Source organism: Pelophylax lessonae (genome assembly GCF_965119305.1).
Source record: "Pelophylax lessonae genome assembly, chromosome: 2".
Taxonomy (NCBI): Eukaryota; Metazoa; Chordata; class Amphibia; order Anura; family Ranidae; genus Pelophylax; species Pelophylax lessonae.
In genome coordinates, this window is record NC_138769.1 from 110,827,135 (window position 1) to 110,961,336 (window position 134,202).

General features: G+C 43.8%; 2 protein-coding genes across 4 annotated transcripts; both read right to left on the bottom strand.

Annotated features, from left to right (window-relative positions):
- Positions 1–21,831: 21,831 nt before the first annotated feature.
- ASB11 (ankyrin repeat and SOCS box containing 11) lies at positions 21,832–67,537 on the bottom strand (the record flags this gene model as incomplete). Of its 3 annotated transcripts, none has more annotated exons than XM_082247834.1 (7): positions 21,832–22,345; positions 24,160–24,351; positions 25,756–25,890; positions 32,566–32,716; positions 44,995–45,102; positions 58,369–58,448; positions 67,306–67,537. In XM_082247834.1, 7 exons carry the CDS (start codon positions 67,535–67,537, stop codon positions 22,221–22,223), a joined length of 1,023 nt encoding a protein of 340 aa, XP_082103960.1. In that variant the 3' UTR covers positions 21,832–22,220. The 3 variants fall into 3 exon arrangements, with proteins under 3 accessions (XP_082103960.1, XP_082103961.1, XP_082103962.1); XM_082247835.1 differs by lacking the exon at positions 67,306–67,537 and adding an exon at positions 63,959–64,110; XM_082247836.1 differs by lacking the exon at positions 44,995–45,102.
- Positions 67,538–96,051: 28,514 nt separating this feature from the next.
- PIGA (phosphatidylinositol glycan anchor biosynthesis class A) lies at positions 96,052–125,982 on the bottom strand. The gene is given in 6 exon segments (XM_082246836.1): positions 96,052–96,377; positions 96,379–96,612; positions 102,111–102,317; positions 104,876–105,008; positions 113,013–113,145; positions 125,232–125,982. Coding segments are annotated over 6 exon segments (1,464 nt in total). The 5' UTR covers positions 125,947–125,982; the 3' UTR covers positions 96,052–96,335.
- Positions 125,983–134,202: the final 8,220 nt, after the last annotated feature.

The following is a 134,202-nucleotide window of genomic DNA, read 5'->3' on the forward strand; positions in this document are numbered from 1 at the left end:
GTCGGTTTGCAGCAAATTTTGTTTGTTCGCTACCCGCCAAATTTGCGAACACATGGCGTCGTTCGCGGCGGCCATATTAGTTTACATTGGGGAGAACTTTGACCCATGACACAGCCGTCAGGTGGAACGGGACAGCCAATTGAAACATTCCAGCACATGGACAGTCCCCCTACCCTATAAAAAGACCTGACCTGGCGGCCATTTTACATTCCGCTTTTTGCCAGTGTAGGGAGAGGTCTGCTGTGCTCATCAGGGAGAGTTTGCTAGACACATATAGCACTGTGAAGATCCACAAAAGTTCTTTTCAGGGCTTGTATTTCGGTATAGGCCTTCTACAGTCTCTTTTCAGGTCAGGCTGCAGTCACACAAATCGCTATGTTAATGTCCACAAAAGTCCTTTTCAGGGCTGGTATATCGGTATAGTTCCAGTCTCTCTTCAGTATAGGGACAGGTTATTCAGTCTGTGCTGTAGGGGCAGTTAGAGATCGTCATCTGCAGTGACACAAATCGCTATGTTAATGTCCACAAAAGTCATTTAAAGTGCTCCAATGTCGTTATAGGGTCTATTACAGTCTCTTTAGTATAGGGAGAGGTATCCAGTGGTTGCTGTAGGGGCAGTTAGAGATCGTCAGCAGTGACACAAATCGCTCTGTTAATGTCCACAAAAGTCATTTAAAGGGCTGCAAATGTTTTGGTATTGCTGTGCAGTGCACTAAAAAGGGGGGGGGGGGTAATCCACGGTATAATATACTTTGTAGAAAGCATATTATAGTGGATTAGTAGTATTATTGTGCACTGTGCAGCATTGTGACAGGTGTGGTGGTGAGACTGAGCGTTTCTGCAGCAACACTACACACAGTGACAAAAGCACCTATAATGTATTATAACTGGTGTGATAGACCAATTCCACCCCCCCCCCCAATACCACATATTGAAGTGGGGTGTTATCTGAGTATACTTTTACATGTTTATTTGTGTCATGCAACAATATTGCCTCATTTTCTGAGTGAAGTCTGGTACACAAAGCGCCAAACTCACTGGCCAATTTTTTGAACTGGTGTGATACACCAATGCCCCCCCCCCCAATACCACATATTGAAGTGGGGTGTTATTTAACAGTATATTTTTCTAAGAGTGTATTTTAGTCCTGGAAAAATGTGGCCTCTTGCTGTGTAAACAGTGCTACACACAGTGACAACAGTTACTGGCTAAGTATTTGTAGAACTGGTGTAATAAGCCTGTGGCCCCCCAATACCACATATTGAAGTGGGGTGTTATGTAACAGTATAAATTTCTAAGAGTGTATTTTAGTCCTGCAAAAATTTGGCCTCTTGCTGTGTAAACAGTGCTACACACAGTGACAACAATTACTGGCCAATTATTTGTAGAACTGGTGTAATAAACCTGTGGCCCCCCAATACCACATATTGAAGTGGGGTGTTATCTGAGTAAACTTTTACAAGTGTATTTGTGTCATGCAACAATATCGCCTCGTTTGCTGAGTGAAGTCTGGTACACACAGCGCCAAACTCACTGGCCAATTTTTTGAACTGGTGTGATACACCAATGGCCCCCCAATACCACATATTGAAGTGGGGTGTTAGCTGAGTAAACTTTTACAAGTGTATTTGTGTCATGCAACAATATTGCCTCGTTTGCTGAGTGAAGTCTGGTACACACACAGTGCCAAACTCACTGGCCAATTTTTTTAACTGGTGTGATACACCAATAGCCCCCAATGTCACATATTGAAGTGGGGTGTTATCTGAGTAAACTTTTAAAAGTGTATTTGTGTCATGCAACAATATTGCCTCGTTTGCTGAGTGAAGTCTGGTACACACAGCGCCAAACTCACTGGCCAATTTTTTGAACTGGTGTGATACACCAATGCCCCCCCCCCCAATACCACATATTGAAGTGGGGTGTTATTTAACAGTATATTTTTCTAAGAGTGTATTTTAGTCCTGCAAAAATTTGGCCTCTTGCTGTGTAAACAGTGCTACACACAGTGACAACAGTTACTGGCCAATTATTTGTAGAACTGGTGTAATAAACCTGTGGCCCCCCAATACCACATATTGAAGTGAGGTGTTATTTAACAGTATACTTTTCTAAGATTGTATTTTAGTCCTGCAAAAATTTGGCCTCTTTTGCTGTGTAAACAGTGCTACACACAGTGACAACAGTTACTGGCCAATTATTTGTAGAACTGGGAGGAGAGGCAGGCAGAACTTGCATTGCACAAGAGGTACAAAGCAGACTGCAAATGTATCAGGAGTGAGCCATCAACCATATACAGTCACATCTGGCACTCCCAGGACGCCGGCACATGGCTCCGCAGTGTGGGCTTTTCTTAATGTGTCCGTTGCTGACACCAGTGTTGCCATCTGCGGCCTTTGCAGTCAACGCATAAGTCACGGTAAGCCCAACACTCACCTAGGGACAACTGCCTTAAGAAGGCACCTGAAATCCCATCACCAAGCCCAGTGGGAGCAACACCGTCAGAACCCACAAAGCCACACTCCATGCTCTCATTGTCCAGCCTCTTCTCCTTCTACTGTCTCCTCACAGTTGTCCAACACTCTACCTTCCATGATGCCGTCGTCACGTTTTTCTGGAAAAAGGCAGGCTTCTGTGGCTCAAATGTTGGAGCTTAAAAAAAGGTGTCCGACTACATTGGGTTAACGACCGATGTGGACGCTCTGAGGAGTGATGAACCCCTGGACTACTGGGTGGGCAGGCTTGACCTCTGGCCAGAGCTTGCACAATTTGCAATGGAACTGTTGGCTTGCCCCCGGTCCAGTGTCCTGTCCGAAAGGACGTTCAGCGCAGCAGGGGGAATGTGACCGATAAGCGCACTCGCCTAGCTCATGACAGTGTAGACTACCTCACATTTATAAAAATGAATGAGGCATGGATCTCTGAGGAACTCAACACATGTGACCACCAGTAGACCATGTTTCATTCAATACCTCATCACAGGCCACAAATATCTGCCAGACCGCCATCAACCCACAACAATTCCTGGTCCTTGTCTTCGCTAAATACAGCGGCATAAAAGGCATTTCATGTCCATTGAATGGCTAATTTTTGGGGCCTATACAGGCCGACACTTACTGTTCTGTGTACTGTGAATGCCTACTGTACCTCTAGCCATCATATACTACGTTCTTTGCTGTCGGTTCAACCCATGTGAGCTAATTTTTGCCGCCGATACAGGCCCCCACTTACTTCTGTATACTGTGAACGCCTAATGTACCTCTAGCCATCAAAAACTAAGTTCTTTGCTGTCAGTTCAACCCATGTGAGCTAATTTTTGGAGCCTATGCATGTCGCCACTTACTTGTGTATACTAGGAACCCCTACTGTACCTCTAGCCATCATATACTACGTTCTTTGCTGTCAGTTCAACCCATGTGAGCTAATTTTTGCAGCCTATACAGGCTGACACTTACTTCTGTAAAGTGTGTGAACGCCTACTGTACCTCTAGCCATCATATACTACGTTCTTTGCTGTCAGTTCAACCCATGTGAGCTAATTTTTGCAGCCTATACAGGCCACCACTTACTTCTGTATACTGTGAATGCCTACTGTACCTCTAGCCATCAAAAACAAAGTTCTTTGCTGTCAGTTCAAACTATGTGAGCTAATTTTTGCAGCCTATACAGGCCGACACTTACTGTTCTGTGTACTGTAAATGTCTACTGTACCTCTAGCCATCATATACTATGTTCTTTGCTGTCAGTTCAACCCATGTGAGCTAATTTTTGCCGCCTATACAGGCCGCCTCTTACTTCTGTATACTGTGAACGCCTACTGTACCTCTAGCCATCAAAAACGAAGTTCTCTGCTGTCAGTTCAACCCATGTGAGCTAATTTTGCAGCCAATACAGGTCGCCACTTACTTCTGTATACTGTGAATGCCTACTGTACCTCTAGCCATCAAAAACAAAGTTCTTTGCTGTCAGTTCAAACCATGTGAGCTAATTTTTGCAGCCTATACAGGCCAAAACTTACTGTTCTGTGTACTGTGAATGCCTACTGTACCTCTAGCCATCATATACTACGTTCTTTGCTGTCAGTTCAACCCATGTGAGCTAATTTTTGCCGCCTATACAGGCTGCCACTTACTTCTGTATACTGTGAACACCTACTGTACCTGTAGCCATCAAAAACGAAGTTCTTTGCTGTCAGTTCAACCCATGTGAGCTAATTTTTGGAGCCTATACAGGTCGCCATTTACTTGTGTATACTGTGAACGCCTACTGTACCTCTAGCCATCATATACTACGTTCTTTGCTGTCAGTTCAACCCATGTGAGCTAATTATTGCAGCCTATACAGGCCGCCACTTACTTCTGTATACTGTGAACGCCTAATGTACCTCTAGCCATCAAAAACGAAGTTCTTTGCTGTCAGTTCTACCCATGTGAGCTAATTTTTGCAGCCTATACAGGCCGACACTTACTTCTGTATACTGTGAACGCCTACTGTACCTCTAGCCATCAAAAACAAAGCTCTTTGCTGTCAGTTAAACCCATGTGAGCTAATTTTTGGAGCCTGTACAGGCAGACACTTACTTCTGTATCCTGTGACTGCCTACTTTACCTCTAGCCATCAAAAACGAAGTTCTTTGCTGTCATTTAAACCCATGTGGGCTAATTTTTGGGGCCTTTTATGCCCGACACTTACTTCTGGATCATGTGAATGCCTAATGTACCTTCAGCCACAGAATACTACGTTCTTAGCTGTCAGGTAAATGCATGTGGGCTAATTTTTGGGGCCTAGAATGGCCGACACTTACTTCTTTTGCCTGTGAATGCCTAATTTTTCAGACTGGAAATGAAAAACAATGGGTCTGTAAAGGTTCCGCCAAATTGTGGATGGATGCGGACCCATTTTACAGATGTGTGAATGGACCCTATATGTATTAGACAATGTATTTACCTGCTGCTGTCAGTTCTGGCTGATTTATGAAAAAAATATATGTTTTTTTTGCTGTAAAAAAAAAAATAATAATTTAGGGCAACCTTTTCAATTGCAATACCATGTGCTGGGACTATTTGTGCACAGCTAGTACGTCTTTTGTGGCTGCAAATATGACCTAAAGGTTTTTAACGTTCGCCTCCTATTAAAGTCGATGGGGCCCGCCGCGAACTCGCGGTTCGCGGCCTTTTGAGAAAATTTGCCCTGGCATTCGCGAACCGCCCCTGGCGATATTCGTCCATTCCTAGTCTTCAACATGCAACTTTTTTTTTTAGTCTATCTGGCTATGAAATCTAACCACTGAATGGGGAGAGGACAGCAGGAAGATCTTTGGAATTAATACAAGCTGTGTTTGCCTTATCTTGTGGTGAGATTTGTTTCGGTATTTGTGTTTTCCTGTATTAGTGTTGGGGATCACTTTGGATCAAAGCTTTTTCTACACCTGGAAAAAAATCATATTGGTAATGGAAACTTTTTAGTCATTACACCATTGGATTGTTTTATTTGAACTTATTTAATTGGAAATTAGTTTTGGTTAAAAATATTTTTATGTATTATTTGATGGACTTTATTTGATCACAAATTTAATTGAATGATTTATTGGGCATGAATTTTCACAAAGAAGAATTTATATAATTGAATTAGCGCTGTAATTATTGTTTTTGTTAAATCATTTATCGGGAATGCCATTCCATCAGGGAGGTGTGTAATTGGCCCCAAATTTATTCTGCAATAGGACAACGACCCCAGACATACAGCCAATGTCATTAGGAAATATCTTCAGCGCAAAGAAGAACAAGGAATCCTGGAAATGATGACATGGCCCCCACAGAGCCCTGATCTCAACATCATCATCTGTCTGGGATTACATGAAGAGATAGAAGGATTTGAGGCAGCCTACATCCGCAGAAGATCTCTGATTAGTCGATGCTGTTTTGAAGGCAAAGAGTGGTTACACCAAATATTGATTTGATTTAGATTTCTCGGTTTTCTGTTCATTGACTTTTCATTTAATTAATTGATAATAATAATAAACTATTAACACTTCTATTTCTAAAAGCATTCTTAATTTACAGCATTTTTTTCACACCTGCCTAAAACTTTTGCATAGTAGTGTATGTACAGCTGCATTGCCCTGACAAGGCACATCCAAAATGTAAGCCCTAAAACGAATCTAGAAGTTGCCTTAAAGTTCTTAGTAACACCAACTGGTACCGCCCTCTAGAACCTAAAGAGATAGGGAATTTCGAGCAGGAGTTCCATATTCTTGTGGTTGAAGCGTATACGCAGGGATTAATAGACAAAGACAGACTAGACTTCCTAAATACAAAACATCCTCGTATGCCAACATTCTATACTATTCCCAAAATACACAAAAGCCAAGTAGATCCTCCGGGCCGCCCTATAATATCTAACTAACCTTAATAATCACTAACTGAAAAAGCAAGCCGATACATCGATTCAGCACTTATGCCACACGTCTTGAGACTTCCGTCCTATATTCGTGACACCACGATCTCCTTAAACACCTAGAGGGGATTCAGATCCCTCCAGATGCCCTGCTCGTGGCTGTGGATATTGAGGCCTTGTACTCGAGCATCCCGCATGATCGGGGCATCCGGATGGCTGAATCCTTTCTGTGTGAACTCGGACACACTGAATGGCCACGTATAAAATTCATCATACGTCTCCTTCGTTTTGTATTAACTAGAAATAACTTCACTTACGGGGATCAATACTACCTACAAACCCAGGGGTTGGCTATGGGCACTTGCTGCGCACCCTCTTATGCGAATCTCTATTTAGGATGCTGAGAAAGATACATCTTTTCAAATGACTTGATGGAGCAATGGATGCCACATATTTTATGTTGGCACAGATTCATAGACGACCTGTTCATTGTTTGGTCAGGTCCTCAAGATGAACTTACTATGTTTCTTAATGCATTAAATACAAATGACTTTAATCTAAGTTTACCCATACCATCAGTCGCCAAAGTGTATCTTTCCTTGACCCTAATATAAGTATCCTCCCTAGTGGGGAACTAGAAACCGATTTATACAGAAAACCTAGTGCAGGCAACACTATACTTTGCGCAGCAAGTGCCCATCCCACTCCCTGGGTTAGGAGTATCCCCTATGCTCAGTATTTGCAATTAAGAATAAATTGTTCTTCAGAAATTAACTTTCAAAAACAGGCTGATGGCCTTCGGGCCTGCCTACTTGAACGGGGCTACTCCAGTTCGATCCTTAGGAAAGCCTATAACAGGGCAAAAGCATGTCCAAGATCTGAATTGATCTATGGTACTACCCCAAAAAGGGAAAGTGATACTGTCCAGTTCATTACCAAATATTCAGTACATGAAAGTAAATTACGCAACATCATCTCTAAACATTGGCATATTGACTGACTAATGATTATACACTGGGCAAATATTTAAAAACATATCCTGAACTTGTATTCAGACGGGCTCCCCCTTTAAGGGATAGCCTAACCACCAGTCATTATACCATTAACAGGGAAACCAACACGCATCAAAAAGGAATGTTTAGGTGTGGTTGCTGTACGCGCTGTGCTTGGGTAACAGAGGGTAGAGGGATCCGTTTACCTAACGGGAGTTGGCACCAGTTCAGACATTATGCGGACTGTACGACCAAGGAGTAGTTTATTTAATGACATGCAAATGTCAAGTATTTTATGTAGGAAAAACTATTCGGCAACTTAACCAGAGAATTGGGAACCACCTCTATCACTCTGAGGGAGGAAAAATCCTAACAACTGTCACCCGACATATAGGCCTACATCACAAATACGATAACTCAGCAGTTTCCTTTTTCGTGCTAGAGGTGGTAGCCCCGGATACCTGAGGAGGGGATTGGGATAAGAGGATCATGCAGAGGGAGGTGTATTGGTTTGAATACCTAGAGGCGACCCTCCCCCCTGGTATCAATGAAGTCCTCACCTACAAACCATTTTTGTAGGTGGGACTCCAATGCACACTCCCTCTGCAGTGTACACCATCCTTTGACCCCACCTCCCGTGCTCTGTTTAGTGCAGCACTTTATAGAAATGTGTAAAATATGAAATTACCTGCGCTGCTCCACAAAACAAATAAATATATATATATATAATATATAAAGTGCTCGTGCTTAACTTAGTGTGCACAATAAAAATTGCCAATCAATATACATAAATAATGAACGTGAATAAATAAAATAAATCAATAAATATAAAACTGTTGTCTTAATCTTTCAATTAATCATGTGCTCAAAAAACATTGTGCCGTAACAGTCTTTGTGCAAAAATATAAGTTCAAAGTGCTGCGTGCTCATACAAAAATGCTGGTGCTCTTTGTACACGAGTAGGTGCTCCCCTCTTGGTCCCCTACTCACCAGAAACCAAATAATACAGCGCTTTCAGAATCTCCTTTGAAGATAAATGCCTTGTTGGGCCAACATTTCAACAGCTTTATAGGTGTACTGTAGATCACAACATCCAGGTGATGCTCAAAAAAGAAAGAGATGCTGGCATCGTGAAGTATGTAAACACTTTATTCGATGCACACAATACAGGTTACACTTACAATTTAGCAGAGGTTCAAACGCCTGAAAATCATCCCACGGGTCGCCACTTCAAATGGCTATACTCACTCCCCGTGTCCCCGTTACCGGAAGTAGGATGCAGTCGGGCGTAGTATATATTCGGACGAACAGCTTGACGCGTTTCGCTCCTCACACAGAGCGTTATCAAAAAATATGTTATGGCCACTTATGTTAATTATTTATTTACCCTATTCCATGTTTGTTTTTGTAGGTTTGTTGTTTCTTGTCCGTGTTTAATGTGTGTTGTCCACCACATCAGTGGTATCTGATGGTGGTGGTCTACTGCACATAGTCTGTGTCCTTGTTTGTGTGTTGTGTATTGTTCCATAACATCCTGGACATCACACCTACCGGTGGATAGCCTAGTGACGTTATATACTAGGGAAATATAAATCCGGAATGTACCATACCAGACCCTTTAGTCATGACTGTGAATGTTCACGTAATGATTTCTAATGGTGCATATATTCAAATTGTATGGTATGCAGACATGGGTAAATTGTTGTACACATTCTTAAACATATGTTTATTAATAATAATGTATTCTGGCTTTCTAAAAAAGCAAAGTGATGTTTTTGTAATTCCGAAACTTCCACCGAATCAGTGACCCATTCCCCTGCCATCTGTTGTTCCACGCATCTTTCCTCCCTTGACAGCCAGGTTCGTGTGCCCCGAGAGTCTTTTTGTGCGGGACCAGTGTGCGATCTCTTGATAAGGTAAGATAAGATAAGAGACTGTTCATGGTTTCCCGGCCCCTTTTGGCTTTTTGGACCCTTGCTCACACCGCCGGTCCTGCTTATGCTGGTGGAAAAAGTATGTGAACCCTTGTATTTAATAACTGGTTGAACCTTTGGCAGCAATAACTTCAACCAAACGTTTCCTGTAGTTGCAGATCAGACGTGCACAACGGTCAGGAGTAATTCTTGACTATTTCTCTTTACAGAACTGTTTTAGTTCAGTAATATTCTTATGATGTCTGGTGTGAATCGCTTTCTTGAGGTCATGCCACAGCATCTCAATCGGGTTGAGGTCAGGACTCTGACTGGGCCACTTCAGAAGACGTATTTTCTTCTGTTTAAGCCATTCTGTTGTTGATTTACTTCTATGCTTTTGGTCATTGTCCTGTTGCAATACCCATCTTTTGTTGAGCTTCAGCTGGTAGACAGATGGCCTTAAGTTCTCCTACAAAATGTCTTAATAAACTTGGGAATTCATTTTTCCTTTGATGATAGCAATCCGTCCAGGCCCTGACGCAGCAAAGCAGCCCCAAACCATGATGCCCCCACCACCATAGTTCACAGTTGGGATGATGTTTTGATGTTGGTGTGCTGTGCCTCTTTTTCACCACACATAGTGTTGTGTGTGTCTTCCAAACAACTTAAACATTGGTTTCATTTGTCCACAGAATATTTTGCCAGTACTGCTGTGGAACATCCAGGTGCTCTTGTGCAAACTGTAAACCAACAGGCCAGGTTTGCAAGATAACTAAATTACATCACAGGTGATCTCATTTGCTTCTCAGTGATTGCAGTATTCTAGTCTGCATCCCCCAAGATAATACTTAAAATCTGGCCTGTTAGTGGGTCCCGAGGACCGGATTTGAGAACCACTGGTCTAGGGGTTCACATACTTTTTCCACCTGCACTGTGAATGTTTACATGGTGTGTTCAACAAAAACATGGCAATATTTCATTCTTTGTGTGTTATTAGTTTAAGCAGACTGTGATTGTCTATTGTTGTGACTTAGATGATGATCAGATCACATTTTATGACCAATTCGTGCAAAAATCCATATCATTCCAAAGGGTTCACATATTTTTCTTGCAGCTGTAGAACGTTCATTGTATGATGTCAAAAACCTATCCCATACTGGTAAATAGGCCCTTAAAGCAGAGGTGATCTGGACAAGTTGATTGGGAGATTTACAACCAACACAATGCAAACATGTAGAAAACACCCTACTGATGGGTATGATTTGGTCGCAAAAGCCAGCAAACACAACAAGACAAGTGACGTTTGGTTTAGAAAGGATAAAGGAGACCAGGAAAAGTATGCGCTGTACTTTTGCTGAAACTAAATTCCATGGGACCAAAGGCAGCAGGTTAATCTAACAAATATGCCAAAAATAAAAAACACAACCAACTAGAGCCCTGGGCGGGACTGTTTTATTAAACCCGCACCTGCTGAATGTATGACCAGGACCGGCCGCACCCGCAATGTTTGTGTTCCACTCCCGCCCGCACCCGCAATGTTTATGTCCACTCCTGCGGTTTTGCCCTATACTCGGCATATAAGACTACCCCCTCTTCTGAGGCAACACCATTTCATAACATCAGTAGAGCCATCACGTCCTTATTAAATATTTTAGCCTGCTGGATGTGCCCTAATATGTACTGTACCTTCTGCTACATACAGAACTTCTCTATTATTAATAGTTTAGCCCGCTGGATGTGTATACAGTAAGCTTTGGCTACTTACAGAACGTCCCTGTGCTGTAATACTCTATGTACCACGCTGAGCCAATCACGGCAAGCTGTGTATTCTATTATTGCATACAAAGCCTGCTCGGATTGGCAAAGGTTGTATAAGCCCGCCTCTCTGACTCAGCCAATCCGAGCAGGCTTTGTATGCATTAATAGAATAGAATACTTGCCGTGATTGGCTCAGCTAGGTACATAGAGTATTACAGCACAGGGACGTTCTGTAAGTTGCCAAAGGTACTGTATACACATCCAGCAGGCTAACATTTTTAATAGGGATGTTCTGTAACTAGCTGAAGCTACAGTACCTGGCGTATAAGACGACCCCCAAGTTTTTGGGGTATCTTTTTTATTATAAAAAAAGTTGTCTTATACGCCAGAAAATACGTTACACCAAATTGCACCGTTCCCCGCGGGTACCCGCAAAAATTTTTAACCGCCCACTCCCGCCCGCAGCAGAGTAAAACCGCCTGGTCCCACAAGATTTGCATTGGGTCCCGCGGGAGCCCAAACCCAATGCAGCCCTCTACAACCAACTCACCGAATATATTAACATTAGGCCACGGCCTGGTTTATTGGTTTAAATCATTTTAACAATATAAAACATTATTCACACCATAACTTTATTAACCAAAATACTCATTCATTAAAGTGGTTGTAAACCCACTTTGATGACTTGTACCTATAGGTAAGCCTTAATATATGCGCTTTAAATATCTCCTAAACGGCAGCAGAGGGTTTTTTTTTTCTTTGCATTCTCACTGACAACTCTGAAGAGGGCATTTAGGTGGTTTCCTTCCTGCTTGATAACTTTGAAGAGATATATATATAAAAAGTTATTGTGGGATTATTTCCTTGTGAGTAATACTTTGAACGCTAATGAATCTTACCTGTTGTTAGAGTTAAATCTTGAGAGCTCCGGTGTTGGTGTAATGAAAATACCGGGCTTTTGTAGTCTTCTGAAAGCGAAGTATAGCTGGAATGTATACTTTTATGCTCATGGTTTTTGCAACCTGCTGATTTGTCTTAGGTTTTTTCTCTATAGGAACACCTTTTTGCCAGTTAATCCTGTTTTATTTAGCAAAATGTATTGTAATTAAACATACACAGGTTAAAGATTTTTCAGTCTGTGTGTTGACATATTTTGAGGTCATTTTTGGCCTGATTGAGTCCTAATTCTTTGACTATGAAACTGGTTTGTGAATGTCACATTACCACCATCAAATGGAACATTAGTTGGGCTGGTCCCCAAGACGGTGTTCCTAGTGGGATAAGGGGAACCGACAGTGGTGCCTGTGTGGTCAGATCAGCATTGTATGTCCAACAATCCACAAATATGGATTTAGCCCAACCCTAGCTGCTGGCCCAATGCAATGTCATTTAGGGGTATTTTAACAGGAAAATATGAGCACTTCCACTACTGGAAGTGCCTTTGTTATCTCTTAGCACTGGCATTTGTTCTGACATCAGTTTAAGATGTTTCAGTGATCATTCAGAATTCATTGACAGGTGCACATGGCCTCCTTCTGACCTACACTTTTGCATTCCAGTAGTACTCTGATATATTATTGCATGCACTAATTGCACACAATGGTCAGATCTGCCATATGTGTAAGTAAAAGTAACGTTGGCAGGCTGGAAAATGTGTTCATTCCTTTACAAGGCTCAGAAATAAGATCTTCCTGATAATCAGTGCTCTGATTACATGTCCTAGTCTCCCCTTTGAGGAGGAGCTGCTGATCACCTCTCCTCACCACACACTCTGACAGTGTGAGGTGAGGAGAGCCGATAAACAGTACTTCCTCATTTACATGTGACCGGCTGATCACATGTTTAAAGAGCCAAGTCATTGGCTCTTTACCAAGATCAGGGTCGCGCCGTGTCCTAGCAACACAGTGCGGCCATGATCACCGCAATGCGTGCCCCCGCGGGCGCACGAGAGAGGCCGTTCTGGGGCGCTGTCATGGGACGTCGTTCCAGAACGAGAGCCGCACCGCTCCGCTGTCATTTGACGGTGGGCGGGCGGTAAGTAGTTAAACATTTTCATTTACAGATGATTTGCAGAAAACAAATATGCATTCACAAGATTTAGTTCAAAGATGATTTTGTGCTTAGGATGTGTGCTTATTATTATTATTATTATTAGTGCGTTTGATTTTTTCAATGAAAACACATTTTTTTAAGGGAATGGGAACTTTTCTATCCCTGCCATTGTACCAACCATATTGTTCTTACTCCATACCTCATGTTTACCAGAGTACCTTATATTCTACTGATTTTGGGAGTGATACACTACTTACTTGATTCTTTGCCTTAAGCCTTTGGTTGTATTGTCTTTATATTTTTCCTTAATACAAATTAAAAAAAAAAATTAAAAAAAGATTTTAAAGCGAAAAATACTCACAAACAATATATACTGCTCAAAAAAATTAAAGGAACACTTTTTTAACAGAGTATAGCATCAAGTCAATTACACTCCTGGGATATTGATCTGGTCAGTTAAGTAGCAAAAGGGGTTGGTAATTAGTGTCAGCTGCTTTGGTGTTAATGAAATTAACAACAGGTAACAATGAGATGACCTCCAAAACAGGAATAGTTTTACAGGTGAAGGCTACTGACATTTGTTTCCCTACTCATCTTTTCTGACTTTTTTTTACTAGTTTAGCATTTGGCTAGGGTCAGTGTCAGTACTGGTAGCATGAGGCGATACCTGGACCCTATAGAAGTTGCACAGGCAGTCCAATTCCTCCAGTATGGCACATCAATACGTGCCATTGCCAGAAGATTTGCTGTGTCTCCCAGCAGAGTCTCAAGAGCATGGAGGAGATTGCAGGAGACAGGCAGTTACTTTTGGAGAGCTGGACAGGGCCTTGGAAGGTCCTTAACCCATCAGCAGGACCGGTATCTGCTCCTTTGTGCAAGGAGGTACAGGATGAGCACTGCCAGAGCCAGGGCCGCTGATAGGGCAGTACAACCAGCCCTGTTGTACCGGGCCCGGGCTCCATCAGCTCTACAAGGGGCCCGGGCAGCATCACAGTAAATTTCTGCATGTTCAAAAAAAATAGTTTTTTCTAAACCTTTTCCTAATTTGTAATTTCTTGGGGGTGTAATTACATTTTCTTGGGCCCTATAATGACAGCAGAAGGGCCCAGGAAGTGAGTGCAGTGGCGGGACTTTTTTTCCATTTTCGGGTCGCATGTATACATAGGATTTAGTTCCATGGTGATTTGCTGCAATATAGTCCTGGCTGCTGCTGTCCACTGCCTTGCCTGGCGGAGGGATACAATAATTCTCTGCTCAGCCCCGCCTCCCCTTACTCAAGTGCAGAGTGTGATCATGTACGGAGGCAGATTGCTCAGCAGCTGACAGGGAACAGCAGGAGGACAGCGTGGCTGGATTGGACACAGTGAGTGAAGAACAGAGGACAGAGACCTCACTGTGTCCTATGATCTCAGCATGAAAATCACACAGGCTACAGGTGCCCTGTCACAGTGTCACATGAATGCTGGGGATGCTGACTTTAAGCTATGGCTGTAGTGAGTGTTACTGCATAACAAAGTCAGCATCCCCAGCATCCATATGACACTGTGACAGGGCACCTGCAGCCTGTGTGATTTTCATGCTGCTGATTATAGGACACAGTGAGATGGTACTTTAAACTTGTGTTTGGGGGACAGTAAACATGCACAGTCAAACCACTCCCCTTTAACCTCTTCCCGCCCATTGATGTATCAGTGTTCTGTCAGAATAGCGCTACCTATCAGATTCTGCTAGCAGAAGTGGCATTCGGAAAGAACAACTTACTGCGCATGCACCATGTGTTCCAACATGGCGACTATGCGTTCCAATAGGTTTCCTAATGTGACAGAACACCAAGCAGCAGCGGACATCTTCTTACACCCACGCAAGTCTGGAGTTTTACATTTATTTTAGCAGTAAACTCACCTTATATACTGAAATAGACTATTTCACCGCAGCCGAGTGGAACAGTCTATTACACTATAGAATCAGTTTGTCGCTGAGCAGTGCGGGGTGTACCAAGGTGGCCGTCACCACATTGGCCGCAGGTTTCTCGCTATATTTACTAGAATACAATAATAATACAAATGTAATACTGTGATTTATTCTATAAGGTCAGTTTACTGATAAAATAAATGTAAAATTGAAGACTTGCGTGGGTGTAAGAAGATGTCCGCCGCTGCTTCGTGTCATTAGGAAAGCTATTGGTATGCATAGCGGCCATGTTGGAATGCATGCCACATGCGCAGTAAGTTGTTCTCGTCTGTATATTACTTCCGGTAGCAGAATCTGATAGGTAGCGCTATTCTGACAGAACACTGGCACGTCCCTGCATTGGAAGGGTGATATCTTGGTCATCCCTGCATCATAATAGCCCCAGCAACTTTGCACAAAGTAACATAAATAAAATAAAATGTAAAACCTTTTTAAAGCCCCCATTCCCCCTTGTTCATGAGTAATTGCAAACATGCATGTTGGTCCCGCACATATATACGTAAACGGTGACAAACCTGCATTTTGTTTTGAGGCGGGGCCAGGGATGGGGTTGAAGGGGGCCCCATCAGGTAGGCTGTACGGGGCCCCATCATTCCTAACAGCAGCCCTGGCCAGAGCCCTACAAAGTCACCTCCATCAGGTCATTTTTGTGAATGTTCTGACCAAACAATCAGAAACAGGCTTCATGAGGGTGGCCTAAGGGTCCGACATCCACTAGGGGGCCCTGTGCTCACTGCTCGGCACCGTGGAGCTAGATTGGCATTTGCCATTAAACACCAGAATTGGCAGGTCCACCACTGGTGCCCTGTGCTTTTCATAGATGGGAGCATGTTCATCCTGAGCACATTGTGACAGACAGGAAAGGATCTGAAGAAGCCATGTAGAACATTATACTGCCTCCAATACATTCATCATAACCAGTTTGGTGATGGGTCAGTGATGGTCTGGGAAGGCAAATCCATGGAGGCACACACAGACCTCTACAGGTTAGACAATGGCACCCTGACTAACATTAGGTCTCGGCATGAAATCCTTGGACATATTGTCATACCCTACGCTGGTGCTGTGGGTCCTGGATTCCTCCTGGTGCACGCCAATGCTGGGTCTCATGTGGCGAGAGTATGCAGCCAGTTCCTGAAGGATGAAGGAATTGATACCATTGAATGGCTCCCCCGCTCGCCTGACCTAAATGGAACACCTCTGGGATATTATGTTTCTGTCCATCTGACACCACCAGGTTGCACCTCAGTCTGCTCAGGAATGCCCTGGTGCAGATCTGGGAGGAAATACCCCGGGACACCATCCGTCGTCTCATTAGGAGCATGCCCCGACGTTGTCAGGCATGCATACAAACATGTGGGGGGCCATACAAAGTACCATTTTGAGCTGCCGCAATGAACTTTCAAAAAAAAGGACTAGTCTGCTGCATCATTTTTTTCCTTAGATTTTTGGGGTGTCTTTGAATTCAGCCCTCCGTAGGTTGATCATTTTCATTTCCATCAAACGATGTGGTAACCTTTCGTTCCGAACAGATTACTCAGTCCATATCAGTATAGATATCCAGCACAATATTTTCCTCATCCAGAACTAGTCTTTTTAAAGTGTTCCTTTAATTTTTTTAAGCAGTGTATTCAAATTCTAAAGGTGTTTATAATTGTACAATAAAACATTCTCAGAATAGTACTAAAAGCGATTCAATGACATTACAAAAACAAACCGGTTTGCATTTTTCAACATGATCTGTGAACAGGTTTGCCTCTAACTTTTAAAGACCTATGGTTTGGCTTGTTTGGATCTACTCACTATAATTTCCTACATATTGTTTCTCTGCCTCTAGAGGGTGATACATTCTTAGCAGCCTGCCAACAATGGATTTCAGACTATCCCAAAATGGCCACCACAATTCACCTCTAAGGCAAAGCTATAGAAAAGGAAAAATAGAAAAATATATATATATAATATATATATATATATATTTATATAATATAATATAATAATAAAATAATATATATAGAAAAATAGAAAAGGAAGACATGTGACATCAGAGAAAGGAATGTTCTACAGTACAATCTGGGAAGAAGATCAGTCAGAGAACTTTCTGGAAGTACTACATAAAGACATCCTGAAAAAAGTTTCTAGTTATTGGATATCAGTGTGTATGCTGAAAGGGGTACTGTGCTGTCAGCAATAAAGAGAAGAAAGAAGGGGAGGAGAAGAAAGAAATGGAAATATTTATTCCCTTTCCCCCATATAGCATCAATAAATAGGCCTTTAAATGGTAACTCCCAAATGGTATATAAAACCAATACAAATATATTGATTAAAAAGTACAAAGATATATTTTTAATGAACATACAAAGACATATACATGATTTAATCCAAAGCAGGGTCACAAAGGTAAGAGGATCCCTCTAGCATTAATACATATGACATCAAAATGAAATAGTTCAGCCGATAAAAAGTAAGCCAACATGTTTCGTTGTAGGGATATTCTGCTTCTTCAGGGCTTTATTGCCACATATGTTTCACCGATGTCTGAATGTATACATATAAAGAAAAAGAGAAATATAAACGATACACAAAGAAAATACACCTATATATGAACAAACATGGAGAAAATACAATGTGCCTATGAATCCAAAGAAAAAATAAATAAAAAATAGGCAGGTACCTACCATAAACATGGGGGAAAGAAGAACAAACATTGTTGGATGTGTCCCAGCTAAGGGGAGACCATAAAAATGTGCATCCGGTGCCTTAGATTTCCAAAAGGTGCTGCCTTACCAGGAGAATATAAAACAAACTCCCGGCTATAAGGCAGATGGTCTGCTAACTCAAGCTGTTGGTATACAAGAAATAGGTGAAAAATAGAGAATAGGAAGGAAAGGGGAGAAGAACAGGGGGGGAGAGAAAGTTAGAGCACAGACATAAAAAAAATGGAAAAAAAGGACAGGGGAAAGAACAATGCCATGTTAAAACACAATTTTCAAAACTATTAATAAAGCCAGTCCACCTAGCAAGGGTATATAGCAGACAAAACCTTACCAACACCAGGAATAAGATATCATATCCGCCTTAGCATGAGTGAATGGACAGCCAGGTCCGAGCATAAGGAAAACCGAATAGCATGATGCCTGGGTCTCCCAAGACCCCACCAAGAACACCACACATCAAGCAGTTGCCCACAAGGGGGACCCCCTATATATACAACCATAGAGGGAGAAGAACAGGGGGTGGGCCCTAGGTGGGATTGGTGGGGACTCTCTCAATTGGTCTTAAATTAGTAACACCTGATCTTGCCTACAATATTCAATCACCAGGAGATACACTGCTGCAGCACATCCAAACCCACACCTGGCTGCATAGAGGAGCGATGGCCACCTCCACATAAGTGGCGCCACACGGCCGAAGCACACCAGCATCCTGAAGCGACGTCAGCCTCTGAGGCCCGGGCGGAAGCAACGCAAACTCGCCTCCCATACCCCGGGCGGAAATTACATCTACCATGGGCGGAATAGGGACATCCATCACTCTTCAATGAAAGCATCTGGGCTAGCATCCTGGCCCCGTTCCAGTGTCATGAACAGCAAACAGACCAGTCCAAACAGTATGCCCAACAAGATGCCCAGACCAACAACATCCAGCCGAGGGCCACAAACGCAAGTACAGCACCCTGCACCAGGACAGGGCCACAGCACCAAAAGCACAAACATGCACTGCACCAAAAAAAAAAAAAAATGTAATAAATAGCCAACAAAATTAACAAAAAACTCTAAACAAAAATAGGCAAACAGACAGAACCAGGTCACAAGCAGCCCACTGCCACCACACGACGGGCCCTATTAACCACAATTAATAATTAGGAATAGAATAGTCAACCCTGCCAGACCAAACAGGGGAAGACAGATTTGCCACCCTATTAAATGACAAAAAAAAAAAAAATAAGGGTATATCAAATACTGAAAAAGTCCATATATTCGCTAAATAGGGAGACCAAAAGAGACCTAGCTGTGGCACATCCAAAGATGCTTGGAACAGGACTGTGCTGTCTCCCCCCACGAAGAGGGGGCATATTTTTTTATGGCACTTCTAAAGCCTGTCACTTTACTGTTGAAAAATAGTGAGCCCAGTTACTAGGTCATATGTATAAATTGTATCATTCATTTTACAAGCACTGGCTAGGTAAGGTACCACAGAGAATCCTTTCAGATCTACGAACTGAAAAACACTAGAAATAACAAGTAGGATCTCAATAGGGCCTATACACAATGATATGATATAAAATTATGTCTGATGTCTTTGAGAGCGATCATCTTCAAAAGTGGCAATAAATGAAAAATGATGACATTCATACCGGCTACCCAACTCTTTTCATGGGCTTTTTAAAGACAATAGCAAAGGGGTTCTTGCATCCAATTAAAACTTTTTGAAATTGTACCTGTTGAATGGTTGACAGAGCAAGGTGATCATTCCCTTTTCATACCACTTTTCATTTCGCTAACCAACAGTGAATAATGAAACACAGAAACCATTGATAACTTTGATGCTGCAACTCTCTCTCTGCTGTTAAAACCTCTCTCCATCCAAAACTTTTTTCCTTGTTTTGAAAAACAGCTGAGACATCATTGGGTTATTGCAGTCTTTGACATGGTTGCAGAGGTTTCGTCTCACTTTCGGTTAGAGGCACTTTGACACATGCTGTGGCTGATACAGGAGGTAAGTAGGAATTTCTCCATTGATGATACAGATGGCAGTATGGGTCCGATAAGGGTCTTGGTCTTCATCACGCTAAACTGTGGATGAAGGGGGGAAAAAAAATATCGTAGGAGGACTGTATGCCTCCTTTATCTTGGGAGTGGAGATGGTGCAGCACTCCTTTTGGGAGATACACGAAAATATAATAATTGGATTGTTACATGCACACAATTCTACCCATGGTCACTAGTACATTTTTAATAAACAACAATCTACTTTGGAAATCCATCAATTTGCTATAAATAATTTATAGTGGAAATCTACTGATATTTTTTTTAATTCTGGGTTATAAATATTGGCCCTTGGAGTATTACATATTAGACAGGGTTGTATTAGGTACTCGAGTGGCCGAGTGCATAAACAGAATTATTTACTACCCACTATTTTCCTCCTGAGGAAGCAGATTTAAAATCTAGGAAACTTGTTGAGAGGTGGTCTCATTCATATGCATATTTCAGCTTGAAAACATGAAGACAATTGAATCCTGAAATCAATAAGGAGATCAAATGTCAAACTGAGCAATAGATCTTGAGATGGTGAGAAGATAATGTGTTTATTAATAATTTTGAATAAGCCAAAGAGGATATTTTTTCAATGGCACTGAATTGCATACAGTACTACTGTAATAGCTTGCTTACACACACTTCACCCTCTGAAGAGCTATCTTTAGCAGATCGATTTTCTGGGGGTGTTTATTAAGCAGTGAGGAGGCCATGCAGCTATGCAAAGCCTCATGGTCATGGCCTGTGTACACCCCAGCTTACTGCCTTTGCAACTTAAGGGGTAACTCCACTTTGTGAGGGGAAAAAAAAAAAAAATAAAAAAATAATAATAATATAGCGTATACAATTGTGACACAAGTCATATTGTAATTGAATGATATTAAAAATGACCTTTCCTTTTCAATCTGCAGCTCTGTACATTTCTGTAAACTGCAATGCAATATGGCTACCTGGAGGCATTCTGTGCACCCAGAAATGTAATTTCCTGCTTGTATGATTGTCTCACTGATTTTCCTGGAAGTCTGCACATCAGATTTTGGGCCTCCCCCTACTCCCAAAAAGAAAACATGTCAAATGGGATGCAAACCCTGACACTTTCCCCATTAGAGCCCTGCAGGTATAGCAGCTGATTGATAATTATGAAATCAGTCCCATACAAATGCATTTAGTACATGGACAAACAAACAGCTATGTCTTCAGAATAACAAAAGGTAGGAATCCGCAACATTTGTTAAAATGCTTGCAATATACATAGATCACCCAAAGGGGAATGTTTTTTATGTTTTCAGCAAAAGTGAAGTTACTTCTTCTTTTCCCTTTAATATCTTCATGTTACTCCGCGGCCATGGTGTCCCTGGATTTGTTTCTTTAGATGGCGATGGAGAGGGCAGTTGGCGTTATCCCCCCCCCCCCTTCTTTTGTTTTCTCTACTCCTCCACCTTTTCTGTTCTCTAGAACCCCCTTCCTAAATCTACCTTTTCTTTCTATAACTCAGTAGGATTTTGATTACGGGCTTCAAACCTTCAAACCTATAGGTCTGCTTTAGTACTGGATACTTAAAGTGTCTGTAACCTAAAAAAAAAAAAAAAAAAAAAAAAGGATCCTGTTCCCTTAAATCATGTTATACAGCACAGTGCTTGTGTAATTTGGCTTCCTGTATCATCCCTGAAATACCTGGCTGATCCTGCCTGGTTCTGCCCCCCCCCCCCTATAAACTGACCACGGTCTATCACGGCTGCTGAGCCCTGACACCGTGGTCAGTTTACGTGCCTCCGTCATCCACAGTTCTGCTCTGTCCTCCACTGCAACCCCCCTCCCGCTCCCTGCCTGTCACCTCCGACTGCTGCTATTATTTAATTTCTAAAATCCCCTAAATTACATTAACTGATGTGCTCAGTGTATGTGGTTTTGTAAAAACAAGCCGTTCTATACTGTATTTCTGAGCGCCGCTCGGGCCTTTGCATAACCAAAAATACCTATTTAAATGGGGTCCATTTAAATAGGTATTTTTCATGTACAATAGCCTGCCGCCTCCCAGGGCTTTGTTTAGAATATTGTGCTTTGTTTTGAATAATGTTTCTGCACACCACTAGAGGGCACTGTGGACAGACACAGATTTGAATGAGTAGCCTGGAATTGAATGAAACACAGCTCTAGCAGGCTGCGGGCCATGCTGTTAGAAACAGTATATGAAATATAATGTGCAGTTATGCTTTTAGGTAAAATGGAATATCATTTACAATAGTGTTTTACTTGATGTGATCATAATATTAAGTCGGCTCTAAATTAGTGAACTCATTTTCAAAATTAATAAAATCATTATCAGCTGTGGCTCCTGAAATCATGGTATTAGAAAAATGGGGTAATGCCAGTTTGAAGTTCTATCGATATAGTAGAAATTGTATTAGTCTGTTAGGTAACTGAAGTCTGGGCACCACTTGTAGACAGGAAGAACCCAACAATTTTCGAATGCTGAGCCGACACAGCTGAGCCAAGGAAGCTGGACCTGGAAATGAACATCAACAATAATATTATTTTAGAAGGTAGCAAATAGTTTTCCTTATCATGATTCCTACTTTATGCTACAAAAAAGGTGTCTTTATTGATTTCTGCTTTAATGTTGCCCCCCCCCCCCCCTTCCTATTTCATGGACAACGTCACACTCCAAAACATGGTGTGACACTAAAACAAGAAATGAGCTGAAATCTCCCCAGCAACAATTTCTATTGCTGGGTTCCCATTGGAAATATTGGGCTCCATTTACAAAAGAAGATGCCGTGTCTAGGTGTTTTCCCTAATACAGCATTCGATTCTGAAAATGTCCATTCACTATTGCTTTATGCGGTATTCACCGCATATAGCGAAAATGCTCAGTAAATACCACATAAAAAAGTTAAAGTCAATTCACAAAAGGAAATAAAAAAATAAATGTTTGCAGTAAATAAGTAGTGGACCCGGCATGAGATACTTAAAGCGGAGTTCCGGGCACAAAAACAATATTTTTTTTTTGTGCCCGTCCGCTAGTTCAGCCTAACCTGAAAAGGAATTGGATAGTTAGATTTTTTTTTTTTTAAAACTCACCTTGTAATTGACGATCGTAAATACTCACCTATGACAGCTTCCTCCTCCAGCGCCGAGGCTCTCCCCGTCACTTCCTGCCTCGCAATGATTCCTGGGAGCTAAACGTCATAGCTCCCAGGAATCAATGCGCCGCACCGGCCCCGCTTGTCATTTCCGGGCGACGCCGCATTCCCCTGCTAAACAGCTTCTGGGCATGCCCAGAAGCTGTTTAGGAATGCGGCGCCGCACCGGAAGTGACGAGAGGGGCCGGTGCGGCGCATTCTGGGACACGAAGACGCGGAAGAAGACAGAGAAGAGGACCGCGCCGGCTTCAGCTGCCCACAACCGAGATGGAAACGCTGTGGAAGAAAACTTCTAAGTAAGTATTTCTTCTAAAAGGTAAGTGCGAACCGGGACAGATCAGAGGCTAGCCATTGTGGAATGTGCTAGCCCTGACTGTCCCGGGGGTATGTTCATCCAAAAAACGTTTCTCTGCCCGGAACTCCGCTTTAAGGAACCAGCAGCCGCCGGCATCGTTAACAATCAGTAAACACCATGGTTTTCAAGGTGCGGGTGGCCACCGCGTCTTTAACAACTGATGAATTATCAGCTGTTAGCTGCCGACAGATCAACGTAAAGAAAACAATTGCAGGAATTAAAAAACCAAGGGAAAAACTTTATGCCCCCCCCCCCCCATCCATACCAGGCCCTTCAGGTCTGGTATAGATTTTAAGTGAATCCCCACGGCAAAATGTAAAAAATATATATATATATATATATATATATATATATCTGAGTATGCAGCCTGGCTGGCCAGGAAAGGAGGGGGTGGGAGGGCCTCTTCCCTACAATCCTGCTTGGTGGTTGTGGGGGTCTGCGGGTGGGGGGGGGGGTTATCGAAATCTGGAGGCCCCATTTAACAAGGTGGCCCCCAGATCCCAGTCCACCCATGTGAATAAGTATGGGGTACATTTTACCCCTACTCATTCACCAAAAAAAATGGTAAAAGTATATAAAAAATTGGGGCAGCGGCGGAGCTGTAATCGTGATTTTGGTTCTACACCAGGGGAAATTTTATTTTTTTTAATAAAGGACTTGTCAAAAACCCTTTTTGTGCTTTTATTCACTTTCACCGCTTTTTTGCTGAATGAGTAGGGGTTCTGTGTGTCCCATACTCATTCACATGGGGGACTAGGATCTGGGTGGCCCTTCTGCACTTAATCCAAATCTTAAAGTTTGGTACCATTTTATTATGAATACCTTCTGCGATGAGCAATGTTCTTTCTACTGGACTCCTGGGTGCTGCCAGTTCTATGGGGTATTTTCCTTCCATGTTTTTACTCTTCACATTGGCCCCATAGTCAATAAGCAACTTGACAATCTCTTCACTTGATTTGCGAGCAGCAGCATGAAGAGGTGTATCTAAGAGTTTCCCGCGGCTAACGTCTGCACCTAGACAGGGAATCAAACAGGTTTCATGAATACAACTGTGTTTGCCTAGATATACCCTTTGATAATGGGGCTACCAGGCCAACATCTAGTGTAGGAGTAAGCTGCCCATATGGTCAAATCTTACCAATAATGACATTCAGTATCTTTATCAAATAGGGTTGATTTACTAAGGAAATTGAGACCATTCACTTATATGTGTATGATAACTTTGCAAAGTGAATGTTCAATTAGATAAGTAAATAAGGTTAAACTACATTTGCTTCAATTACCCGATCACGTGCAAGCAAAAATGTGCATATATATATATATATATACACTACTGTTCAAAAGTTTTAGGCAGGCGTAAAAAAATTTAAAATAAGAATGCTTTCAAAAATAGAAGTGTTAATAGTTCATATTTATCAATTAAAAACATTGAAAGTAAAGTAAGAAAGTACTTTTGAAAGTAAGGCCTCATGCACACAGGGCGTTTGAAAAAAACGAGCTGCAAAGCCAGTTCTGACGCCAGGAAAAAGCAGCTGTAAAAATGTGCTTTTAGAAGCGTTTTGCACTGGCGTTTAGCCACGTTTAGCAGCATTAGTGTTTAGCAGCCTTTCTCTGCCCTCTTCTATTTTCCACTCTCAAATCAACTACTACAGCTTAAAAATGCTTGACGTGGCTTAACGCTGTATACAGCATTTAGGTCTCCATGGATTGGACTTATTTTTCCAGCACACCCCACAGATGCTTGATTGGAATGGGATCTGGAGAATTTGGAGGCCGAGTTAATACCTCAATCTCGTTGTGTTCCTCAAATCATTCTTGAACTATTTTTGCAGTGTGGCAGGGTACATTATCCTGCTGAAAGAGGCTACGGCTATCAGAGTACACCGTTTCCATGAAGGGGTATACTTGGTCAGCAAGAATGTTTAGATAGATGATTTGTGTCAAGTAACATCCATATGAATGACAGGACAAAGGTATCCCAGCAGAACATTGCCCAAAGCATCACACTGCCTCTGCCAGCTAGTTTCTTCCCATAGTGCATCCTGGTGCCATCTCTTCCTCAGGTAAGTGATGCACAAGCACTTGGCCATCCACCTGATATGAAGAAAATGATATTTTTTATTGCTCTGTGGTCCAGTTCTAATGCTCATGTATCCATTGTAGGTTCTTTTGACTGTGGACACGGGTCGGGTCAGCAACAAACTGCCATGGCCATTTTTCTGCTTTCAACACATAATTTCAGGGACTAACACCCTTCCCATTGTGTGCACACACATATATATATTAACATGTGACACTGCACTATCAGCATGCAATGATCATCACTGTGACTTCTGCACAACTGTACAGACATCATATAAATATAGGGCAGTGATTGCACTTGCTCACAACTATCCTCATAAATAATCATAGCATTACCCAATTCAAGAAGCTTTCTAGCACAGTCAGCTTTCTGGTGTGCACAGGCTAAATATAGAGGAGTACCGCTGTTCTGTAGTTCTTTATCAATGTCTGCTCCATATGAGATTAACATTTCTGCACATTCACGGTGACCTGGGGACAGAAAAACATAGTAAGCAGAAAATATGAAATATATTGCCTAACAAAATAACATTTATACCCAAAATAAAGCTACTAACATTAACCAACACGTCATGAACAAGAATTTATCGACCAAGATCATCTCCTTCCACAAGCACCTACCAATTACTAAATGTATCTAGAGTAGACATTCCTGTATACTGTACTGTACAAGACATTTCAGTCTGTTCCTAACTTCTTTTAGAGTCCACCATCCTCTAACATTATCTCCAGTAGGATAAAGAGTAATCTTGGCCATACATTATACAATTTTCTTGTACAGTTATCCTTTAGATTTACCAAAATCATATAATTTGAGGTGAAACCCAAACACTGAGTTTGTGTGCAATCGGATAGGCCCTTGAACTACAGGCCCTTGAAGATAAATCTAAAGGAAATTCAATTCGAAAATTGTACAATGTATGGCCAGCTTAGGGTAGCCATAGGCAGACATTCTATTATATGCAGTAGTTCTAATTTGAGCATCACTTGTGATAATTAGGACACCTGTGATCTCTCTCCCCTCGGGCTTAGTGGCTCCAGCCTATCACAGGTTCTCATTATCACACAGATTGTCCGACATACTAATCTAAAAGGCAAAATGGGGCTCACTCCAACCTCTTCTAAATGTGTAAGACCCACCATGGACAGAGTAAATTTCTTTCATACAACAACGGGTTGCAGGAGAGACATTCACTCGGTTTCCCCATCAACACAGACATGGAATCCCTTCGCCAACCCATTGTGTGCTCCTGGCAGGGGTTGCAATAATTACATGTAAAATCCATCAGGCTGGTTGTAGCGATCAACTTAGGTACACTCAGCCTACCCATACATGGTTTGAATCTTGGCCAGTTCCTGCTGAACTGGCCGAGAATCAAACAGTCTATAGCCAGCTTAAGAGTCCAAATACCACCTTGCTTGATCCAAAGCAATGCTATTCTCATCAATCTTTAAAAAAAGTCTGTCCATACTGTCTAAAGTCAGCTCATTCACTTAATTAGTGGTGACAATCTACCCATCTTTTTTAGATCCACTGTATTTTTCTCCCAGTTAGCTAAATAACAGATGCAGTAAAATGGTTATAGCATAATAAAAGTCAAAAATCTCTACATGTAATGCTAGCATTTAGAACACACAGAATTATTCATAATTGATCCCTTAACCTTCACAAGTTGCTTATCTGAAGAATTCAAATTTTTTGTACTGCTTGTATTTATTAGGTCATGTATAGTTTTACACTAATATAGGTCTATTTGGGTCACTAGCCCCTACAACATAGGGATATTGTTTTGTCGTAGCCTGCAACTCTGAAGCCTCTCTAATCCTTTTTAACATGGAGGAACCCTTGAAATAACTTTTAGTTATTAGGACACCCTGAAAACAATTACTTAATCTGCAGATCCTGGTATGGTATATTATTGTAAACAGTAAGATGAAATGCAAAAATACATAAAAGAATAAGGAATTTTGTGTGCTTAGTATACTTGACACCCAGGGCTGCGCTATGCAACTAAATAATTTTCAGCATTTATAATGTAATTAAATAAATACAAATTATAACTAAAAAAGAAATACTGGTAACAGAACTGTTTTTGTTTTTTACCTGTTTTTTGTTTTTTATTGGTTGAGCCAGATGCACTTGTGTCTTTTTTCAACCTGACTAACTATGTAACTATGAAAACAGTAGACTTACTGTTTATGTTACTTTACTGTCATCTACAAATATACTAATGAGCAGGGGTTCCCAAAGATCTAAAAGTTATTTTAAGGGTTTCTTCATGTTAAAAATGTTGAGAAAGGCTGCTCTGTAGGAACCCTTGAGTTCCATGGAATCCAGGTCTACAGTGGCACCATGGACCTGAAAGCAAGGAATATACTAGGCAATACTGCTATTGTACCTGCTTTACTGAGGGTTGTAAGCGTAAGATTTTTCATCATTATTGTAAAAAATTGGATTTTTGACTTACCGTAAAATCCATTTCTCCGATGTTCATTGATGGCTCCTGATATTCTTAACCATTGGGTTACACTGCCCCCTACAGGAGTAGGACACAAGGCAGAAAAAAAGTCTGGCAACTCCTATGGGCTGTCCCAGGGGGTATACTCCCTCTCTTACACAGTTTTGTTACAAGCAATCAGAAGAATTACAGAGGGGTGGGTGCTGTGTCCGTCAATGACCTTCAGAGAAATGGATTTTATGGCAAGTCAAAAATCCCATTTTCTCTTTCGTTCATTGACAGACACAGCTCCCGATCTTCTTAAAAATTGTGACGTCCTAAAGCAGTGTTAAACATGAGGGGTGGGAACGACAAAAAATAAACTCCCAAGGCTTACTATCACCAACCAGGTAAACAGGAGATGAACCAAAACAACTGGAGCTCACCTGAAAAAAAACAATTCAACCTTAAGGAGGAGCAGGTCCTCTAAACAGCAGCCTGCAAAAACCTTGCAGCCAAAGGAAGCATCCGCAAATGCCAACACATCCACTTTATAGAACTTTGTGAAAGTGTGCACAGACGACCAGGTGGCCACCTTGCAAACCTGCGTCACTGACGCCTGATGATGGAAGGCCCAGGAGGCACTGAGCGCCCGAGTAGAATGTGCCTTGACAGGGAAAGGAGGAACCTGATCCTTGATGGAATAGACATGAAACCACCATCGGTTTGATCCATCTGGAAAGGGTCTCAGGGTAGGAAGCAGACAACTCTTTCCAAGGCCCATCCATGACTACAAATGTTGAGTCTGACTTCCTAAAAGACTCTGTAGCTGCCAGGTACACCCTAAGTGCCCGGACTACATCCAAGGCATGCAAAGCAATTTCGTTTGGATGTTTTGGTCTGGAACACAGGGAAGGCAACAGAATTTCTTCATTCAAATGAAAATCAGAGACAACCTGATGAAGTAACAATTGACATAGGCGAAGAACCACCTCATCTCTGGTAACCACCAAGTAAGGTGAACGACAGGATAACGCCGCTAATTCTGACACCCTGCGCACAAAGGTAAAAGCCACCAAAAAAGCCACCTTCTGGGACAGCGTAAGCAGGAGAATCTCCCAAAGATTCTCAAAAGGAGGCTCCTGGAAGACTGAGAGCACCAAATTGAGGTCCAAGGCAGCAACAGAGACCGCACTGGAGGGCTCAAGAGCCTAACTCCCTGAAGAAAAGTATGCACCAGGGAGTATGTGGCCAGGGGCCATTGAAAGAACACCGCTAAGGCCGACACCTGACCCTTGATAGTACTCTAGGCCAGTTTATGCTCAAGGAAGGGCAAGATCCGAGCCACCGAAAAAGAGAGAGTATGAACTCCAAGAGACTCACAGCACGCAATGTACGTCTTCCACATACTATGGTAGATCTTCCTAGAAGTAGATTTCCTAGATTTTAACAGTCTTGGAATCGCTGACTCAGATAAAACCTCTATTCATCAGCGCCTGGAGTTCAACAGCCAAGCCATCAAAGCCAGCGACTGTAAAGAGGATGGAAGATTGGTCCCTAGGACAGTAGATCCTCCCTAAGAGGAAGCTTCCAATGAACGTCAGCGACCAGCCGCACCAGATCGGTGTACCAAGTCCAGCGAGGCTAGTCTGGGGCCACTAAGATGACCGGAATCTCTTCTGTCTCGATCCTGCTTAGAAGTCTTGGCAGAAACTTGAGGAGGGAAGGCGTAAATAAGACGATACTGACCCCACGGGGCCACCAGCGCATCTGTGGCATCCGCCAGAAGACCCCGTGATTGAGCCACAAACCTCTGCACCTTTCTGTTGAGCTGAGACACCAACAGATCCACCTCGGGGATGCCCCACCGGAGACACAACTGATGAAACACCCCTGGATGAAGGGACCACTCCCCTTGGTCCAACACCTGACAACTGAGATAATCCACCTACCAGTTTTCCACCCCGGGAATGTGTACGGCGGAGAGGGCTGGAACTAACCATTCTGCCCACCTTATAATGTCGGCTACCAACAGAGCCGCCAGGTCACTTCTTGTGCCCCCTTGGTGATTGTCATAAGCTACGGCCATAGCATTGTCCAATTGAAGGATTTGCCCAGCTGAATCGCCGAAGAACAAAGCCACCATATCAGGGACTCTTTCGATCCCTGGCTCAGCGGGATCTGATTGTCCAGAGACTGCGGAGTCTTATCCCATTTTGTCGGAATCTCCCTTTGCAGGGACCTCGTATGGAACTGTGCAAATAGAACCGCCTCGAAGGTAGACACCATCAGGCCCAGCACCCGCAGGTGAGTCCGGAGGAATGACCATCTGCTGGACAGCATGAGGTGAATTGCAGCCTGCAATTTCTGTAGCTTGTCCAGAGGAAGGAGCACTCTGGCTAAAGCCAAGTCCAAAGTCAGACCCGGACAGTCCAGCTTTGTGGATGGAACCAGAGCAGACTTCTGAAAATTCAGAATCCAGCCGAACTCCCTCAGAGTTCATATGGTGATTTCCAGGATTTCCACCAGAGCAGTAGGAGACTCTGCTCACAGAAGGAGGTCGTCTAAGTAGCCCAGTACAGTGATCCCCCGTTGGCGTAACAACGCTCGCATCGGGGCTAACACTTTTGTGAAGACACGAGGAGTGGAGGCGAGACCAAAGGGTAACACCACAAACTGATAATGTTCCTCTCCCATGGCAAATTGGGGGAAGCGCTGGTGACCGGCACATATTGGAATGTGAAGGTAAGTATCCTTGATGTCAATAGAGGCAAGAAAATCCCCTTGTTGCAGGGATGCCACCACCATGCGAATGGACTCCATCCTGAACTTCTGCACCCGCACAAGGCAATTTAGCGCCTTGAGGTCCAGGATTGGGCGCACCTTGCCTTCCTTCCTGGGAAATGTAAACATGTTTGAGTAAAAGATTACACTAGCAGCGCTGATAAATCGTATGTAGATACACAAATCACATACGTAAAGTTAAGATACATTAAATCATGTGAACAAAAAAAGAGAAAGGAAGAATGCAGTCCTTGGTGCAGATACTGATAGAAAAGTGATGACACCAAATACCGAATCTTCATGCAAACACTCCGAACAGGAAATTCTGATATTCCAATGGTCTTCCACCACAGTCAAACATGTGACATATAGGTTGCCTCCACCTCACCGCTGTGCACACCCCATGGCAGTAAACACTTCCCAGAGGCAGCCTGAATATACAGCTGTAGAGGTAACAGCTTCCTCAAAGCATCAGAATTCCCCAGAGTGGCAAAACTCCTCTCATCAATGAAATGAAGGATCCAAGAGACTCAAACTCAGCATTCAGTATATATCCCTTGAGATCCCATAAACTGTCCCCGGGCAGTTTTTAGACAATCCAAAGTAGGCAGCTAAAGGTTTTGGCTTTTTTTCCTTTTGTTTTCGACAGCGTTCCACTGCATCCGCTGCAACCCCTGAGAGTCCAGCTGCCACTGTCCAGTTTAAAGGATATGTTTAGTGGTTTTGTATATATTCTTTCCTTTCCTAATATTGTCAGAACTTTTGTTATTCTGAGGAAATCATGAAGTCCTCAGCAGAGAGGGAGAAGACCCCACCAAACTCACCACCCAGCAGAAACTGGCACCTCCAGCCACCAGGATAGCCTACACTCCACGTGCGATCAGGAAGTGAAAGGATCCAGGAGTCAGCACCAGGGGATGGGGAGGGGTTCCCACCGCCAAAATCGCCACCCACAGGGCTCCACATCATGGCCATCCTATTTTCAATGGCAAACCACCGCAAAATGGCCACCAGACTACACAAGCATGGCTGCCGTGCATTGAGCACACAGGCAACAACAAAATGGCGGCAGCACGAGGCCCCCCCCCCCACAAAACCGATCATCCTGTAGCCGCCAACGCAACCCCCGGCCACCATCGCCAGCATAGCGCCCTGCCCCCACTCCAGGAGGTGGACGAGAACACCCACACAGCCCCAGCATAAGTGGAGGGGGTAGGATGGGGGGAACAGATTGAAGGGGGGTGTTTGACAGGAAGGAGCAGAATCCGGGGGTCTGACCGTCCCAAGGACTTCCACCCCAAAACCCTCCAGGGGAAGAGGGGGGAAAGCTACTCACTATACCAGGAACCAAATGGACACCGTTTTAGACAGAGCCCCTTGCCATCAAAATGGGGGGCTGTCAGCCAGCAGAACGCTGAGACCCAGTCGTATGTGACCTCGCGAGGCATTTAATTCGCAGGCCAGCCCCTGTCTAGGGGGGCTATGTCGTGGCCAACCTAGCGCAGAGCTGAGGTCTGCGCACTTGCTGGCCAAACTGGGGTGACCAGTGGATCTAGATTATCCAGTCCATTGCCCAGTCCGGCAGTTGATTTTAGATCTCACCGGAGCTGTGTCTGTCAATGAATGAAAGAGAAATTACTTTTTTGGGACCGGGTTACTAATACAACAATGGTAAAAAAGGGTGAAGTACTGTGCGTAGCAGGATTTGTATGAATGCTTTTACTTTGCCTTGGTAACCCTATAATACTAACATTAGGCTAATGTGGACCACAACTGTTGATCTTTAGAATACAACTGGAGACTTAACACTTATAGGTCAACCTTATTTGAAATTTTATTTTAAATATCAGTTCATAATTTTCTATTTGTGAAGGAAATGGACATTGCCTTGCACTTTAATATATGTGACAGTTAAACATGTTACCTCTTATGACTGCTTCATGAAGAGGAGAAGCCAGCTGAGTTTCTAGCTCTGGGTTAGCACCATAATCCAATAGCATACTGACACAAGCAACGCTCCCACTCCTACATGCATTATATAGAGGAGTAATTCCATCCACTGTCACCACATTGACCTAGGCAGAAGATTATAAATAGTCAGGGTCATATATAATTCTATGGGAGGAAATTACAAAGAAGTGACGCAGGCACCATGTTTTCATCACACTTCTACAAATAAAAATGGAGTGGACATTCCTCCAAATTAATAAAAAGGATGCAAGCCCCTTTGTTCATTAGGAGCAATCAGTTCTCTGGTCTGCCATGTTTGTGACAGACAGCACAAAGAACATGAGTGCACAAGATGCTTACTCTGATTTCTCTGCCATGCTACCTCCCTGCTCAGAATAGAGCAGGAGGCAGGAGGAGGGTTATTAACCCTGCAGGCTTTGCTTGTGTAGTGTAATCACTGCACGAGCAGAGAGAGGGATGTCAGTTGTATGCTCACATTCCTATTGGCAGGGTGCCTGGCTTGAATCTGTGGTAGTTTATTATATTGAAAACTGCCGCATTCCCTCTATTAATAAGGGGTAGGACTAGCGTCTATCTCACTCTGAAATAAAAACGTGCACAGGTGGCTCTAATAGGCCTGAAACAGATCTATCCGCTTAGTTAATGTGGCACACATCACTTCTGATCATTATAATGGTGCAGAAAGCTTAGTTAATTCCAATTCATGTCTGTCTTTTATCAACTTCTAAGGTGGGACATGACAATGATAGTACAAACCATAAGCAACTGTGATAGATATTAAATACACACTTTTGCCCTTACGCCTTTAGCAGCTAATTAGCTACTCCTTTTCATTTAATATTATACCCCTCCGTTTCAAGGGCATACGGTGTTACTATGGACAAACCAGACAATTCTAATTTCTGAGAATTTCATGCATCAGACACATAATCATGGTGCAAGCATGTTTTTTCTTTTTTTTTTTTTTTTTTTGTGGCGTTGGCATATATCTCTGCTGACAAGGGGAAAACAGACTATGAAATGAGCGATTCGAACCGGACTGATATGCCTTCTTCCGCAATGTGAGTCCCCAGAGGACACTTTAAAGCCTGTACATGTCCCATAGGTAGAATTAGAGGTGTAACAAAGGGCTTTTCCTCAAAACTGTATATATTAAGTTCCTGAAGTCGCTCTCGATATGTTTTATTCTCCAGACTATCACTATTTTTGTTACCCATCTCTGGACTCGTTCTATATTATTATCTTTTTGTAAGTGAGGTCTCCAGAACTGGACACAGTATTCTAAATGAGGTCTAACTAAAGATTTACATAGGGAAATCAGGACCTCATTCCTCCTGCTGGTGACCCCTCTAGTGATGCATCCTAGAATTCTTTTCACTTTTCCCACTGACTGGCCACACGGTATGATTACTTTGCAATCATCTGAAATAAGTACTTACAAATCTTTTTCCTCTGTAGTGCTGACCAACACTGTATTGCCAATATTGTTCTCTCAAGGTATTCTTTTTCCCTAGGTGCATTATTTTACATTTAGAAACATTAAACTGCTTTGACCAATCTTCCAGCAATGCAAAAGCATGTTCCATGTTACAGACACCTCAAGCATCAGCAAAAAGACATACCTTGCCCAACAAACCTTTAGTTATAGAACTGACATATAGATTAAATAGAACTGGACCCAGTACAGAGCCTTGTGGTACACCACTAATGACTGGTCTCTGTTCTGAGTGAAATCCATTTACAATCAAATCTAAATTCTTTTAGACAACTGCATATCCATTGAACCACCCTAGCTTGAACAACTTTTGTATTAGATCATTATGTGGAACTGTATCAAATGCCTTGCTGAAATCAAGATAAGTTATGTCCACAGTACAACGTGGCCTGGTCCAAAACATTGGTAATAAAGTAAAAAATCTGGTTAGTCTGACATGATCTGCCTTTAGTAAAGCCATGCTGCTTTGGGTCCAGCAAGTTTTTTTTTTTTTTTTTTTTTTTTTTTATCAAAAGGAGGTTTATTGAAAAAAAAAAAAAAAACCACAGTACTGCACAAAGAAACAACGCAAATAAAATATTGCCAAGACAGTTCCACAGAGATAATAGGCAGTCACAGAAATTTCTGTATATATCCATGAATAAACAAAGGGCTGAGAAGAGTGGACTACCATGTCTGCATATATATGGGTCCAGCAAATTGTGTATTTTTAAGTAAACCATGATCCTCCTTTTCAGGAGTGATTCCGTTAACTTAAATACAACTGATGTTAAAGTGGTTGTAAAGGCAGAAGTTTTTTTTTATCTTAATGCATACTATGCATTAAGATAAAAAGCCTTCTGTGTGCAGCAGCCCTCCTCAGCCCCTCTTATACCTACCTGAGGTCCATCTAGATCCAGAGATGTTGCACGAGAGACTCGGCTGAAAGGGAGCAGGCTGCGACTCTGTGTCTGAATGGACACAGGGAGCTGCGGCGCGGTTTGGATGCCCCCATAGCAAGCTGCTTGCTGTGGAGGCACTCAACAGGAGGGAGGGGCCAGGAGCACAGAAGAGAGACCCGAGAAGAGGAGGATCTGGGCAAAACCACTGCACAGAGCAGGTAAGTATGACATGTTTGTTATTTTTAATGAAAAAAAAAAAAAAAAAGAGAGACTTTAGTATTACTTTAAACTCACTGGCCTGTATTTGCCAGCTTCTACCTTGATGCACTACTTGTGGATAGGTACAATATTAACTGTCCACCAATCTTGGTGAACTTCTGTTAGAAGAGATTGATTAAAAAGATCCTTTAATGGTCCAACAACTATACCTCAGCGTTCTCTTAGAACTCTGGGATGAATACCATCAGGGCCTTTGCTTTATTAAGCTTTAACTGAGCCAGTTCCTCTGTCTCCAGAAATCCCAAAAATGAACCATCATTACTAGAGCCAATACACATGCCCAACTTTTTATTGTTAGTATCATTTATTTCTGAGAAGAATTTCTATCACTAATGTACTTAAAAAGGTTTTATCTCCTTTCTTAATAGATTTAGCATTTTTCTCCCCTTTCTGTGCTTTGGCAGTACTGATAATGTGTTTGGCCTCTTTTTGTCTATTTTTATACTTTTCTCTGTCAGCTAAAACTTCTCTTTCTTTGAATCTTCTATATGCCGATTTCTTTCTTCAGTATTATCCTACTTACCTCTTTAGTGAACCATATTGTTTTTTTTTTTCCTGACAGAACTCCATGGCAGCACACGTATGGGTAGGCTCCGCCTCCTCTCCTACCCTATAGGACCCCACTCCCATAAATTTTTGCTCCAAGCCAGGAGCCGTGTTCCTTTTTTGTCCTCCTTCCGCAAGAGAAGTCTTACCTTATAGGATGCGTTTTCTTACATACCTGGTGGCGTGTGGCTTTCCTGGATGATGCCTTTTCTACCTTAGTCCAGCAATCTCAGTACTACTGGGTGGACCCGGGCAATTTGAAATGATGCCGGAAGATGCCATAAATCCTGAATGAGAGGTGGGCTGCATCGCTTGGCCAAACGTCCTTGCTACTAGCGGGAGGCCCTTATGCCCTGACGCACACGCTAGTCTCCGGTTGAGGAGCGTTCCAGGTCCTTCTGTCGGTATTGGTGGTAATGTATTGCTTACTTTATATTTTTTATCGTTTTGCTTCCTGGTTAGTATGGCGGCTGGAGCGCTCCTGCGTTCCAGGCCGTCGCTCTCGGCTCCTCCCCCCGCCTCCTGATTCCCAGTTGGGTGTTCATTGTGAGGCTTGGTTCCTAAGTGGTCTGCGCATGAGCGCACGCTACTTCCAGTCCTCCATGACGCGGTGGCGTCGGGGGGGGCGTGGCTTTACGGCTCCCGGGTAATTTAAACAGCTGATGGAGCTGTCATTCTTGGGATGTCTGTGGGCTTTTGCGGCGGCCTCCCCACGCTGTGTCTCTGCCTGTGTTTGGTAAGTCCTGTGCTGGGTCAGTCCTGCTTGAATGGGGGAGGGGAAAGGCGGCTATGGGAAGGTGAGATTGAGTTCTTACATCCTTCCTATTGCAGGTTATCTCGCTGTGATTTGCAATGGATGCCTCACCGCCCCCCGGTGGCCAGTCCCTGCGCAACAGGTGAGCTTTAGCTTTTAACTCTCGCTTGTCTGCCAGCTGGCTTACTGTAGCCTGAGCTTTTCTTTCCTTGTTTTCAGCCCTTTTAGGTCTGACCAACGTCCTGCATCGGGATCAAAGGACAGATCACCTTCAGGCCATCACCATGCATCATCCAAATCCAGGCACCATAGATCCAGGTCTAGGTCTAGACGCCATGATGATTGTCCAAGCCGGTCTTCCCGCCATGCTGACCGCCCCGCACACAAATCTTGCTGGGGTTGTAGGGCTGTAGTCCCTGAGGATAGATCCTTGTGTGATGCCTGCTATTCTCGGGCAATCAAGGAAAAACAAGTCCCAGATCCACCAGTGGAAACCCTGGTCAGGCGGATCGTGCAAGAATCCTTAAGGGATTGGGATCCCAACCGGCTGTCTGGTCATACAACTGATACTCCAGTTCTCCCTCAGAGGGAAGACGTAGAGCCAGGCACTTCCCAGCCGAGTCGCTTCTCGGATTCCTCTGAAAGTGAGGATGACCTAAGTTCAGGCTTTGATTTTGCCATGATTTCTCCGCTAGTGAGAGCGGTAAAAGAGGCGTTAAAATGGGAAGAGCCAGCAGATTCCCCAGCAAAACAGAAAAAATACTTTAAACACCTCAAGAAAGAACGGGATCATTTCCCTTTTCTGAGTGAGCTGGGGGAAATCATTACAGACGAATGGCATGGAGTTGAAAGGAAGAATTCCTTATCGTCCAAATTTTCCAGGTTATATCCTTTTAAGACCGACAAAGTGAAGCATCTTGATTCTGCACCTACAATAGACGCAGCCTTGATGAGGCTAGTCAAACACGTTACCCTACCTTTGGAAGATTCCGTCTCATTTAAAGATGGTCTGGATAGACGAATTGATACGGATCTCAAAAAGATCTATCTGTTAGCTGGTATGACCTGCAAACCAGCCCTAGCCCTAGCAGCCACATCCAAAGCTATGGAGGCTTGGGTAGATAACGTGGAGACCACACTGCAAGGTGTCTCAGAGGAAGCAGCCAGAAGCTCGGCTGTGTATGAACTAAGGTTGGCAACGGCCTTTTTGGGAGAGGCTTCCATTGATATCATTCGCCTGGTGGCGCGGGTCATGCTCTCTTCTGTCACGGCCAAACGTGCTTTATGGTTACGTCCCTGGCTGGCCGATCCTGCTTCCAAACAGGCCTGGTGCAGGATTCCGTTTGAGGGTGCGTCCCTTTTTGGCAACAAACTGGACAGTGCCATTACCCGTGCCACTGGTGGTAAATCAGGTTTCCTCCCTCAGGATCGCCGTTTGCTTGACCGCAGAAGATTCCAGCACAAACCAAGTTCGGATCGATCCAGAGAAGCTCGCTCTTACAGGCCTGGACGTGAGAATTGGAAAAGATCTCAACCTACAGGTCAGAAGTTCAACAAGGGAACACCTTCTAGTGGTCGGGAGACCACAAAGTCTTTTTGATATCAGGCCTGCTCAAGCGTTGCGAGTAGGCGCTCGTCTACGTCAGTTTGCGCACGTTTGGGCAGCCTCGATTACGGACCAGTGGACCGTCAAGACTGTGTCTCATGGTCACGTTTGGTCTTTCGAAGAAACTCCAATTCTGCGGTTCATCCCTACGTCTCTACCTCGCGTGGAAGAAAAGAAGTCAATTCTTCTGTCATACGTAGATTCCCTGATCTCTCAAGGTGCTGTCATCCCAGTTCCGGCCGAAGAAAGGTTTCAAGGCCTTTATTCACCTCTATTCATGGTGCTAAAGAAAAACGGTTCTTGGAGACCGGTCATAGACCTGACTCATCTGAACTCTTTCATAAAGAAAGAGAGGTTCAGGATGGAGACACTCTTCACTATCCACCAAGTGGTGCAACCAGAAGATTGGATGATCTCCATAGATCTAAAAGATGCCTATTTCCATGTCCCAGTGGCAGCAGAACTACAAAAGTTTCTTCGCTTTGCCGTGGGTCAAGTGCATCTCCAGTTTACCTGTCTCCCTTTCGGGCTTACCACCTCACCTCGAGTCTTTTCAAAGATCTTACTGGCTATTGTAGCTCTGATCAGATCGAAAGGGATCCGACTGTTTCACTACTTAGACTATCTGCTTCTTCTTTCTCAAGACCAAGCACAGATTCTGCAACACAGATCTCAGGTAATCTCCACCCTTCAAGAATTCGGGTGGCTCTTGAATCTGGAGAAAAGCCATCTGGATCCGACAAAATCCTTGATCTTCCTGGGGGCACTCTTCAACACCTCCAGAGGCACCATCTCTCTTCCAGTGGAGAAGATTCCGGTGATCCGCAGCAGAATACAACCGGCAATGTCAACCCCTTATCTTCGGGCATCACAGTGTCTGAAAATAATAGGGACCATGGTCTCCACGGCCCCCATGGTCAAGTGGGCACAGTGGAGGATGAGGCCCTTCCAAATCGGTTTCCTCCGCCAATGGAGCTCCGGGAATCCAGACACTCCTGTACGGATAACATCCTCTATGAGGGCGAGTCTGTCTTGGTGGCTACAACGGGAAAATCTCCTGAATTGTCATTCGATCGTTCCCGTTCCTTGGATCGTTGTGACATCGGATGCCAGCCAGACGGGCTGGGGTGCACACTGCCTGTCAGAGGTGGCCCAGGGCAGGTGGGACTTTCCCACCCTCGGGTTGGTCTCAAATGTCCTGGAGCTTCGGGCAGCTTTTCGTGCCATCATGGTTTTCCGTCACTTGGTGAAAGGGTCCTCAGTCCTCCTACGGCTAGACAATACGACGGCGGTCGCATATATATCAAGAGGCAAGGGGGCACCCGCAGTTCCTCCCTTCTGGAAGAAGTGAAACCGATTATGGCATGGGCCCAACGGAATCTTTCCAATCTATCAGCTGCTTATCTTCCAGGAGTCCAGAACGTTCAGGCAGATTTTCTGTCAAGAACCAATCTAGACAACAACGAATGGTCTCTTCATCCAGAAACCTTCAAGTGGGTCATCTCTCTGGGGATTCTTCCGGAGGTAGACCTGTTTGCCTCTCCAAACAATGCCAAACTGACGAAATTCTACTCGAGATGGCGTTACCCCCAAGCCTACGGGGTAGATGCTCTGACGGACCACTGGAAGTTCCACAAAGCATATGCTTTTCCCCCGGTCCCAGTGATATTCAAGTTCCTGCAGAGACTCAGGAGAGAGAGGGTAGAAGTCATAGCAATTCTTCCGTTTTGGCCAAGGAGGCCCTGGTTTCCTCTGCTGCTCCAACTGAGCTTTCGGGATCCTGTTCCCCTGCCATTCAGGCCGGACCTTCTATCTCAGGGTCCAGTGCTGCATCCATGTCCAGCGCAGTTACATCTCATGGCATGGTCCTTGAGAGGGAAAGACTAAAAGCTCTTGGCTGTCCAAGTGCGGCAATGTCCACAATGATGAGTGCCAGGAGACCGGGCACCAACAAAGTCTACGAGAGGATCTGGTCTAAGTTTGAGGATTACATGTCTAATGAGTCCGATTCCATCACTAATCCTAAGATCCATCACATTCTGGGGTTCCTCCAGACAGGCTTAGACCTATCTCTGGCTGTTGGCTCTCTCAGAGTACAGATCTCAGCAATCTCTGCCTTCACGGGGACCTCATGGGCAAAACATCCTCTGGTCCGGCAGTTTTTCAGAGGTGCGTCAAGAATGAGACCTCCCAGGAAACCCAGGTTCCCCAAATGGGACCTTCCACTAGTCCTTGAGTTTCTCTCAGCAACAGTTTTGGAACATGGAGATTCCTTCTTCCTTAAGAATCTGTCTATGAAGACGGCCTTTTTAGTAGCCATCACATCGGCTAAACGTGTCTCTGAAATTAGTGACCTGGGTTGCAAAGAACCTTTTCTGACATTTTTTCCTGATCGGGTCGTCCTGGTCCCTATGCTAGGGTCCAATCCGAAGGTAAATTCAGTTTTTCATGTCAACCAAGAGATTGTTTTACCTACATTCAAGTCTCAAGATGACCAGAATACCCATCCGTTGGATGTGGGCGAAGTCCTTCAAACATACTTGAAGTTCACAGCTTCCTTTCGCAAGTCAGACTATCTATTTGTTCTCTTTTATGGAAAGAACAGAGGCAAGAGGGCTTCTTCCAGAACAATTTCTAGCTGGATAGTTCAGACCATCCAGTGGGCATATAGAGCCAAGGGACTGGCTCCTCCGGAAGTGGTGACGGCTCATTCCACCAGAGGGATTTCTACGTCTTGGGCGGCTTCCCTTCATGTTGCACCAGATGTCATTTGCAGAGCGGCCTCATGGTCCTCAATTAACACTTTCATGTCACATTATTGTGTTGAACCTGCTTCTTTATCCTCAGTTGATTTTGGTTTAAAAATGTTGTCTGTTGACGGTGCAAATTAAACCTATTTCTGTTTGACCAGCAGTTGCCCACCCGGGTGTGTATGGCTAGTTATTTCCCATACGTGTGCTGCCATGGAGTCTGTCAGGAAAATGGAAAATTTATATCAATACTTACCGTAATTTTCCTTTCCTGATAGAACTCCATGGCAGCAGGAGTTCCCTCCCATCTGCTGGAGTAGTCTATATATGGAACACGGCTCCTGGCTTGGAGCAAAAATTTATGGGAGTGGGGTCCTATAGGGTAGGAGAGGAGGCGGAGCCTACCCATACGTGTGCTGCCATGGAGTTCTATCAGGAAAGGAAAATTACGGTAAGTATTGATATAAATTTTCCATTTTTCTTCAGTTTTTTTTCTCACTATCTTGCCTGGCATATAATCTAGTTGCCTCTGAGATGGTAGACTTTACCAGTGCCCACTGATTACTTACTCCTGTTTTTTTACTCCAACCTTTAATTCACCTTTTAGAAATTTGTCCATGTTAGCAAAATGTGTCTTTTTGAAATCTAAAGCTTTTGTTTTGTATATGATTTTCAGTTCTTGTTTTAATATCATACCAAAGACATTAGTGATCACCAGAACCCAATTTTTCCCACCTCAACATCAGACCACTGATTCTCATTTGTCAGTACTAGGTCTAGAATATGACCACCTTGGGTTGGGCTTTTTACTAACTGTTTTAGAGAAACCTCATTCACTGCTTCCATTAAATCCTTGCTCCTGCTTGTAATAGCAGTTTGAGAATTTCAGTTAATGTCAGGCATGTTGAAGTCACCCATAATCAAAGAGATATCTGATCAATCGACAAGTTATCATAATCTTCAGTCTGTCCTGGGGTTCTTTATACTACACCAGTTCTAAGGGGAGACCCCTCTCTGGTTGGAAGGCAGACCCAGAGGGTTTCAAATATTTCATTCATTTTTTTTAAAATTAATGTTAGCGTTATGCTATTTTTGACATACATGGCAACTCCACCTCCCCTCCTCCCTACTCTGTCATTCCTGTATACCCTGGTATAGTTATTTCCCAGTCATTTGAATCCTTGAACCACGTCACTGTAATTGCATCAAGGTTCAAGTTGTCCCTAGACATAAGAGCTGTCGGCTCATAAAGCTTGTTGCCTAAACTACCAGCATTAGTGTACATGACATGACAAGCACTGCCATCAGCCCAGTCATTACCAACACAAACCCTCACATGTCTTTCAAACAGCTGGGGATACAAATGCTCCTCATCAATTACATCTCTGCCCCCATTTCTCAGTTTAAATGCGTGTAAAAACAAAACTCCTAAATTCAATACTAAGAAGCTAAGTGCCCCTGTGTAAGGAATGCAGACCATCTCTTTTGTACAGCTCAATGTCAGACCACCTGATAGCATCAGGACTAACATAATCAAAACCTTTAGCTTTGCATCAATCCTTTAACCAAACACTGAACTCTGCTATACAAAGTACTTTCTCTCATTGTCCATTATGCACAGGTAACATAACTGTACACCCTAACTGTTGAAGGTCCTGGCCCAAATTCTTTATAAAAAACAAAACACAGAGCGCTACGAAGACCTCCAGCATATGAAGGGTGGATGAACAGAACTAATAAGCAGCTGAATCCAGGGAGGGGGGGGGGAGGGGAGGGAAGGAAAAAAGAGAAAAGGAAAAAATAAACACAGGCAATAAAAAGGGTTGTAGCTGCAAATGGACATAGGCATTAAATGGTACCATACAATAGGGGACAATGGGATATCATAAATAGGTTGATGATCCTAAAAGGGATAAAGTCCGTGGGCACTGAGCTGCTCTTCCACAGATGAGGAGGAAGAATCTGTATAGACAAAAAGAAGAGGGGAGAAGCGCTCTAAGTGCAGACAATTTATTGCAGATAACAAGGCAGGTAATATACACTCGCTAGACATGAAGACTGAAAAGCTGTATGTGTCAAAGCAATCCTGCAGAACCAGGGCCAAAGTGTATATATTAAAAAATCATCTAATATGATGTGATGAAAAAATAATAAAATAATAATTGTATCGTTTAAACCTGGAACGTTTTTACATGTTCTTCATAAGCCTTGATGAACCCGGGCTTATCCCTATTTTACATTTATTATATGTTTTGTATTGCCTAATTGTTTGCTATCACTGTGATAAGCGGTTGTCTAGGTTGTTTTTAATCTCTCCCATTGCTACAAAAATGTTTGATTGGTTAGGTCATTGCTCAGTGCTGTGGGCGGTTGCCATCCCCTTACTTCAGCTGTGCCTAATTATCCTCTTGTTCAGCACTACATAAAGCCCCACAGAGACTACGGCACTCTAGCACCTGATGAAAGAGCGCGCCGGGTGTAGAGGACCCCGCGCATGCTCAGAAACGCGTCGTGCATGCCGTAACACATCGGACAGATCCCACCATCCCTGTGGGTGAGAGTGCCTCCATCCATCACTCGTAACACGGAGCCGCAGATCCGAGCCGCTTGACCGCTCACCGCTGATGTTGTGGGAGACAGCCGGCTTTCTTCCCTCCCACCGCCAGTGACAGTACTGCATACGGCTTCCTGTGACCAGAGGACACCCTCCAGAGGATGGCTGCAGGATTGCTTTGACACATACAGCTTTTCAGTCTTCATGTCTAGTGAGTGTATATTACCTGCCTTGTTATCTGCAATAAATTGTCTGCACTTAGAGCGCTTCTCCCCTCTTCTTTTTTTCAAATTCTTTATAGAACTCACATTATTCTGAGACAAATAATGTGTGCCAAGGTGCACAACATCATCAACATTGCATTCTCCACAAGCTTTTTTGACAATTTTTAAAATGCACCTTTTATCTCTCCTAACAGTAGCACCAGGCAAACACTTAACTTCCTTTGACACTTCCACATGATTTCCTAAAGTAACACCTCCTTGGCTCCAGTGGCATGTTAGCTGCTAGGATTGCTTTTACAAGAGAGCTGACTGCCAGGTCTATAAAATGGTACCAGTATGATGCCTTCAGCTGCAGGCATCATCCATCATCCCAGTATAACTACTCAAACACCAGTGATGTACGGGTATGTCACTGGAGCAGAAGTGGATGTAGTTTATTGTATAACAAGCATCTATTGTCTGTGGGGAACTGAAAATTGCTAGATTACATTGTGTACATTCTGTAGCAAAGTCACAAATATAAATGCCAGTAATGCTATTCTAATCATTTCTGTAAAGAAGTTACTTCAGGTCACAAAAAACACTGGATTTGCCTACATCAATCCATGTCACCAAAATAAGCAATCATTAATTTTCATTACACCACCTGCAGCTACTCAAATTAATCCTTTAAGTCTCACTATTACGTTCATGTACAGTATATTTGCTGCCATCTTGTGAAGAACTTTAGTATTACACCTGCACACTTAAAGTAGAACTTTAGGTAAAACGTTCTTTGTTCGACTTAAAATAGCGTTAGGGACGTTTATAATCCTTGTAAGTTCTATTTTTGCCATCTTATTCCATTGGGTAGACTTACCTTCACTTCCTGTACTATAGCTAATCAGGAAGTGAGAGGAAATCCCTGCAAATTAAGGGAATCTCTTGGGAAACCCCAGATCACCAAAACTAGTGTCCCCATTGAAATATTTCCCCTCTACTACTTTTCCGGGGACAGAAATGATAATGGTAAACAGAACAAAGCAGAGTGGGAATCTCCCTAATGGGGACACAGACAGCAATAGCTCAGGTGTTCTAATCCATTTCCCCTCTATCCAAAACTAAAAAAATGTTTTACCTTTAGTTATACTCTTACAAATCATGCATCATTGATGAGCAGTGTAAACCATCATACTAACAAAACTTAATACATTAACCCTTAGAAGTTTACCTAAAATTGTTCTATATTTTGTTCATGCACTCTGTTAAAGCACAAGAAATAAAATACAAATGTCATAGTAAACAGAGACTTACGCGAGCTCCATTCTCTAGTAATACTTTGGCACAAGAGACATGGCCACCAAGGCACGCTTCATGAACAGGAGAAACTCTGTCTATGGTCAGAATGTTCACATTAAAACCCTAAAGTGAAAATATGTAGACTGTTATCAACATTCTATCAAAGTTTACAGACCAATAACTGCATGAGATATTGCAAACATGGTCTTTCAAGCTGAACTGAAGGAACTCCAGGAAAGCAGTCACTTTATAAAACGTGCTTCTCTTGTTTTACTGAGCCCTGGGAGTACAGTTATCATTATACTCCTCACGCTCTGACAGGGAAAATTATGCATTTCCATACAACAGCAGTCCTACCCACCTCTCCCTTCTGCTGTCCATTCACAGAAGGCTTTGTATTTTTTGTATATGTTCACATAATACAAAGCATTTTGTGAATGGGCAAGAGTTGAGGAGGGGCGGGCAGAGTGGCTGCACATGACTCCTCTGCTAAGAGAGCTGAGACCCAAAGGTCCTGCATCAAAGTGCCGGAAGTATAGCGATAGCTGTTCTCCCAGTGCTCAATAAAAGTGTAAATTGTAACTGAGGAGATAAGTTGAAATTCTAGACCTCAGCTTTAATTTAAGTTATTAGACTATTAGGCAGCCTTCCTCAACCATTTTTACATAGAGGAACCCTTAAAATTATTTTCATGTCTCAGAGATCCCCTGTTAAATTATAAAACATCTAAATTTCACAGCATGATTGACAAGCTGAAAATAGAACGATTAATAAAAATAAAGAATATAGCATACGTGGTGTAACGGACACGTACAGAAGATCATATTATAACACTCTTATTATCTTCTATAAGAAATATAAAAATTATTCTGAGTAATAATCATGAAATTAAACTATTAATAATAATGTACAGTATAATAAAAAATTGTACTGCCCTCTTACATTGGTGTTGGGTGGAAAATTGCTTCCTTACATTGGTGGTCATTGCAGTGGTCCCGTACATTAGTGGTAAGCGGGAGAAGGACCACCTTATAATGTTGATCAGTAGGAAGATTGCCCTCCTTACAAGATCATTGATGTCAGTGTTGATTAAGACAGAGAAACTCTTCATTGATCAAGGAACCTCTAACCACCTATAGGGTTCCACAAAACCCTGTCTGAGAACAGCTGCTATTAGACATTGCGGTAATAACATGGATAGAAGATCAAGCAGGGCTGCTGTTAGAAATCACAGTGGCCCCCCGTAAAGCCTACCTGACAGGGTCTACTCCCCCCGAAAATATCAAAACAATAATTTCATCAACAAATACACTAAAATCATTATTATTGGACACAAACATAACTTACAAAATTCCTGCTAAATCTAAATATGAATAAGCATCAAAACCTAATTTACACACAGAACTTTATTAACTCAATGCATTTTTACTATGAGTGCTGCAACCTGTACAGATATGAATTGGAGTTTTTTTTAATGTGGCTGGAGCTGTGTTCAGGCAGGCTATGTTACACTATAGGGATGCAGCAGCTATATGAACACAGCCACAGGTTCTAATTTGACAGACGTGTGGATGCAGGTATATGGCCCCAAACACAGACAGTAAGCATTCGGGGCCACTTACCCACGCCTATCAAATTAGGACCTGCGGCTGAGTTCAGGGCATCAGCTGCATCCCCATAGAGTAACTGACAGCTACAAATCGCTAACCCACCATGTATAGGCCAGACAACCTGTGTGAATGTGCCCTTAATCTTTTTAATGATTTTTTTTTTACTATTTTTAATTTTTTTTTTTACTATTTTTTTTTTCTCATCGCTGTTGGGGGTGGGGGCTTGGATGAAATATCAGGGGTCTAAGCAGACCCCTGACATCTCACCTTTAAGACAGAGAAAGGAATTGAAGACACAGATTCTCCAATTTCTTTCTTAGCACCCTCAGTATTGAAGATGAATGTACAGGAGGCAGAGGCGGCTGTTCATTCATAAACTGAAGCATAGTAAACACAATTTACTATGCTCAGATATCAATTGACGAAGGAGCGTTTTGTTCATTCAAAAAAGGAAGCGGCCCGCGAATGACATATTTACTGACCCCTTGGATTGGTGTGGCAGGGCGGGATGCCAATTATGGGAACAATGCATTGCGAGTCTCCCTCTAGTGCTGAAAGCCAGCAGGAGAGATAGGGGGAGAGACCGGCTTTCTACTACTGCAGGTAAAGCAGCACACTATAGAGTTCCTGAAATTGGCCCCTTGCCCCACCGCACCCATACCCCTCTCTGTTCAGACTCCCCTGTGTGCCAGAGGGCCCCCTACAGAAGGACCAGTGGTTCCCCCCTATTGGCGGCCCTGAGAGAAAGCACCAGCTACAGGATCCACACTTCTTTAGGAGAAGCTCAAACCCTGAATCGAGAACAATGTTTCTTTCTATCTCTGTCATTGCACAGATTGAATCTTCCTTATAATGTGACAAGGTTGCCAACCTCCCTCTGCATTTTTTACTGACAAAACATGGGAAATGTATTGATGGAGCACATTTTCTACTGACAACCTGAAAAATAATAGAACTCCTAGCAAAAACTAAGACAATCAATATTTAAAAAGTATAAACACGATATGGAAACACTGACAAAACGCATAACAAGTAATTTGCCTGGTTTACACTTACAAAAGTAAAAACAGCATATCAAATTATCAGCCCCTGATATTTACGGACAGTCGTAAAAGTCACTGATTTTTACAAACTGTCAGTAAATTTACTGATGGTTGGCAACCCTGTGGTTATTAGAGAAGAGGCTTTTATGCTGACAAGTTACTTCATATTTCACTTAGCTATAAATGACAATTTCTTTTCCACAACTATCTCTATTTTCAGTCATGTGGCTGTGACTTTGAAATTTCACTGGCTGACATTTCTGAGAATAACAGTTGAGATGGCAAAAAATGAATTGTAGTAATTAGTGACGTGACCACATAGGATGACATGCTGGTATTGAAGGTTGTTACAAAGAAATAAATAAGTAAATAAATGTAACTATTTAGGGAAAGGAAGGCTAATGACCACTTGTTCTGTATTTTGCAGCAGCAGGTGTCTAAGGTAGTAATTGCATACAGCAACAGTCTCTTCATGGGATTGTGGCCATCCATTCAGGAAACTGGATTTCTGACCAATAAACTTTTAGCTTTACACAGCATGTGGATTCCCCTTTAAACAATCTGTCAATGGAACCCTGCTGGCTGTTTGAGTCAGAGCATCATCCAGTCCTCCTCTCTCCCACCCTAACATTTTTCCTATTAATTATTGTTGCATTTTTTTTTAATAAAGAGAGGGTTGCATATTTGATGAGAATGCACCAAGCTAAGGCCCTATTGGCAAGATATCAGCCCAAATCAGATTGATCCTTGATATTGACATGCCTGATTCACCTATGCAGTTTCTAATTCATGTACCTTCCATCTCTCTTAGCCATTATCTCAAATGCATTTTGCCTCGCCTTCTAAACGCAGCACGGTGTCTGATTACAATCTATTGGAGAAAGACTCGTTCCCTGCCATCTGGAGAACAACATAAGGAATGGATGGCTACATGTAAAGGTTCTTACAGTAAGTTCTATGCTGTTTGTGAGCCAGGCCTTCTAGTCCAACATTAGTGCCTGACCTCACAAATGCGCTTCTGGAAGAATGGTCAAACATTCCCATAGATATATTTCTAAACCTTGTGGGCAGCTTCCCAGAAGAGTTGAAGCTGGTGTAGCTGCAAAGGGTGGGCCAACTCAATATTGAATTCTACAGAGGAAGACTGGGATGCCATTAAAGTTCATGTGCATGTAAAGGCAGGTGTCCCAATTTAATAATATAGTGTATATGTGATATGCTTCACATTTGCATTGATACTTTCAGTGTCTATGATCTGAATTGACTTGCCATTTATACCTATAGATCTGTGTCCCAACCTCGCTTGAGTGCTCCTAAATTTTTTTTTTTTTTTTTTTTTTTTACTTTATTTTGTGTTGTTTTGTTTATGAGTGCTTGCTTGCTCACTTTTCAGCATCAGTTACACAGCTGCTGATAATTCACATAACACGATGTGGTACTTCCTCAGACTGGCTCCCATAGTGGCCCATTCTGTTGTCCTCGGTAACTTCATACTGGTGTACAATTTCGTTCACTGTCAGCTGTATGCTTTATCATTTTGGCTACACTACTTTAAATTACCTTGGTATTTTCTTTGTTTTCTACTTAGGCCTCATGTACACTACAGCTGCTAAACAGATGTTTAGGACAGTGCAAGACTAGCCTACCTGGATACCGGGAAATTTCCTGGTAGCCCAGCAAGTCCCCCTGCCCTGTGGTTGTTGAAGGGTAGTGTCACCCGTAAAAAAAAGTGGCTGCGGCCAGCCCGACATGTCAACTGTGCATGCGCTGTAGGGGAAAGCCCCTACACGCATAGCCATTCTCAGGCAGATGGCGCATGCGCAGTAACGTGATGGAGCCGCCATTTTTAAATGTAAGGCGCCTCACAGATTGCCAAGTAAGACCCCCTCCGCAGCCCCTGTATCTCCTGTACCATGACGGCAGCCTCTGCATCTCCTGTACCATGCCCGCAGCCTCTGCATCTTCTACTTCTACTATTTGGGTTGCCACCTCATCCCTTTAAACCAGGACACAAATGAATTACACAGGTTCTGAGGCTAATCTAATGCAGATAAGGCACTAAGTGAATTTAATTACCACCTTAATCAGCCACAGAACATGTGTAATTAATGTGTGTCCTGGTTTAAAGGGATGAGGTGGCAAATCTATGTACCATGCCCGCAGCTTCTGCATCTCCTGTACAATGCCCGCAGCCTCTGACATCTCCTGTACCATGTCCGCAGCTTCTGCATATCCTGTACCATGCCCACAGCCTCTGCCATCTCCTGTACCATGTTTGCAGCCCCTGCATCGCCTGTACCCTGTCCGCAGCCTCTGCATCTCCTGTACCATGCCCGCAGCCTCTGCATCTCCTGTACCATGCCCGCAGCCCCTGCATCTCATGTACCATGTCCACAGCCCCTTCATCTCCTGCACTATGTCCACAGCCACTGCATCTCCTGTACCATGCCCCCAGCCTCTGCATCTCCTGTACCATGCCCGCACAGCCTATGACATCTCCTGTACCATGCCCGCACAGCCTCTGCATCTCCTGTACCATGTCCGCAGCCTCTGCATCTCTTGCACTATGCCCGCAGCCTCTTCCTCCCTTGTTCCATGCCGGCAGCCTCTGCATCTCTTGTACCATGCCCGCAGCCACTGCATCTCCTGTACCATGCCCGCAGCCTCTGCATCTCCTGTATCATGTCCGCACAGCCTATGACATCTCCTGTACCATGCCCGCAGCCTCTGCATCTCCTGTACCATGTCCACAGCCCCTTCATCTCCTGCACTATGTCGACAGCCTCTGCATCTCCTGTACCATTCCCCCAGCCTCTGCATCTCCTATACCATGCCCGCACAGCCTACAACACCTCCTGTACCATGGCCACAGCCTCTGCATCTCCTGTACCATGTCCGCAGCCTCCGCATCTCTTGCACTACGCCCGCAGCCTCTTCATCCCTTGTTCCATGCCTGCAGCCTCTGCATCTCTTGTACCATGCCCGCAGCCTCTGCATCTCCTATACCATGCCCGCAGCCTCTGCATCTCCTGTACCATGTCCGCACAGCCTATGACATCTCCTGTACCATGCCCGCAGCCCCTGCATCTCCTGTACCATGCCCCCAGCCTCTGCATCTCCTGTACCATGCCTGCACAGCCTATGACATCTCCTGTACCATGCCCGCACAGCCTCTGCATCTCCTGTACCATGTCCGCAGCCTCTGCATCTCTTGCACTATGCCCGCAGCCTCTTCCTCCCTTGTTCCATGCCGGCAGCCTCTGCATCTCTTGTACCATGCCCGCAGCCACTGCATCTCCTGTACCATGCCCGCAGCCTCTGCATCTCCTGTTCCATGTCCGCACAGCCTATGACATCTCCTGTACCATGCCCGCAGCCTCTGCATCTCCTGTACCATGTCCACAGCCCCTTCATCTCCTGCACTATGTCGACAGCCTCTGCATCTCCTGTACCATGCCCCCAGCCTCTGCATCTCCTATACCATGCCCGCACAGCCTACGACACCTCCTGTACCATGGCCACAGCCTCTGCATCTCCTGTACCATGTCCGCAGCCTCTGCATCTCTTGCACTATGTCCGCAGCCTCTTCCTCCCTTGTTCCATGCCGGCAGCCTCTGCATCTCTTGTACCATGCCCGCAGCCACTGCATCTCCTGTACCATGCCCGCAGCCTCTGCATCTCCTGTATCATGTCCGCACAGCCTATGACATCTCCTGTACCATGCCCGCAGCCTCTGCATCTCCTGTACCATGTCCACAGCCCCTTCATCTCCTGCACTATGTCGACAGCCTCTGCATCTCCTGTACCATGCCCCCAGCCTCTGCATCTCCTATACCATGCCCGCACAGCCTACGACACCTCCTGTACCATGGCCACAGCCTCTGCATCTCCTGTACCATGTCCGCAGCCTCCGCATCTCTTGCACTATGCCCGCAGCCTCTTCATCCCTTGTTCCATGCCTGCAGCCTCTGCATCTCCTGTACCATGCCCGCAGCCTCTGCATCTCCTGTACCATGTCCGCACAGCCTATGACATCTCCTGTACCATGCCCGCAGCCTCTGCATCTCCTGTACCATGCCCGCAGCCCCTGCATCTCCTGTACCATGCCCCCAGCCTCTGCATCTCCTGTATCATGCCCGCACAGCCTATGACATCTCCTGTACCATGCCCGCACAGCCTATGACATCTCCTGTACCATGTCCGCAGCCTCTGCATCTCTTGCACTATGCCCTCAGCCTCTTCCTCCCTTGTTCCATGCCGGAAGCCTCTGCATCTCTTGTACCATGCCCGCAGCCACTGCATCTCCTGTACCATGCCCGCAGCCTCTGCATCTCCTGTACCATGTCCGCACAGCCTATGACATCTCCTGTACCATGCCCGCAGCCTCTGCATCTCCTGTACCATGTCCACAGCCCCTTCATCTCCTGCACTATGTCGACAGCCTCTGCATCTCCTGTACCATGCCCCCAGCCTCTGCATCTCCTATACCATGCCCGCACAGCCTACGACAGCTCCTGTACCATGGCCACAGCCTCTGCATCTCCTGTACCATGTCCGCAGCCTCCGCATCTCTTGCACTATGCCCGCAGCCTCTTCATCCCTTGTTCCATGCCTGCAGCCTCTGCATCTCTTGTACCATGCCCGCAGCCTTTGCATCTCCTGTACCATGTCCGCACAGCCTATGACATCTCCTGTACCATGCCCGCAGCCTCTGCATCTCCTGTACCATGCCCGCAGCCCCTGCATCTCCTGTACCATGCCCGCAGCCCCTGCATCTCCTGTACAATGTTCGCAGCTCCTGCATCTCCTGTATTATGCCAGCATCCTCTACATCTCCTGTAACATGCCCACAGCCTTGGACATCTCCTGTACCATGCCTGCACAGCTTCGGAAATCTCCTGTACAATGCCCACAGCCCTTTTATCTCCTGTACCATGTCTGCAGCCCCTGCATCTCCTGTACCATGCTCACAGCCCCTGCATCTCCTGTAACATGCCCGCAGCCCTTGCATCTCCTGTACCATGTCTGCAGCCCCTGCATCTCCTGTACCATGCCCGAAGCCCTTGCATCTCCTGTACCATGCCCACAGCCTCTGCATCTCCTATACCATGCCCGTAGCCTCTGACATCTCCTGTACCATGTCCGCAGCCTCTGACATCTCCTGAACCATGTCCGCTGCCTCTGCAGCTCCTGTACAATGCCCGCAGCCTCTGCAGCTCCTGTACAATGCCCGCAGCCTCTGCATCTCCTGTACCATGTCCGCACAGCCTATGACATCTCCTGTACCATGCCCGCAGCCTCTGCATCTCCTGTACCATGCCCGCAGCCCCTGCATCTTCTGTACCATGCCCTCAGCCTCGGCATCTCCTGTACAATGTCCGCAGCTCCTGCATCTCCTGTATTATGCCAGCATCCTCTACATCTCCTGTAACATGCCCACAGCCTTGGACATCTCCTGTACCATGCCTGCACAGCCTCGGACATCTCCTGTACCATGCTCACAGCCTCTGCATCTCCTGTACAATGCCCACAGCCCTTTTATCTCCTGTACCATGTCTGCAGCCCCTGCATCTCCTGTACCATGCTCACAGGCCCTGCATCTCCTGTAACATGCCTGCAGCCCTTGCATCTCCTGTACCATGTCTGCAGCCCTTGCATCTCCTGTACCATGCCCGAAGCCCTTGCATCTCCTGTACCATGCCCACAGCCTCTGCATCTCCTATACCATGCCCGTAGCCTCTGACATCTCCTGTACCATGTCCGCAGCCTCTGACATCTCCTGAACCATGTCCGCTGCCTCTGCAGCTCCTGTACAATGCCCGCAGGCTCTGCAGCTCCTGTACAATGCCTGCAGCCTCTGCAACTCTTGTACCATGCTCACAGCCTCTGCATCTCCTGTACCATGCCTGCAGCCTCTGCATCTCCTCTCCCATGCCCGTAGCCTCTGCATCTCCTGTACCATGCCCGCAGCCTCTGCATCTCCTGTACCATGTCCGTACAGCCTATGACATCTCTTGTACCATGTCCAAAGCCCATGCATCTCGTGTACCATGTCCGCAGCCTCTGACATTTCCTGTACCATGTCCACAGCCTCTGAATCTCTTGCACCATGCCCGCAGTCTCTGCATCTCCTCTACAATGCCCACAGCCTCTGCAACTCTTGTACCATGCCCACAGCCTCTGCATCGCTTGTACCATGCCCCCCAGCCTCTGCATCTCCTGTACCATGCCCGAAGCCTCTGCATCTCCTGTACCATGTCCGCACAGCCTATGACATCTCCTGGACCATGCCCGCAGCCTCTGACATCTCCTGTACCATGCCTGCAGCCTCTGCATCTTCTGTACCATGCCTGAAGCCCCTACATCTCCTGTATTATGCCAGCAGCCTCTGCATCTCCTGTGCCATGCCCGCAGCCCCTGCATCTCCTGTAACATGCCCGCAGCCTCTACATCAACTGTACCATGCCTGCACAGCCTCGGACATCTCCTGTACCATGCTCGCAGTCTCTGGATCTCCTGTACCATGCCCCCACAGCCTCTGAAATTTCCTGTACCATGCCTGCAGCTCTTGCATCTCCTGTACCATGCCCGCAGCCCCTGCATCTCCTGTACCATGCCCGCAGCCCTTGCATTTCCTGTACCATGTCTGCAGCCCCCGCATCTCCTGTACCATGCCCGCAGCGCCTAGGACCACCTTCTTTACCATGTCAACACTTTTACCACTTTTAACAGGAATTTGCTCTTATATTTAAAGCCCTATGCGCTTTCATATCTGTCTTATCTATATATAATACACTCTTCAAACGCATGGTTTTCCCTTTTATGAACATGAAAATTACAACGTTATGTGTTTGGGCTGGTATAATAATGCTATGGGACTGGTATGAAATCATTTCCAGGGCTGAATTTTATTCTCAGTCCGGCTCTGGTTTAGGAGCAGTTGGGCAGTTTTTTTTTTCAGCAGCCCCTGAACTCTCCTCTAGGTTATCTTATGTGTACATGTAGTAATAGTTTAGAGGCAGAAAAATTGCGTTCAGGACTGTAGTTTACTGGCATTTCAAATGGCAAATGCTTGTAAATGCGTGTAAACGCGGTATAGGCGTTTTTAAGGGTGAAGGCATTTCTGATAATTTTTGAACATATAAAAATGTTGAAAAACACAAATTTCACCACATGCTGCTGCCTGCATCAATGGATGAGTCCAGTAGCGATGAACTCTAGTTCTCTCACGGGATTTCCTAGGAGCCTCAGCAATATCAGGAGCATTTCCTCACACATGCTCATGATGGGATCCATAGTGAAAACACAAAAATTAAGATGGCTATCTATGAGCACACTATTGCTGCTGCTCGCTCTTCTTTCACAGAATGGCTGAAATAGTTAATAATTGACTTGTTTCCTGAGGTTATTCTAAAACAACGCTACTAACCTTAAAATGCTCATAACCGCTGCTAAACTCGCATAAAAGCTGTAAAACTGACGTTTTTCACTGTCGGTTTGCAGCGGTCACATTTTCAGCGTTCAGAAAAGGTTTTAGACCTCTCTGTGTACATGAGCCCATATACTGTATGTTTGAAAATCTTCCTTAAAGCGTAACTCCTCTTTTGTTAAGAAAAAAAACATTCCCCTCTGGGTGATCTCTGTACATTACAAGGATATCAACAAACGTTGTAGCAGATTTCTACCTTTTGTTATTCTGAAGAAATCCCTGAGTGTTTGTCTGTGTTCATGTGGGAAAGTGAGTCTAATGGGAGCGGTTTCATAATTATCAATCAGCTGTGCACCTGCACATCTCTAATGAGGGAAGCTGCTGGGCCTGAATCCCTTTAGCCATGATTTCCTATTGAAAGTATCTCACCAAAAATAACATTTTTGTTGTAGAGTTTGCCTGAAATCTAACTTGAATCTTAGGGCAGACTTCTGGGAAAATTGATGAGCCAATCAAACAAGCAGGAAATTATGTTTCTGGGGTGTGGTCAGTACACATTCTGTATACAGAACAACTCCAGGTAGCCATATTGCATTGCATTTTCAGAAAATTACATTGGCTGTAGATTGAAAAGGAAAGGTCATTTTTCATAACATTCAATTACAATATGACTTGTGTTGCAATTGTAAACACTATATTATTTTTTCCTTATTTGCTATTTTTTTTTCCCACATGAAAGTGGAGTTATCCTTTAACCTCTTCAGCTCCGAAAGGTTTAACCCCCTGAATGACCAGGCCATTTTTTGCCATACGGCACTGCGTTGCTTTAACTGTCATTTCACAGTTGTGCAACACTGTACCCAAATAAAATTGATGTCTTTTTTCCCCCCCACAAATACAGCTTTCTTTTGGTGGGATTTGATCATCTCTGCAGTTTTTTTTTTTTTGCGCTATAACCAAAAAAAGACCGACAATTTTGAAAAAAAAAAAACAATATTTTTTACTTTCTGCTATAAAACATTCCCAATAAAAAATTAAAAAAATTCAAATTCTTTCAGTAAATTAGGCCAATATGTATTCAGCTACATATTTTTGGTCAGAAAAATCCTAATAAGTGTATTTTGATTGGTTTGCCCAAAAGTTATAGCGACTACAAACTATGGGATCGATTTATGACATTTTTATTTTTATTGTTTTTACTAGTAATGGCGGCGATCAGCGATTTTTACCGGAAATGCAGCATTGTGGAAAATAAATCTGACATTAAGTGATACTTTTTGAGGACCAGTGACACCAATACAGTGATCAGTGCTAAAAAAAAAAAAAAAAATACACTGTTACTGTATAAATGACACTGGCAGGGAGGGGATTAACACTAGGGGCGATCAAGGGGTTAAGTGTGCTCCTAGCGAGTGATTTCTAACTGTGTGGTGGATGAATGTGCTAGAGAAAAAGAGATATCATTGTTTAAGCTTAGCTGAAACACAAGATTAGGGATGATCGAACGGTTCGGTCGACCGGCCGAATTCCGAACTTTTTGCTGAAAAAGTTCGGAATTCGGCAACCAGAACTGACCAGAATGCAATGGGACAGGAACTGGGCTTTAAAAGCCCGTGATTGGACCAGAACCATCAGTAAAAGCCAATTGAGGGGGCAGGAGGATGCTAGGAATGTGATTGGAGTGACTAGGGCGTCCAGAGGCCAATCAGTAGTGAATATGCCCCCCAGTATATAAGATAGCCCCGCCAAATCTCTAGCACTTTAATACAGGGCTGTGGAAGAGAGTGGAAGCAGTTCTGTTACTCCTGCTTCAAAAGTGTCATTTAGCAATTATTAGTGTGAGGAAAGGGATATCTAGTGTAGTTAGGGTACTATTTTCCACTATAGTTAGATTCAATAATCTAGTTTCTGTAGGGAAAGTGTTAAGTGTCAGGGTGACCGTAGTGTAGTGTAGGGTGAACTGACTCTGACTGCTATGGCAGGGTGACCAAACTCTTCCATGTCAGGGTGACCGCCATAGAAAAAAGATTGTTTGTATTAGAATTGCAGTAGAGCAGGGTAGTGGCTCCGCTACTTTTACACCAGGCCGTTTTTGTTTCAGGCGTTTTATTGGTCTTTTTTGTGGGCATAACATCTGAACTTCTGTATAGGGGTATATATACACACACACACACACACACACACACACGTATGTATATATGCACATACACACATATAGGTGTGAAAGTAGCGGAACCCTATGCCTGCGCTAATGAAATTATTTGCAGGCATAGGGCTCCGCTCCTATCACACCTATATGTGTGTATGTGTATATATACATATATGTGTGTGTGTGTGTGTGTGTGTATATATATATACCCCTATACAGAAGTTCAGATGTTATGCCTGCCTCCAAAGACGCCTAAAAAATGCCCAAAAAAACCGCCTGCAACAACACACCTGGGCGTTTTTGTTGCAGCCGTTTTTTTTGGGAATTTTCTGGGCGTCGTTGGAGGCAGGCATAACATCTGAACTTGTGCATAGGGGTATATATATACACACACACACACACACACATGTATGTATATATACACATACACACATATAGGTGTGAAAGTAGCAGAACCCTATGCCTGCGCTAATGAAATTATTTGCAGGCATAGGGCTTCGCTGTGCAGGCATAGGGCTGTGTGCCACAGTAGATATGCGGTGGGCCGTCCCGAAGTGGTTAAATATAATGTACACAAAAAAAAAATGGATAAAAAAGAAATAGAAATTGGATGGTTATTTAGCTTAGAGCTGAATGGATACGATTTAGGAAACATGGTGGTTTAGGTAGGCCTTAGCTGTTAGAGCTAAGCCTATTATGTTTGGTTATAAATTGTTTGCAGTTTAATTAATATTGCATTGGGTAATCCCTTTTAATAATTAACCTTTGCAAGCCCAATAAACTTGTCTTATGTTCATTTATGTATATGCCTCTTATTTCCTGTGTTTCGTCCAATGATTGCTACAGCTTGTTTCTTTGGAGGCTTTGCCTGAAAGTTCATCTATGCTTGGCTTTGTTCTCTTTTACATCATTCATAATCTTACTTTCTCTATAATATCCACTGGTATTCATACAACCAATTTCTATTTCTAACAAGTCTGAATGATCCCTATTGGTTCTTAAAAATGTTATTATGGTTAGTGCCATTATACAGCCACAAAATAAAGGTCTTTGGGTTATAAGTTTATTCTCTCTGTGTTATTGGGTAACTGAGCTGTTAAGTTCACATTTTTTTGTTTAATTAAACCCAATTTGTAGACTGCATTTGTCTGTACATACCTGAGCTATTAGCGTTTTCAGAGTAAGAAGTCTTCCATGAAATGCAGCATCATGTAGTGGAGATCGGTCTGCCCAAGAACCTGAGGAAATATTTTTAGTGAAAACCACATCATCCAGATCTTTATAGCCATATAAGACATGTGAGTTTACACTGGTCAGTTGTTTACTATACAAATCAGCTAAGTTCCACAAGGCTGAAACGAACACATAAAGGGGTATCTATCCCAAACGGGTAATAGGAAATCCACAGTCGGATCACAAGGTGGAAAAAACAGGACTATACGATACCCAATATATAAACAGCAAAACAAGAAAAGAAAAAAGAAGGAATAACAGTAAAATAAAAATTATATAAACTTTATTCATACAAAAAAAGCCAAAAAGGCCCTAAAATAGACAGTCATAAGTACCGTATACTCTGGCGTATAAGACAAATTTTTAACTTTAAAAACATCCCCCAAAAATCGTGGGGTTGTCTTATAAGCGGAGTATAAAATGTGAGGACTACTTTACATAGTTCATTTGGGCCAAGCTGGCCCAAAACGAACGTCCCTACTCTCTCAACCTGCTGGATGTGCGGTAATACTGTATATACCATAGCTTTGGCTACAAACAGTATACCACACTGAGCCAATCACGGTGAGCGATGTATTCTATTAATGAATACAAAGGCTGCTCGGATTGGCGGATTCAGAGAGGCGGGCTGATGATGTTACAAACTCCGACTCAGCCAATCTGAGCTGGCTTTGAACTTATTAATAGAATACATCACTCGCCGCGATTGGCTCAGTGCGGTATACTGTATGTACCACATACCTCCACTGTGTCTTGTAAACTCGGTTTTACCTCATGTATTTACAGTCTTTCATAGGTTTGCATTGTTTTTACTATACACTTATGATTGTCTATTTTAGGGTTTTTTTGTACGAATAAAGTTTATATAATTTTTATTTTACTGTTATTCCTTCTTTTTTCTTTTCCTCTTTATACATTGGGTATTGTATAGTCCTGTTTTTTCCCCATGTGATCCCATTGTGGATTTGCTATTTTCAGTTGTTTACTATCTTACAGTAAAAATCGGGAAAGATATTTTCAAGTTCACAGGAACAAATAACGACATTGTAATATAATTGTTTTGTTTAAAATTCAAGTCCTTGGCCATTAAACCTCTAGTGATGCCTGACACCATGATTGATATAAACTTAACATAAGTGATGCAAAAAAATTAAAAGATTACCTTTAAATATGTTGACGTGACATGATCATGCATCAATGTAATCATAATTGAAATCACCATGGGCCACAATTTCAAAGTGTCTGAACAAAGAACTGATTGTTGTTGGTCAATTCTGCTCTCGAGAAAAATGTTTTTGAATCTGACAAGTTTGCAAAAGATAACACAAACAGTGTATAGTTCAAGTATCATTAACCACTTAACCTCCAGAAGGTTTTACCCTCTTCATGATCAGGCCATTTTTTGCTATTCAGCTAATTTAACTGGCAACACTGTAAGCCTTTTAAAATTTAAATCCTTTCTTTCACTCAAGTGGAGCTTTTATTTGGTGGCATTTGATCACCACTGGGTTTTTTTTATTGTTTGAAAAAAAAAAAAAAAAAAGCAAAAATAAAAAATAAATAATAAATAAATAATATTTTTTACTCTAAATCATATCCAATAAAATCAATTTTCTTCATAAATTTAGGCCAAAATGTATTCAGCTACATGTCTTTGGTAAAAAAAAAAAAAAAAAAAGAATCCTAATAAGTGTACAATATATTATCAAAAGTATTGGAATGCCTGCCTTTACATGCACATGAACTTTAATGGCATCCCAGTCTCAGTCCATAGGGTTCAATATTGAGTTAAGCCCACCCTTTGCAGCTATAACAGCTTCAACTCTTCTGGGAAGGCTGTCCACAACGTTTAGGAGTGTGTCTATGGGAATGTTTCTTCAAGAAGCGCATTTGTGAGGTCAGGCACTGATGTTAGAGAGAAGGCCTGGCTCGCAGTCTGCACTCGAATTCATCCCAAAGGTGTTCTATCGGGTTGAGGTCAGGACTCTCTGCAGGCCAGTCAAGTTCCTCCACCCCAAACTTGCTCATCCATGTCTTTATGGACCTTGCTTTGTGCACTGGTGCGCAGTCATGTTGGAACAGGAAGGGGCCAACCCCAAACTGTTTCAACAAAGTTGGGAGCATGAAATTATCCAAAATGTCTTGGTATGCTGACACCTTAAGAGTTCCTCTTACTAGAACTAAGGAGCCAAGCCCAAACCATTAAAAACAATCCCACACCATAATCCCCCTCCACCAAATTATTTGGACCTTTTTAAGTTTTCTTTTTACAATTCTTTTTTTAAACATACTTTCATCAGAAGTCACTTTCACTCATCAGTAGTACACGGTAATGATAGTGACACTGTACTAACCGGGGGGGGGGGGGGGGGGTGGCTGTAATTAGGGATGATCACTGTAACTGTCACAAATGGGTTTAATTCATAAGAGCTGTAATTATTATTGTGATGCTGTGATCGGCCCACAGCTATCATAGGATACAGGGTACTTGGCACAGGTACCATGTGATAGATGGGCCTATCACAGCATCACAATATTAAAGCGGAGTTCCACCCAAAAGTGGAACTTACGCTTTAGGGAGTCCTGACCCCCCGACATGCCACATTTGGCATGTCATTTTTTTTGGGGGGGGAGCGGGTACCTAGTTTTGACAGGTACCCGCTCCCACTTCCGCTCGGAGCGCCGCGGCGCCCTGAGCGGAAGTTCTCCTCTCCCCCTCCCTCCCTGCAATCTTCTGGGACAAGTCAGAGGTCCCAGAAGATTGCCGGCCAATCACGGCGCGCAGCGCGACTCGCGCATGCGCAGTGGGTACCCGGCTGTGAAGCCGCAAACTGTAACAGCCGGGTGCCCACAGCAGTGATGCCGGCGCCGAGGGAGAGGATCGAGGCTTCCGGCGGCCGCATCGCTGGACCGTTGGACAGGTGAGTAAATGGCTGGAACTCCGCTTTAAGCAGAGCCGTTATTGATAAAACCCATTCATAACAGTTATGTTTACACTGTGATTATGTGTTCGCATGACAGCTGGGTACTGTGAGCCACAATCTGCTGTGTCCAGGGGACACAGCGGTTGTGGGAGTGGCGAGCAGCATGCCCCAGGGGGGGCGTGCCAATGTGCATGTGCAGGACAACGTACATGTTACCTGGCCTGTAGCTGCTGCCTGCTAGCAGCAAAACTACTATGGGCAGGCAACAAGTGGTTAAGCTCACATCATTAAAAACTATTAATAAATGCTGTATTACATGCTGTTCATAATCACCCAGTCACTATGGGATTTGTTTTCTGTATTCTGCAAAAAACCTGGTTCTGATGTTCTCCATCTCTTCCACATGGCTATGTCCCCCACTGCAGATTTTTGCAGAGCAGTGTTGGCAGCTAGAGCAAAGCTCAGTTTTCAGTGAGTTTTCTACCCTGAACATTTCCTCCCTATCACCTCTGAGCAGCTATGTGACTATAGAGTCACACTTGTGGGTGTATACACAGTGGTAAATGACAGCAAACTCCCTCCCTCCTCTTCCATGCCCACTAACCAGCTAAACATAAAGGAGATGGGATATTACATCTATATTGGAGGTTTCACCTCCCAGTTATTCTAAAACACAGGCTGGAGGGGCATGACACAGCCTGTGACTAGCAGAAATCCGCCCACACCATGTTATTGCAAAAAAATAAAAATTATTTAATTTCAAATATATATTTGTATGACAATTTAAAACCGTTTATTGATATTAATGACTTCGTTTTACTTTGTATCCCAAAGGTTGTTTTTTTTTTTTTTTGTTAACATGTGACCAGCAGCAGAGGACTAAAAGCTTCTCCTGCCATTGTTTCCCTGCAGACAGGCTGGGAAAGAGCTGGGTCATATGACAGCTGTATGCATATAGATTAGAAAAAATAGGTACTTCGATGTTTGTTTGTTTTTTTAATTAAAATAATCACAGTGCCATCATCCACATACAGAAAGAGAAGGGAAAATGTATATTAAGCAGTGTGTGTTTAGTATTCTTTTAAGCCACCGCCAACATACAGTATGTGGCCATTCTTTTTACAAATATACCTCCTACCACATGTAGTGTAGATGCCACAAGGATTTGACTGTATACATTCAGCTACAGCCACTCAAATGTCCAATATTTTCCTCTTAATCTCAGAGTGTCACCTGTAAAGTATTAATCAAATGTAAATGGTGGATGGGTCTAGATCAGCCATCCTCAACCAGTGCTCTGCGGAACTCTACAGTTCTTCGGGCTGTGGTTGATTGACCTTCCTTTTGATGATTCCGGCATAGTCCAGAGCCAACACCACTTGGCACAGTCAGAGGCATGACACCATTGATCTTTAGTGGTGGCATTCTAACCACTTCTGTAGGTCCTTTATTTGACCACCAATGTAAGCAGCATTTTTCCCACTGAACCCTGATGAACTGATTTTGCAGGGGTTGCACGAAACCTCAAAATTTAGCTTAAAGGCTTTCTCCAGGGTAAAAAGGTTGGGAAAGGCTGGTTTAGATAATACCACTTCCGGGATGGCATTTTCATGAAGTTCAATTCCTGAGAGCTAACGGTGTTCTAAGCCAATTCTACTGCTGAATCAACAGGGCGTAGGTCTAGCATATAAAGAAAACAGAGCAAGCACAAGATCCTCTGCCCCAAGGGACTCAAGTAATTGTTACTGGGAAACACAGAGTGAAAAAACCTCTACCAAAAGATTACACATTTACATTTTAGGGTGTTCTGGTCATTCCACCCCTCTTTTATCAAATCAACAGTTCATAAACCGTCTATAAGCATCCAAAGTGAATGCTACCCATCCTTTTTACACTACATGCAGAAGGACCTGTTAAAGTTTACGGTACTAACTGTGACCACATACTTCATGTTTTCTTTCCTATATCAGAATATAGGGAAAGGGGCATATCTAATTCTTTATTTTGACCGGTATATCCTGATTTAAAGAGGTAGTAACCTGCGGCATTGGAAAAAAAAAATTGAAATATCGCAAACTACCACAATATGAAATAGTTACCTTAGAACGAAGCCCTGCAGCATTGCGATATCACCGCTAACGGGGCTTCCATCTTCACCCCCGTCTTCCTTCTGGATTCACGGGCTCCGGCAGCTTTAATGGCCAAGCCATGTTGACGACGTGGGAGCCAGGGCCACGGCACAGCGCTTTGAAGGAACAGCACGGGTATGCCATTCCTTCAGACCGCATGCGCCGGTGACATCACTGGCTGCTGATCGCTAGAATATCTCCTAAGCAGTTCACGTTTAGGAGATTTACCTTTTACCTACAGGTAAACTTTATTATATGTCAAAATAAGGGTTTCTTACTACTTTAATTACAGTATGTGTTCTACATATCCAGTGGCATCAAAATACTAATTAATATTACAGAGTGTAGTAAATACAACTACAAGGTGTGGGTTTGACTGATTTTGTTCAATGATCGGCAGCCATTTAACTGCTCTGCATTTGTAACTCTGCTGAAAGGTTAGTAAAAGTTTTAAGAACATACCTCCCTGGAAGGTGTGACAGATATGATCGCCATAAAGTGCATTTCTCAATGCCCATGGTAGTGAAGTTAGTCCGAGCCTTTCTGAGGCCTCTGCAACAGCATGAAGAACCATTTCTGTGTGTGCAGACATCTTATCACTAGTACTGCCGCAAGCTCAGCGTAATGACTAAACAACATCACATGACTGGGATCAGTGGCCACCTTACAGCAGTACCGGTATCAAATCTCCAGACTAGAGCCAGAAGCAGCAACACTAGAAACACAGTTTAGATTTAGGGATTGCTCTGCAGGATTTCATGGTAATACGGATTAGACTTGTTGTTGCACTGTTATGCATTACATATGATTGAATCACAGTCAAATATAAATGCATATCATGTTTTTTTTTTTAATGGTGCCAGCCTCATTTAGTCTTTACCTGGGTTAGGTGTTGTCGGTTTAGCTGCATTTCAAGAACACTGTCCAGGATCTGATTAGACCCAAAAAGCGCAACTTAACACAGTAAATGCATCTGAGCATGGCTAAAAGCAGGAACATTAAGCACAGAAAAAAAGTGATCTGGAAGGTATAAAAGTTGTTATACTTCCCAGATCACTTTCCCTGCATTTATAAAAGGTAAATGCAGCAGTGTCAATGTGAATGAGGCCTCCCTATAGCAGTTGAAGGAGCAGGTCACATGTACCCATAATAGAAATAAAGATTTTACTTGGGATGGCTGATGGATGGCCTGGGTTGGCTGATGGATGGCTTAGGATGGCTGATTAATTATCTGATGTGACAGCCAGGCCCACTACAAATGTTATTAACACATGCTGAGTGCTTCCTGTTCGTATGCAAGCTCTATAATGCTCTGTGCAATAGGATTTGCAGAATGCTGCATGCCTGTAGAAGCCGACCCAAGAACAAAAATATCATATTTAGCCCAACAGTGACATGCTTTAATTGAAAATCTAACAGCCACCAATAAAGGATTTCCACGATACATCGACCACCAAGGCATATTTATATTTCCAGCATCAGCTTAGCCTGTATATCACATCATAGACGCAGCAGAGCTAAAGCTAAATTCCAGGCCGATAATAAAAAGCAATAATTGACGAGGTTATGAATTAAAAAAAAAAACAGTAACTGCTTGATTTTATTTTTACAGTACGTCTTGTCAAGACAGCCCATTGATATTAATGGCCTGTCAACACATCAAAATGCCCCCCTCCCCCCCCCAAAAAAAAAAAATTGGACATGCCACAAAATGTTTTTGTCGTGTGCTGCAACGCATGTGCATTGCTCTACTGTGTTGGGATGCCAGTCAAAATAATTGGCATCGCATGACAGAAACACATTGCAGCACATTCCCACAACACATACACTATATTTTCAAAAGTATTGGGACACCTACCTTTACACGCACATGAACTTTAATGGCATCCCACCCTTTGCAGCTATAACCGCTTCTATTCTCCAGGAAAGGCTGTCCAAAAGGTTAAGAAGTGTATCTATGGGAATGTTTGACTATTCTTCCAGAAGCGCATTTGTAAGGTCAGGCACTGATGTCGGACTAGAAGGCCTGGCTCGCGTTCTAATTTATTCCAAAGGTGTTCTATCAGGTTGAGGTCAGAACCAGTGCAGGCCAGTCAAGTTCCTCCACCCCAAACTTGCTTATCCATGTCTTTATGGACCTTGCTTTGTGCACTGGTGTGCAGTCATGTTGGAACAGGAAGGGCCATCCCCAAACAGTTCCCACAAAGTTGGGAGCATGAAATAGCCCAAAATGTCTTGGTATGCTGACGCCTTAACAGTTCCCTTTACTGGAACTAAGGGGCCAAGCCCAACCCCTGAAAACTACAACCTCACACCATAATCCCCCCTCCACCAAATACTTTGGACAGGTGCACAAAGCACTGCACAAAGCACTGCGGCTGAATTAAAACATTTCTGCAAAGAGTGGGCCAAAATTCCTGCATGGTGATGTCAAAGACTCATTGTCAGTTGTTGCAAATGCTTGATTGCAGTTGTTGCCAAGGGTGGCACAACCAGTTATTAGGTTTATGGGGCAATTACTTTTTCACACAGGGCCAGGCAGCTTTAGACATATGGTTTGAATAAATTAAATTGTTTAAAAACTGCATTTTGTATTTACTCGGGTCATCTTTGTACTATTAAAATTAGTTTGATGATCTAAATAATTAAGGTGTGACAAATATGCCAAAAATATTCAAAACACATTTACAGCACTGTGACTAGTGGGCCTATTTAAGCAAAGATTTTCTATTCATTAAACTTTTTTTTTTCCTTTTTAAAAATGTAGGGCTCTTGTGCACTGGCTTGCTGAGTCTGCTCAAAATAAACTCTAGCATATCCCCCCCCCCCTCTTCCTGGAAGACCAGGCGCAGCTTATAGCCACTCCTAAACATGAATAGCTTTGTGTTGCTATACTTATTTATACGCTAAATGCGATAGTTTTAGCGAGTGTACCAGTGTATACCTGAGTGGCTGTATGCAGCACCTTGGCTTCCAGTGTGGGGGAAATATGCCGGAATTTGTCTTGCGGGGGTTCAGGTTGCCTGTGTGCCCATAAAGATAGCGCGTAATTAGCTGGTATAGAAAACATTCCTCCATTTTACTACTTGTTATACAGGAGACCAAATACTGTGCCCTACTTGTATAAGCAAGGATAAGATATGCCAGAGTGGCTGTATGCAGCACCTTGGCTTCCAGTGTGGGGGAAATATGCCGGAATTTGTCTTGCGGGGGTTCAGGTTGCCCGTGTGCCCATAAAGATAGCGCGTAATTAGCTGTTATAGAAAACACTCCTCCTTTTTACTACTTGTTATACAGTAGACCAAATACTGTGCCCAACTTGTATAAGCAAGGATAAGATATGTGCAATAGTCCTTTGCCTTTGCAACATGATCATAGAGGATGTGACATCTTGGTAAACAAGCTTTTGCTACACTGCAGGCCCACATCCTACCTTACTGCTTCATCTAAGCTAAGTACCTGCAGTATAAACACATACTTCCAGTGGATAAATAGAAAGTAATTCTAATAGAGAAAACTAATAATTTACACCAAATGTCTGCTCTGTATCAAATGTCTGTATAATACAATACACCAATAAGCATCATAAATTAAATGGATACCGAAGAAAAAACAGCTTGTTATGCTTTACCTAGACTCACCATCAGCCATATTAATGTATGTGTTATTATAAACTCTCACAAGGAAGCATAGCACATTGTTAATTATGTTAACAATGTATGTATATGTACTAGACAGCCTATTGCAAACTGCCACAGAAGGCATTATGGTTCATATAATTTTAATCTTATTATACAGAATTATGTTACCTTGTACAATTCCATAGATCTCCTCTGCTATTCTGGCAGCTTCCTTCCGATTGCCTCGCACAATGTAAAAATGTGTGAGCACACACAAGGACACCTTGATTAAAAGTTTAAAACAGAACAGGGCAAATATTGCCACATAGATATTAGTAAGAGCCAGGAACACAGAACTGGCCTCCATTGTAGCAAACGGTCCAGCTAAACAGCTTGTAGTGTAGCGATCTATTTTTGGCATCTCTGAAAGTCTATTTTAGAACTTTCCACTCTGACTACACAGAATGGCTCCCACTGTGCAATAAAACCTAAATGTAAATTAAAAGTATTAGATCAGGCTCAACCCTGTGCCAATCTGTTGTTCTGGTACCCCAAAAAAACTGATTTGAAACACAAATCAAATAGTATAAGACAACCATGCGCAATCAAGGTTCCTTGGAAAGGTCCCTCCAGAGGTTGATAGGGGATTCCTTGAGCTGTGATGGATTAACCTATTATCTGATGGTGCCTGCATAGTTTTAGGGCTGATGGCACCGGCGAGAGCCATCAGCAGGACACCAGTGATCTTTTTAGCTGTCTGCAAGGGTGGCATTTGGCCCTACTGATCACCAATGTAAGGGGTATTTCTGCCAATGGCCCCCAATGAATTGGTTTAGTAAGGCTTTGCCCCCTACTCAGACCTGAAAATTATTTTAAGTGTTCCTATCAAAGTTGAGTATAGGATGGCTGTTATAGGATATCAACATTTATTGTAGGACCAGCAGTTTTAAAGCCTAGCTTCAGGCAAAACTTTCCTGGTAATTTTAGACAAACTGCCTTGAAAAAGTATTCAAATCCCTTGAAATTTTTTACATTTTGCCATGTTACAACAAATGTAAACGTATTTTATTGGGATTGTATGAGATAGACCAACACAAAGTGGCACATAATTGTGAAGTGAAAGGAAAATGATAAATGTTTTTCAGAATTTATTACAAATGAGTATCTGAAAAGCATGACGTGCATTTGAATTGGGTCCCTTTACTCGGATACCCCTAACTAATACCTAGTGGAACCCAATGCCTTGAGAACTCACCTAGTTTTTAAATAGAGTCCACCTGTGTGTAATTTAATTTCAGTAAAAATACAGCTGTTCTGTGAAGTCCTCGGGGGGTTTTTAGAGAGCCTAATGCCTTGTTTCCACTGAGCGGATCGGTTCGGGTCGGTACGGTACGCTATTTTGAGACACCATTCCTGGTCCTCCTTCAGATGTAGGGCCAAAGGAAATGGTACGGTATGGTTAGGGTGGAGCTACTGGCGTCACACAATACATTCCACTGATTGGCGGACAGGAAAACTTCAATGCTCCCGTAAAACGAAAGCACAAAACAAACACCACATTTGGTGTAAACTCCACATGGCTCCTGGCAGTCCGACTTGCAGTGGAAATGCTCACCTGAATAGACCGGACCATTCTAACCCTTCCAAATTGTACCGACCCGAACCGTTGCGCTCAGTGGAAACAAGACATTAGTGAACAAACAGCATCATGAAGGCCAAGGAACACACCAGACAGGTTAGGGATAAAGTTGTGGAGAAGTTTAAAACAGGGTTGGGTGATAAAGAAATATTCCAAGCTTTGAACATCTCACGGAGCACTGTTCAATCCATGTGAAAATGGAAAGGGTATGGCACAACTGCAAACCTACAAAGACATGGCTGTCCACCTAAACTGACAGGCCAGGCAAGGAGAGAATTATTCAGAGAAGCAGCCAAGAGGTCCATGGTAACTGGAGGAGCTGCACAGATTCAAAGCTCAAGTGAGAGAATCTGTCCACAGGACAACTATTGGTCGTGCACTCCACAAATCTGGCCTTTATGCAAGAATGGCAAGAAGAAAGCCATTGTTGAAAGAAAGCCATAAGAAGTCCCGTTTGCAGTTTGCGAGAAGCCATGTAGGGGATACAGCAAACATGTGTAAGAAGGTGCTCTGGTCAGATGAGACTAAAACAGAACTTTTTGGCCTAAAAGCAAAATGCTATGTGTGACAGAAAACTAACAGTGCACATCACCTTGAACACACTATCCACACTGTGAAACATGGTGGTGGCAGCATCATGTTGTGGGGATGCTTTTCTTCAGCAGGGAAAGGGAAGCTGGTCAGAGTTGATGGGAAGATGGATGGAGCCAAATACAGGGCAATCTTAGAAGAAAACCTTTTAGAGCAAGAGACTTGAGACTGTGGCGAAGGTTCACCTTCCATCAGGACAAGAACCCTAAACATACAGCCAGAGCTACAATAGAATGGTTTAGATCAAAGCATATTTATGTTAGAATGGCCCAGTCTAAGTCCAGACCCAAATCCAATTGAAAATCTGTGGCAAGACTTGAAAATTGCTGTTCACAGACACTCTCCATCCAATCTGACAGAGCTTAAGCTATTTTGCAAAGAAGAATGGGCAAACATTTCACTCTCTAAATGTGCAAAGCTTGTAGAGATATACCCAAAAAGACATGCAGCTATAATTGCATCGAAAGGTGGTTCTACAACGTATTGAATCGGGGGGCTGAATACAAATGCATGCCACACTTTTTAGATATTTAATTTGTAAAAAATGTTGAACACCATTTAAATCATTTTCCTTCCACTTCACAAATATGTGTTGGTCCAACACAAAAAAATCCCATTAAAATGGGATTTTTGTACTTACTGTAAAATCCATTTCTCTGGGTTTATCGACAGACACAGTGTCTCATAAATCATAACTACTGGGTTATATTGTCTCCTCCAGGAGTAGGACTAGGCAGAACAAAAAACACCTGGCTATACCAATGTTAATAAAAATAAAATTAAAAATGGTCCGACACTGTCATTGCGTTCACCTCCATCTCTGACTGAATACAAAAAAGAAAAACATTTGCTCTGGTAGGACTTTTATTGAGGTGGACGAAAAAGTCACTGGTGAATATAAATTTTATTGAAACCACATGCGTATAAAACATGACCATAAAACATGCATAGAATACATGACCAATATCACATACAGGCATCATTGCATTGCATATAAAGCATGATGACAAGATGGTAATACCAGCATTGCATATAAATTGTCATATATATATATATATATATATATATATATATATATATATATAGTATTTTGAACTCAACGCGTTTTGTGGGTCAGATGCCCATTCATCAGGAGTGATGATACAGGAGCGTGTCTAAAAAATAAATATATGTCAATATGGAATAGTATACATAGTGCTGACCATAGTGTATTTCGTCCACCTCAATTAAAGTCCCACCAGGGCAAATGTTTTTCTTTTTTGGCTACAACAATGAGTCGTTCTCAGCTAGTATCCAACCTCCTCCCTGCTCTAGGTAATCAGTTTAGCAGCAAGCAGTATTAGAAGTATCAAAACTCCATAGGAGGTGTGGGTGCTGTGTCCATCGATGAACTTAGAGAAATAGATTTTACGGTAAGTACAAAAATCCAATTTTTCTCTTTTGTTCATCGACAGACACAGCGCTCCATAAATCATAACTACTGGGACATTCAAAAGCAGTGCCAAAAAGGAAAATGAGGGGTGGGGAAAATAACCCAAGGTTAAACATAAGAGCCCTAACCAGGACACGGAGCCTTACCCGGGTCACAGAAGCCCCATCTAAAAAAAAATATAAAAGAAAAAAACACCCCTCAAGAGGGAACAGCTCCTTCTAACCAGCAGCCTGCAAAACTTTGCGGCCTAAAGAAGCATCCGCAGGTGCCAAATTATCTACTTTGTAGAATTTTGTGAACGTATGCACCGACGACCAAGTGGCCGCCTTGCAAACTTGCGATATTGATGCTTCATGACGAAAAGGTCCAAAAAGGAGGAACCTGACCTTTAAAATATTAGGCCTGAGTTACTGTCTGTCTGATCCATCTGGAGATAGTAGCCAAAGAAGCAGCCAGCCCTTTCCTTGATCCATCCATAACCACAAAAAGCGAGCCTGACCTCCGAAAAGACTCCGTAGCTGCCAGATACGCCTGAACCACATCCAAGGTATACAAAGCAAATTCCTTGGATGAGCCGGTTTGGGACACAAGGAAGGCAACACAATGTCCTCATTCATATGGAAGTCAGAGACAACTTTGCCCAGGAATAAAAGACAGGGACGAAGAACCACTTTATCCCTATGGATCACTAAATAAAGACTACGACAGGATAGTGCCGCCAACTCCAAAACCCTGCGGGAGGTAATAGCCACCAAGAATGCCACCTTCTGGGATGACGTAGGCAAGGGAATCTCACAAATATTCTTAAATGGAGGTTTCTGGAGAACTAAAAGCACTAAATTTAAATCCCATGGCGGCAAAGGAGACTCTACAGGTGGAGCCACATGTCAAACCCCCTGAATGAAGGTAGAAACTAAAGAGTGTGTGGCTAGGGGGTCGCTGAAAGAAGATTGCAAAGACAGACATTTGGCCCTTGATGGTACTTGTTCGAAATAGACTTCTCAGCTGTCACGATACTTCAGGAAAGTTGTTTATTTTTCTTAAAAGTAAAGCAAAACATACATACATAACAAAACTGAAAGGTTTCACGCATCAAAAGGAGAGAGGTATTACGTGTCTTCAGAGTGTAGGATGTTCTTTTCTCATCTCTGCTTAATCTGTAGATATAGTTGTATTTTATACTATATGTAAAGAAGATGTCAGCAAAAAGTGTCCCCCAGAAGGTAGTAATTCTAAATATAAAAGTAACACCCAGTCTTGCATATATGGTTTGAGTCTATAGATCGACACATAACTCCACCCAACATACTGACATAAGGTTCAAAAATAAATATACATACATAGCAAAATGGCTTCTCTGTCCTTCACAAAGACATACTGAAGTAACCTTTAAAACTAACATATTACATTATAACATTCATATGTATTTCAGAGACTTTTATCATTTAAAATAATATTAAACTCTAAATCTCTAACAATTCCCCCTCAATACACTATAATCAACTAATAAAAGTGCATTTATCTTAAATAAGAAATGTATCTGATAATATTTTTTTTTTACAATACAAACAAAATACAACAAACGATAATAAAATGTCAGATAATGTACATAGGCACTTCTCCAAAACCCGTAGATTTATTCATTTTAGTTTGTTTTCCATCCAAATGATGTAATATCAGTAAACATTTTCTTCCTTCAATTTCATAAATTTGTTTAACTTTTTGTAAAGCTCTTACATCTTCGACCATATTATATAACTATTTTCCAATTTCAATGTGAGGAAGAAGTAAATAATATCTTTGATATGTCAAATTATAAATATAAATTATTAATTATTAAATAAAATCTCTTCCATCCCAGGAAATTTCTATAACTAAATGATTTGTACAATATAACCCTTTATACATTATCTTTCACACCAAACAATTATAAGTATGATAAATAATCATAACTCTCCATTATTCAATTGCTATATTCATTTTTATATATTCTACCTATCTTTTTATCTTTCTATGACCAGCCAGCAACTCTTTTCTATGCTCTTTTTTCAACATTCCTTTTTATTTAGTTCAACGGTAACCATCTAGTTTTTCATCTAGATACATTTAGTATCTTCTTCAATAGAAGTATATATCCATAAGTAATGTAAAATTCCTAAATCTATTCTTTTTAAAATAAGATAAATCTATCCTCTAATTGGTCATAATGCTTCAAATTTAATTTTTTTGTACATCCTTGTCATAGCAACTAGGGTTGAGCGAACACGGACTGTATTATTCGTGTTCGTACCGAATAATTGTTTTTTTGTTACCCGAACACGGACCAGAAAACTTTACTGTATATTCGGGTAAAAATCCGTGTTCGGTCGTTTTATTTCTGGGTTTTGTATGCATTGGTGCGCTTTTCATGGCGGGCTTTCAACAGCCAATCAACAAGCGTTTAACTGGTGTGCCTTAAGCCATCCCAGCCATGCCTACAAATGTATTAGTAGCTGTGATTGGCCATCTGAAGCATGTGACCAAGTCTTTATAAGTTCGAGCCAGCGCCGCTGCGGCGTCATTCTGCTGTGTAGTTCAGGGACAGAGCACAACTCATTTGTGTCCGCATAGAATTGAGGGACAGGTCGGAGTGTGTTAGGCAGGGCGAGTTGTAGGCATTTTAGGGCGAGGCTGCTGATTTTTAGGGTCAGTTTTCTACGATCGATTTTGCTGTGTTGGGGGGGGGGGGTTGCAGTGACCGATCTACGATCTTATCAATCCTTTTAGGGAGAGAGGCTGCTGATTTTTAGGGTCAGACAGTGTGTTCTACAATCGATATTGCTGTGTGGGGGGGTTTGCAGTGACCAATCTTATCAATCCTTTTAGGGAGAGGCTGGAGATAGGCAGGTGTCAGTGGTCCACATCGATTTTGCTGTGTGTGGAGTGCAGTGAACACAATCTTTTTTGCCCACTGAGGAGGAGGGAGAAAAGTCTTTTTCTATCAGTCACTGTGTGCAGCGTTTGTCCTTCAGCTGTGCTGTGCTGACTCTGATCATACACTGCTGTGTTCAGTGTTCAGTTCACATGTGCTATTATTGAGTGGTTTCAAAAATCATACACTTATTTCTATTCTACTATTCAATATACAGCCTTGGGTTAAAAAAAATTAAATTGTGACCTGCAGCAGAGCTAAATGATATAAGACACTGCTGTTCACATCATGTGCTATTGATAAATCACACCAATTTTATATCATATTTTCTATTCCGCTATTCAATAAAAACCTTTGGGTATCAATTAAATTGCGGGATAGTCTGTGTTGGTACCTGTGAGATACACCTTTCCAAGTTTTTGGGGTTCATCTCATACTTCTGAAGATTTGAGGGTGCTGCCTGTTCCAAACTCCTCCTACTCCTCATCCTGCCTTTAGGGGTACAAACAATAGTAATTGGGGCCTAGTGTGGCTCTGTACGTGTGAGATACATACACTTTTTTTGATCATATTTTCTATTCCGCTATTCAATAAAAACCTTTGGGTATCAATTAAATTGCGGGATAGTCTGTGTTGGTACGTGCGAGATACACCTTTCCAATTTTTGGGGAGCATCTCATACTGCCGAGGATTTGAGGGTGCTTCAGTCTGCCTCCTGCCTGTTCCGAACTCCTCCTACTCCTCATCCTGCCTTTAGGGTACAAAAAAATTGTAATTGGGGCCTAGTTTGTGTTTGTACGTGTGAGATACACCGTTTTGTAAAATTTGTCCTATTCCGCTATTCAATATACACCCTTTTGAAGTGTAAAAAATTAAATTACGGCATAGTCTGTATCGGTACTTGTGAGATACACCTTTTAAATTTGTTTGGCGCATCTCCTTCCACCGACAAGGATTGCAGGGCGCTTCAGTTTGCTTCCTGTTCCCAACTCCTCCTACTCCTCTTCCTCATCCTGCCTTTAGGGTGCAAAAAATTGTAATCGGGGCCTAGTCTGTGTTTGTACGTGTGAGATACACCGTATTATAACATTTTTCCTATTCCGCTATTCAATATACACCCTTTTGGAGTGTAAAAAATTAAATTACGGCATAGTCTGTATCGGTACGTGTGAGATACACCTTTTAAATTTGTTTGGCGCATCTCCTTTCACCGCCAAGGATTGCAGGGCGCTTCAGTTTGCCTCCTGTTCCCAACTCCTCCTACTCCTCATCCTCCCTTTAGGGTACAAAAAATTTTAATCGGGGCCTAGTCTGTGTTTGTACGTGTGAGATACACAGTTTTTTATCCTATTCCGCTATTCAATATACACCCTTTTGGGGTAAAAAACATTCAATTGCGGCATAGTTTGCATATTTGACTGTGAGATACACCCGTGTGATACTGTTGTTGTTTTGTTCCGCTATTCAATAAACACCTTTCTAGGGCAAGATCTTAAATTACAGAAATAGGAGGAGACCGTCAAATAGGGGCCATGGCCTGGGTCGTGGTGCTGCTGGTAGAGCTCCTGTTGCAAGGAGAGGACGTGGTTGATCTGTGCCAGCTACACGCACAAGTGAAACACCTTCCTCAAGTGTTAGTAGGCGACAGAACCTGCATCAGTATTTGGTAGGGCATCATACGCCTCTAGAAGTGATGAGGCCAGAACACTTAGAGGCGATAGTAGATTGGTTTGTTGCTGACACTGCCTCCAGTTCCTTCACATTGTCTCCCACCCAGTCTACTGCAGAAAGGTCAGAGTTGGCACCTGCAGCCGATGTCCAACCGTCTTTCACCTCACCCCCTTGCAAATCAGGCAAGCAGTCTGAGCCCCAAGCCATACAGCAGTCTCTTCTTCATTTTGAGGACTATGTCAGCAGGGTTTCCCAGGGCCATCCACCTAGCCCTGCCCCAGAAGTGGAAGAGTTTGAGTGCAGCGATGCCCAACCACTTATTTCTCAAGATGAGTACATGCAAGGACCATCGCAGCACGTCTCCGATGATGACGAAACGCAGGTGCGAACTGCTGCGGCGTTCAGAATTGTGGAGACCGACAAGGAGGGCAGGGGTGAAGACTGGGTGGAAGATGATGTGGAGGACGATGAGGTCCTCGACCCCACATGGAATGAAGGTCATGCAGGTGACCTGAGTAGTTTGGAGGAAGAGGCGGTGGTCGCACAGAGCCAACAGCACAGCAGAAGAGGGAGCAGGGTGCAGAAGCGGAGCGGCCGTGCCCTTGACACTACGCCTGCTCCTGCCCAACGCAGCAAGGGAACGAGTGCACCAAAGCCAGCTCAAAGGAGTTCTCTAGCGTGGAAGTTCTTTAGAAAATGTGCTGATGACAGGACACGAGTGGTTTGCACCCTGTGCAATCAGAGCCTGAAGCGAGGCATAAACCTTCTCAACCTGAGCACAACCTGCATGATCAGGCATCTAAATGCAAAGCACGAGCTGCAGTGGAGTAGACACCTTCAAAACCAAGAAACGTCTCTGGCTCATCCTGCTTCCTCTTCTGCTGCAGTCTCGGCCGCTCCAGCCACATCTGTAGTGATACCGGCACCTGCCACCCCGCAAACAGACGATCTGTCAGCAACACCACCACCTGGGTCACCAACCATCTCCACAATGTCCCGTGGAAGCGTTCAGCTTTCCATCTCCCAAACACTTAAGAGGAAGAGGAAGTACCCCCCTACCCACCCGCGATCCCTGGCCCTGAGCTGTCCCACAGTATGTCGTGCCCAGCCGCCACTACTTTTCCAGGCAAGCCATCCCTTCCCTGCACAACCAAGTGGGGGAAAAAAATCAGGTGTGCACTGCGCAACGCCATCTGTGCCAAGGTCCACCTAACTACCGATACGTGGACCAGTAAGCACGGTCAGGGGCGTTATATCTCCCTAACGGCACACTGGGTAAATGCAGTGGCGGATGGGCCTGAGGCGGATAGCAATTTGGCGCATGTCCTTCCACCACCGAGGATTGCAGGGCGCTTCAGTTTGCCTCCTGTTCCTAACTCCTCCTACTCCGCTTCCTCATCCTCTACCGCCTCCTCATCCGGACAGCGTAACACCTTCACCACCAACTTCAGCACGGCCAGGGGTAAACGACAGCAGGCAGTTTTAAAACTTGCCTGTTTGGGGGAAAAACCACACACCGCGCAGGAGTTGTGGAGGAGCATGGAACAGCAGACAAATGAGTGGTTGCTGCCAGCGAGCCTCAAGCCCGGCCTGGTGGTGTGTGATAACGGGCGAAATCTCATAGCAGCTCTGGGCCTAGCCGGTTTGAAGCACATCCCTTGCCTGGCGCATGTGCTGAATTTGGTGGTGCAGATGTTCCTTAAAAACTACCCCGATATGTCAGAGCTGCTGCAGCAGAAAGTGCGGGCCGTCTGTGCGCACTTTCGGCGTTCTCACCCTGCTGCTGCTCGCCTGTCAGCGCTGCAGCGTAACTTCGGCCTTCCCGCTCACCGCCTCATATGTGACGTGCCCACAAGGTGGAACTCCACCTTGCACATGCTGGAAAGACTGTGCGAGCAGCAGCAGGCCATAGTGGAGTTTCAGCTGCAGCACGCACGCGTGAGTCGCTCTGCGGAACAGCACCACTTCACCACCAATAACTGGGCCTCCATGCGAGACCTGTGTGCCTTGTTGCGCTGTTTTGAGTACTCCACCAACATGGCCAGTGCCGATGACGCCGTTGTCAGCTTAACTATCCCACTTCTATGCCTCCTTGAAAAAACAATTCGGGCGATGATGGAAGAGGATGTGGCACAGGATGAGGAGGAGGATGAAGAGGTAACATTTCCAAGGCTTTCAGGGCAGTCATTCACAAGGGGCTCCGAGGGTGGTTTCCTGCACACACAAACGCCAGGGACACAATTGTCCAGCAGGGGCACGGTTCTGGAGGATGAGGAGGAGGAGCTGGAGGAGGAGATGGAACCATGTTCACAGCAGGGTGGCACCCAGGCCAGCTCATGGCCATCACTGGTGCGTGGCTGGGGGGATACAGAGGACACAGACGATACACCTCCCACAGAGGACAGCCTTTCGTTGCCTCTGGGCAGCCTGGCACACATGAGCGATTACATACTGCAGTGTCTCCACAACGACCGCCGAGTTGCCCACATTCTAACTTGTGCTGATTACTGGGTGGCCACGCTGCTGGATCCCTGTTACAAGGACAATGTACCGTCCTTAATTCACTCACTGGAGCGCGATCGCAAGATGCGCGAGTACAAGCGCACGCTGGTAGACGCGATGCTGCTGGCATTCCCACCTGACAGCGGGGCCACAGTGGAAGTACAAGGCAGAGGAGGAGGAGGAGGAAGAGGTCGCCAACGCAACCAGGGCACCGCCAGCACCTCAGAAGGCAGGGTTAGCATGGCCGAAATGTGGAAAAGCTTTGTCAGCACGCCACAACAAACAGCAGTACCAGAAGCTCATATGGAACGTCTTAGCTGGCATTCCCAACTCACACCGGGGCCACAGTGGAAGCACAAGGCAGAGGAGGAGGAGGAAGAGGTCGCCAACACAACCAGGGCACCGCCAGCACCTCAGAAGGCAGGGTTAGCATGGCCGAAATGTGGAAAAGCTTTGTCAGCACGCCACAACAAACAGCAGCACCAGAAGCTCATATGGAACGTCTTAGCAGGAGGCAGCATTTCACCAACATGGTGGAGCAGTATGTGTGCACACGCCTAGACGTACTGAATGACAGGTCTGCCCCCTTCAACTTCTGGGTCATCAAGTTGGGCACATGGCCTGAGCTTGCCCTTTACGCCTTGGAGGTGCTGGCGTGCCCTGCAGCCAGTGTATTATCTGAACGGGTATTTAGCACGGCTGGGGGCGTTATCACAGACAAGCGCAGATGCCTGTCCAGAGACAATGTGGACAAGCTCACGTTCATTAAAATGAACCAGGCATGGATCCCACGGGACTTTTCCGTACCTTGTGCAGAATAGCGATGGATACCGACCTTACCCAGCCATTGTTCTATTTTTGCTCTCTCACTCTTTTGGGGTGTACCCTCATTTAAAATTTCTGAAAAGAAGCAGTGTTGGCTACCTCGTCCTCCTCAGGGCCAGATTAACATAGGGGCTATTGGAGCTGCAGCTCCAGGCCCCTACCTTTATATAGGCCCCGGGTTGGCCATATTCACTGTTACCGCTCTTCTGTCACTTGTAAACACAGAAGTCTGGCTTCTATGCTCGCTTCCCCAGGCAGCTCACTCAGAACCTCCCCACACAGCACGAAGGCCGGACAAGGAGGGACAGTTGCCGATGCATGGATGTGTTTATGGGCTTCAGAGACAGCATCCCATGTTGAATTAGGCATGCATGGCTGCACCCTTCCTTCTCTGGGTGCATGCCAAGGCACGGCCCTTAAGGCCCTTCAAAATCCTCAGCACCAAGCCCATGATGCTCTTAATCCGGCCCTGGTCCTCCTCCACCGCCGCTTCCACCTACACCGCCCATAGGTGTGCGCAGCCTATTGCATTAGGGTGTGCACCCCAAAGTTTAAATACACATGCATGTGTTTGCCTACATATACCTGGCCCCGATACATTACTCTCCCTGCTGGCAAAGAGAAATAGAGCAGAGCAGGTCCGAGGGAGATCTTTCCCATCTCCTCACTGGCAAACAGAGCGATAATGCTATGTGCCCTAGGTGATTAGGGTGTGCCCAGGTACACCCGACACACCCTGTGCGCACGCCTATGACACCGCCACATCCACCACCACCTCAACCTCCCTCCTACTCCATATGGGCCTCATCCTTCAGAGATGAAGAACATTGTTTTATTTTTATTTTTTGTTGTTTTAAGTTATTTCCCTATCCACATTTGTTTGCAGAGCACTCGCCATGGTCTTAACTACGTTTTGCTGCCATTTGCAGCACTCTAGCCCTTTCCATTGGTGTTTTAGAGCCATTTTAGTGCCTGAAAGTTTGGGTTTGTGTGGTTATGAATAAGCGATTTTTATCGTGAAACGCGTCAACCCGACACGTCTGTCCGTGTATTGCACTGTCTGTCTGCTGTCTATTGGATTTATGGAGAATAAAGGAGTCCTAAGGATTTTTATTTAATATCTTTGAGTGCGGTCTCTCTCTTTTGGATGTCTGAAAGTTTGGGTCCCCATTGACTTCAATAGGGTTCGGTGTCCGGGAAAAGTTCGGCAAAAGTCCGGGACACGGACCCGGACTTTTTTTTAAAGTTCGGCCGAACCCGCTGAACACGGACATCCAGGTGTCCGCTCAACTCTAATAGCAACCCTTTCCCAAGTTGTGTGTGCTCTAACAAAATTTGAAAAATATATGTTTACAAGTTTATCATAATATGTGTTTCTGTAAAATAATAATAATAATAAGAAACCTAGCTGTAACAACTATAATGGAAACTAAACTAGTATCATTATTATTAGCTGTTGCTGTGATATCAATCTTCCAAGGATCTACTAGACTAACAAAGGTTGTGTAGGAGAAAATCTCAAATTTCAATGTCAACACAGAGTCACTTATGTTTAGTTCTATCTTGTCACTGCCATCAAGATTAATACAGCAGATTTTACAAAAATAATATTCCCAAAACTTTATAATCCATTTTATTTGAATAAGCAACACAATATGTAAAATATTTTTAAACTCTAAAACACTCATATTCTCCTATCTTAGACAATTAATAAATAAATTAATATACGAGAAGAGCATCCCAACCCCCCCTCTCATAATGATCGAACGATCAGAATATCTCTTATGAAACAAGTCCATATGAGGAAAATGTTGATGTCCTTTTTTTCCCCACAGATTGAGCTCTCTTTTTGGTGGTATTTGATCACCTCTGCAATTTTTTTTTATTGCGCTATAAAGAAAAAAAGAGCGACAATTCTATAAAAAAAATAAAAAAAACACAATATTTTTTACTTTCTGCTACAAAACATTCCCAATAAAAAAAAAAACCCAATAAGTGTATATTGCTTGGTTTGCGCAAAAGTTATCGTGTCTACAAACTAGGGGAAAATTTTATGCAATTTTTATTTATTTATTTATTTTTTTACTAGTAATGTCGGCGATCAGCGATTTTTTTGTGGTACTTCAAAATTGCGGCGGACAGATCGGACACTTAACTGACACTTTTTTGGGGGTATCAGTGACATTACTACAGTAATCAGTGCTAAAAATATGCACTGTTACTGTACTGACCCTGGCAGGGAAGGGGTTAACACCAGGGGCGATCAAAGCGTTAAATGTGCCCCTAGGGGATGCTTTCTAACTGTGTGGGGGATGGACTTGCTGGATGAACACAGAGACCTGTGTTCCTAAATAGGAGGAACACAGGATCCCTGTGTTCATCACTGACAGAACAGCGGTCTGCCATGTTTACATCGGCAGAGCGCTGTTCTGTCTCCATGGAAAGCGATTGCACGTGCCCGACAGACATTGGGTCCACCAGACCAGATGATTGGCTCCCCCTGTGGCCAATTGCGCACCTCCATTAGCTGTCTCACAAAGCGACGTACAGGAATGTCGTTTCTCAGGACAGAGCCGACCTGCTGCTGTAAAAGTACGGCGGCTGATCGGCAAGTGGTTAAACTTAGAAATGAAAAACCTATCTAGGAGAGAAAAATTAACACAAATATCAAATTCTTATCAAAAAAATTAAATTTTTTTCTTAAGTAATGTTCATTGATCAATATGGAACATTTTAGGCTCATAGACCTTTCTGCATTGTTTACCGGTTCTTTGAACAAAAATGAACTATAGTCCCAATTAACTTAAGAATAACAAAGGAACCTTCCCAGTTGGCATCCCAGGTACCTTCAGATCTGTAATTCTTAGGCCCCTTTCACACTTGTGCGACCTGTCCTGCGATTTGGGACTCCAATGGGTACCGTTCATATCTGTACGACTTCAAGTCGCAATGACGTCAAAGTAGTCCCTGCTCAACTTTGGGCCAACTTTAATGCATTTTGAGGTCCAAAGACATAGGCATTGCTTCAAGTCCAGTCAAAATCACGGCAAAAAAATTGCGGTAAAATTGTGGCAAAATCACGCGACTTTTAGGTCAAACAAGTGTGAAAGGAGCCTTAAACATAACACAGGCTCCTGGAATAAATTTCTTGACATACTCAGAAGTAGAAATCGTATTCAAAACATCATTTCTATTTAAATCTAGCAAGGGTCTAGCCATATTTGTGCAGCAAACTTCTGAAGTTTCTGTACCTGTTGTTGCAATGTTTGCAACCACACTTCTTTCTATACAACAGATTGCAAATAACTAAGTATGTTAATTTCAAAAGATAGAAGAATAGACATTCTTTGTCCTGTCATCAACTCAAAGTGGCAGACCTATACTAGAAAATACTAAAGCTAAAATATAGCAGGTAAATAAGTCACCCAATCTTTCATTTAGGTTTACCTTTTCCTTTTGGATTGTTCTATAAACAAATATAACAAACCCGGAAGTTTGATGACAAAGGGTTCTAAAAATAAGTATTTAAAAAATTTACTTCCATTAGCTCATACAAAAAAAATCAGGTACTGGATGTCCAAAAAGAGAATAATTCAATTTCAATAGCGTTACAGCCATTATTGTTGAAATATAAGAAACCAATTGACCTTCAATATTTTTTAAAAAAATATTATCTCCACTATCAGTCTGCACTGATTCTAACAAACATTCTAACAATTTCAAGGTCCATATCTTTATCCTTTGACCAAAAAAATCTTGTAAAGTAGTAGCTTTAACAGGTTCTTTTGACTACTACACTCACATTTTTTTCTAATTTTGCAAAAGGACCACTGATTTATTTTGATCTTTCCTATATGTTCTATTTTTTAAAAGAAACTTGGTCATGTTGAAGTGGAATTTTTTTGAGAACCCAAAAGGAAAAAAGAAAAAGGAAGATGGGACTTAAGGTAGCCACTGATAACACCATGGAAGAAGTAAAAAAATCAGTGGGACCCGGTTGCCTTTAATATCGATCGCAAGACTTCCGCATACATTTAGAACGGGTATTTTCATAGATCTCCCTGGTGCACCTTTGTTCTCACTGGGAGAGATTTTGTTTCACAATGGGGAGATATTGCTCTGTACTTTTATACATGTACTTTCATGAATTGACTTTGAATATATACATTTTAACGATGTTACAATAAACTGATTTTTTACTAATTTAGTACTTGAGTTCTTCCATGGGGTTATCAGTGGCTACTTTTAAAGTCCCATCTTCCTTTTCTTTTGCTAATATTATATTGGGATGTGGTGCCACATTGATTTAAGTCCTGTCTCATATTTTGCTATGTATATTTTTGTGAATTACCCATGCCTGTCAAGGACCAAATAGAAACATAAACTGTGAGTAAATGAACCACATTTGCACTGTCACTCTGACTGCAAAACAAACACAAGGCAGCCTCAGGTTCAGCTCTTTGTGCAGACATATATCCAGAAAGCTTATATTGTAACAAAAGTTTCTGATCTGTAATCCAAACAGCAATTCCCATCACATACGCTCCATTGTGGCAATATCTGGATCCATCTATATAGGCACAGGAAATTTCCTCCCAAAAATGTCCACTAAAGGGTGAAGGGGTGACTCTATGTTCAATTACACAACTGTGGCACTGTCTCTCACATTGCATCATTTGCGCCATGAAATATTTATCTCTCACTTCAACTGACAAGCCTTTCTCTTCAAGATCCAATTGTCACTAGGAAAATCTTTGTGAATTAACACCCCTTGCCTCCCTTTGTAATAACACCTTTTAGTGTAACCTGAGATGTTAGCAAAACAAGTGGTGCAAAACCTACAAGGTGTCTGACTTATAGCATTGTACAATGCACATTTAACACATTTTTGTAAAAGTACTGATACAATTGTCTCATCACCCACAAGGCCTCACCTGTTTTAAAAAAATATTTGCCCTATATCCTCAGTAAGCCTCCATAATTCATTAGAATTTGCCCAAACAGATGCTTTGTCTGCAAAAATCTGAATGAATTCTCGAGAAAAGTTAATAAGGCCCAAAAAAATCTTATGACAGTTACATTATTAGAGGTAATAGTACCTTTTATATATTTTTTTTTCGTTTCGTCCATGGACTCTCTTCCATGTATCTAGAAGGATTGACACAAAAATTTGTCAGTCATTCTCTGAGCAACATAAGAAATGAAAACTGTCATGGGATAGCTAAAATTATGTATTAAACTCCTCCTATAGAGTAAAATACATAAGCAGCGCTTAAAAAAAAAAAAAAAAAAAAAAGTCTTATAGGTTCCAATAGGGATGTGTTGTGAGTGAGTGCACAGTCTCATGACACAATCCATTGATAATGTCCAAAGGTTGGATGGCCGTTCACCATGAAGTGTAGTAATCGAGTCATGCACCTTCACCGCACCTCGTGTCCCCACCCTTGGAAGTCCTCACTCACCAGCTGACTTCTTGCACTGTGCCTTTAAATCATCCAACTCCACTCCACCGGAGTCTCCAAAAGGATATGCCGATTCACCACACTCCCTGGCCCGTGTGGCTCATCAGATGTGTAGTATATGGCCCAAGCAGGGGATGGAATGATGCAATGAAAGAAAAGGGCTTATAGGGCAGTATTGTAAAAACCCAAATACTTTATTCAAAATAGACCCCCTTCCCACTCTCATCACTCACAGTAATATAAACAAAGCGCACAGTGTGAAATATCCAAAAGATGAGTGACTATACAGGCGACAAATGAGCCGCCAGAGTCTCCCCATCCACGGCTCATCAGCCTCTCCGAAGGTTCCCAAGACTGTTCGTGGCAGCTGCTCAGCGTCCGGTCGTCACGGTGACCGGGTGCTCACGCCCTGATTCGTTTCGCCATCGACAGACTTCTACGGAGGGCTCAACAGCAGAAAGCTACTGTATTGACTAGGGGGGGGGGGGGCTAACGGTTTAAACCTCCCTCTTGAGGCTGCCTTATGTGCAGTCACCAGAATGCCCGGGATGCATTAAAAAAAAAGAAAATTTAATCGTACCAGTAGATTAGAGCCCAAAGGATTGTGTTATAGCAGCAGGTCAATTTAAATGCCAAGAGGATTGTTTGATTATCTTTAGAAGTGACCAAAAAAAAAAGCTCACATGGCAGAAACTAGGTTCAGGGAAATATTTGGAGTTTCAGAACAGACTAGATGTTCTTCTGGTGGTCGTAAATCAGGTTAGGAATTCGATGTACAGGTATTTGATCTAGCCATGGTCGGATAAGGAACTTATTGCACAGACATGTGCTGCCAAACAGATTTTTGTCCTATTACTATTCCATTGACGCCAAAAATTGGTAATGTCTGTGCATGGCTGTTCAGCTGGCTTCTCCAGCGCTGCCCAGTGGAAGCAAGATGGAAATAATGGACACATACAAAACATAGCTGCTTGAAATTTATTATTATCTTTGTTACATAAAAAACAAAAAATTAAAAATAAAAATGTAAAGAAAACATCATATAAAATTAAATACTGTACTGACAATGGTGGTAGTGCATACCTACTAACTTTCAACTAGTACAGTCACTAACTGTAAACAGCTAGCTTGTCTTACTGGTTGAAATAAGTAACTTACATATTAAACAATCCAATGTGTCAGTATTCTCAATTCCAGAAATACAGGGGGGCACATAGTATGTCCACCATACAGGTCACAAACAATACAGCAAAACTGGCATGGATGTATGATAGCAGGCACTGTGACACATATCAATAGATTTTCAAAATTCCTCCTCTGCTTCAGAAGCCCTGAAACCATGGCACTCACAGTAAATCTACACTTTGCTCCAAATTTCATCTGTGGCATTAACTTTAGTATCCCAAAATGCAATGTAAGAACTTAGGGTAGATTGTAAAGGCCAGTTCACACCACATGTAGTCCAGTGCATTTTTTTTTTCTGCATCAAAAACGAATGGAAAGTAGGTTATATGGTTTTTAATGACAAAGTTCACACCAACGTTTGCAATTCGAGTGCATCCCAATTCCTTAAAAAAAAAAAAAGAAAAAAAAAGTAGAACTCTGTAAAATGTATAAAAAACACACTGAAACGCAGCAGAATGCACCTAAATGTACCAAAAACGCACTGGGACACACATGTCCTTTTTTAAGGTTAAGGAAAAATAGAGGGGAAAAAAATGCACTCGACTGCATCAAAAAAGCACCAAAAACGCATCAAAAATGTGCATGCAGAAAAGCATCCGGACTGCTTTTCTATGGCATGAACTGGCCCTTAGGGATAAGTTCACCTTTGGGAACATGTTACATGTACCCACTGCTGCAGCTGCTCCCGCTCTGTGACAGCATTACGGGGAGAAGTTCCTGTAGTAGCTGTGGCAGTATGGCCATGCGGGGCTCCGCCCACACAGCCGCGTTATTTATTCACAGAGTTGAATGAACTGCAAGTTCCGACATCCTTTGCAGCTGTTGGCCTGTAGTTCTTAATGAATTTCCACGGCACCTTGGAGCGTGTGGTAGTTCATTAAATCTTCCTGTCAAGTGTCAAACTGCCTGGCCATACAATGTATGGGCTGACAACTCCCATTGACAGTCTGCAAGAGACCTGCATGGCATCAGCGATCTGCTGATCGCTGGTGCAATGCTTTCAATGCCCAAAAAAAAATATATATATAGTAAATATAGTTTTTTTTTACCTGCAAAAAATGTGCATTTATTTTTTAAACGTTAACATATCCTTTAAAGACCATCTCCTGGCAAAACTTAATTTAAGCCAAACTCATCTTTGTTTTTTTTATTTTTTCTATCCCTGTGAAAGGAAATTTACTCCTCTGGGTTGCATACTGGCATTTCTGGGGCCAATAATCCATTACAGCAAATATGCCTGTACCAGCTGGTCCCCTCATGCAGAGGTCATCGCTGAGATCCACATAGGTCCCCTTCGCTGGATAGCCAAAGGGAAGTGTTCACGTTATGCAGGCAATGATGTGGACACTGGTGAGAAGACTTGGGCATCATGCAACTGCAGATTTAGGAGAATAAATAGGCATCTTAGGGAAAGTTTTTTTTTTTTCCTTTTAAAACAGAATCTACTCTGGCATGACTGCTATAACATGTTAGTTTATGCTGTATTTTTTTATTTATTTATTTTTTTTAAATGACGCATCCATTTTTAACACACGCACCCCTTACACACACAAAATAGTCCCCCCAAACAGCTCTTAGGACATTTCCCTTCTTGTAATATCTTTTATACATGAGGAGTAGCCCCTGATAACACACATTTTTTTTTATTTACCATTATCAACAATGCAATAAAGTGGCCTTCAAGTCTCCCACTATTGTTATTGGATCTAGTATGAACATAATGTGACACTAGATTTGTGGTACGTACCCCGAACATGAAAAATATCTACAAACGGCCATAGACGGTTCGAATCTCAGCCGGTTCACCAGGAACTGGCCAAGATTTGAACCATGTATGGGCAGGCTGAATGTACCAACTCAACTTGGGTAGAACAAGGCTTCCCGATTTTACACGTGATTATCGCTGGTGGCTTGTACAGCTGCTAGCAATAACCACCGTTTCTCCCAACAGTAATGGCTTATGCCCCCTGTCCCACCAGGAGACCACAATGGCTTGGCGGGAGGGATGTACCTGTCAACACTGTATGTTTTTATGGGGGAATCAAGCAAATTATTTTCCTGCAAGAAATTTGCTCTGTGTATGGCTGGCTTTAGGAGACGTGAGGCTGAAGGGGTAGCAAGTTTTTATCCTAAACTTGTCATAGATGGGTACACAGTTGGGAGTACAACTACAATTTCCAAGAAAGTTTTTTTAACATAACATTCCGTGCATTGAAAAAAAATGAATACATTTTTAAATGTATCTATATCTATGTACTTTGAGGTATAAGTCATTAGAGTACCTCTAAAGTCCCAATATAAGTGAGATTTTATTTTTTTTCGCTTTTATTTAAAAGCGGCCTCAAGACAAGAGGCGAGTGCTTCTCCAGCTTTAGATGATTCTGGCTGACAAATTTCTGGCGAGAAAGGGATTGGACAGGATATATTAGTACAGGTTTTATTTAAGACACCTTTGCTTGGCTTCATTATAGCATTCGACATAACCAGCAATGAGGGGTGATAAGTCAAGGAAATTTGTCAAGGAGGTATACAATGCCAGCACAGAACTTCGAGGCTGGAGCCTAAATCCGATTTTTTTTTTTTTCAGTGCTTTTTTTTCCTACATGATCCCTGGTACAATGCACCATCACTTATTAAAGCCGAGCGTGGCTCACAAGCTAATACAGTATAAAAGACCTTCAATGGAGTGTTTTGGACCCTTTCCTCATCTCAATAGCATTTAGCTACACAAAGTAAAAAACAAAGTAATCAATCTCTTAAAAAAAAATATTTTTTGCACATGGAGAATAAAATTGATCCAATATGGCCTTGTTGAGGTTGCATTAACATTTTATAAACCAGTGTAGTCCTTAAGGAAGAAATCATGTGGCTCATTCACACTTCAGAAGACTATAAAAATCATTTTTCACCACTCAACAGTCCATATGTTCAAGAAGTTAAATATTTGCATATATATTTCTCATGTATAGAATTTATAAATATAAAAGATTATTATCTGTTCCTTATACTGAGATAGTGCATCAAGAATGTTTACATTCCCTTACTTCAGCAGCGCTGTACATCAATAAAAAAAAAGAAAAAAAAATCACTAGGCTGACTTTAAAAATAAATTTAAAATGTATGTCCAGCCAAAATGTGTATTCCTATTTTTGTTTGGAGTAGGAAAAGCTGTGTTCATACAGAGAGATTTCCAACAGCAACATAGAGTCAAATAAAAAAAATAGCTTTTTTTTTTTATTTTTGTTTCTATCCATCTGTGTCTCTGTTGAAGATTTTTCCCTCACTTTTGGCCTGCTAAAACTGCCATCAGCATGAAACTCAGAAATGGAGGGTAAATTGAGCCACTGAATCACAGTAAAAATCAAGAAAAAACTGATTTAAAAAAAAAAAAAAAAAAGTTTTTAGCTTGACATAAACTTTACAAGTAAATCATAGCTATTTTTTATAAACTTTTTTAACTGGCTAATTTTAGAGTGATTTGTAGTTCAGTGAGTTGGAGCATTCCAGGTCAACAATAAGATCACCAGTAACCATCACTCTGCCTTCACATCTATCAACTACAAACTGATGAAGGAGAGAGATTTTGAAGCAGATCACACTAACCTAATGCTGAAACACTAGTTTAGCGTGTAGCAGCGACAAATCATTAGCAACAAATCACCAGAGACATTAGCAATTAAATCACTGGTATTGGCAATCTGTGGGATTGACTAAACTTTGCTACAACATTGCCCTCAGCCTAGGCAAGCGAGGGACAGGACAGAGTCTGCTGCATGCAGATGATAGGTAGAGAGAAAGCAGTGGGTAAGAATAAGACCCTGTTCGTTTACTGCTACTCTTTCACTGTACAGTCCAGCAGGTTGTAGGGGGACAGAGAGGACACCATTGCATTCCTCAACTGGAAGGTTGGCTATAGCCGTACAGATTTCTAAACAAAAAGAAATCCCCTGCCAGGTATTTTATTCTGACAGCCAGCACAAGGCTGTAAGAATACCCGAACACGGACTGCATCTGATCTGTATGGATGCAGTCTCTGTTCAGCTCACAAATTCCCATTTTGCCCCTTTTGTCAATCTGGGTGGGGCCGACGGGGCACCCAGGGCCTAAATTCTGGCCAGTTTACCAGCAATTAGGCCCGGTTCCCACTGGTGCGACATACGCTCCGACAGCACATTTCGCATGACGTGTAAAAAACAATGATGCCCCATGAGAGCCGCCTTAACTGGTCCGACTTGTCTCGGTCTGACTTTAGAAAAGGTTTCTGCACTACTTTTGTCCGATTTAAGCCCATTAAATATCATTGAGGCTGGGTTCACACTTGAATCGGATGCGGCTCACAGCAGGGGTCAGGTGTGACTCTGTTCTCCGTTTCAGGGACAAGTTAGGTCTGAATTTTTGCCTGAATTCGGACCTGAAATGGAGCCAAAGATGCACAGGACCCCTGTGCAATCCGCTCCACAGCCGTCATGGAGATGTGTGAACTGGCACACTCTCCTGTCATGTGAATTGGATGCGGAGAAACCTGCATCCAATTCGCACTAGTGTGACCCCAGCCTGAAGTCATATCCAAGTCAGATCCGCATCTTAACTGATCCGACTTGTGACATGCGACTTGTGCTCAGAGGCAATGTGAGCACTGCAAAATGTATTGACAAAAAACCCAAATCCATACCAAACTCAAGTTGCACTCATCTCAAGCCGGATCATGTTCATTAAAGTCTGACAGATGTTGCAGGACAAATTCAGATCGGAGGTCGTGGGACTTTCATGTCAGAGCAGTGTGAACCCGGCTTTAAACGAAAATCAAACCATACATGGCAGGCTTCAGTGATGTCTTTAATCTAGCTTTGCTGTGTGATGTGGTTGTGTAAATCTCAGGACTGGATGGACAGAAATACAAATCCTTTGGCAGGCATAACAGTGAATATGCATTTAACCTGTGAATTTAGCTGTTTAGTAGCTTTAAATTAAATTGACAAATGTGAAACAGATAAATGCTCTGGTTTTGTTTCATTTACACTTTTTGCATATTCGATCTGTAGATTTTCCTTGTGCATCTAGTTCAGAAAAAATGAATTAAAAGCCCAGCTGAAGTTCCGCAGCTTTTTTTTTTTTTTTATCTCTCCCTGTAGTCCTGTGTCGTTGCATTTTATGACTTTTAAAATATTTCCAGGCAAAAATTAGTTACAAGGCTAAGTACGCCTTTAGGAACATGTTACACCTGGATTTATGGTGTAACGTAATATTTTACTAAGAACCCGCTTCCCACCCCCAGAAACCCCTCCATTCCTTTAGAACATGCTGGAGTGATTCTCCTCTGCAGCACACAGAGATCTGTGAATTAATAAACTACAAGTCCCATCTTCCACCGGGGCAGACAGACTTGTAGTTTTCAATGGATTACTAGTGCAGAAATCACACATTCGTAGTCCACTGACCATTCCTCCAACTTTCTAACTAAAAGTCTGTATAGAGGAAAGGGCAGAGAGCTAGAGGAAGGTGTCTGCAAAAGCCTGATACTGGAATAAAATAATAAATGCACATTTTTTTCCCCTGAATATTTACATTTATTATGTTTTTTTAACTTAGCCTTTACCATACCCTTTTCTCTGAGTAACAATGCTGCTTCCTACCCTCCTTTACAGTGCATTGTGCTGGCATCCACCATGCCTCAACGCAGAAGGAAAGGTGCAGTGTCAAAACACCTCTGAGAGCTGATCACAGAGTGCGATATGGTCCGATTCTGGGGCTTCTTGGACTACAAAGCACTTTGGGCAAATTGCACAACTACTGTAAAGGTGGGTTCACACTAATGCAAATTGGTTTCTCCGTATCCAATTCGCATGACAGGTGAGTGTAACCGGCTCCAGGGTGACCCCAGTCTGCATTGGAAAAGGGTCCTGTGAGTTTTTGGCTCCGTTTCAGGTGCGAATTCTGGCAAAAATCCAGAGACCCAATACGCACCTGAATCTGTGAAAAGGGGTCCCCTGTTGTGACCTGAGGCTGCAGTATGTGTGACCTACAGGGAAGTGTGGATGAGGGTATAAAATAGGAGGTTGTTAGTGCAAGGTTTATGAGACTGCATATCTATTCCTGGGAATTTAAACTTATTATTACTGTACAGCAGATTTTTTACAAGATACATATTTACTGCAGTATACAATCTGAGTAAGAAGTTTTTATGTAAGTGAATTCCTTATTAGGAACCCACTGCTTTATACTTAAGCAGATTCACCCATTTAGACAAAGACAAAGATTTTCTCTGATTTATTGGGAATTAAGTGCAGCAAGTCAATGCCCATAACTCTATTATAGGAGTGTAAACCATTTTCAATGACAATGGAGACACACACATGCACACCGAATCAATATAGACTATATACTGTTTTCAGTGAACTGGAATTTAAAGGGCACTATAGGTAAACAATACTCATCATCCTGCTATTCTAAACTCATAAATGTTAAAAGGTACGAGGGCATTTTCAGCACCTTTTATTTTTATGTGTCCCTGCAGTCTATTTAAAAGAAGTCAGCTGCAAACTGTACCAGTTTTAGTTATGGGGAGAAGTTTCAGACATGGGGGTCTCCAGTATGGCAGCATTTGCTTTGGGCCACTACTAAAAGGTAAGCAACTGAGGGGATTGATTTACTAAAGGCATATAGACTTCAGTTTCCTATGAAAGTTGCAAGTTCATTTTCCCCAGAGCTTGGTGAATGTAGACAAAGAAAACTCAATCACATGCAAGGGAAAAATAAAATGGTTTGCACACAAGTGGATGATGGAAATCAGCCGAGCTTCACCTCATTCACTAAGCCAAGGAAAAATTCCCTTGCAAAGTGGACAGTCTGTTTGCCTTTAGAAAATCAACCCCCACCGATTCCAATGTCTAACACTCCTGATCATCAACAAAACAATACGAATAAACTAATGTTTGTTCTCTGACCAGCAGCGACTCCCATCTTATTATTCTCTTTAAGGGGCTGACAGGTGTAGTTCCATCAGTAAGCCCTATGTAACTATGAGGGGGGATTTAGTAAAACTGGAGCACGCAGAATCTGGTGCAGGTGTGCATAGTAACCAATCAGCTTCTAACGTCAGCTTGTTTAATTCAACTTTGCCAATAAAACCTGGAAGCTGAATGGTTGCTATGCACAGCTGCACCAGAGTTTGTGTGCACTGGTTTTAGCAAATATCCCCCTATAGGAAGCAGTAGTGATGTAGCAGCCAGGCAGTTCAAACACAGTAGATCACAGACAAGGCATCTGATATACACGAAAAAAGTGTGTGAGATGCTGAAAATTCTTCACCCACTATAGAAAGAAGATAGGACTCACTGGCCACCATAGAGGTGTTATTTTCTTTTGCAGGGATCCATTTTGCACTTATTTTTAGCAAACCTGTCCCTTTAAGTGACTTTAGGAACAGGTTGAGGTGAAAAATTGGCATCTAATGGCAACTACTATTATAGTAACCCTGCTAAGCTCCAAAAGGGTAACTATTTTCCCATAGCTCACAGTAAACTTGGAGCTGCTTCCCTGTCCTATGCAAAAAAGTAACCAGCCCCTCAAATATATTTTAAAACACTGACTGACGTTTGAACATTTGTTCCAGCTCCACCTCTTTTTAAACATTTAGTATATTATATATATATATATATATATATATATATATATATATACACACACACATACATACATACACACACACACACACACACACACACACACACAAATACATACATACATACATACACACACACTGCTCAAAAAAATTAAAAGGAACACTTTGAAAACACATCAGATCTCAATGGGGGAAAATATCATGCTGGATATCTATACTGATATGGACTGGGTAATGTGTTAAGAACTAAAAGGATGTCACATCGTTTGATGGAAATGAAAATTATAAACCTACAGAGGGCTGAATTCAAAGATACTCCAAGAATCAAAATGTAATTGCAGCAACTCAATATAGTAGTTTGTATGGCCCCCACATGTTTGTATGCATGCCTAACAATGTCAGGGCATGCTCCTAATGAGACAACGGATCGTGTTCTAGGGTATTTCTTCCCAGATCTTGACCAGGGCATCACTGAGCTCCTGAACAGACTGAGGTGCAGGTTGGCGGCGTCAGATGGACAGTAACATAACGTCCCAGAAGCGTTCTATTGGATATAGGTCAGGAGAGTGTGGGGGCCATTCAATGGCATCAATTCCCTTATCCTTGAGGAAATGGCTGCATACTCTCGCCACATGAGGCCGGGCATTGACGTGAACCAGGAGGAACCCAGGACCCACTGCACCAGCATAGGGTCTGACAATGGGTCCAAAGATTTCATCCTGATACCGAATGGCAGGCAGGGTGCCATTGTCTAGCCTGTAGAGGTCTGTGCGTCCCTCCATGGATATGCCTCTCCAGACCATCACTGACCCACCACTAAACCGGTCATGCTGAACAATATTACAGGCAGCATAACATTTTCCATGGCTTTTCCAGATTCTTTCACGTCGATCACAGGGTGAACCTGCTCCATCTGTGAAAAGCACAGGGCACCAGTGGTGGACCTGCCAATTCTGGTGATCAATGGCAAATGCCAATCGAGCTCCATGGTGCTGGGCAGTGAGCACAGGGCCCACTAGAGGATGTCGGGCCCTCATACCACCCTCATGAAGTAGGTTTCTGATTGTTTGGTCAGAGAGATTCACAGCAGTGGCCCACTGGAGATCAGTTTGTAGGGCTCTGGCAGTGCTCATCCTGTTCCTCCTTACACAAAGGAGCAGATACCAGTCCTGCTGATGGGTTAAGGACCTTCTACAACCCTGTCCAGCTCTTCTAGAATCTCCTCCATGCTCTGTGCTGGGAGACACACCAAACCTTCTGGCAATGGCACGTATTGATGTGCCATCCTGGAGGAGTTGGACTGCCTGTGCAACCTCTATAGGGTCCAGGTATAGTCTCATGCTACCAGTAGTGACACTGACCCTAGCCAAATGCAAAACTAGTGAAAAACAGTCAGAAAAGATGAGCAGGGAAAAAACTGAATTTACCTCCACCTGTAAAACCATTCCCGTTTTGGAGGTTGTCTCATTGGTGCCCATCTAGTGCACCTGTTTTTAATTTCATTACCACCAAAGCAGCTGAAACTGATTAACAACCCCCTCTGCTACTTAACTGACCAGATCAATATCCCAGGAGTTTATTTAACTTAATGCTATACTCTGATTAAAAAAAGTGTTACTTTAATTCTTTTGAGCAGTATGTATATATATATATATATATATATATATATATATATATATATATATATAGTTAAAAAGGTAGAGAATCATTGGCCATTAACAAAATACAAAATTAAGAGATGTGCTATTTGTTCTTTAGGCTGGATTCACACTTTACCATTTTTGTGTGCTCCGGGTAATGTGTTGCATTAAGGCGGTATTAAACCCAAAGGTTTGATGGCTGCATTTGTTTCCTTTTCTTCATTTTTACCAGGTGATCAACAAGCCAGTAAGTGTTTTTGAACAGAACACTCTCCTGCAGATGTACCAGTGTTTATAAAAGGCTCTTTCACGCGGCTTTCTGATCCCGTCCGCCTGTCTGTTTATTAGAACCTGATCTGATGCTCCATGCAGCCCTATGGAGCAGCGGATGTCAGCGGAGACATGTCCTCTGACACCCGCTGCTATCCGATTCGATGTGGTCCGTGAAATCCAGACAGATGGAAACCCTATTTTCCATCCATCTTGAGGATCGGATCGGATAGGATCAGATGAAAACGGACAGGTGGTAAGTTCTCATCTGATCTCCCATAGAGGAGAACGGGGATCTGACAGTTCCGTCTCTGCAAAGTAAGCGGAGACTGAGCTGTCATCCACCTGCCCAGCAGGGATCGGCGGATCCCTGCTGAGCAAAATGGAGTCTGTTGGGCGCACCGCCCGTGTGAAAGGATCCAAAGTGTGAGCTGGAGTTTGGCTTCAATTTATTACTGTATCTAAATCTAACCTCCTCCAAGATTAAAAATGATGCTGTCCAAAAGTTGTCTCTGTTGCTCCTTCATCCAGAATGGGGGGGGGCACTCTAATACAGGAGGTGTGTTACTGGTCAGATCACCAGGTGAAAACAGAGGGAAAAAAACAATTAACAAAAACTGATACAGCCACATCTAATGATTGGTAAACTGCAATAAATGACAACTGTGGATTTGAGTTTAAGGCTGGGTTCACACATGCTACGGCAGCGGATCACAGCAGGGGGTCCGGTGTGCCCCTGTTCACCGATTCAGGTTCTTTCAGGAATTTTTTGCCTGAATTCGCACCTGAATCAAAACCAAATACGCACAGGACCCTTTCCAAATGTGGACCGCTGCTGCCCCGGAGCTGTGTGAACCGGCCCCATTGAGAGCCAGTCACAGTCTACTGTTATGCGAATTGGATGCGGGGAAACCCACATGCAATTTGCATATGTTTGAGCCCAGCTTAATACCACTTTAAGGCAGTCTATTCATACTAAATGAATTGGCACAGTTCAAGAATGGATTTAAAAAAAAAAAAAAAAAAAAAAAAAGGACAGACATGCAGCATCATTCACAATGCACAGTAGCGAATCACCATGCTTTGTGAAATAAATGGCACTAAAAAGCGTTAACGCACGTAACAATGTGCTAGTTACCGCAACGCATCCTATCGCAAAGGTTTCTTTCATCCTGAGGCTTTAAAGCTTCAGACGTTCCACAGTTAGCACTACAATTAGGACTATGATACATAAAAGTGACTGTAATTATAGGCAGCATGTAGGAGTGCAATAGAAGGCTGAGAACCCACATATAGAGAAATTCAGGAGTAAGAGGAGATGTGGTTTGCTAAACCACGGAGGACCGTATGAAGTAAAATACAGGAAGCGGAAGTATCCTGTCGAGAAAACACCTTGTCTGTTTGTAGGCAGCAAGATCTGCTGAAAATACTTGAGAAGTTGCAGTTTGAGGAATAAAAGCAAAAATCATTTCAGTTCAGTGAGTTCTCAAGGTTTGCATTGGTCATCTTTTTTTCGTGATCTGTTACAGCTGTATTGATGTGACCAGGCTCCTTCCGGCCCGGTGGCATCTATGGCAATGTCAATCAATGAGTCTGGGGTATTCCATCGCAGGAACATTAGTATTAAAAAACAAGCTACTGCAAAAAGAGCAAATATACTCCCTGTCACCACTCCACAGTGACTTACAAGACGCTCAAGTCTCTCATTCATTGGTAAGACCGTTTCATTAGCGACTCGATCATATACCTAAGAAAAACAAAACAAAAATAGAGATATCGCTAGTTGCTTATGTTAAAGTGACTGTAAACCCACAGCTTGTGAAACACCCCATTCAGTTTAAAATAGAAACAAAAAGGTAAAACATTTGTGTATAGATATAGAAAACATTATAAAATACATTTTTCCCCCCCTTTTTTAAATCCGTTGACGGATGAAAAAAAGGACATCAATGCATTCTTATGGAAAAACGGATGATCGTTCATTTACATCCGTTTTCATCCGTTTCCGTCACATGTTTTTTTTTTTTTTGTTTTTTTTTTTTTTTTTAAACGGCTGAAAGCCCTATTTCAGTTAAAAAAAAGAAAAAAAAAAAAAAAAAAAAAAAAAAAAAAATCGAAGATCGGACAACGGATGACCAAGGGATGAAAAACTGAAAAAAAAAAAAGAAAAGAAGAAGAACAGATTAAATGAATGGTCCGTATGTATGAAAGCATGGATTTGCTCTTGACCAGAGTTCTTATGTGGTGCCACATCCCTTTATAATGCAGAAATTGGGAAATTCCCCTAGATTGGGACTTTTTAGGTACAAAAGATTAAAGTAAATGTAGATATACCATATAACACAGGTTTCTGTGTTATATGGTTGTATACTGTGTTATTTATTGTTGCTTGCAAAATCTTTTTATCTTACATTTTTGTATATGTGTTCAATAAAATTTGATTATTTTTTTCTACATATTTAGTCTTTTGTGCCTAAAAAGTCCCAATCTAGGGGAATTTCCCAATTTCTGCGTATGTATGAAAGGGGCCTAAATCAACCTATCATTTTGCATATATTCCCACCATACTTAAAAAGTTATCATGTACATGTGACATGTTTGATTCCGGGTACAACGGTAATGAGATATGCATGTAGAAAGTGATCCTAGTATTGGTATAAGTAAATGGCGGTTACAGTACTTTAAAAAGTATTCATACCCCTTGAAATTTTCCACATTTTGTCATGTTACAACCAAATGTAAATGTATTTTATTGGGATTTTATGTGTTAGACCAATACAAAGTGGCACATACCGTATATACTCGAGTATAACCCGACCTGAATACAAGCCGAGGCACCTAATTTTACCACAAAAAAACTGGGAAAATGTATTGACTCGAGTATAAGCCTAGGGTGAGAAATGCAGCAGCGACTTGGCCCAACTGGACAACCACGAGACCCAAAACAGGGGCTGCGGGCACGGCACAGGAGATGACTCAGACACGGCACAGGAGAGGACTCAGACACGGCACAGGAGAGGACTCAGACACGGCACAGGAGAGGACTCAGACACGGCACAGGAGAGGACTCAGACACGGCACAGGAGATGGCTCAGACACGGCACAGGAGATGGCTCAGACACGGCACAGGAGATGGCTCAGACACGGCACAGGAGATGGCTCAGACACGGCACAGGAGATGGTACCAGACACGGCACAGGAGATGGTACCAGACACGGCACAGGAGATGGTACCAGACACGGCACAGGAGATGGTACCAGACACGGCACAGGAGATGGTACCAGACACGGCACAGGAGATGGTACAAGCATGGCACAGATGGTGCAGGCATGGTACAGGCGATGCAGTGCTGCGGGCATGGTACAGGAGATTCTCCTGTACCATGCCCGCAGCACTGCATCGCCTGTACCATGCCTGCACCATCTGTGCCATGCTTGTACCATCTACTGTGCAGTGTCTGGTAGGGATGCACCGAATAATCGGCGGCCGAACATTATTCGGCCGAAAATAGAAAAAATAGCACTTTCGGTGTTCGGCCGAATAAGTCAAAAGGCCGAATAATTTTGTGCCGAACAATAGGGCTGAACGATAGTCGATATGATATCGACTATCGTTCTGTGGCCGTAGGCGATATTCATATCGCCGAGGTCACGATATTTACATAGGCAGGGGGAAGGGACTCGGAGGAGGACAGGAGGACTCACAGACTTCCGTGAAGCCGGGACACTTCAGCGGTGAGCATACATACATTACTCACTCGTGCACTGCAGCCGCCCCACACATTCAGTGAGTCTTACTCTCCTCCCTAGTTTTTTCAATGGCACATTCAGGGAGCCAATCACGCCGTGATTAGCTGCACAGCGAACCAATCACGTGTGCCTGCACACCTGATTGGTTCCGCTGTGCCGCTACTCACGGCGTGATTGGCTTCCTGAATGTGCCATTGAAAAAAACTAGGGAGGAGAGTAAGACTCACTGAATGTGTGGGGCGGGCTGCAGTGCACGAGTGAGTAATGTATGTATGCGGCTGTGCTCCTTTCCAGGCTACTACTAGTCCACCTCCAGCCTCCTACTACCACCACTATGAGAGACTGTCTGTCACTGTATAATCTGATCGAGTCCACACTGACACTGACTGACTGTCACTGAGTAATTGATGTTACCACATTAACCCTGACCTGCCCAGTATCTGCAATTAAAATTTACAAGGCTGCCTGCATGCTTCCTGATTTCCATTCCCAGCATCCTTCCCAATCCCTACAGTGTCACTAACATTAACCCTATGGTACAAGGCTGCAGTGTGCACTGAATCCCATTCCCTACAGTAACATTTAGGGAGAGAGAGAGACATGAGAGGACAAGAGAGAGAGAGAAAGAGAGAGAGAGAGAAAGAGAGAGAGAAAGAGAGAGAGACAAGAGAGAGAGACAAGAGAGAGAGACAAGAGAGAGAGACAAGAGAGAGAGACAAGAGAGAGAGACAGAGACAGAGACAGAGAGAGAGACAGAGAGAGACAGAGACAGAGACAGAGACAGAGAGAGACAGAGACAGAGACAGAGACAGAGACAGAGAGAGAGAGAGAGAGAGAGAGAGAGAGAGAGAGAGGACAAGAGAGAGAGAGAGAGAGACATGAGAGGACAAGAGAGAGGACAAAAAATTGGCAAAATAAATGGAAAAAATGCGAAACACCGCGTTCGGTATTCGGCCTTCGGCCAAACATTTCATTATTATTCGGCTTCGGCCAAGAATTTCATTTCGGTGCATCCCTAGTGTCTGGTACCATCTACTGTACCTGGAGAATCTCCTGTACCATGCACGCAGCACTGCATCTCCTAAAGAGATGCAGGGGCTGTGAAGGAGTCTCCCTTACCTTTCCGCCTTACATTTAAAAATGGCGCCGCCCGGCGCCGACACATCACCGCGCATGCGCCGTCTGCCCGGTAATAGCCGAACGTGTACGGGCTTTCCAGAGCGGCGGTGGCGCATGCTCACGGACCGGGGAAAAGGTAAGTAAGACTGTGACTCGAGTAGAAGCCGAGGGGGGCTTTTTCAACGTAGAAAAACATGCTGAAAAAGTCAGCTTATGCTCGAGTATATACTGTAATCGTTAAGTTAAGGAAAAATTATAAAATGGTGTTAAAAATTTTTTACAAATAGATAAATATGTGAAAAGTGTGGCGTGCTTTTGTAATCAGCCCCATTTACTCCGATACCCCTAACTAAAATCTAGTGGAACCAATTTCCCTCATAAGTCACCTAATTAGTAAATAGAGTCCATCTGTCTGTAATTTAATCTCAGTATAAATACAGCTGTTCTGTGAAGCCCTCGTGGCAGAATCACACATGCATTTAGGTGCTATTGAAAATGAATGGCACCTAAACAAGCTTGGTGCGATTTGCCAGTTTTACCTGCAAATGCCCAGGTGTGAACGGGGCCTTAAAGTGTTACTAAACCAAATATCTGGTCCCCCACAGTATATTGAACATGGACCCCCCCCCCCCCCCCCGACCTGGCCATTTTTTGAGATATGGCACTGCGTTACTTTAACTGACAATTGCGCGGTCATGCAGTGTTGTACCCAAATATTTTCTTTCCCCCCACAAATAGACCTTTCTTTTGGTAGTGTTTGATCACCTCTGCGTTTTTTATTTTATGGGCTATAAACAAAAAAAGACCGACAATTTAACTTTCTGCCATAAAACATATTCAATTAGAAAAAAATAAAACATTTTTTCATTAATTTAGGCCAATATGTATTCGGATACATATTTTTATTAAAAAAAAAAATCCCAATAAGAGTATATTGATTGGTTTGCGCAAAAGTTATCGCGTCTACAAACTATGGGATATATTTATGGAATTTTCAGGGATTTTTCTTTTTTTACTAGTATTGGAGGTGACTAGTGACTTATAGCAGGACTGCAATATTGCAACATACAAATCAGACACGGACACTTTTTTTGGGAACCAGTGACACTAAGACAGTGATCAGTGCTTAAAATATGCACTGTACTAATGACACTGGCTGGGAAGCGGTTAACATCAGGGGCAATCGAAGGGATAACTGTGTGCCTAGTCTGTATTTTTGTACAGTGTGGAAGGTGCTTTTACTAGGGGAAGACATGGTTTCTTGTCCCTACTTTGCAGGAACACAGGGTCCATGCCTTCCCTACTGACAGTACGGCAAACTGCCTCTCTACCGAATGATCGGCGGGAGCTGGCAGGCAATGAGTCCATCGTACCCACAGATCAGCTCTTGCTTTGTATGATCACAGCAGGAGCGGGCCGTCGGTGGCGCACATGCACGCCCCCTACCCGAATGGGTCAGATCGGTCGGCAAGTGGTTAAAGCTTGTGGGAGGACTTTCTCCTCTGACTGTCCTATGAGGCTGCAGGACCCTTGACCCTCTGTCTGGACAGTGCTGATTACATGCACCCTCCCAATAAAAACACACCAAACTGAGCATGTGCAGAGTGCCTCCAATGGCTCTGTCTTATCAAGGGATGGATTGGGGACAGTAAAAGGGAAGGATCAGATCAAATAGCCTTTTCACACAATGCAGAGGATCGACCCCTTAGGTTCCACAGTGAGTATAACGAGCATGGTTTACTGCATATACACACTGATTTTACGATTGTGGGTTTAGCAACACTTTGAGGCTAAAGTGAAAATGGCACCTAGTTCTTTCCAAAAATTAGCTATGACAGGTACACTTGTTATGGATTAGAATGCAAGCCACACCAAAAACAGGTCTAGCTGCATCTATGGAAAAAAATAGGATTGCCTGGGGAGCATACTATACTGCCACTCCATGTACTATAGGGTATGGTAACTGGAATGTGCAAATTAAGAGTTCATCTACATGGACCTGTAACTCCGTACAAAGGGCCATGTTCATGCACCCATGGATCTTCCCGCACATGCCAGTGTTTACATCTGTACAGATGACAGATAACATCCACAGCTGTACATTTATCTCTGTATGGCTGTAAACCCCTGCATGTGGGGGGGGGGGGGGGGGGGAAGATTCATGAAGCTGCTGTCATTGATTTTGATCGGCTGGCTGCATGGAAGATGCAACCATCCGCATGAAGGTATGGGTCTATGCGTTCATGTGAATGAAGCTCAATACCCATCCAACAACCAAATCACACAATATTGCACCTCTATCAAAATGCCAAGTCTGATCACAGAGTCACATTATATTAAAAAATAAAAAAAAACACAACAGGAATGTAAAACGTACTTTCTCCGTTCTCTCAGCTACATCTCTCCAGGTATAAAAAGTCTTCACAGTGTTGTGGATGGCTTCAGGCGAGGGTAATTTCCCAGTCCTCAGCTTATCTATGGCTTTCTCCAATCCATCACACAGAGATTTGACTGATGGCTCACGCAGGATGATGAAATCCTCAGGCAGCACTTCAGGAATCCCACCTACTCTGGTGCTCACCACCTGTTACAAGTACAGCAAGTAAATGTGTTTCACTGCAGCTAAAATACAGAAGTGGATGGGTTATTTATACCTGCCCTTCCTGGTAGTAATAGGAACCCGACATTTCTGTTCCCATATAAACATGCCTACTGGGCACTCTCACCCCCTTCCTGCCCAGGTCAATTTTCAGCTTTCAGCGCTGTTGCACTTTGAATGACAATTGAGCGGTCATGCTCAAAAAATGAAATTTTTATCATTTTTTTTTTTTTTTTTTTGTAAACCAATAGAGCTTTTTTTTGGTGGTATTTAATCACATGTTTTTTTTTATTTTTTGCTAAATAAAAAAAATAAATAAATAAAATAAAAAATTTGAAAAAAAAAAAAAAAGTTTTTTTTCATAGTTTGTTATACAATTTTGCAAGCAGGTCATTTTTCTCCTTCACTGATGAGGCTGCACTGATAGATGACACTGATGAGGAGGCATTGGTGGGCACTGTTTGACCTGCACCGATAATCAGGACACTAAGAATCAGTGCTCTGATTATCATTGTAGATGTCCCTTTTACACAAGCCGGTTATTGGCTCTAGTCTCCTGGGGAAAGGAATACCGATAACCAGCTTGTGTTTACATTGTGATCAGCTGTGATTGGACATAGCTGATCATGTGGTAAAAGACCGCTGTGAATGGCCTTTTACCCAGTGACACAGCGATCATGGGAGGAGGTCATATGATGCCCTCCCAGAACTGGCCGGCCGTGCTGGAGCTATCATTCGAATATAGCGTGGTCGGAAGGTGGTTAAATACATAAAATGCTTGAAAAATAGATGTGCATTTTTGTTTGCATTAAATTGCTATGCATTCTGCAGGTATTTTTCTGTGACATCACATCCTTTTCCTGTTTGTGGGTTGAGAAAAGGAGTGAGGGAGAAAAATAAAAAGTGCCAGAGATGTAAAAACCAACTAATTTTTGTTTTTGGAGAGGCATTGACAAACAGGATATCTAGTGTCACAGCCCACACATGGCTTACAAACCCTGACATAGAGACACCTTTCTAGCCACCTTTCCACTACACTTTTTCCTTCCCCTCTAAGGTGGCTGCCATGTGGGTCAAAATATAAAAAGAACATTTTTTTCCACCAATAGACTTGTGTTGACATGTTTACATTTGTCCTTACAATTTTAGCTTATTTTGACTTAAAAGTCAAAGTCATACTAAATGCAGTTAGTAATATTTAGTGTATGGCTAGCCAAAACAATTAAAAAAAAAATAATATTTGATTAAAGTAGGGAAGGTACAGAACCCCTGTCAGGCTTTTACCTCTTTCTAGAGTTCCATCTGTGAAAGGACAATAGTTTCAAATGGAAGAAAATCTCCAAAAAGCTTTTTTAGAATCCCTGCCACCTTGGGATTTCAGTCTATAGCCCTGTTGCAGATTTCCCCCAATTCTGGAATCCATCAGAACTTCAAACACTGTCTGGGCACTTGGCAGCATTAACAGTAAAGCTCATTTGTGTTCATTAAAGTGGCATTAAAAGGTCATTTGTTTGAAATTTTAAAATAAAAAACAGGTTATACTTACCTGTTCTGTGTAATGGTTTTGCACAGAGCAGCCCTGATCCTCCTCTTCTGGGGTCCTCCCTTCTTCCCCCTTCCTGCAGAGTGCCCCCAGAGCCAGCAGTTTGCTATGGGGACACCCAAGCAGGCTCGCACCCGCGGCACTGCTCTGCATGTTTATTCACACACAGAGCCGTGGCTTGTCCCTACCTTCCCCCCCCCCCCCCCCCATTGGCTCAATGATTGTTATTGACAGCAGCATGAGCAAATAGCTCCCACTGCTGTCTCAGCCAATGAGAAGGGAGAGTCCCTAGAGAGCTAAGGCTCTCGAGCACATCACTGGATCGGCTTAAGTATTAGGGGGGCTGGGGGGATGCTGCACACAGAAGGTTTTTTACCTTCATGCAAAGAATACATGGAGGTAAAAAACCTTGAGTCTTTACAACCACTTTATAATTCGAATTATAAAAAATTACTACAGTGGGGCAACAGTGAAATAAGGGTATGCTCCAGAGTCGTTTAAAGCATATGCCATTGCCAACCTCTCATTTAGCAAAAGGTAGTTTCCTGGCTAGCATCATGACCCTATTACTGAGCAAGTTGTATTGTCAGAAGGAGGTCTGCAATGGCTGCCCCTTATAATTTACTCATGAACGGCAAATGGCTACATTTGTTTGTCCAGCTTCTTAAAATAGTTCTAAAAGGTTTTTTACCTTAATGCATTGTATGCATCAAGGTAAAAAACCTTCTGCAAGCTGCCTCCCCCCTAAATACTTACCTGTTCCAGTCGCCTGCTCAAGAGCAGAGGCTCCCTCAGTCCATAATGGCTCAGACACATCAGTCTTATGGACACACAGAGCCGGCTCGGGAGCGAGCACGCACAGAGGTTTGGGGGGGGGGGGGGGGGAGATGGGGTGGTCTGCCTTTACACAGGCACAGTCATTTTGCACTGTATGGGCAAGGTGTGTTATTCTGTCTTCTCTATAATTGACACATTGAATATATAGATCACAGAAAATTACCTGCAACCCACAGCTAGCAGCTTCCACGATTGCCATGCAGAAAGCTTCAGTAAGAGATGTGTTGAGGAATATGTCACCTTCCACCAAGACATTCCGCACCTCATGGTGTTCCAGAGCGCCCAACAGCCGAACTCTGAAATCACATTGTAAAATTACATTTACTGCATTTTATTTTAAAGCGGTAGTAACCTGCAAATCATATAAAATAATTCCCCATGCAGAATAATAGCATAATGCACTCGTTTGCTGCAGGGGATCTTCTCCCCACACCCGCTGTGACAATTTGAAGAGTGCGGCCTACTGGCCACAGCAGAGATGTTAATGAATGAACTATAAGTACCGACAGCCTTTCTGGCTGATGGATTGTAGTTCTCAGTGAACTACCAGGGCACTAGTGAGCACTCTTGGTAGTTCCTTGAGTCTTCCTGTCATTGTGTAAGTGTCTGCCTGTAAGAGGTACAGGCAGACAGACAGTATGCAGGCGCCCTACATTACACCCATGATCTACTGATTTTGGGTGGAATGCTTTACAGGCTCCTAATAAAAAAGAATAAAATGCACATTTTTTTACCTGCAAAAAAAATAAATAAAAAGAGGAATTCATTATTATTTTATTTGTTAACAAAAGTGAACTTATCCTTTAAAGATGGGGGAAACTAGTAACTGTACAAACAACAACAAAAAAAACAAAGGGCACAAAAGCATAGTGCATTATCTACAGCACTTTATTGAAGGATAAAATATATAAATTATACTCGCATAACCAATGTAAAAAAAACAGATTATTGTAAAACCCAGGAACCAAAAGCAAGCCCTTTAGAGAGCTCCTTAGGTTCAAGTTGATGTTTATACCAGCTGGCTCATTTCGGGGGACAAACCTCTTTAGAGCAGAACGAAAGAAGGGGGCTTGTTCCTTCAATAAAGTGCTGTTGATAATTTACTAGGCATTTGCGCCCTTTATTTTTTGTTGTTTGTACTATAATGAATACGTAAAAAAGCACTATACATTTACTTTAAGATAGGAGGAAGAGTGATTGCAAATATTGCTAATGGCTAATCCACATCCATGCCCATAAACATAGCACAACATTATAGTCTCAGGCAGAAGATCTTAAGGCAAGGACACCAGACATAGTATAAGGCGGCCTTAAGGACTGTACGAACATACAACACTGAAATTAGAAAAACAGGTGCGTCACAGACCATACTGACTTGTCAGTTCCAGGAGCCTAAAGAGACCCTATGTACCCGCTAAACTAGAAGCATCAATTGTTAGGTACCATGCGCAGGAATTTAACTATCCACAGCCGTGGAAGGATCTGCTATCCATTTGGCCCAGACTTGTCATATTTCTCGGGACAATCTTTACGAAGATATGTACAATATCTTTATAGTAGGGTAGGGCATTATTATGTCGGTCTGTGGTGCCTCAAGTCAGGTATGGGATTTTAAGGGCAGGAGTAAACAAGTACACAGAGGTAGTACAATTTTAAATAAAAAATAAGATTTATTCCATGTTAAGGTTGTATACATAATACAAGTGAGTTAATGGGTACAGTCCCATTGTGGTAGTGAAGAGGAATAGTAAGTTGTGTTGAACGTGAATTAAGCGACTTAAAGAAACAATTAGTAATTGGTCCTGTTCTGCTGTTCCTCATATCCAAGATTAGGAATGATTGCAGAGAACGGGCTTGATTGGTATTTCCGACATGTTTCGGCCTGTAGCGGCCTTTATCAAGGATTTTTCACCGATTCTAAGGTGAATGAAAAGAATGTCAGTGGTAACAGTATATGGCTATAATCGACTTAGTTTATTCATAAAAATTGTGGTGTTACATACATATTTTTTGTCCAATTCCTAAAGTATTGTTTTTCCCAGAGTGTCTCCGGGAGCTGCAGGAACAGTGCTGTATTGGATGAGAGGATATATATATTGAGGTTGCCAGGTTTAAGCAAATTGGGAGTATTAATAATATAAAAGAAAAGAATAGTATTTTACTTATTGGGCCACGCTTTTTTGGGTCCAAGATGCAATGTGGTCAGGATAGGTGAGAGTCCACATCGATGAAGGTCCTCTATAATAGAGATATAAAATGGGACTTGTAGTGAGTAGTACATTATGGGTTCTGAGATGTGCAAGTTTGGGAGTAAGGTGCAGAGTAGAGGTAAGTAGTTAGACTTGGTCAGAAGATGTGTGATAATCTTCTCCAGGTCTATACTTACATTTGCTTGATGCGTGGTTCAATAAAGTATCGCAGCACGTTGTCTCCAGGTCCTCTCCTCCCTTGGTCCGGGAGAGACTGAGGACTCGGAGATGTTCCCCGGCCTTTTAAAGGCTGTCGCGCATGCGCAGTGGTGCGCTGCGTGACGCCAATGAGCAGCGTGCGTGGTCAGGTGGGGGATGCGCCTGCGCGATGCGGAAGCTGCATCCCTTGTGACCGTGCGGACGTGCCCAGACGGCCGCCGACACGGAGTAAAAGCCGAGATCCCCGATGGGGATGGTGGAAGGTCTGAGACTGACCGATCGGCTTTAGAATGCCCCGATCCAGAGAGGATTCGGGGCTTACCGTGCCGGGAGTTCCCGGAGTATGAGGGAAAAACAAAAAAGGAAAATGGATTGAACAGTCTTGTATTGAGGTGATACATTACTTAAAAAGTAATCACTTTGAAGTACAGTAGCATAATAAGAGCATTGTATAAGCAGTATAATTTAAGGCATGAATTATAACTTTATATAAAAGATGCAGCAATGTAATAATGGAATGAGAGACACAGTTGTGGGAGGGTCTGGATTGGGTTTGGGGGAAAAAAATCGGAGTCAGGCATATGCCAATTGTGTGGCAAGGTTTTAAAAGATTGGATGGTGAGTGGTGATCAAATTGGACAATTTGAACAATCCAAACGATTGGTAGAAGTATGTAATTGGTGGAGGGGAGGGTATCAATGATTTGTGATAATTTTTTTCGGGTAAGTAAGGGGGGAATGGTAGGGGAAAAAAAGGGGGGGGGGGGTAATTTATGGGATTTAGTCTTTTTTTCCGGATGAGAAGCCTGGGAGAAAAGGGCGGAAGCTTTGTGCTTTGTTTAATCCTGGTGGAATAGTGGCTTTGAGATATGTAATCCATCGCATTTCTAATTGCAGCAATGTTTTGTTCCAGTCACCACCGCGTAGGGGGATGTGAATCCTGTCCAGTGCCATAAAGTTGATCTTTGGTATTTTGTAGTTATGGTCGTCTCTCACGTGTCTACCTAGCAGTACATAGAAGTTGCAAAGAAGGGTAGGGCATTATTAACTTGCAGTTTCCAGAAGGAAATGAGAGGAGCGGACCGTTTTTTTCTAGCGTTCTAGTTTTCCTGGCATAGAATAATAGGAGGCCAATCGTAGTTCCCTCTGCTACCCTAGAGATTACTTCCTCTATAAGGCCTAACAGGCACACTATTGGGGAGGAAGCAATGCGGGTGTTAGCCCAAGAATCAATTACTGAGAGTACTTGCGTCCAATATGTAGCTATTGCATGAAAGGACCACAATTAGTGGATAAAGTCCCCTTGAGAATGTTTGCAGCGCCAACATGCCGAAGAGTGGATAGGTCCTATTTTGTGTAGTCTAAGGTGTAACGTGAGCTCTGTGGACAATCTTGAACTGAATGAGATGATAACATAAAAATACTAACATTTTGAATAGAAAGTCCCAATATATCCACGTAGTCCTCAGGATCCACCTTTGGAACATCAGTAGACCAGCGCTGCATAGTGGGTAGAGGTGGGTTTCTCTGAACATTCTTTGATTGTAATTCTTTCAAGCTCCGAGGACACCATTTGAGCCACCCCCAAGGATAATTTACTCTTGAAAGCATGGGAGAACTGCAGATGCAGAAAAGGTATGTTGGAGGAACATTGTGGTTAGAAACAAAGTAATCAAATGGGTGGATGGATGGATGGATAGATAGATAGATAGATAGATCTTTCACTAGCTTGATGTTAAATTTAGACAAGGCTACAGGCTCCAGAAACCTAAACAGATGAGGTAGCGCTGGTTTTTAAAGAAGGGAGAATTCGGGGAAACTGCAGATTGTGGATAACGCTCCCAGGGTACCTTCCAGGCCCTGAAAGTAGTGAGCATTGAGGGTGTTAAATCATAAGGAGCTCTAGAAAACCCCGGAAATGCAGACATTTAAGAGCCTCAACTGAACGCAGTACCATGGGCCTCCAGGACCGTAGATGAATTGGTCAAATCTGTATTCAGCCACCAGGCCACAGTGACCAGCTGGGTAGCAATGTAGTATTTGTGGCAATTGGGTAGCGCTAGGCCGCCTTGTGACATAGGGCGCATCAGTGTGGACAACATAATCGAGGAGGGCGTGGACCCCAAAGAAAAGAGAACATACCATGCCACTGTGTAAAAAAGGATTTGTGAATTCATTGCGGGGAATTACAAATCAAGTAATAAAATTTGGGAAGAACTTTCATTTTAATGAGATTACAATGTCCAAAAAGGGACAGGGGAAGGTTCTCCCATGCTTTCAGTTTAGTCTTAACATTTTGAACAGCAGGAGTCAGGTCCAGCAGAATGTAGTTCTGGAGCCCTGATTATCGTGTTTGCCATGAATATTCATGAACAGTCTACGCATGTTATGGTCTGTAGACCTATGGGCCATAAACCCAGTTTGATCGGGGTCAATGATGGAGGACAGGACGGGAATAATTCTAATCGTGAGAAGTTTGGTAAGGAACTTCAAATCATTTTTGAGGAGTGCAATAGGTCTGTATGGGGCGCAGGATTTTGGGTCTTTGGGGGGATTTGTAAAAAAGGATTACAAGCGCCTTAGACACAGAGGGAAGAAGGGCACCTTTTGCTAAACAATGCATGTAAAGGGAGGTGAGAAGAGGGGCCAGCAAATCGCCATGGGTTTTGTAAAACTCTGTGGGGAGGCCATCAGGGCCCAGGGATTTGCCCACAGGAAGGGACTGGATGATCAACAGGACCTCATCTGAGGTGATCGGACGTACCAATTTCAACCACTCCTCATCTGAAAGCCAGCCCAAAGCTACTGGGTCAAGGAGGGAGGCTAGAGATTGTGGGCTGAAAGTTGACGAAAGTATAGCATCATAGAGGCGCTGGTAAAGCCTTTGGAATTCACGTAAGATACCTGTGGGGGAGGATATGGCCTCGTCTGTGGAAGAGGTAATAAGAGGGGCGTCCTGCTGCGACATCATGGCTAACAATTTACCATTTTTTTCTCCTTGTTCGAAGAACTGCTGTTTAGCATTGTAAACTTCCAACCTAGTGACCTCTTCCAGATGTAATGCCCTCTTAGAGGCCTGCAGTAGGTCAAAGTTTGCTGCTGAAGCAAATCTATCAGATTGAAGCTGGACCTCAGACAGAAATTGTACCATAGAGGCCTGTTGATTCGTTTTAACTGCCCTAATGGCTGATATGTAAAAAGCCTTAAAGGCATCCCACATATCACTGTATTTAATACCAAGTTCAGGTACTCAATGCTAAGGCGGGACGTTTTAAAAAGTCCTTTGAACGCTGGAATTTTACAGCTATGTAAAGGACGTTTAAAACGTCCGTTGTGTCGCGTTTGCAGCCGCGTTTAGCGGCATTTAGCGAGCGTTTGCGCTCAGATCCATTTTTAGAGGTCAAAAAATCATTCCCCTTTAAACAGGAAAAATGCAAGCGCTAAAACGTGGGTGATCGCGTTCGGTCGCGTTTTGCGTTTGAAACACACGTTCTGAACATCCTGAACGCAAATAATTGCTTTCCAAAAAAATGACACTGAACTCAACTGCCTCTAAACGACTCAGTGTGCATGGACAGATAACATAGAGGTGGGTTCAGGGGCTTCTGAAAAAAACGTCCAACTGCTCCTAAACGTTCGTTTACAAGTAGCAGTGTACATGAGGCCTATTACTGATAAACAAGCCAACTGTACTTTACCTTTAAAAGAATACACTAGCAGGAAGCATTTTTGCACAATATATAGGCATTCTTTGCCTTTCAATAAAAGTAACATAACCAGTCCCTAGAAGCTATGTATAGGGTGTGTATACTTCTTCCGGCCACAAACTGAATGCTTTTTACATTAACATTCAAATGTAAGGTGGCATGTCCTCTTTAAAAATATGAAGCAGAGAAAGAACACATGAAACCATTCCAGGATCTCTCCATCTGTCAGAGCTCTGTGCTGGAAAGAAGCCAAAGAAGTCAGAAGGCTGCAGAAATCTGACAGCTTTATATGCAAAGTTTCCTCATTTTCTCAGGAATAATAATGAAGTGTGGGCTAAAGGCTGTAACACATCACTTTTAAATTTACTTCTATAGAAGAAAAAAGGGTTTATGGCTATAACACCATTAACACCGACCCATTTCCTGCTTTCATGATTTTCTCCTGGTGCATCCTCTCAGAGATTTCTAGAAACTGAAAGCCGTGTCTTTATTCCTCTATCATTCCGTATTGTTGGTTTACCGAAGACAAGCAGTACACTGCTCTCATTCTACCATTCACAATATGTATCCCCATCACCGACCTTCAGAGATTATGGGTCTTATTGCATATACTGCAGTGACCCGCATTGTTTCCTATGTGTGTGTGCCCCATTCACACAACGCCGGTGTGATGTGCAGAATAATGCAGATATGTCACCACGTTGCTGTAGGAATGTGCTATATGAATGGAGTGTACACTTTGTATACTTCTAATAAAGTTTAAGCGAAACAAAAAAGGAAGGTAAACAGTGTGTTCGATGTGCAGGAGGGGTCACAATTGACCTCTATATGCTGCTGCAAATACAAATTGCATTCCCACAATGATAAGTGCTGATTGAAAAAAGGTGTGTATTTGCACTGCTTAAAACAGATTAATCTATTTTAAGCAGTGCAAATACACACCTTTTTTCAATAATTTGCTTTTTACAAAGCAAACCACCACTCAGCACTGCTGTTAAAACTGTTTTAGTGTGCGGCTGGTATGAACGTAACCTAAAACATACACAGGGGCCCCTGGGCCTTCTGATGTGCCCAGTGGACACAGGCTGGATTAAAAGAAAACCCTCTATTACAGGCATCACCAAATAGCGGACAGCAGTGAGGATGCAGATAGAGTCACTGTCCAATCTGAAAAGCCTTTTCTTCCCCCAGCCATCACGCTGTCATCTTTACAGAACAGACAGCGGGAGGCAGGACAGTGGTGGGTGGAGGGCGGGAGCTGCCTGAGGTTACCAAGCAAGTAATTAGTTGCTTGGCATCTTGCAGCACCTTTCCTCCATTGAGACCTGCAGTGCCTCCCGCCCTCCGATCTGTCTGTGCAAGGTAGAATATTGAGGGGGGGCAAAGTACTGTGATACGGGGGGGAGGGGGGGGGAGAATAGTAATGCAGGGGACTGAGCACTGATGTGGTGGGCTGAGGACTGTAGTGGGGGGGCTGAGCACTGATGTGGTGGGCTGAGGACTGTAGTGGGGGGGCTGAGCACTGATGTGTTGGGCTGAGGACTGTAGTGGGGGGGCTGAGCACTGATGTGGTGGGCTGAGGACTGTAGTGGGGGGCTGAGGACTGTAGTGGGGGGCTGTGAACAGTAATGTAGGGGGGATGAGAATAGTAATGTGTGGGGGAGCAGAGGAGTGTAATGTGAGAAGTGGGGGGCAGAGAACAGTACTGTTAGGGGGGTTGATGTCAAGGAAGTGTGAGAACACTACTGTGAAAGGGGTGGAGGGGGAGGTTTTTATGTGAAAGGGGAGGGAGCTGATGTAAGAATGGGTTCAGATCAGTGCATGTGCATTTGGTGCACACGTCGTGGGAAGGTCAGCCCATTCATGTTAATGGGCTGCATTACCCAAGAAAAACTCAGAAAAGTGGGTTCCGACCCTTTCTTCAAAATTAGTCTGCACCAAGCCACATGGTGCGGCACCAACAGGCTGTTTGGCGCAAGCGAAAATGTGCTGAGAAATTCAGATCTCTGCTGGAAGAAAATTTTACTGACCAACCAGACCTTGGCGAATTTTAATTTATTACCCCCTGCTCTATTAAGATTTGGAGAGGATGCCCCCCTGGGATTTGTTCAGACCTGGTAAAGCATACAAATACTGTACTTAAATCTCCCTATTTCCAGAGGAATTCCACCACATTTTTGTTGTACCTGTCATGAAGCTGGTATCTTTCTCGTACCTCCTCTAAAATGATTCTCTTGGGTCCCTCACCTCCAATGAGAAAGTGCAGGTCTGGATATCTGAGGCACATCTCAGGGATTATACCCCCCAGCAAGTCTATTCCTGGAAAACAAAACACTAGGATTATAAAATCACGCTGGCTGGAAGTACAGTATTGGCAGAGTTATGCACTACAATCAATACTTATCAGAATTATTAGTTTATCTTTCTGATCAGGATACTGAAATTCAAATGGTTGCCATTGGTAAATTCACTTTACTAGTTAAAAAAATTTATATATTGGGTGTTTCCATGAGAACGACAAGCAGAAAGAAGCCATCCTCTGTAGAACTGAGACCGAACACTGTTTCTCATGGGAAAAAGATCCGCAATTTGCAGGCAGATTATCACAAAAAAAAAAAAAAATATACTAGTGCTGCTCCCACACAGATGGCAATGTTTACTTCCTTCTGAAAAGTAATCTGCAAAGGATTGCTCTTCAGAGGGCAGTGTAGAAGTGGTTAGCAGGTGTTCAGGAGGCAATTCTGCTGCCTTTTGATCGTCCACTTTTTTTCCTCCCAATCCCAAGGAGGATTTTGCAGTACAGAATTGAGGTTGCAGTGCGCTCCTATTGAACTCAATTGGAAAGTTTGACAAATGGTGTTGCATGCCAAACTCTGCAGCTGGAGTTAAAAAATCCACAGCCACTACATGTGTACGGCCCTGTCAGGCTGTAAGGTTAGCATTTGTGTGGGTGCCAGGGGCTGATAGAACTGTGGACCAGCCACCTGTTTTTACTGCCCCCTGGCTGCCAGTGTGAAAGAGCCCTAAAGATCCCCAATGTTAAACATGTTACTTTCGCCACTAGATAAGCCCAAGCTTTGCTCTAGACCAGTGATCCCCAAACCCCCGTGCCGCGGACAGGTACCGGTCCATGGATCAAATGGTACCGGTCCGCCCAAAGAACATGACATTTCCATTTTAGAAAAAAAATAATAAATTCAGAAAAGGGTGGACCCGAGGCGCAGTGCAGTGCGCCCTGAGCCCACCCATTTGTGTGACAATAGCGAATGAATATTCGCTATTGTCACACCGATCCTCCTCCTGGCCAATCAGGAAGCGGGTCCAAGAGACGTTCCCCGATTGTCCCATCTGGTCAATACCCCCCCTGCATCACCACTCCCAACTCAGTTTTGGTAGTATAGCAGTAGGTAATAAGAACCCCAAAAGAGGGGCGGGGGCGGCGACTGTCGGAGGACTCAGAGAAAGGAATTTTACAGGTAAGATTTTACAAAAATTCCGTTTTCTCTTACGTCCTCCGACAGTCGCCGCCTCCTCTAAGTCATCACTATTGGGATGTCCCAAAGCAGTATAGACATGAGGGGTGGGAGACGCAACCATAGAAAAGGCAACGCAGTACCCACATCAGAGAAAGGAATCTTACATGCAACGTAAGACCCAACTGGGCAACAGAAAAAAACAATGCTCAACAGGAGCAACAGCCCCGGAAAGCAAATGCCAACAGCCAGGGACCCAGAGACAAAATGCAAGGGTCCATCATGGCACAGCCGCACTGAGAACTTTGCGGCCAAAAGAAGCATCAGCTGATGCCAGAACGTCTACTTTGTAGAACTTGGAAAAAGTGTGCACTGACGACCAAGTCGCCGCCTTGCACACCTGGGCCACCGAGGCCCGATGCCAACAGGCCCAGGAAGTACTCAAAGACCTGGTAGAGTGCGCCTTAACAGGGAAGGGCGGAACCCGTTCCTTCAAGGCATAGGCCTGCTCAGCGGTCTGTCTGATCCACTTGGCAATAGTCGCTGCCGAAGCAGCCATGCCCTTCCGAGGTCCCTCAGGAAGGACAAAGAGAGATTCCGCCTTCCGAAAGGATTCCGTAGACTTCAGGTAAACCCTGATCGCCCTGACAACATCCAAGGAATGCAAAGCAATCTCCTTTGGATGTTTAGGCTTTGAAGGCAGGACAATTTCCTCATTAAGGTGGAATTCAGTGATCACCTTGGGAAGAAAGGACGGGGGTGTCCTCAACACCACCTTATCCTTGTGGATTATCAAGTAAGGGGAGCGGCAAGACAACGCCGCCAGCTCCGAAACTCTGCGAGCCAAAGTGATCTCCACAAGAAAAGCAACCTTTTTCGACAGCAGAGGCAACGATATCTCCCTGATATTTTCAAAAGGAGCACGCTGCAATGCGGACAGGACCAAGTTCAAGTCCCATGGAGGTAAAGGCTCCTTCCTAGGAGGAGCCAAATGTCGCACACCTTGAATGAATGTGCGCACCAAGGAATGAGACGCCACAGGGCGTTGGAAAAGAACCGCCAGTGCTGACACCAGGCCCTTTATAGTGGCCAGCACCAGGCGCTGATCCACTCCAGACTGGAGGAAAGCCAAGATTCTCGGCACCGAGTAAGAACGAGGGGAAAACCCCCTGGACTCACACCAGGTGAAGTAGGCTTTCCAGGTACGGTAATAGATCTTACCAGAGGAAGATTTCCTAGCCTTGATCAGGGTAGGGATAACCTCAGAGGATAGACCCTTGTCCTTCAAGACCTGGGTCTCAACAGCCAGGCCGCTAAAGCCAGCGACTGTAAAGCAGGATGGAGGATCGGACTCTGAGACAGGAGATCTTCCCGCAGAGGCAGACGCCAAGCAGGCGCCACTGCCAGGTGAACAACGTCGGCGTACCAAGACCGGCGAGGCCAGTCCGGCGCCACCAGAATCACCATGTGCGGTTCCGAGATCAATCTGCGAAGGAATCGGGATAGTAACTGAATCGGAGGAAAGGCGTACATCAGACGATACTGATGCCAAGGTGCCACCAACGCATCCGAGGCGTCCGCCAACGGGTCGCGCGTTCTTGCCACGAACCTTTCCACCTTTCGGTTTAGCCGGGATGCGAACAGATCCATGTCTGGGGATCCCCACTTCGCACACAGCATCTGAAAGACCTCCGGGTGTAGGGACCATTCCCCCTGGTCCAGGGTCTGGCGGCTCAGATAGTCTGCCTGCCAATTCTCCACACCCGGAATGTGAACTGCCGAAATCGCCGGGACATGAGTCTCGGCCCAAGACAGGATGTCGGTTACCTCCCGGGCCGCTCGAGCACTTCTGGTGCCCCCCTGGTGGTTGATGTAAGCCATGTATGGGGGAATGGAATAGGGAATGCCGCTCAGGTGTGTGTCCAAAAAGGTGCTGGCTGGATCCGCCGTCCAGGAAGATACAAGTAGAAATGTGAAGCCGCACTCAGATGATTGAAATCAAATAAAGTGTCTTTATTCTTCAAAAGTATCCAGGACAAACAGACAGTGTGAGGAACAGAATGTGTCCAAGGTAGACGCGTTTCACGGCTCGAATGGCCGCTTACTCATTACCACGGTGGTTGATGTAAGCCACCGCGGTAGCATTGTCCGTCTGTACGTGAACAGGCAGGCCCTGGAGACGGTCCGACCACTGGAAGAGAAAGAGTTTTATCGCTCGTAGTTCCATCACATTTAAATCGGGAGGGAGGATTCCTCCTCCGACCAAGTGCCCTGGGCAGACAGGGTGCCCAGGACTCCACCCCAGCCCGACAGGCTGGCATCCGTGGTAACCACTGTCCACACCAACGGGCGGAAGGACTTGCCTTCCGCCACCGACGGGGACTGGATCCACCACAGAAGATCCAATCTGGTCTGGCGACTCAAGGAGACATCCAGATCCAAGGACTGAGGAAGTCTCTCCCACCTGGCCAGGATCTCCGTCTGGAGAGCCCGCGTGTGGAACTGGGCAAAGGGAATCGCCTCGAAGCCCGACACCATCAACCCCAGGCCCCGCATGCAGGTCCTGAGTGACGAGGACGGATTGTCCCTGAGGGACCTGATCTCGTCCCGCAAAGTCCGGAGCTTGTCCTCCGGCAAGAACACCTTTGCCTGAGCAGTCCAGAACCATTCCCAGATAGGGAAGGCGAAGCGACGGAGACAACGCAACGTTTTGAACGTTGATGGTCCATCCGAACTCCTGGAGCGTCTGTACCGTGATGGACAGATCGCGCACAAGGTCCTGACTGGCACGCGATCTCAGAAGCAGATCGTCCAGGTACCCCAGGACCGCAATGCCCTGGGCCCGCAGCAGGCCCAGGACCGGCGCCAACACCTTGGTAAAGACCCTGGGTGCCGAAGCGAGACCGAACGGTAACGCCACAAACTGGTAGTGGTCCTCTGCGATAGCGAACCGAAGGAACCGCTGATGACCCTCGAAAATGGGGATGTGCAGTTACGCATCCTTCAGATCTATCGAAGCCAGGAATTCCCCTGGACTCAAGGAGGCCACAACCGAACGGAGGGACTCCATTCAAAACTTCCGAACCCGCACGAAGTGGTTCAGCGCTTTCAGGTCCAGAATAGGACGCACTTTGCCCTCCTTCCTGGGCACAGTGAACAGATTCGAATAAAACCCCCGAAACCTGTCCCGATGAGGCACCGGGACAATCACCCCCTGAGCAAGCATGTCCTGCACCGCTTAATGCAAGTCCTGCAGACGCCCCGGAAGCAGATGGAGATTGGAGGGAAAGAATCTGTCCGCCGGCCTGGAAAGGAATTCGATCTTGTAACCTGATCGAACGATTTCCTGGACCCACCTGTCCGAGATCCAGAGCAGCCAAGGTTGGAGGAAACCGCGCAAACGTCCCCCCACCCCAGAAATGGGTGAGGGCGCCCCTTCAGGCAGAGGCGGAAAGTCCCGCCGAACCGGCATTGCCGGTCTTCTGCTTATTCGCCCAAGGTTTCTTCTGGTTGCCCTGGGCCTTGAAGGGCTTGCCCTTGGATTGGTTCCGAAAGGCACGAAAGGACCCCTGATTTGATCGAGGCGCAGAACCCCGCTTGCCACGGAAAGACTTGTTCTTCGGGTTCTGGGGTAGCATAGTGCTCTTACCCCCCGTGACGCCTTTCACCAGGGTATCCAACGCCTCGCTAAAAAGGCGAGAGCCAGCATAGGGAAAATCAGCAACAGTTTTCCGCGAGGACTGGTCGGCCGACCAGCTCTTCAGCCATATCAGTCGCCGGTTAAGTACCGCGACACTCGAGAGGCGAGCAACCAAGGGGGCCTCATTTAGGGCTGCATCACACAGATACATGACTCCTTGATGGATGTCATCGGACACTAGGTTGCTTCTAAGCACCTTAATCCAATCAGCCACCGCCTGGGCCACCATAACGGACGCGAAAACGGGTTTGAGTAACGAACCCGCCACCGTATAGGAATGGCGGGCTAGAGACTCCAACCGCTGGTCCGTGGGATCCTGAAAAACCGGGGTATCCTCAGTAGGAACCAAGGTAGCCTTGTTCAGCACGGCCACAGTGTGCTCTACCTGTGGAGGCACACACCATCGCGATTCCGTAGCCGGCGCAAAAGGATAAAGCAATTTGAACCAACTAGGTACCAGGAATGGACGTTTTAACGTGCGCCACATTTCATTAACAGTGTAATGGAATTCCGCTGGGCAGGGAAAAACCTGCGCAGACTTGCGGGTCCTGTGCGTCCCAAAAGAGGACACAACGCCCGGAGGAAAGGGCTCGTCCTCCAAATGTAAGGTATCCTTAACCGAAATAATCAACTCATCCATGGTCGCCCGTTCTTCGGGTGACCCTGGGGAGGATGTATCAACACCCTCCACCTCAGCCTCCCCCTCAGACCCCGGGGGGTCTAAGGATGATCGGGACCCTGAAAAGGGCACGCTCGCAGCAGCAGCAGCAGCCATATCCCCATCTGAATCAGAAGAGAGAAACAGCCTGGGCCGTTTTCTCGCAGCCCATTCAGACATCAGCATTTCCATATTTGCCACTAAAGTCGCAACCACAGCAGCCAGATCAGGTCGCAGCGGGGCCACAGGAGAACTGGGGCCCCCCACTAAAGCTGGAGGAAACTTGCTTTCCTGAGAATCCATGGCTCAAGACAATGAAAAACCACAGTGCAAAAAAGTAGTGTACTGTCCCCTTAAATAGCGCTGCAGAGTGCGCAGCCCACCGCTACTGTCACAGCTATGAAGACCCCCAAAAGGAGAAAGAAACTGAGCCAGAAGCAGTATACAGAGGAAGACAGAGAGATAAACTGCAGAGCCCGCAGATCGTTGCTACCTGTGTCCTTGCTGCCTGAGAGGAAAAGGAAATGCTGCTGGAGGGGGCTGGCTATAAGCCAGACCCCAGGGAAAATGGCTGCCCCATAGGGATGCATAGGAGGCTACGCCAAGATGGCCGCCAACATGCGGCCGAACCGATCGTTCCACCGCCCACAAAATGGCGGCGGATGGCACCAAAATGAGCTGTATACTCGCCCCAGAGGGGCTATACACGTGTGCATAGTAAAAACATGGCGGACCGCACGATTTTGCCCCCGCAGCGGTCGCGCAACAACACACAAGTCTGTACCCCCAAACATGCACCTAAGGTGACACAGGGACAGGGACCCCCGGCAAACATCCAGATCTGCATACAGCGAACCCCGCAGGGAGTCACACAGGCACAGACATGGGGACACACAGCAACACAGACTGCCACCCCAGGCAGAGGCCCCACACTTACCTGTACCCGATGGCGTGGGGGAGCCTCTATGCACGGATAAACCTCTGTCCTCATCTGACAGGGAGTGCCGTGAGCCAGGGACATGACGCTGCAGTACCGCAGACAAGTCCTGTGAGGTAGCCACCTCACGGCTGCATCCCTGCAGCGAACAGGGATGGGTCGTTCTTAATGCCAGTGCGAACCATAGCTGAACGCTCGATGGCGGGCTGCGGGTCCATCTGACCCTCTGTGCCCTGGAGAACCAGGGCGGCCAGTCCGAATCCCAGCACCGCATGATCCATCTTCATCCGAAGAATAAACTAACATTAAAGCTGACAAAAAACAGCTAGTAAAGTGAGAGAAAAAAAAAAAACGGACATTTAAAAAGAAAATCAAATAAAAGATTTTAGGAAGGCTGAGACTGAAGCCCCAGCACAAGGTAGCCTGACTATTCCTGATGCTAGGCAAACTAAAACTGAGTTGGGAGTGGTGATGCAGGGGGGGTATTGACCGGATGGGACAGCCCCCGTGGGTGTGTATATGCTAATGCCTTTTGTCTTTTGACTAAGTCTATATGCCTAGCTATTCCTACGGATAGGTGGACAATACCCAATAGTGATGACTTAGAGGAGGTGGCGACTGTCGGAGGACGTAAGAGAAAAAATGTTTTAAAATTCGCTCCAGTAGAGAAGTGGTAAGGCAAGTCAGGGCCATGGCACAGTTTCTGCACTGCAAGTCTGAATATCTTCTGACTTTCAGGAACACTTTGTGAAACTCACAGCATTAGAAAAAAATATATATATTTTTATTGTAGAATGCAATAATTTGCTATTACAGCCTGAAATATGAAACATTGTCATAGATAAGGTGAATGTTACAGTAGCCACCTTTTCGCACAGGAAAGCATGTTGGTAAATGTCAGTGAAAACGTTTTGACCTGCTAAATGTGCTTAAAGTGTTATTAAACCAACAGTAAAATCGATCTGTATATGCAGTAAAGCATGCTCGTTACACTCACTGTGGAACCTAAGGGGTTAATCCTCTGCATTGTGTAAAATGGCTGTTTGATCCTGTCTTCTCTGATCCTCCCCAATCCATCTGCTGATAGAACAGAGCAAGGGGACGGCTGCACATGCTCAGTTTGGGGTGTATTGCTAGAGAGGTGATTGTTCTTGGGAGGGAGCAGTTGATCAGAACAGGGCCAATCAGCACTGTCCAAACAGAGGGTCAGGGGGTTCTGCAGCCTCATAGGACAGTCAGAGTAGAATAGAAACTCCTCCTACAAGCTTTATCAGACACTGATAGAAGTCAGAAGACTGCTATATACCACTGAGGAAAAAAAAAAAAAAATTAGCAGTTTATATTTACTAAAATTATTGCATTTCCATGTTCTGTGTACTGTGGGCGATCAAATATAGTGAATGCAGGGTCCTGGGTTTAGTAACACTTTAAAGTAGAACTGCAAAATAGAAGCTCGCTTTCCTGTCATCCACCCATCCCCTAAATAATCCACAGTCCATGCAGTGCTACAGGACCCGTTTTAATAGGAACGACACAAGTCGCTCCGACTTAGAAAAAGGGCCCTGTACTACTTCGGGGCGACCTCGGAGCGACTTGCATAGACATTCATTATATGAAGTTTGTGCAAGTTGCGCCAAAGTCGTGGTGCACGCGACTTCACAGGTCACCCCCAAAGTTGGAGCGACCTAGTGTGAACCGGCACTTAAAAACCCAACAACTTGTCACCCCAATCCCAACCTCTAAGAAGTGACATCATATCCTCTCACTGCTTCTTCCTGGCAACTTGAAATCCCAGAGAATGCATCCCTGTAATTCGCTGGGGTATATTCTCTTGGGATTTAGAGTTCCCAGATTTCCCAGGAGACAGCAGCAAGGCAGTGACATCACCTGTGCCTCTTGGAAAGGTAAAGCACTTCTTATTGCTACTTTCGCTTGTCCGGCAAGGGTCCGGCAGGGAAACATTTCAATTTAAAGTGGAAGGTCACCCTAAAGGGGGGGGGGGGGGGGGGGAGTCCTTCTTCAAGCACCTGCTCACACTTCTGGTCAAGTCACTGCGGCAATCTACTAGAAGTTCTACTTCCCCCTCCCCCACCGACTGCCTCGCTCCACCCCTCGCCTGCAACCTTCTGGGATACATTACATTACAGGTCCCAGAAGATTGCAGGACCATTGCGAAGCAACAAGCAGTCGCAGCCGGCTGCCCACAGTAAGCATGCCGGGGACCCAAGGATTTTGTTTTCTGTCCATTCAGTCTCGAGATTTACACAGCCCCCCTGCCTCAACCTGGCAGATAACACTTTTCTGTTTTAGACAGTAAAGGGTATAGAGATGTCTTCTCTCCACCCCCCAGCCTTCTGTATGGACAGTGAAAGAGCAGCAGGAGACCGATGAGGTTGTCCCTACGTGTTCCTTGTCAACACATCTGCATGAAGCACTAATTGCTCCCAGTCCTCCCCCACCCCCTCCCAATCAGAGTGCTGCTTTACAGGGGAATGCAAGAGATCAGTTTTGAATCTGAAGTATAGGCAAAAGCCATTTTGGACATTTGCACAGTAAAAAAAGTTATCTCCAATGAAGTGTGCCCCATATCTGGCTTCTGTATTGTTTATTAAATCTTACTTGTAATGAATCAACCCGCAGTCTGCTGTTGGCACTGAAGGCCACTTGTAGAACAGAAATCACAGGGGGCTCGTCTGGCACCTTTTCCATTCAGAAAAAGCCTTGCATTCTTTCCACTGAAAAGAAGGTGATCTGCAATTGTAGGAGGGAGCTTGCAACATTCATCCTCCCCTCCTCCAATCACAGCAAGACTTGCGTTCTTTGAAAAGAATACAAGGCTTTTTCTGAATGGATGGAGTGCAGAGTGAGCGACCTCCTGAGATATCCGTCCTACAGCTGGAACCACAAAGCTCAGCACCAAATATTAGGCACTAACAGGAGACTGCAGACTAAATACGATTTAACAAACGCTGTAGCAGTCAGAGATGGGGCACAATTCTTTAGCGGTAACTTATTTTTACTGTGCATATTTATAAAAAATTGTTTTTAGCCATACTTCAGCCTAAAGTCAAATTTAGGGGAAAAAAATACAAAAAACTCAACAAGTTTTGGGCTCATTTACACAAACACTCAGCCTCACTGAGCGTGAGAGTTTACATTTCTCTGCTACCATTGAGCTGAGTGTAGGCAGCCCATTGGCTGTATGGATTCCCCCCACACAGTTTTACATATACACAGAGACAGGCGTACAGACCCAGGCGCCAAGCACATGCATCCAGGTCTGTAAGCTCTCCCATTTACATGCATAGGCTACCTGTGTGCACTCGGGCCTGTCATAGTGACTTCAGCCTGGGGTCACACAGAAGCAGTGCGGGAAACCACATGCGATTCGGACAGGAATCGCATTGCATTCCTTTTCAAATCACATGCGATTCTTTGCAGTGCAATTTGAGCCCTTTCATTTTGTATGGGCTCAAATCGCACTGCTAAAGTATCGGTATTTGGCATCGGAGAGTACATGACCGAAATATCGTTACGCATACTCCCCAGTAAAAAAAAAAAAAACAAAATCGGTGCAACCCTAAAACCATTCTAATGACTTCATTTATGAAAAAAAAGCTGCATTATTTGTGTCTTTTACATCTGGCTCAAGATCAGTTTTAGGGCCTCATACACTCTGGAAGTTTTTACAGCGGCTGTTTTTGGCGTCAGACGTTTTTTTCTGCAGCCAGTAAACTCCCCAGCATGTTATCCTATGTGTCCATGCACACATAGGCTGTTATCAGCAGTTTTTGGCAGGGGCGTTTTTTGGCTAGATAAAAACCCCCAAAACTAGTGGGTGTTAGGTGCCGTTTTTCAGCACCTAACGCTCTAACTGTGATAAAAGCTAAAAACCATTGAAAAAACGCGCCTATTCTGCGTCTATCAAGGGTTTTGTGCCATAGGCTTTTGTGGGAGTATAGTTTTGCTAAAAAAAAAGCTAAGAAACGCTACTACAAACAAGCTGAAAAACACCTTCTACAGCTACAGCTTTCTACTAACGTTTTGATAACGTCCAGTGTGCATGAGACCTTAACCACTTGCCGAACGCTCACATTGAGCGTACTGCGGCAAAGTGGTTCCTTATCGTCTACGTCGCTGGACTCCTCCCCTTGTGGGCGCCGCGCGCACCGCCGGAGGCTCGCTCCCGCTGTATTCAGTCACAGCGGGAGCCAGGCCAGGGGAGGAGCGGCGGTGATCACCGCCGGTCTTCCCCGATCGTCGGGGATTGAGTGAGGAAATCCGCCCGCTTGTGTAAACAAAGCGGACGGATCTCCTAAGTGACAGACAGTCACAGATTACAGGATTCAGCATAGCTGAACCTGCGATCTGTGCCTGTGTCACACAACCCCCTCCCCCCACACACGTCAGTAAGCACCAGGCATACATTAACCCCTTGACCACCAATAAAATTAACCCCTTCCCGGCCAGTGTCATTTTTACAGAAACAGTGCATATATATAGCACTGATTACTGTAGTAATGTCACTGGTACCCCCAAAAGTGTCAAAAATGTCAGTCAAGGTACGAGCTGACCGCCGCAATGTTGCAGTCCCGCAAAAAAAAAAAAAAAAAACGCAGATCGCCGCCAGTACTAGTTAAAAAAATGAAAAATGACATAAATTTCCCGTAGTTAGTAGCTGCGATAACTTTTGCGCAAACCAATCAAAATACGCTTATTGCGATTTTTTTTTTTTACCAAAAATATGTAGCAGAAAACAAATTGGCCTAAAATGTTTATTTTGATTTTCACATTTTTTTTTGGGCGAATTTCATATAAAAAAAAAATGTGAAAAATATTGTTATTTTTTCAAAATTGTCGCTCTTTTTTTGTTTATAGCGCAAAAAGTAAAAATTGCACTTTGATCGTAATTTGGGTACAGCATCGCACGACCGTGCAATTGTCCGTTAAAATAACGCAGTGCCGAATCGCAAAATATGGCCTGGTCAGGAATGGGGTAAAATCTTCCGGTCTTAAAGCAGTTAAAAATACGCTCATTGAGAATTTTTTTGTCAGACATGTAGCTAAATACATTTTGGCCTAAATATATGACAAAAATTGAATATATTGGATATTTTTTTAACTGTCAAAGTAGAAAAATATTGTTATTTTTTCAAAATTTTCGCTTTTTTTTTTTATTAATGTCGCAAAAAATGAAAAGCGCAGAGGTGATCAAATACCACCAAAAGGAAGCTATGTTTGTGGGGAAAAAAGGACGTAAATTTAGTTTGGTTACGGCGTTGCATGACCGCGCAATTGTCAGTTAAAGTCGCACAGTGTAAAGTTGCAAAAAGTGGCCTGGACGTAAAGCAGGAAAATCCTCCGGTCCTAAAGTGGTTAAAGTATGCTTGGAGAGGCATAGAAGTTTCAAAGTCTAGGTTTCACTTTAATCTACATGTTTGATTTCTATATAATGTCATGCAGCAAAATTCAGAAAACTTTTTGCCGCTTCTGAGCTGGACTGCAGCCTATGGTCACATGATTCCGTGTGGGGTCAGGTTGCATTGGGCTCAGAAAGAGGAAAGTGCTGGGCTTTTTACAGGCCCACATTCAGGGTGATAAATAAATGACCATCCCAGGAATAAAGAATTTCCTTACCTTTTCTGTACACAAGTCTGCTGACCACCACAATGGTAATCTTAGTAGTCCTGTTTTTCTGGGGATCTGGCGTGAAATCTGTGGGGTCCACAGCATTGGGAATGACAGAGACGATCTTGGGGTCCAAGGCGGCTCGGAGTACCGTGTTCTCTTTGCTGGTGTAAGAGACACAGATGATGTGATTTGTATCACACAGGGACACCGTCAGAAGCTTGTTGGTGAGCACGGAGCTGACATCAGCAAATCCAAACAGTGAATGGTCCGTGAAAACTGTATGGAGCCTCATTGTCTTAGCGTGGAACAGAGCATCATGGGCCATGGCAGAAAAAGAGCTGTGAGAATGAACAACGCTAACCCTTTCCCTTACGAAGATATACCTGAGGAGGGGTAGACTATGCAGCAGGGTGGTGGCCGTAGATTGGTTATACATAACCCTCAGAGGTAAGTAATAGACTTTCAGGCCATTGGTGAGGTAGCGGATTCCTTTCCGATCCTCATAGGCATGAGTGACAACGATGACTTTGTGTCCTCTCTCGATCAGACACTGCGATAGCTGATAAATGTGACTTTCTACGCCGCCCATGTTTGGGTAAAAGAAGTCCGAAACCATACATATCACGTGAGCCTTGCCAACCGGACACGGTGTACCTTCTGTAGTCTTAGAAAAGTCACTGTGAGAGAAAGATGTACGCCCCACTCCGCGAATGTGAACCATGACAGACTGGTGGGAGAGAACCGGTCCTCTTCTTGTAGATCTGGAAGACAGGACACAATCATAAATCCAAATGGGAAAACAAAAGCCAATATAGCTGTAAAATAAAGTCAGAATAGTAGAGTTCAGGATACAGTAACACAAACTATATTGAGGGCAATCTGTTGGGGCACGCGTAAGGCTACCATCTAATATTTGAGGCCGTCACTGCCCGAGCCCCCCCAAGACAGTGCTAGTTCCAGGGTGGATGTCGCCTTACATGATGGCCTAGGAATAGCACCACTTCTGGGAGTCGGGTAATGGCAATCTCCAGCATTGAAAGTTTGGGGCTCCCAGTACTGACCTTCTATTAATGTAGCCTCCATGCTTCAATCTGGAATGGTTTCCTGTAAAATTTCTGTTGCATGAAAAAATTACAATCATACAGGAAAACCTAAATTTCTGTTCCGAAACCATTATCATCACTATAAAACTATAGAAAGAATATGAGCCCACCCACTCCACATCAGAAACATGGTCACAGGTTCAAACCCTTCTCCAATCTAGTAAGGCTTCATGGGTGGTTTGGCTCAAACAGCTCAGGTACAGTATACAGTCCACTACCAGCAGCCTGTCAAACTTAATGACAGGTTGAAGTTCGCAGCTGGATGTTGTTCCAAGTGGCACACAAGTACAGGGCTGTATGTCCTGAATACAGAAAGTCTGTTTGGGACATAGGTCCATGTACACGTATGGCCCTGTACACAAGTACCGGTCGGGAACAGTGTCCAGCAGCCAAGTATTTCAGCCTACTGAAGAAGTCTACGCCTGACGCAACGCGTATAGGGGCGGAGCGCATATCCCGACGTCACTCTGCAGCCATCTCTCTGAGATTACACCTGTGTATCCAGCTAGCACAGCTTTACGTGCGGTCTGTGTGAGTGTTTGATTTTACATAGGTTTTTTAAACCAATACATTTTTAAACGGAGAGCACTAGACCTTGCCCTCTCTTTTCCATACACCTTGTGTTTGCCGGGAGGGGATTGACCAGGATTATTAGGATCCCTAACGCCAACAGACACTGAGGAACACCTTATATCCCCAGAGGGGAATTGGTAATTCTGGCCAGCTGGTAAAAGAGAGGTCAGAGCGGGAGGTGAGCGGCCATCCATTATTGGTGGAGTAGAGCAGTGGTCCTCAACTCCGGTCCTCAGGGCCCACTAACAGGCCAGATTTTAAGTATTACCTTGGAGTACTGCAAATCACTGAGCAGCAAATGATATCACCTGGGATGTATTTCAGTTATCTTGCAAACCTGGCCTTTTAGTGGGCCCTGAGGATCAGGGTTGAGGACCACTGGAGTAGAGCACAAGCACTTTCTACATTTTTTGCCCTTGTTCTGCTATCTTGCACAACTTTGGCATATATTTTGATGGACTTGATATTCTGTCACTTATGAATTGTTATATTTATATGGATCACTTATGAAATTTGGATCACTATTAATTTTTTTTTTTTTTTGCACTAGTCTTTGCAATTAGATTGGATATTCATGTTTTTTTTTTTTTTTTATTTCAAGTAGCGAAAACGGTCATTTTTATTATGGTTGTTTGATGTGGTGAAAACATTTTCTTAGTGATAGCAGCCACTTGATTTTCATTCTAAATTTTTAGGATTATTACACTATATTTGCGCCGATTTACAGTTGGTATATTTTGATTCTACGCATTTCTGCCTGTCTGATTTTTGGCAGGCTACACGATGCGCTTGTACCTCCTGGTACAAAAAAAGAAAAAAAAAAAAAAAAGGCTTTTTATCTTAATGGATAGAATGCATTAAGATAGAAAATCTTCCTGCCTTTACAACTCCTTTAAAGCTGGTACACACTGGCTGAATAATCAGCCAGTTCCATAGAAACCGCCTAACATTCGGCCTGTGTGTACAGCATCTGTATTTTAAATCAGATTTTTTTTTTAAAAAAATCAGATCGTTTTCTATTTAACCACTTGCCGACCGCCGCATGACTATCTACGTCGGCGGTCAGCCCCTCACAGGCAAACTAACGTAGGGCTACGTTGCTTGCTTGTGAGGGTCTAGGGAGAGAGCGCGCGCCGCCGGAGGCGCGCTCCCGCGTAGTCACGGACCCCCCCGCGCGTGTGACCAGCGGACCCGATGTCCGCCGGCCACTCGGCGATCGGCGGGGGAGAGGGAGAATGTCAGGCAGCTTGTGTAAACAAGCTGCCTGTCATTCTCCTCGCTGCAAAGACACTGATCACATGGATCTACTATGTAGATCCGTTGATCAGTGTCCTTACAGCTCAAGCCACAGCCAATCACAGTAGAAAGCACGCCCCTAGGGACACACACAGCCCCTCCCTCCCAAATAAAGTTAACCCCTTCACTACCAGTGTATTTTTACAGTAACAGTGCATATATATAGCACTGATTACTGTAGAAATGTCACTGGTAACCCCAAAAGTGTCAAAAATGTCAGTCAAGGGTCCGATCTGTCCGCCGCAATGTCGCAGTACCGCAAAAAAAAAAAAAAAAAAATCGCAGATCGCCGCCATTACGCGTTAAAAAAAAAAAAAAAAGACAAAAATCTTTCCCTTTGTTAGTAAACGCGATAACTTTTGCGCAAACCAATCAAAATACGCTTTTTGCGATTTTTTTTACCAAACATATGTAGCATAAAACAAATTGGCCGAAAATGTTAAAAAATTTTGATTTTTACATTTTTTTGGGGGGGAATTTCATATAAAAAAATATTGCTATTTTTGCAAAATTGGCGCTCTTTTTTTGTTTATAGCGCGTGATCAAAAAATCGCACAGGTGATCAAATACCACCAAAAGAAAGCTCTGTTTGTGGGAAAAAAAGGACGCCAAATTCGTTTAGGTACAGCGTCGCACGACCGCGCAATTGTCCGTTAAAGTCACGTAGTGCCGAATCGCAAAATACCCCCTGGTCGGAATGGGGGTAAAATCTTCCGGGGCTTAAGTGGTTAAGATACATTAATTTAGTTTATTCAGCATGAAATGGAGCTTAGTTATGTAGCATGAGGCTGTATATTTTGTAATATTTACATTTTTGGTAAACCTCATTCAATGAATACCAAGCTGAGATAACATGCACTGCATTAATGCATTCACACAACTTCACACTAACTACCAGCAAGAATAAATCCTTACGTTTAAAGAGCACCTGTCATTTCGGATCCATTATAACAGCGCCTGTTAGTGAGCATCCACTCACCTACTGCTGCCAAGTTCCTCACCTTGTTGTGTCACTGCCGCATCACCAGCCATCCCATTAAAGTGAATTGTACTGTCGGCGGGTCAGAGGAGGAGCCGCTACGGGACAGAGATGACAGTAGCTCTTCAAATATTATGATTTAAATCAAGCCTTTTTACTAGCAATTTAAATCAAATCCACCCTGGTCACATGACAAATCGCACTGCTGTGAACTGGGACTTGGTGGCAGGGAACATCAACACAATGCTTTCAGGTCCAGTGTGTAAGCGTAAAAAAAATGGATTTTTGTAAGAACTTACCGTAAAATCCTTTTCTCTTAAGCTCATTGACAGACGTAGTCTTCTTGATTCTCAAGAGCTGGGTTATGTTGTCTCTCTAAACGATCTGCGGATAGACGGATATTGGAAGGGAAGAATCGCGCCGGTGGGAGAGATCGAAACTCGATCTTGTACCCTGACCTTATGACTTCGCAAACCCATTTGTCCGGGATTCTGGAAAGCCATGGATCCGGGAACCGGCGAAGACGTCCCCCCACCCCAGTTATGGGTGGGGGCGCACCTTCAGGCTTTGGATGGTTTATCTTCAGGTCTGGAGGGGGCGGGCTTTTGCTTGCCCGACCAACGACCCCTGACGCCTCCTGCAGGAGCTTTGGAGGACTTAGTTTTTTCACCCGCTGGACGAAAAAACCTCTTGTGAGCAGAAAAAGAAGGCCCTCGTCTTTGACGAGTTCCTCTACCTTTAAAATTTTGCGGTAAAAAGGTGCTTTTTCCACCGGTGAGATCCTTAATGATCTCATCTAAGTTGGCTCCAAATAGACGTTCTCCTGAAAAGGGGATATTAGCCAATGCTTTTTTGGAACCTTGGTCGGCTAACCAACCTTTTAGCCACAGTGTACGCCTGAGAACCACTGCTGAGACTGATGCTCGCGCCATTAATGGAGTGGCGTCTAACGCCGCATCACATACAAACTGTAACCCCTGTATCATTTGTTCCAACAAATCTGATACCGCCTGAGGGACTTCTTCTAAGTCCCGGCGTAACCACTTGGTCCATTCAGTTACAGCCTGCGAAACCAGACCAATAGCAATTATTGGTCTGAAAGCTGATCCAATCAAGGAAAACATGGTGCGAGACATAGCTTCTATCTTGCGATCCACTGGATCTTTAAAAGACGGAGCGTCTTCTAAAGGAATAACCGTGGCTTTATTCAATCTAGCAATAGGTGAATCCACCACAGGTGGTTCTGTCCATTTCTTAATAAGGGTTTCCTCAAACGGATAACGCCTGTCAATGCGTTTAGAAATATTAAAAGTGCGTTTTGGCAGACGCCATTCTTCTTCGATTGGATTGCCAAAACATTTGGGCAATGGAAAAACCTTCGCCACTTTAATGCGTTTCTTAGTCCGAAAAGGGATCTCAGTTTCAGCTATTTCTGATGGAATACCCTGTAACCTTAAAGTCTCTTGAACAGATACAATGAGTGCGTTTACCAACGCTTCCTCTCGGGCTATGGCGGATGCCGAAACATCCTCCTCACTGTCTGAAGAGACAGGACCCGAGACACCAATACCAGATGAAGTACCTGCAACTGCAGAAATAGGCTCAGAGTCTGAATCCGAGGTTTCAGATAATAAGGGGTTAGGCGGGGGTCGCTTTCTTGCGCCCTGTCCCTGACAAGCCACTTCCACCCGGGACACAAAAGTTTCCATAATGGCTGACAAAGATTCAATTGTCAATGGGGTGCTGGAGGATCCCGCAGACCCCTCGAGTGGATCCGGAGGAGATACATGAGTGGCAGGGTCCATGTTAATACAGGACACCTTTGCCAGCAAAACAAAAAAACTTTTTCTTTTTTTTTTTTTTTTTTTTTTTTGTGTGTCTCCCCCTAGCGCAATAGCGCCCCTCAGAGTACCTGCTTCTCGATCCCAGAGAGAGAGAGAGGGACCCCCAAGGCTCACCAACCGATGCAGTGCAGTTTCCAACAAACTGCAGTCAGCGTCTGTCTTACACAGACTGGAAGGAGCTGTTTGCTTTTTCCCGGGCAGAAGGCGTGGCTCCGCCCCCTGTGTACGCCTTCCGGCGTTCCCAGCCCTCCACGAGGTAGCTGGGCTCACAAAACATGGCCGCCCCCATAGAAGAGACATAAGACTCCAAAAACATGGCGGCCGGCGTGACCTGAGGACATACATGCATTCGGTCTACGGCAAAATGGCGGCGGACCGCCGATATCGTCTTCCCAGCACATCCACCTGCACTCTGCTAAGAAGTGACATATGGATCTACAGAGATACACTGCACATAAGGTAGGATTATACCTCCTATGTCTGCTGTAATGTTACAGTCTGCTGGGTAGAGTGTTAGCTCTTGAACCAAGTCCACTTCCCACAAACACATGCTGTATTACAAGGGGGACTTGTAAGTATCAGATATATACTGACCATATATGGAGGGGCCCATAATACATACTGCCTCATAATGAGGAAAAAAGGGAACGTTTACTCACCATACCGAACCGACAGGCACCCTCTCTTCACAATACCCTCTCCACCGGGGTGGGGGGTTGTGGACGCCTCGACTCTCTGGTACCTGGCGTCCAAGCGAGACTTTTAACTCGCAAAGTCAGTCCCCTTACTGGGACTCCGTCGCGGCTGACCCAGCGCACTGGTCTGCACGCGCTCGTAGGCAGAAACCGGGGTGACCACTGGATCTCAACATCCAGCCCGTCGCCCGGCCCCGCATACTTACTTGAATATGTCGCGGCCGACCAAGCGCAATGCCATGGTCTGCGCGCGCTCGTAGGCCGGCTGGGGTGACCACAAGTGTCGCCCAGTCCGGCATTTTTGCTTGAAGATCTCACAGGAAAAAAACACTGGAGAAAAACTACCTAAAAAATGTGTTTTTCTTAAAGAAAAAAAGTCTTGCCAGGACCAAAAGATCCCAGCAAGGAACTTAGGTCCTTACTCCTGACTAGACAGAAAAAAACTGATTCCCTGTAGCAGAGAGAGGGAGGATATACCCTCAGGGACTGCCCCTAAGGTGGAGCCAGAACGTTTTGTCATTCTGCCTAGTCCTACTCCTGCGGAGACAACATAACCCAGCTCTTGAGAATCAAGAAGACTACGTCTGTCAATGAGCGATAGAGAAAAACACGCTTCCGATTCTGAAAAGGGTCTAAAGACTCACAAAGCTGAAACGGACTTACTATGAAAGTCAGAACTCATTTACCATTCTAAGGGTCCCGCTGAAGACAGGGGCCCTAGGCAGCTGCCTCTTCTGCCCTTCTTAAAATCTGGTGCTGGTCTCTTCCACATTTCTGGGCCTGTCAGTGTAAAGGTGACCCACACATTATACAATCTGCTTTAGATCTATCATGTAGTGAAAGGGTCTACCTGGTTTGATAAAAAGGCAATAAATTATTTATAAATTGTCCTCATTTACTCCTAGTTTTGGTGAATCTAAAGGAGATTTTACAGAGATTGTACAGTAAATGGCCAGCTTAAAGTGGAAGTAAACTCCCAGGGATGATTTTTGCCTATAGTAAGCCTAACCTATTATTAGGTACAGTAAACATCTCCTAAAGGTGCACCATTTAGGAGATATTTACTTTAGCTGCAGCCAGTGACATCACCAGAACATGCACTCCCAGAATGAATGGCATAATCATTTACCACTGGCAGGGGTGCTTACAATGATCAGCTTTTATGTAAAAGTTTTATCCCAAAAGAAGCAACATTTTTTTTTAGCTGGAAACTGGCATCAGTTTGTTAGTGAAGTGTTAATCTAAGTCTGCTAGTGAATCTAACACTCCCCTACCTCCAGATTAACAATTCTGCTGCCCCCCCCCCCCGTGCTCCTTCATCGGGAGTGGGGGCACTTCAATAGAGGTGATGTGTCACTGGCCAAATCACCAGGTGGACCTACATTCCATTTTTTGGTTTGGGGTTTCATACCGCTTTAAAGCGTAACTCCACTTTTGTTGAGAAAAAAAACATTCCCCTCTGGGTGATCTCTGTACATTGCAGGGATTTTAAAAAACTTTGTTGCAGATTCCCACCTTTTGTTATTCTGAGGAAATCCCTGTGTGTTTCTCTGTGCTCATGTGGGAAAATTAATTGAATGGGAGTGGTTTCATAATTATCAATCAGCTGTGCAGCTGCACAGCACTAATGAGGACATCTGCAGGGTCTGCATGCCTTTAGATGTGATTTCCTATTGGGAGTATCTCACCAAAAATGACATTTTTGTCGCAGGGGATGCCAGAAATCTGACTTGTAGCTTAGTGCAGACTTCTGGGAAAATTGATGAGCCAATCACACAAGCAGGAAATTATGTTTCTGGGGTGTGGTCAGTACACATTCTGTGTACAGAACAGCTCCAGGTAGCCATGTTGCATTACATTTTCAGAAAATGACATTGGCTGTAGATTGAAAAGGAAATATATATTTTTTCTTTTTTTAGCAGAGACCCTAGAGAATAAAATGGTGATCATTGCGATTTTTTATGTCACACGGTGTTTTGTGAAAAAAATACACTTTAATGAAGTAAAAAAAAAAAAAAAAACGAAACAGTAAAGTTAGCCTGATTTTTTTGTATTGTATAAAAGATGTTACGCCGAGAATCGTGATCTTCTAAGCAAAAAAAAAAAAATTGTGATTCTCATTTTTTATTTTCAGAATCGTGCAGCTCTAGTGTATACAATTGGGATGCAAGTCATATAGTATTTGAATGCTATTAAAAACTACCTATATATAAATAAATAATGTTTGGGGGTTCCAAGTAATTTTCTAGCAAAAAATACTGAACTTAACTTGTAAGCAACAAGTGTCAGAAAAAGGCTCAGTTTTTAAGAGGTTAAACTGACCTCATTTATAGACGGAAGTTCGTTCCTTTGATCTAAAAGAAGGAAATTGTAAGGCTCCATGTACACGGGACGCTGGAAATGGCCGTTTAGGAGCAGTTGGGCGTTTTTTTTAGAAGCCCCTGAACCCATCTACATTTTATCTTATCTGTCCATGTACACCAGGTC